This window comes from Podarcis pityusensis (genome assembly GCF_964106645.2).
Source record: "Podarcis pityusensis genome assembly, chromosome: 7".
NCBI classification, from domain to species: domain Eukaryota; kingdom Metazoa; phylum Chordata; class Lepidosauria; order Squamata; family Lacertidae; genus Podarcis; species Podarcis pityusensis.
Window position 1 is genome coordinate 67,676,853 of NC_138031.1, and position 144,179 is coordinate 67,821,031.

A 144,179-nucleotide genomic window follows, 5' to 3' on the forward strand; every position below is an offset into this window, starting at 1 on the left:
TCACAATTAGAGTTGCGTGATTAACGTCTTCAACTGCTTTGGACGTTTCTCTACAGAGTCTATTACACAGGTTGGTATTCAACTAAGTTTTACTCAGAGTATACTCATTGACATTTAAGGACCTAAGAGTCTTTCTCATTAATTTCCATGGGTCTGATCTCAGTAAAATGTGGTTGACTTCCACCCATAGAACATATTGAAGGGGCTACTATACAGGAGACCTGAAACCACTCCTTCTTTATTGAACCTGTGCTGTACGTTTCTCCAATTTTTCACACATAATAGTACTAATACTCAGCATTTTGTCAAGTGTTCAAAGAACATCACATAGTATTTTTGCACTTCTTACAACAAACTGTTTTGTTATCACAATTATAAAAAGTACAAATGATCAAAATCATAAAATAAAACCACAAAACTATAAAACCAGAAAACTATAAGGGCTATAAATAGATACTAAAAATAAAGTAAAAATAACCCTGCATCTGTGTTGCTGATGGGAAAGAGTGGTTTTCTTAGGGCTACCTGATGGGTTCACAACCATCCTTTGAAATTCACACTTATTTGAATTTTGTGATGCATTTCTCCAATGAAAGAGTGTTTTAAAAATGCATATATTAGAGGATACTGTGCATAAATATGAACATATAGGTGAATATAGCATATAAATGCATTGTAACAGGAGAAATTGCTTGCAAAGATGCATATATCAGTCAAAACTGCAGGCAAAGATAAACTTTTTATAAAAGAATGGAAATGGTTTACTGAATATTTACAGATAAACTGTAAACAGATAAAAACATTAGCAGGATTAATGTAATAGTCTATATATTTACAGTAGATAAATAAATGAGCAAGTTATTTGAACCTGGATATGCAGAAGATATTAAAAAAATAAGCAACTGCAGAAAGAGGGGAAGTCAAAATTTGGAAATGTTAAATTGATTGGAAAACTAATGAAATGTATAAATTTGGAAAATATAAATAAGAACCTTAAAAAACTGCATTCAAAGATGTGTTTATTAGGAGAAATTTGCACTAAAATGTTGAAGAATTTTTACGAGGATTTTTTAATCTATAAAATGCATTTTTTGCAGAAATGTGGAGAACTGAACTTAAGATTGGAAAAATGAGAAGCTGGGAGAACTGAAATTGACACACCCTTCCATCCCTACTTCTGAGTAAACATGCTAGGATTGCGCTGTTAGAAGCTACACACCATATCAAGTCTTACTAGCTCTTACAGCCCAACTAATTCTCTTACATTTCCCAGTTTGGGCCCATTACCTCATGTTGAGGACAACATGAAGATTCGGGTCTCTGCCTGCTGTCTGTAGGACTGCCACGTGGAGTTGCTCCTAGACGCAACCCCTCTTTAATATCGTGAGAGCGAAGACCCTAAAATGAAAACAAAGCACTGCTGTGTCCAGTGGAATGTCAAATGCTGTCCATTTAATGTAGTATGGCAAAACAAACTATTAAGCAGTGTGCAGAGGCCCTCCCCAAGAAAACACAGAGCAAGTTGATGCATTCTCCCCTTCATAGGTATCATCTCTTCTCGATAGACCCCTTGACACATTCTAATTAATGCATGCTCCACACCAACACACACAAATGGAATTGTTTGAGAGAGAGTGGAGAAGAGCATGTTAGCCCAACCGCTGTCACTGCCCTCCATGAATCAGATGAATAACTTCTGAAATGTGTGAACCCACAACTTACAGATTTCAACAGCACCATAGCTTTCCCTGCCACTGTCTGCTTATCTTTCCATTTTCCTTTCCCACATAGCAGAACATCCCCATCCTTATCTTCTTGTAAAGTTGTAGAGAACTCCCTTCTCTGGTCAACCTCTTCTTGCACAGTTCCCTTTCTTCTGTGCCCTTTGCTTTTTCTGTATCCACTTTTCTTTTAAATATCTCTTTCTCCATCTGTTGCCTTCAGTTTTCCTGACTGTAGGCTGGCTCCACTTCCCCAGCTCCTCAGATGTATCCCCAGTCCTAACCATCTGCTGCATGTTATTTTACCCCCAACTAAACTGCAACATTCCCTTCTCCCCTATATTTGATATAATATTTGTATACTGCTTTTCCAGCAACCAGTTTAGCTCAAAACAACTCGCAATAATCACAATAGCATTAAAAACAATAAACATGTATCCCCAGTCCTAACCATCTGCTGCATGTGATTTTACCCCCAACTAAACTGGCAACATTCCCTTCTCCCCTATATTTGATATAATATTTGTATACTGTTTTTCCAGCAACCAGTTTAGCTCAAAGCGACTCGCAATAATCACAATAGCATTAAAAACAATAAACGTTGCAATCACTATATCTACCACAATAGCATATAAATAAAGCAAACAGCAGCAAAAAGTTCATTAAAACAATTATATAATTTTTAGTCAATTGACTATGCGTTGCTTGTTTCCCAAACTACTGAATACTTTGAGCTACTGGTCTAATTCAAGCAAAATACAAGAAGGTTAAATAAAGAAATACCACTGTTGGAGAGGTACGAAAATATAAAGGAGTTCTTAGTCTGTCTTCCAAGCGACCATAGCTTCTTCTGGTCCCAAAATATCTTCTCCGTACTGGAGCTCCACACTCTTTCAGTTCGTCCCAGTGAAGTATCTGGAATGGAATTGTAAGAGAACTTCAGTCATGGAAGTAAACAATGAGACAATACTAGTTAGTTCATTAATTGTGGGAAAGATAAAATGTGAACCCAAATCCTTACAGAGGAGATATTGTTCTTTCCCCTAAATAAGGATTCTTCCAAACAAGCATACACATGGGTGCTTTTCTTTGAGACCATGGAAGAATTGATTCATTCAACAGGGAGATACAGGTCAACCTCCCCACTTTTGCTCCTTAGGAACTTTATTGAGCCCCCCTGGACCCCATCCCCAGTGACACCCTATATATGACTGATGTTTTGTATGTGGCTCAGGCTTATCCACAAATATATTTTGCCTCACTCTTTCCAGGCACAAATTCTGTGTCCTAGCTCCCCTCTCTCTTTATTGCCCCATGAGCTTTCCCCGTGAAAACCCGCTCTTTAAAGCTGAATCAGAGCAAACAACTATTTGGGTTTTCTGTGTATTGCCACTTGCTCCAATTCAGCGGCAAAGAGTGGGAATTCACGGGAAAAGCTCTGGAGAGAGAAAAAAGTGAGGGCACTCAGATGGAGCTTTAAGGTACAGACCATGTATGGAAAGCGTGGAGGAAAAGTAAGTGTGGATAAGCCCTCAGTGTGGGGACAGTAAATATAATGTCCTACAGCTGTTGTTATATTATAGCTCACATCATCCCTGACAATTGACCATGTTGACTAGGTCTGATGCAAGTTGGAGTCCAACAACACTGGCTATCCTTGATTTAGTGGCTTGCACATTTTTCAAGCCTGGCTTAGACCATTCATAATAAGATTCTTTGTATTCTTTTAGACAATGAAGCCATTGAACAAAACAACAATATAATGTGTTTTTTATGACTACCCCTCCCCCATTAAAGAGATAGATCTTTCTTCTAATATCTTCATTTTCTAACTGATATCCCTATCCCCACCACCTTGCAGCCTGAAGCAGCACAATCCAGGAGGTCTGTCCCATTATACTGAATATTTTGATCTCCTCTTCCTTGGATTTCAATTAATCTTCTAACAGTAGAAGCTGTAGAGCATACTCTTTCATAAGACCTCAGAGTGACTAACATATACGTTTCTCCTAAGCAGAGTACAGGTCCAAACTAGCTTAGCTTACTAGCGGAGCTGTGTCATGTGTATTCAGACCAGTTGCTGACTTGCTCTACTTGGGATTGTGCAATTGCTCATTCACGTCAACAATATACTTGAATGTAGCAAGACTAGGAATGTAGGAAGATGCCTTGTTCTGAGTCAAGATTGTCCATCTATCCCAGTGTTGTCTACCCTGGCTGACAGTTGTTCTCCAGGGTGTCAAGCAGACCTCTTACCTTAACCTTCCACCTTATCCTTTTAAGATGGAGATGCCAGGTATATAACAAGAGACTTTCTGTGTGCAAGGCATGTACTCTACCACTTAGCTATAGCTATGGCTACTCTCCAAAAATTGAATATAATGGGTGAATATTACAAATAGGATGTTATTGTTGTTGTGAAATCTTCCCTGGCCTGGTGTCCTCCAGATGTTTTGGATGACAAAAACATGGCTGGGGTCTGATGGGAGTTGAAGTCCAAAATATCTGGAGGGTGCAAGGTTGCTGACAGCTGGCTCAGAGTGTTGGAAAACGTATCTCTAGTGCATAATCGAAGGTGAAATTGCTTGTGCATATATAGAATCATAGAATTGTAGAGTTGGAAGTCACCACCAGGGCCATGCAATCCAGCCCCTTGCAATGCGGAATCTTTCACCCAGTGTGGGGCTCAAATCCATGACCCTGAGATCAAGAGTCTCATGCTCTACCAACTGAGCTATCATCTCTTTTAAAATGTATTTTTAAAAAATTGTGTACATCACCTGGAGCAATATTTGTGGAAGGCAATTAAGAAATAAATAGCTACTACTGCTAAATAGCTACTACTATAAATCTGGGGCACCTACTCAATCAGTTTTTCAGATGTTGTTAGTTTGTGGGTTGTTGTTTTTAATGTAATAATATATGTTGGGAAGGAAAAGATGTACAACTTACAAGGCAATTAATACACTAAAGTGGCACATGTAAGACTTCCTATACACTTCCTAAGGTTGTAGCAGTGCAATTTGTTGCTGTTTTTTATTGAGTTTATTTACAACACATGCACACACACTTGTCAAACTAAGCATGAAAATAATAATACAGCAGTGCAATTTGATACCTACCTTTTCCAAATGAGCTGCTGTATCACAACCAGATGCATAGAGGAGCAAGCCAACTGCTGCTGTGAGATTCGCAGGAGAAAACAGGACATTTTCGCACGGGTGCTCATGGACCACCTGGCGGTAAAAGTCTAGGGCAAACTTAGCATTTGCCTCACTGAGGGTGGTCATTGTGAAATCTGAATGTTCGGGGGGAGAGAGAGAGAAGAGAAATAAGAAGAATAGGAACCACAAAAAGAGCATCTGTGGCTTCTGAATTGCATCTCTTTGTAAGGTTCCACTGCATGAAGATGTAAAAAAAAGAAACTCCACTAGATTTCTTACAAGTTACATATAGGTAAAGGTAAAGGGACCCCTGACCATTAGGTGCAGTCGTGACCGACTCTGGGGTTGCTGCACTCATCTCGCTTTATTGGCCGAGGGAGCTGGCGTACATGCTGTCGCCAGCATGACTAAGCCGCTTCTGGCGAATCCAGAGCAGCACACGGAAACAGCGTTTACCTTCCCGCTGGAGCGGTATCTATCTACTTGTACTTTGACGTGCTTTCGAACTGCTAGGTTGGCAGGAGCAGGGACTGAGCAACGGGAGCTCACCCCGTCGCGGGGATTCGAACCGCCAACCTTCTGATCAGCAAGTCCTAGGCTCTGTGGTTTAACTCACAGCGCCACCCGCATCCCTCCAAGTTACATATACCCACTGACAAATTACAGATTACCATTTGCAGCCAAGCACCAGGTTATGCAATCAACCAGAATCAAGAGGTGCAGCATTTCCTGAACTCAGAATGCAGATGTGGGAATTGAATGGCTGGATGCAGACATCCAAGAAACACTCTCCCAGCATGTAGGAAATCAGCAGGATGGGGAGAAAATCCTAGCATATCTGTTGGGGGGGGGGACTTTAACAGGAAGCAGCAGTACCGTTAAGGAATAGCTCTACCATTTGAGAGTTGGTGTAGCATGGAGCATGGATAAAGAAAGAAAAAATCAGCCCAAGAGTCACTTTCTCCCATGGACAACCTTCCAGGGGCCACATACCACCAGCAGCCAGGGCCAGGCATTTCAGCCAGGCAAGAGCAGATCTATGAAGCCGTGTGGCCTAGGAAGGGTTGTGGCCTGGGAAAGCCAGCCAGCCAGACCTGGAGGTCCTGGGGGATGCAGTAAAAGCAGTACTAGGGTTAGCATAATCTCCCTCTCCAAAATGCCAGACACAAGGCATGTTAGCAATGATCATCTCCCCCACCCATTTCTTTAGCAACTTCTATTTTTGCAAAGCCCCTTAACTTAATCCAGCATTTCAATCACCCTCGAAAAGGATAGACATTTACCTTGCCTTCAAGGAGTCTAATGGAGAGTGATGTGTGTTCCTATGGACCGGGGTCATTTATAATGATCCTCTTCCACCTCCACTGGCACAGATCTAGCTTGCATCTACAAATCTTTAAGGAAGTATAGAAATTTAATCTGGCTAATTATGCTGGTGTAAGAGGCATAAAATAAATTTTGTTCATTGATGGTAATACTTGGTAATAATCGCCATCACTGAATCTTATTTAGAGTACAGAGCAGACAGGTAGAAAGTTAACAATCATGCATGGTGCATCTATAACTCGCCCACAGTAGCCTTACACTCAAGCAATTTGAAAGCATTAAAACACACACAAAAATCAATGTTATGAAACTATTCTTTAATGTCTGCAAGTGATTCAGTGTTGGCATTCACAATTAATGTAGCTGACGTAGTGATTGTCACATTTTTGATCTTCCGGTCATTCTTTCCTCATTGCCTTTATTCCATGAAACTCCTATGCATATTATAGAGAAGGGATGGGGAAACTATAGTCCTCCTGATGTTGTTGGATTACATCTCCCATCATTCTTGATCCTCGTCCATGCTGACTGGGGCTGGTGGGAGCTGAGAGTTCAACAACCTCTTCCTCAAGCCTTTTCTAGGGGGGTCGGGAAGTCAATCAAGCTGGTTAGCTGGATCCTCATTTCCTGCCTCCACTTGGGCCAAGTTCAAGGTGTAGGTGGGGCTTCTCACTTGTCAATCCCCTGATGCCACAATGATATCAGGTAACCTCTTTTTCATATTGCTGTGCACTGGGTTTTGCAAAGCTCAATGACCAGTTGATCAATGGGGCTTGCAAAGCCCTATGCACCGTGCTGTGCAAAAAAGTTCACCTGACTTCATTCAAATTTGGCATGTGGGGGCAGGGAATATAAGGAACGAGCCTACCTTTGTTTTGTAAGCTCTGAAAATCAGCTGGTTGTCGGTGCTTTCAAAGCACTGTATACTACACTATGGAAGGCCAAACAACTAATCATTTTGCTCGCAAAATGCTGTGCACAGGCCTTTGCAGGCGCTGATGATCAGAGATGCCTGAAAACTCCCTTTCTGTGTGCCCCACACCTGACTTCATATAGCTTTGTATGTGATGTTAGGTGAAAGACAGGTGCAAAATAGCTCGGGGAGATATGGTGGGCCTAATTAGGCCCACAAGCCAAAGATTGATGTTCACATGGAGCACTGATCAGGTCTGTTGGACCTGTGTGAACTAGCAATACACCTGATTCTGGAATACTCTCAACGCTCTCCAGGGGCTGCATAATGCAGTGGAAGATTAGTAATAGCAGAGATTAACTCATCTTCCAGATAGCCCAGGCTTCCTCAACCTCGGTCCTCCAGATGTTTTGAGGCTACAATTCCCATCATCCCTGACCACTGGTCCTGCTACCTAGGGATCATGGGAGTTGTGGGCCAAAAACATCTGGAGGGCCAAGGTTGATAGAGCCTGAGATAGCCTGCCTGCCAAGGTCCCTGATAATCCAAAGAACACTGTTCAAAACCCTCTGTATAGAACATCATCAGTGTTTCACTGTAAGTGCATAGCATTGTGTAAAAAGCAGTTTCTGGAGCTTTCTAGGAACTACTGCAGGCTGTCTTGTGACTGCTGTTGTTTTACGTTCTTACGCAACACTACGGCTTGGTGCTGCAAGCAGCATCAGCCTTGGGTGAAAAAGATGTAAGTGAAGATTGAGGCTCAAGCACATTCATCACCTTCCCTAAAGATTCTTGACTCACACCTGAGGATTTGGAGTAAGGGTGGGGTGTTGCCAAACCTCATAACAAACAAACAAAGTAAAAATAAAATACTCACCTTCTCTGAAAATTCATTAGAATTTTAGCAGCCTAGTCTTGATCTCTCCTAATGTGTCCTGCGCTGATACATTAACAGTAGAAGTCAGGTGCTTCCTCAAAGATTTTTCCATAACCAAAATTGCCTGCTGAGCGGGAATGTATATGCAAACCATGAACTGCGTGGTCCCTTGTTCATATCCCACTGGAGTCAAGAACCCTTTGCCTTTACCAAACCACTATTGTCTCATCTGCACCCCTCGTCCCACTCACACACCTCTGCTGTGGATGTTATAGAGATAATTGCCTGTTGCCTGCAAGTCTATTGTAATGACTGACAAGTCAATGTATGCAAAGTGCTTTCACAGCCTGAAATTGGCTATATAAATTCTAGATATTATCATCCTCAGAGTAGTTCTGTCTCCCCATTATGGGTGCAGTGCTACAGTGGCAACATGTACTAATAAGAGTATAAAGGTTGACGGGTGGTATAAGTGCAAAGTGGTAAAATGTTTGCTTTGCGCAGATAATTAAAGGAGCTAATGGAAGTTTAGCATTTAGCCTGCTGGTTGGCTGATATGAGACAAACTATGAAGACAAAAGTGATGTGCATGGCATTGTACTGTAGGGCCATGTAACTAAGCACTCAAAGATAACTAGGCATGGAGAGAGAGAGAAATACGTCTGCTGGCAGATGAGAAATGGAGAAATACTATGAAATGGGGGGCAGACTCCCCGTAATCTCTGAATTCAGTAAGGGTCCGAATTGGAGAAAACTCATATATTCCTAAATTTAGCAAAGGCTGGGATTTAGGTGGCGCTGTGGTCTAAACCATTGAGCCTCTTGGACTTGCTGATCGGAAGGTTGGCGGTTCGAATCCCCGTTACGGGGTTTGCTCCTGTTGCTCTGTACCAGCTCCTGCCAACCTAGCAGTTTGAAAGCACACCCAAAAGTGCAAGTAGATAAATAGGTACCACTCTGGCGGGAAGGTAAATGGCATGTCCATGCGCTGCTTTGGTTTCACCAGAAGTGGCTTAGTCATGCTGGCCACATGACCCGGAAAAACTGTCTGTGGACAAACGCCGGCTCCCTCGGCCTATAAAGCGAGATGAGCGCCACAACCCCAGAGTCATCTGCGGCCAGACTTAACTGTCAGGGGTCCTTTACCTTTACCTTTATAACATCCTCATGAGGCCAACTTAGTGGTGGTGGGTCGTTGGAGAAACATCGGTGCTGATGAGCAGCCATTAGCCCCTCAATGGAAGTCATCAACCAGGCAGAAGGCCCTGCCAGGGACAGAGGGAGGTTGCCAGGGTTAAAAGGAGGGAGTGAGGGTGTCCTTTTGCAACAGAAGTTTTAAGAGCAGGGGGTTTCTGGGAAGGAGGAGCAGGAAGTGGGCGGAATTCCATGCAGGGACTGAAGGGCAGCAGACATGCTGGCTGGCTGAAGCAGGCTGTCACAGAGAGAGACAGAGATGGCACTTAGGATCCCTCCGAATCCAATGCTATGCTGCTGGAAAGGCCAAGCCCCTCTTGGGATGTAGATCCTGCGAACTCTGCCTCCTCCACAATTCTCAGGTGGAAATTTGTGTGAATAAACCATGTTTCTTAAAGACACTACTCTCTGCTCTGTGCCTCATTTCGCCCAAGGAATCTCAAACCCTGGTTAAGTGCCAAGACCCCTGGAATCTCTTGCAACCGCTCAGCAGAGATTGGGCTGGCCTGTAACCATTTGTTTGTTTGTTGCATTTGTAGCACTCTTATTTCCCCAATGAGTTCAAGGTGGCTTAAATGGTTCTCTCCCTTTTCAGTTGACCCCCCACAACAACCTCATGAGGTAGGTTAGGCTGAGAGGCAGCGACCAGCCGTGGCCCAAGGCCAAATGGGAATTTTTCAAAATGGCAAGGAACTGCATGCATGTGATCACATGGAATTCTGTACAAGCAAATGTGTGGGGCTAGCAGAGGAAGGACACAGTAGGGGTCACAGTTTAAAATTTGAAACCATAGGGATGGGTAAATCTGTCGATTTTGGCTTTTCTCATTTTTCCAGTATTAAATTCTGTTCTTCACATTTCCACATCAGTGTGAGATCCCCCCCCCTTTTACAAATAAATAATCCTCGCGGAAATTTCCTCATGCAGTGTGTCTTTGTATGCTGGTTTAACTAATATATGCACGCTGAAGAAGAAGAAGAAGATGAAGAAGAAGAGGAGGAGGAGTTTGGATTTGATATCCCACTTTATCACTACCCGAAGGAGTCTCAAAGCAGCTAACATTCTCCTTTTCCCTTCCTCCCCCACAACAAACACGCTGTGAGGTGAGTGAGGCTGAGAGACTTCAAAGAAGTGTGACTAGCCCAAGGTCACCCAGCAGCTGCATGTGGAGGAGCGGGGAATCGAACCCGGTTCACCAGATTATAAGTCCACCACTCTTAACCACTACACCACACTGGCTTTACCCTAGTGTATGCAGTTTTGTACACATCACTCAGCCAGAGAACTGCACTGCAAAATTCAGGAAACTGCGAATTTTGAAGAACAACTGGGTTCCACTTTGCAGAAGTGCAGATTTGGTAGATTTGTCTTTAAATGTGAACTGAGCTGAATTTTCCCCCGATCTCTGATGCAGGGTGGTGATGCACAAAATAAGAAGGGCAGGTAGCTGTAAGAAAAATGAAGAAGACCAAAGCTCAAACAGGAACTTTTAGGAAGATGCAATTCATTGTGCATCTGTTACAAATTGACCTACAGTACACTTAAAGTATTAGTCAATGTGTGAGCAGTTTATAATAATTAAAGTCAAGCTTCTCCGAACAGACACATGTGCTCCTTTGTGAGTCCAGTGATCATGATAAGAGATACGATTCTGCCCCTATTTCACAATGTATGCATTATAGCTAATGAGTTAAAGATGTATCTTCTCTCCCGACAATCTGGAGACGTATAGGTAAGCACATTTCAAAACACAGGAGCAGAAGCCATCAGCAGAAAATAGCACAGTTAAATAACAAAACAGGCACTACACCGCCTTAGTGGCATCATTGGAGGGTTTTTTGAAGTAGTTATCTCAGCAGCAACCTCACTATCTTAAAGGAGTTTTTACAATGTAGGGGTACATCTGAGGCTGAAGTGACTTCAAAAAGAAGATATAAATACAGTAGTAGTAGAAGAAGAAGAGTTTTGGATTTGATATCCCGCTTTATCACTACCCTAAGGAGTCTCAAAGCAGCTAACATTCTCCTTTTCCCTTCCTCCCCCACAACAAACAATCTGTGAGGTGAGTGGGGCTGAGAGACTTCAGAGAAGTGTGACTGGCCCAAGGTCACCCAGCAGCTGCATGTGGAGGAGTGGGGAAACAAATCGGTTCACCAGATTACGAGTCCACTGTTCTTAACCACTACACCATGCTGGCTCCAGTACCTCCAGTTACGTAACCCTCTGGTCACATAAACTTCAGGATGTGAAAGCAGCAAATCCGGAAGTATTTTACCGGGTTTTGCCACATGTACATGCGCAGAAGCTGTCCTCAGGTTGCGGAAACCTCGGGATCCGACCGGACCTCCAGAACAGATCCCGTCTGCAACCGGAGGTACCACTGTAGTGTCTTACCCACACAAGTTCCCTCCATGCATGCATACAGTTAGCAATGTTCATTTGACCCAACTTCTTTAGAATCCGAGTGCCACAGGAGCCAATGCCTAGCGACCAATGTCCCTTTGCTCCCCCCACCATAAAATATTTGAGGAGGCCTGCCCCCCTCCAAAGTTGATGGGCATTGCCATTCAAAAGGTGTCCGTGCGGCGAGTCTTGCGATCAATTATGTGAAGCAGGGCTTACCTGCCTTCCCTTCCCCCCCCCAAAAAAAACTTGACACCTCTGCCTAGAACCAAAGGCAAGTCTCATCAGGCAGAAATCAAAATCATAAAGCAAAGGTGCGACAAACTGAGGCGGCTTATGCACAAGCCCAGTTCATTAGCAAAGCTAATGTTTCGGAGACTTCAAAGCTTCAGAATCTTTGATATGCTGAGGATATGCTGTTATGCCACTGCTTGCCAAAAGTGGTCGTATCAACAGAACATTTACCAGCAGCAGCAGCATATTAAAGCCCTGAAAAACTCAAAGGTTTTTCTGGAGGAAACAAAGCAAGGATTCCCGAAACCTAAGAGTTAAAGCACTTTAATGCATGGTATGTGCACAGGCTAGTCTGGTTAGCCTATACCCAGCACTAGCTATTGTTGCTACTGAGCACTGGTTAAAACACAGGGCTGTATAATGGACCAGCCGCTGAGTGCAAGAGTGCCTCCATCATTAGGTCAACCAGGTCACATCTCTCCTAGAATAATCACTACAATGCCATGCCTAGACATTGCCCAACAGCAACCACCATGGAGATCATCAGCTCACACCCATTCTGGTTTATATCGCTCAGACACTGTGTGTGGTATCTGCAATACATGGCTCACACTTGCTGCATTCCATCTGCTACCAACAACAACAACGACAATGGCCATTATGAGTATGGGTAGTGGCAACCCACTGGTATGTGGCATAATATTCTTCGAAGCTTTGTAAAGGTGCAAGGCTGGAGTCCATGCTGTCATATGAACTTTGTTGAAATACACCCTGTTAAAAAAAAGTAAAGTAATATGTGGCCTATCAGAATCATTTCTATCTGAGAGGGATGGCTCAGTTGAAAGAGCATGAGACTGTTAATTTCAGGGTTGTGGGTTTGAGTTCCACACTGAGTGAAATATTCTTACATTGTAGGGGGTTGGACTAGATGACCCCTGTGGTCCCTTCCAACTCTACAAATCTGTGATTCTGTCTGCTCAGGTCTCGCCTGTGGAGAAAGGAGAAGGGAAGCCCAAATTGCATGTGATACCCCACACACAATTAATTTCCCCCTAGTGTCTGCCATGTTTGAAGATCCCAACATAGTTTTTTTGCCGCAAAGAATCAACCATGCAAAAATATTCATGTAGATCTCAGTAGGGAAATGAAATGAAATATTTTGTACCAGAAAAGGCAAGACTACTTGAACCAGAGGTGAGGAAAGCTAAGGCAGCAATTCTATACACATTTACCTGAGAGTAAGTCCCTTTGAACTCAGTAAGGCTTACTTCTGAGAAGGCATGACTGCAGTATATGATTTATATAAATGCATTTGCAGAATGCACCAGTTAAGACATTTTCAACCTGGGCAAGAAATTATAAATCCCATTCTCTAAGGATGTAGCAAAGCCTCCTTTGGCATTTAGTGCCTGATTCTGTTGTCTTTTTAAAGGATTATATCTGTAGGCACCAAATCCAAGGAGCAGGTGGTAACAAAAAACAAAACAAAAACAGGCCCTGAAGGACAGGTAATTATTGCAGGAGACTTGCACACCTATAGCTATTAAAAGAATACGAGGGTTTAGAGCTTATGGTGTTTTGAAACTCATCCTACATCAAATGAATTTTGCAACAGATATCAAATATGTAACACGACACATTTAGATTAGGCGAAGGGAATTGCTGAGTATACACTATACCTTAAGCACATTTGAAGCACATTTTCCCCCTCAAAGAATTCTGGGCATTGTGGTTTGTTAAGGGTTGCAACCCTTAACCCTTAAGCAACCCTCTCAGTCTCTGACTGAGAAATAGGTTATCTTAAGCACAAGGAGAAGGGGACGACAGAGGACGAGATGGTTGGATAGTGTTCTCGAAGCTACCAGCATGAGTTTGACTAAACTGCGGGAGGCAGTGGAAGACAGAAGTGCCTGGTGTGCTCTTGTCCATGGGGTCACGAAGAGTCGGACACGACTAAACGACTAAACAACAACAACAACATTTTCATCAGAGAAATGTTGGAGAGTATAGAGTTATACAACCCTTGAGCCAATGAGATAAGCAACTATACAACCTTTAGAAGATATCTGAAGGCAGCCCTATGTAGGAAAGATTTTTTTTAATGTTTTACTAGGTTTTTAAATATGCTGGAAGCCTTCCAGAGTGGCTGGGCCAACCCAGCTAGATGGGTAGGGTATTAATAATAAAAATAAAAATTATGGAATAGGACATCCCTATTTTCATTGGAGCAATGTTGGAGGGTATGGGACTGTACACAACCTGTGCAGGTGCTCCAAAATTGGGGAGATCAGGACATGGCCTAATCCTCACAGAATAAGAAACAAGTATGGATACCAGCTGTGCTGTAACCAGCTGTCTGCTCCTTGGTAGCATAAAAAAACAGGGGTGGTAAAACTTTTTGAGCCCAAGGACCACATAACCGCCTGGCGCTACACGCAAGCAGATGGTGCTGTGGTCTAAACCACTGAGCCTCTTGGTTTGCCGTTTGGAAGGTCGGCAGTTCGAATCCCCGCAACAGGGTGAGCTCCCATTGCTCTGTCCCAGCTCCACCCAGTCTAGCAGTTCGAAAGCACGCCAGTGCAAGTAGATAAATATCTACTGCTGCAGCAGGAAGTAAATGGCGTTTCTGTGCGCTCTGGTTCCATCATGGTATTCTGTTGCGCAAGAAGCGGTTTAGTTATGCTGGCCACATGACCTGGAAAGCTGTTTGTGGACAAACACCAGCTCCCTCGACCTGAAGTGGAGATGTGTGCCGCACCCCATAGTTGCCTTTGACTGGACTTAACCGTCCAGGGGTCCTTTACCTTTTACCTTTAAGTGCAAGTGGTGGGCAGCACCAGAAACCAAATGGGGGCAGAGCAATGAATGCAAATTTTACCTTAATACAATAGGTTAGTTTCAACACAGAGAGACACACCCCTCTCTGAAGGCAAGGAAGAGCCGGTATCAGAATTCAAGAGTCCAACCAGGAAAAATCACTCAAGAAGGACATGGAGCAGGTCTGGTGAGACGTTTAGCCTGGTGTTGGTGGGTGGCTTGGTAAGGGTTCTGAAGGCCAGTTGGAGAGCCTTGGAAGGCCATTTCCCTGACATAAAGAGACAGATGCCCATCATACAATAAGAGCTTGCATATAAAAGTGGCATGACTTGGAATGCCTCCAGTATTGTAACTCAAGCATCCTTGACTGGGTATGTAGCATGTATTAATAAACCTACGACATATGCATTGGAATTAATCTACTGATTCACTTGTGTCTGTGTCCTGCTTACTTGTTGCTCAGCCACTCCCATCAGTAAGAAAAACCTACTCTTCAGGGGTGCGACTTTGCATTAGCATCGTTATCACAATCTTTTCCATAAACATGCTGAGATATTGCCTGTGCCACTTCTGCCAAAAAGGGTTTTGCAACTGACTTCAAAGCAGATCAGCATTATGCTCTGATGAATTAAATGGAGAAAACATGGCGGAGCTCAGGTTGTCCTAAATGCAAGAAACACTGCAAGGTACGGCAAATTGGAAGTGTTAATCAAAAAAACAAGGAGTTATTCTTACTATATGTGATGTTTTAGGATCGGCAGATAGATTAATAGAAAAATAGGGTTATAAAAGCATCAAACAGCACTTCACACAAGTTTGCTCCGGATCATTTTTAGAGTTCAGCTAAAAATCACTAAAATAATATATGGGCTAGTGCTATTAGCAAAATAGGTATTTTATTAACGTGACAAAATGTTTTAATTTCTTCTTTCACCAACTCCTTTGTTGACAAGGTAGCAGTTATAGAGCTTTGAGGGTGGAATGTACAGAAGCACTTCATTTGCTGAACAGAAGTAATGGTAGCAACATAGATGTATACAGTGGTACCTCTGGTTACATACGCTTCAGGTTACATACGCTTCAGGTTACACACTCCACTAACCCAGAAATAGTGCTTCAGGTTAAGAACTTTGCTTCAGGATGAGAACAGAAATCATGCTCTGGCGGCGCGGCGGCAGCAGGAGGCCCCATTAGCTAAAGTGGAGCTTCAGGTTCAGAACAGTTTCAGGTTAAGAACAGACCTCCAGAACAAATTAAGTACTTAACCCGAGGTACCACTGTATATAGATATCAATATAGATAGAAGCCTGATTTCATGGGGCCATCACCATCATCTGACTTTCCAGGCACTGTGGCCCTTCTCTCGCCCTCTGGACGGCCACCCTGGGAATAGCTTCCTCATCTGCTTTGTGGGTGTGCATAAGAGTGGGTGATTGATAGGACAGAACTGAAAGGGGAAGAGCAATGCAGTTCTGCCATGCTGCAGCCCTTGCCCATCTTTGGCTCCAAGTCCTCCCATCCCAGATTTTGGCTCTAGCCAGCATTGATCGTTGGCTTCCCCAATTGACTTTTCCAATGGGTCAACAGACTTTCCTAGGAGAAAGTTCCCATACAGCAAGGTGCAGCAGGCTTGTGTAGAGGAGACAGGGTTTTGTATTGGATTGAGGAATTCAGTGATGTTGTTGTGAAGTGGCTAGCGGGGGAACGCCGTATAGCAATACTAGTAAATGAAGCTTGCATTCTGCAACGGTTGGCCTCTCTTGTTTGCTTCTACAAGAAGTGCCCTGTTCACCTGTTCCAAGCCTGAAGAAGAGGCAATGGAACTGCTGCCAGCCCCATATTCTGTCCCGTGTGTGGGGTGTGCTGGAATGCTTGCTTCTGTTCTAACGTCTGTACACTATGTTTTGACTGGCAGGTGGAAAATGCCCCATTTTGAGATTTTGAAAGTAATATGTGTCTTGCACTATGTGCATGCCAGCTTTCCATTTTTCAGTCAACATGTAAGTCAAATGTAAGCTTGCCGTTTTTCAAGTGCCATGGAAATCCCAGCCCTATTCCCCATTTCTAGGGAGATTTTCGAATATCTCCCTTCTTAGCCTTTCCTAGTAATTAGTGTGTCATGGACTATGTAGCAAAATGTCACCTTTTCGGATGACTGGCGATATCTTGAGGCACTTGTGGGTAACATTCCTCCTCCCTGTTCTGAAGGGATAGCTTGGATTATGTGTGGACCAATTTTAAGCTTTCTAGCTAATGTGGGAGTAGCTTCAGCATTTTGGGGTTTACTCTGAGTACCTATGGCAGGGGTGGGATATAAAATGTTCATTTTTTTAGATTTTATTAGTAATTTGGATGCTTTGCATATGTACTAAATTCCAGGGCTCTTGCCCAGGACTGTGTTGTGTCCACTACATGCTGTGATAAGCATGTAAAAAATCGTCCATTTTTCAGAGGAAGAGGATTGAGAATGAAAGAGGAAGGGAAACGTTGGGCGTCTAGAGGCTACATTGCAACATAGGAATATTTGTGAGAACGCACAATGTGCTTGCTCTTTATGTGGCACAGAAAGCAGATGCCTTAATATATGTCACTTTTTGTTCTTAGATGCATGTAAATTCATAAGCACCTTAACTCTTCTCTCAGACCAATGAGATACTAGCAGTTTTTGATCCTGGAATGCATGGATGTGACCACCATTTGTCTTTGCAAAGGGGTCATTCTCAAACACTCAGGCACCCTTGGATGGATGAACTGGCTCACTAAGTCCATACCTCCCCGGCCAGGATTGTAAGCCCTGCTCACCCAAATCTGAGCCTGATGATCCTGTCCATTTGTTGAGTAACTTCATTAAAAGACCAGTGGACATTAGCAAAACAAAACAGAAACCTTGCACAGAAGCACTCGGATTGTGTATTTTCCTTCTTTATTTAAACTCGTTATACTGAATCTGATTATAAGACTGTGTCAGGACCAGGATTATACAGAAGAGGCTTACATTCAATGAAAATCTAGGAATCAAAGCTCACAGAGGGTAACAATTCAGCTCAATGAATGGAACCTCAAAGAGGGATACAAGTAGATCTTTTATACAGGGTTCTGAAAAACCTCGGTCACATTCTCTCATGGGAAATCTCTCAGACGTCCCCTTGCTGGTGGGTGCATCTCTTCATCTTTCAACCAGGCATGCAAGAAACATGACCACAGTCCAAGAGCGCATTCCAGTCAGTCAATGAATTTGTCAGTTTAGATTTCCCTCAGTTCCTTATTCTTCCAGTCTTAAGTTTAGCCCACCACAGTTATGCATCAGATTGGACTTTTTAAAATTCCTCGTAAAAATTCACCAGGATTTTAGAGCACTGTTCTCTTCATATAAACAATTGTGTGTGTGTGTGTGTGTGTGTGTGTGTGTGTAATGTTGCCTAGTAGATGCATATTTGCATGCAACTTCATCTACCACTACTCATTTGTTGCAAGCCACCACCCCTAATATAACACATTTCCATTAATTATATGTATTTTACAATACAGTTTCCAACAATATATGCCTTCCTGTATGCATTTCTTGGTTGGAAAGCTGCACTGCAAATCTTGAAGGGTAGCTGCATTTCAGATCACATTCTGTTTCATGAAGTGCCTGGTAGGTAAGTTGACATTAAAATGCAAACTACTGAATTCTTGCTTGGACATAAGACTCTTGTAGGTCACAGCCAAACATGATTGTAACTGGAAACAAGCCAGATTCTACTGATTCCTAATAATGCAGAGTCTCTGTGTGTGTTAGGGGCTGTTTAAAGTGCAGCGTGAATGAGTTGTGAATATTTCTTGCACTTTTTTAAAAGCAGGGGTTCCTTCTGGTCTTAGAGCCCACCAGAAGAAAAAAGGCTTTTGGAAAGTGATTTTAGGGGGTAGGATTAAGCTCCCTCCCTCTTGCACCCTGAAATGAACTAATCTCACAACTGTACAGTGATTTCGTGGCAGGCTTGATTCTGCATATGGGTCCCACTCTCACCATATAATATCTAGCTCAACCATTAGTCATCTTGCCAATCTGGCAGCTTAAGACACCTTTTTTTTAACCACAGCATCCTTTGAAAATCGAGATAAATGAGTCTTGAAAACTATAATACGTAGGAGTTCAGGAACACAGTTCAAGCTCACACATTTGATTGTATACAGCAGGCTGTTCCCAGAAGCTAAAGTCACTAATTTAGGCTACAATCCTAGACACGTTTCCGTAAGAGCAAGCCATACTGAAATCAGAGAGAATTGCTTCTGAGAAGACTTGCATAAGATTGCGCTGAAGCAAGGGATAGATTTGGCATCCAGGTATGCCTGTTATATCTCCTGCTTTCAGATGACACAGTTAGATTTTCGAACGTATTTTGTCTCGAAGAATAACATGAATGTATTAGAGCCTGCCTCTGTTCCCTTCCCGTAAGGTACTTATTCCAAGGAAGGCAGTATGAAGAGGAAGCTGATTCAGTAGTTAAACTATATACCAAACTGCTATGCTGCTGTCTTTCAGTCTGCCTAGCATTTGATAGAGAAATCAAACTGGAGGTCCCCTCTTCCTCCCAAAACTCTTCACAAGTCTTCTGATTCGTGGTGCATTTGAATTCCTTCCCAAGTGCATCACTAGTTCTTGCGGTTTCTTCTACACTGGAGGAAGAAGCTGTATTATTTAAGAACAATTCATCCTGGGGGCTTGGCGATCTAATCTGATCATGAAATGCTTTGTAGGCTGGAGACTGCCATTCTTGGCTTGCAACCTCACTTTCCTCACTTCTTGGAAAGTCTTCACTCCAAGGAAGAAAGTCTGAAGAAACGTCTTCTTCTGAATCAAGCTGGGAACTGGTATCTGCTAGACTCTGGATCATATTCTTGTATGTTGGTCTAATAGAAGGAAGAAAGGGAAATGAACTTGCATCCTCTGCCTCAGAATCTTGACCGTACACACTACATCTGAATTCTTTCGGACTCTGTGGCGTATTTTCTTCAACTTCTTCTATAAGGGGGATGGGTGAAGGTGAATTTGTACGTGAAATGTCAGTGCTTTCACTTTGAGGTAATTCCTCCAGGCTTTGAGATGAGTTCCTCTGATTTTGGTTCCGTTTCCCTTCCAGGGAAGACTGTTCTTGACTTAGAACCTCATCCGTTTCTTGGTTTCCTTTATTTCTGTGCCCTGTCCCTTCCAGAGAAGACTGTTCTTTACTTAGAATATCCTCATCCTCTTGCGTCCGTGAATTTTTGTTCACTATTCCTTCCAGAAAAGAGTTTTCTTGACCTAGAACCTCATCATTTTTTTGGTTCCCCTGATTTTGGTGCACTGTTTCTTCCAAAGAAGATAATTCTTGGCTTAGAACCGCATCTCCTTCATGGTTCCTCTGATTTTGGTTCATTTTCTCTTCCAGGGAAGACTGTTCTTGGTGTAGAACCTCATCCTTTTCTTGGTTCCCCTGCTTTTGGTGCACTGGCTCTTCCAGGGAAGACCGTTCTTGGCCTAGAACCTCATCATCTTCCTGGTTCCTCTGATTTTGGTTCATTTTCCCTCCCAGAGAAGGCTCCTTTTGACTTAAAACTGTATCATCCTCTTTCTTCCACAGATTTTGGTTTACTGTCCCTTCCAGGGAAGATTCTTTTTTACTAAGAACCTCATCCTTTTCTTGGTTCCCCTGCTTTTGGTGCACTGGCTCTTCCAGGGAAGATCGTTCTTGGCCTAGAACCTCATCATCTTCCTGGTTCCTCTGATTTTGGTTCATTTTCCCTCCCAGAGAAGGCTCCTTTTGACTTAAAACTGTATCATCCTCTTTCTTCCACAGATTTTGGTTTACTGTCCCTTCCAGGGAAGATTCTTTTTTACTAAGAACCTCATCCTTTTCTTGGTTCCCCTGCTTTTGGTGCACTGGCTCTTCCAGGGAAGACCGCTCTTGGCCTAGAACCTCATCATCTTCCTGGTTCCTCTGATTTTGGTTCATTTTCCCTCCCAGAGAACGCTCTTTTTGACTTAAAACCGCTTTATTTTCTTGATTCCCTTGATTTTGGTTTACTGCCCCTTCCAGAGAAGATTCTTTTTTACTAAGAACGTTTTCATTTTCTTGGTTCCCTGGCTTTTGATGCACTTTCTCTTCCAAGGAAGACTGTTCTTCACCTAGAACCTCATCATCTTCTTGGTTCCTCTCATTTTGGTTCATTTTCCCTCCCAGAGAAGGCTCTTCTTGACTTGGATCCTCATCATTTTCTTGATTCCCTTGATTTTGCTTTACTGTCCCTTCCAGAGAAGACTGTTCTTGGTGTAGAACCTCATCCTTTTCTTGGTTCCCCTGCTTTGGGTGCACTGTCTTTTCCAGGGAAGACCGTTCTTGGTGTAGAACCTCATCATCTTCTTGGTTCCTCTGATTTTGGTTCATTTTCCCTCCCAGAGAAGGCTCTTTTTGACTTAAAACCGCTTTATTTTCTTGCTTTGCTTGATTTTGGTTTACTGCCCCTTCCAAAGAAGAGTCTTTTTTACTAAGAACCTCATCATTTTCTTGGTTCCCCTGCTTTTGGTGCACTGTCTCTTCCAGGGATGACTGTTCTTCGCCTAGAACCTCATCATCTTCCTGGTTCCTCTGATTTGGGTGCACTGTCCCTTCTAGAGAAGACTGTTCGTGGCCTAGAACCTCATCATCTTCCTGGTTCCTCTGATTTGGATTCATTTTCCCTCCCAGAGAAGTCTCTTTTTGACTTAAAACCTCATCATTTTCTTGCTTCCCTTGATTTTGGTTCATTGTCCCTTCCAGAGAAGATTCTTCTTGTTGTAGAACCTCATCCTTTTCTTGGTTCCTCTGCTTTGGGTGCACTGTCTCTTCCAGGGAAGACCTCTCTTGGCACAGAACCTCATCATCTTCTTGGTTCCTCTGATTTGGGTTCATTTTCCCTGCCAGAGAAGGCTCTTCTTGACTTGGAACCTCATCCTTTTCTTGCTTCCCTTGATTTTGGTTTACTGTCCCTGCCAGAGAAGACTGTTCTTGGTTCCCCTGCTTTGGGTGCACTGTCCCTTCCAGGGAAGACTGTTCTTCACCTAGAACCTCATCATCTTCTTGGTTCCTCTGATTTGGGTGCACTGTCTCTTCCAGGGAAGACCGTTCTTGGCCTAGAACCTCATCATCTTCTTGGTTCCTCTGATTTTGGTTCATTTTCCCTCCCAGAGAAGGCTCTTTTTGACTTAAAACCGCTTTATTTTCTTGCTTTCCTTGATTTTGGTTTACTGCCCCTTCCAAAGAAGAGTCTTTTTTACTAAGAACCTCATCATTTTCTTGGTTCCCCTGCTTTTGGTGCACTGTCTCTTCCAGGGAAGACTGTTCTTCACCTAGAACCTCATCATCTTCTTGGTTCCTCTGATTTGGGCGCACTGTCCCTTCCAGGGAAGACCGTTCTTGGCCTAGAACCTCGTCATCTTCCTGGTTCCTCTGATTTGGGTTCATTTTCCCTCCCAGAGAAGTCTCTTTTTGGCTTAAAACCTCATCATTTTCTTGCTTCCCTTGATTTTGGTTCATTGTCCCTTCCAGAGAAGATTCTTCTTGTTGTAGAACCTCATCCTTTTCTTGGTTCCCTGGCTTTGGGTGCACTGTCTCTTCCAGGGAAGACCGTTCTTGGCCTAGAACCTCATCATCTTCCTGGTTCCTCTGATTTGGGTTCATTTTCCCTGCCAGAGAAGGCTCTTCTTGACTTGGAACCTCATCCTTTTCTTGCTTCCCTTGATTTTCGTTTACTGTCCCTGCCAGAGAAGACTGTTCTTGGTTCCCCTGCTTTGGGTGCACTGTCCCTTCCAGGGAAGACCGGTCTTGGCCTAGAACCTCGTCATCTTCTTGGTTCCTCTGATTTGGGTTCATTTTCCCTCCCAGAAAAGGCTCTTCTTGACTTGGAACCATATTATCATCTTTTCTCATTAGATCTTCAGCATTAGACTGAGGAATTGCACCTGCTATAGCTTGAACATAGTGAGCTTCAGTTCCTGGTTGTCTGTCAGCTACCTCAGAATCTGGAAGGGACGCTAGAGAAAAACTTAGCTTCTTTGCTTCTGAATCCTCACACTCTACATTTGCAGCGCATCTGAGTGGCTGCATTAATGATGTATTGGGAGAATTTTCTGCAGTTGTGTTTATAGAGTAGAAAGAAGGGAGCCTTACATTTTCAGCAGCCAACTTTCCATTTGTGAAGACTCCCCCTTGGTTTTCTGAAGTGCTGGCCAGATTGTGAAATGCTTCCCCTTCGGGAGAAGCATGTTCTTGGCTGAAATCTTCCACTGCTTCAAGTTTTGGGGTATACTGGTTCCTGGGAAGAATGTTAGAAGAAACACTTGCATCATTGTTAGACTGAGAAATAGTTGGTGTGAGAATGTGGGTCAAGTTGCTGTCCATCTCTCTGGCATCTGTCCCAGAACCTGGAAGGGAATCTGGAAAGGAGGACTCTTCCTTTTCTTCACATGCCTCACATTCCTCTACCAATGGCTTATGCAGAGGTTCCTGAGCTGCAAATATAGGGGTGGGAAAAATATGAAGTTACATTTTTGAAATAAGAATCAAACTAGATGTGCATCTTTAGTTTTTAATACGTATTGCACCAAGGGATGTGCGGGAGAATTATTTTGCTTCACACTTTCATGTGAATCTACCCAGTTCACACTTCCTGAAACTATTTTATTAATTTATAAAAGTACTTCTATTCCGCCATATCTTAAAATATCAAAGTGCTGAGCCAACTATGTGAACCAAAACGCAGATCCCCTTCAAAAACCACAGTTCTCCAAATTTTGCAGTTCTCCATCAAAGGTGTGTATATTTGGGGAAAAGATGCACAGATATGTTGGTGAAAATAACATACAAAAATGTGTGGCAATAGGGTAAGTTTGCTGCAAACATCTACGTGCTTATTAAGTGGCATGACGTATTAAGAGAAATGCACGCTAAAAGGTGGTAGGTATTATGCAGGACTTTTTATTTATTTACTTTTTAAAAAATCATAAACAATGTGGGAATGTGGTGGGCTGAACTTAAGGCTGGAAAAATGAGAAATTGAACAGATTCATCCATTCCCAATTGCCTCAAACATGGGCAAAAAAGGAAGAAGCTGAAAACAAGGCAAGGCATCGAATTCTACTCTCATACCTCCTCCATCTCCTTTGTCTTCTACTTCATTAATGGCTTTTTCAGGCATCTTGGAGCTCCTGCCATGCTCACCTACAGAAACATAGAAATGGAGGAAGAAAAGTTGAATGATGTTACGAGATTGAATGCAATATTATTATTTTTTATGATCGTGCTTTTATGTTTGGTTTGGTTTGTCGTTTAGTTGTGTCCGACTCTTCGTGACCCCATGGACCAGAGCACGCCAGGCACTCCTGTCTTCCACTGCCTCCTTGCTTTTATAAAGGTAAAGGTACCCCTGCCCGTAGGGGCCAGTCTTGACAGACTCTAGGGTTGTGCGCTCATCTCACTCTAGAGGCCGGGAGCCAGCGCTGTCCGCAGACACTTCCGGGTCACGTGGCCAGCGTGACAAGCTGCATCTGGCGAGCCAGCGCAGCACACGGAACGCCGTTTACCTTCCCGCTGGTAAGCGGTCCCTATTTATCTACTTGCACCCAGGGGTGCTTTCGAACTGCTAGGTTGGCAGGCGCTGGGACCAAACGACGGGAGCGTACCCCGCCGCGGGGATGCGAACCGCCGACCATGCAATTGGCAAGTCCTAGGTGCTGAGGTTTTACCCACAGCGCCACCCGCGTCCCGCTTGCTTTTATAGTATAGTATAAAACACACACAAAAAGAAGGCTTACTATCAGGATTTGTGTCCAACTTAACTTGTAACGCACTGCAACTGGAAATATAAATAAATAAACGCAATTTATTTCTGTTCTAAATATTGCTTTTATATGGTGTCCAATGTTGGCTTTGCAGTAGCAAAATGGGTTCCTGCTTCTTCAAGGTGGGACAACTCAATTTCCACCAATTTCCCTCCTACACACCACATCCTGTACCAGATGTGGAGAACCTTTGGCCCTCCAGATGTTCTTGGGCTCCAGCTATCATCATCATCATCCCTGACCAATGCCCATATTGCTGATTCTGATAAAAGCCAACAATATCGGGTGTGCAGTTCACAATCTAGCCAGATATGCGCATGAAGATGCCAGCTTCTGTGTATGCACACTCATCGTTGTTGCTCTTAAGCGCAACTGGGTTAATCTAAAATATAGCAAGGCCGCCATGAAGTGAAATCAACATCTCTTACACACCACGTAAGTCGGGCATGATGCTCGTTCTCTGACTGGCTTCTGAGGCAGTGGGGTTTGTTGGCTCTTCTGGATCCTGTTTGGATTCTGAGTTCATGTGCTCTTTTTTATCTTGATTGAAACTGGACACCTGAAACAGAAAACAGCATTGCTGCATTGCAACTAATACAGACATGCTTTAATTCAAGCAGTGAATTTAATTCAAGCAGAAAAGCCTTCTCCATCCTAGTGCCCTCCTGAATTCTGTACTGCAACTCCCATCAACACCAGCAATGTAGCCATGTTGGCTGAGGCTGATGGGAGTCGTAGTCCAAAACATCGGGGGGGGGGCATTCTACTTTGCTGAAGTAGAATTCTTATCACAGGTTGCTATCCAGGAGAAAGGTTTACATGCGTATAATGGAATTATGTATGCAATCGGGGCTCTTGTTAATGTTCTCTATGCTGAAGCTCCCACACAAATGAGGCAAGTGGTCATTCAGCTTTTAAAATAATGAGTTTTATAAGAAATGGCTTCTTCGGATCAAGGTCAAACCAGCAAATGAATCAGAAAATTGGGGGAGTTGTGGTTGAGTCCTTTCTACGTCCTGAGGAGTTTTAGATGCTCATTGCTGCCTATGGGAAACTCACATCTTTGGTCGAAGTTTGGTTTGGTGCGATGCTCAGTTGTTGCAAAGGATTTAACTGGTCCCCCTGTAATACATCCATTTTATAAGACAACTACAACTTTTCCAGCACTCAAACCATTCTTTTGAATTGCTAAGAAGCTCTTATTTCCCTTCCCACTCCACGCATTGATAGCTGCTCCATAATGTCTACCAAGATGCAATTCTAGCATATTTCCTTGGGAGTAAACTGCATTGAAAACAGTGGGAACTATCATTGCAACAGCCCTGGTTATGAGCCTCACACTTGCATAATCTCCTATACCTGAACTATTATGTAAGCAATTTTTTTCTTCAAATGGTAAACCCTTTTCACTTCAAAGTAGGTGTGTACACAGGGTGTGTACCTAGGGTGACCACATGCAAAAGAAGACAGGGTTGCTGCACCTTTAATCAAGGAAGGAAGGAATATTTGTTGGCATAAATACCCACCATTTCAATGCGACCTGCGGAGTTCCCTCTGGCACCATAGAGCAGGTGCAAAGCAGCAGAGAAATTCAAAGGTGAAAGCAGGATGTTTTCATTGCGGTGATAATTTCTCAGTAGGCGGAAGAGGTCAAGATACAATTTGGCATTAGCTTCACTGGAGAATGCCATCATGCAATCTACACAACCTAGAAACAAGCAGAAACCTAATCAGAATTACTTGTGTTGTTCCCAATTATAATGGTGACAGCAGCCATGAAATTAAAAGACGCCTGCTTCTTGGGAGAAAAGCAATGACAAACCTAGACAGCATCTTAAAAAGCAGAGACATCACCTTGCCAACAAAGGTCCGTATAGTGAAAGCTATGGTTTTCCCAGTAGTGATGTATGGAAGTGAGAGCTGGACCATAAAGAAGGCTGATCGCCGAAGAATTGATGCTTTTGAATTATGGTGCTGGAGGAGATTCTTGAGAGTCCCATGGACTGCAAGAAGATCAAACCTATCCATTCTGAAGGAAATCAGCCCTGAGTGCTCACTGGAAGGACAGATCCTGAAGCTGAGACTCCAATACACCTCATGAGAAGACTCCCTGGAAAAGACCCTGATGTTGGGAAAGATGGAGGGCACAAGGAGAAGGGGACGACAGAGGACGAGATGGTTGAATAGTGTTCTCGAAGCTACCAGCATGAGTTTGACCAAACTGCAGGAGGCTGTGGAAGACAGGAGTGCCTGGCGTGCTCTGGTCCATGGGGTGACGAAGAGTTGGACACGACTAAACGACTAAACAACAGCAATATTCATGTCCCTGTGTCAATGACTCTGGGCTACCCAAGCAGCTTACCTAATTCATACAGTCTAAATAATATTGAAATCTATGCAGTGGTGTAGCACAGGGGCGTAAGGGGGGGCCATTGTCACAGGTGCAGAATTCTGAGGGGGACACGGCCAGGTGCCCCTAGGCAGGCACCAGCTTCCACAGGGATCCCCACCTTGGCAAAGGTGACAGAGCAGCTCAGGCCTATGATGAGTGGGCACAGACGGAGGTAGGTAGGCAAGGGGTGACCCCAACATGGCCTGGCCCAGAGCTCTTCTCTGCACATGTTAGAGGGGTTTGCCCACTGAGGGCCACATCAGTTGGCCGGGCTCCCCCCTGCATGGGTAGGCAGGTGGTGCAGCACGGACGAACTTGGCTCCAGTGGGGTGGGGTGACGCTCTAGCAGCATCAGCAGCTTACCCGCCCTGGGCACTGGCAACCCAAGCTATGCCATTGAATCTATGTTCTGGGATAGGGTGCTCTTATGAGCAGGGCAAAAGCAATCTAGTGAGCTGTCATGTTTTCAAACAAATGTCAAATACAGAATCATCTTTGAGGATGCGTAGTTCAGACAAGCAGACTTATTGCTATGTCGTCAAGAGATTTCTTACATGTGTGAATGAGCGTTGCAGATCAAACACAATGCAGAGAGCTTTTATATCTTCTGCTCTAATGCAACACCTTTCAATGGAAGTACCACTAAGGCCTTTATCTTGAAATCTCATGAACCTGGGAGAGCATCCTATGGGCCCTGGGAAATATCAGTTCCACCCACAGCAAAGCTCCAGCTTTACAGAGGGATATCCCCTCTCAGATTCCTGCTCCTTTCTGCCACAGCTCATATGCTACCAGTGCCAGACCTTCAACATCAGCAGGGTCAAAAGTGTGTGGGGGGGAGGTGTCTCTTTGACATCAATAGGAAGAAAACTATTTTTTTTTAAAAAAAAAAAAAAAACAAGAACAGAAAAGGACCAGGAGCACAATATCGTAAGTCTGGTAGGGCATTGGATGGGGCAGTCAACCACTTTCAGTTTCCACCATCACCACCTTAGAATTACAGCTCTAGTGATGATGAGAGTTTTGGGTTGGATTTTGGATGCTCCATAATTCATTCATTCATTCATTCATTCATTCATTAGTTATTTTGCTGTTCCACTGTAAATTTCATAAGGAAATTTGAATGGAAGAGAGAAATGATTTGTCAATGCACGAGCATATAGTATACATATGGACATCTGCTCCTCCCGTTTCAGACATGTGGAAACAAAAAATGCAGTCACTCAACACAATGATGTATCAGTTAATGAGTGCTTCTAGTAGCATCTGAAATATTACTAAAATATGTACATTTACCTGTGGATCAGCTCAAAATGTGCATAGCTGGAAAGGAGGGCTGGTAAATGTTCTGTCCCAATTAGTGCAATTATAAGCAGATGTAAAGATATACAATTCAATCTAGAGCTACCAAAGAATATGAAGGAAATTATGTTGAGACGTTGCACTTAAAGTTGTTGATTCTGTTATATAGGTTACAACCTGGCTTAGGATGTTTGGCGTTAACAGAAGCAGAAGCAGAATAAAGCGTTTTGCAGGAGATTTTATATGTTAAATTCAACTGATTGTGAAGGATACTGCATAAATATATATGCACACACACATACCGACACGCACACATGAACAGGGCATTTTTTTAAAAAACCTCTGCAAATTTCATAGGCAGATTTCTTAAAGAAATTAAATTATATAGGAAATACATTCATGGATAATAACATCAGAAATAATTCTTGACTCTTCAAATTGACCTGCAAATCCACTGAACAATGTCAAACACCATTGTATCCATTTGTGGTATAGCAAACTCAGGCTTGCAAACTAGTGGAAAAGAAGAAGAAATAATGTTTCACAACGCGAAACTTATTATTCCACTCGAAACCATATTTTAGTAATCTGGAGCCCATTCCAAATTATTGCTTTTATCATATGCATCTGCCGGAACGTTTGGCTCACAACCCAGAAAATTTCAACACATTTAAAATGTGTACTCGGGACAAACTAGAGCCATTGCAACTTTCCTAAGTGTCACACTGAATGTGCACATCTCGGAGCTAGCAAAACACTCATTCAGCCTACAGCATAGTCATTCAGATTACATGCAGCAATCACAAGATAGGGATCTATTCCTCTCTAAGCCTGGCACCAGATTTACAGAATTGCCAATCAATGTTCTCCAAATTCCCTTTCCAGGTGAATGACTGGGAATAGTTACCTTTCCTTCTACAATGAAGTCCAGAATTAATCCACCAAGCTCTGCTTGCTTCTGACACCCTAGCCTATATAGAGAGCCTTTTCTATCTTCAACATCCTTTGAAATGTTGTGCTCCTTGATGACTTTATTAAATATCATTTCCATAAAGAAAATGAAGGGCAGAACAAATAATAATAATAATAATAATAATAATAATAATAATAATTCTGTCAATGGAATGTTGCTGCTTTGTTGGTCTGAGGTGATAGTTTCCCCTTCTGTGGTGAAGGCAACAACCCCGAAGGTGTTTTGTTACATATTTAACATTTATTAAGGGTGTTCTCCCTAAGGGTGGAGCTAAAGTATGTAGGAAGTTCAGGTACACATGATTTCCTCTTGCGCTCAGCTCATGAGGGAGGGAGACAGAGGAAGTGCTGCCCCTGCAATGTTGGCACCACAACACTCATTGAGATGGGTCTTGGGGCAGGTGGCAGCGGTGAGGTCAGAGGAAAACACAGGGTGGAACTCACCATTTTCACACCCTGTGCCAATGAGCACAGTTCTGCCACCAGGAGACCATCGCTGCCTCTGCCTCCTTACTGCTTGAGAAGCAGTTGTGTGGCATGCTTTTCATGGACTTCTTTAACTTTTCAAATTGCTTGACTCCCATACCTGTTTTAAGCGGGACGGCCCAGTTTCTTTGAAGGTGCCCTGGGCTCTGCCTTTGTCCGGGGAGCCCCAGTTTTGTGTGGCGGTTGGGTGAAAGAAAGCGGAAATTGAGCAGGCGAAGGAGAGTGGAGACTAAGAAGCTGGGTGGGAGAAGGTCTGCAGAGATTGGATGGCTGAGTGGGTGAAGGAGAGAGGGAAGCAGGTGGGCAGAACGGTACAGGGTATGTGTGTCCCGCTTTGCTCTCCTGAAATGTTGGAGGGTATGGATCCCATGCTCCTACTTCAAGATTTGAAAATTAACAACTAGATGGGTAGCTGCACTCATTCTTGCTCAGTCCAGCTGTCCTAACTAGACATGGATTTGTACTACTAGGTAGAAATGTAGGTCTAGGAATCATAGCTCAGTTCTTCATTTTCCATGTACAGTGGTACCTCAGGTTAAGTACTTAATTTGTTCCGGAGGTCTGTTCTTAACCTGAAACTGTTCTTAACCTGAAACACCACTTTAGCTAATGGGGCCTCCTGCTGCCGCCGCGCCGCCGGAGCACGATTTCTGTTCTCATCCTGAAGCAAAGTTCTTAACCAGAGGTACTATTTATGGGTTAGCAGAGTCTGTAACCTGAAGCGTATGTAACCCGAGATACCACTGTACATAAAGTGTCAGGCACATAAGGTATCAGACCACTAGTAACTCCCCTTAGCTTGACACTGGGATTTTACGAGGGCATTGAGAACTCTGGCTAGTGGGACCTGTAGCAAAATGTTTTTGTGCAGATTTCTCCTGTTCAGGACTTCAAGCAGTAAGCCAGCCATGACCTCTTACAAACTACTCCATTCCATTTCCCCTCTCCCATTTTGTTTTTCCCTCAACAGAGCATGCAGTCCCCATTGGGCTGTTTTAGTTCTCCCCACATGAGATTTATTGTACTTTGATGAACCTGGGGGTTCCCAGTCAGAGTTCCCCTAACCTTGCTGATACCACCCTCTTGAGTGTTGATGCTTTTGGATATAGAAGGATTGACACTCAATAAATAAATAATTTGCTATTAGGATTCCTATTATTTTTCATAATTTTTGTTGTTGGGGGTGGAAATGCTTACATTTCCTTAAAAACAAGCAAAATAGTAGTAGTAGTAGTAGTAGTAGTAGTAGTAGTAGTAATCTAATACTGTTTCCTGTGTGTCTTCAGTACAGCCGCCCTGAGTCCTGTCAGGGAAAAATGTGGGCTATAAATAAATAAAGAAGAAATAATAATAAAAATAACTATAGCTACCTCTGACCTTGTTTCATATATTAGGTTGTATAATCAATAGAGGTGTTTCTGAAAAACATCCTTCACATTTTGGAGACAGCTAAATAAGCAGCCTCTCCATCCTAAGGTGTAACCTTCACAGGGCAAGGCATGTGAGTCATAACCTCTGTCTGGGCCTAGCCTACTTCATTTAATGCCCACCCAGAATATGGCAGGCAATAGAGATGAGCAGGACTTGACAAACTGTAATAGTATGCTAAATATTAAGCAGAGAGATAGTGTGGTGCAGTGGCTAAAGTTTTGGCCTAGAACTGGGGAAACCTAGATTCAAACCTCTGGGCTTCTTTCGCTACCTCTCAGCCTAACAAGCCTCATGGGATTGTTCTCCGAGGATAAACTTGAGAAGCTTGTACTTTGCCCTGAGCAATTTGTGTGTGTTTTTTGTATATAGTTTTTATCAAGTTTTCTGTTTTACAATTTAAAATACTCATTTTAAACCCTTAAGATTTCAGTGACTTCCCTTCTTCTCTTTCCATGGTTCATTTCGCATATCATAAATCCCTGCATATTTTGCAATAACTATACCATTCAGTATTCAGTTGTTGCTTCCATCAAAACTTGTTTACACTGTTGAATTTATCTTAATGCTGCCAGTGTTTTCAGCACAATTATTTCCCATATATTCAATAAACGTTTTCTAGTCTTCTCTGAATGTATGTTCTTCTTGTTCTCTTTTTCTATACAGTCATACCTCATGCTACGTCCACTTCATGTTATGTTCTTTCAGGTTACATCCCGCATCGACCCGGAAGTACCGGAAAGGGTTACTTCCGGGTTTCGCCGCTTGCGCATGCGCAGAAACACAAAATGATGTCACATGCATGCGCAGAAGCGGCAAATCGCAACCCGCGCATGCACAGACGCGCCACTGCGGGTTGCGCTCTTTTCATGTTGTGAACGGCCTCTGGAACGGATCCCGTTAACAACCAAAGATACCACTGTATGTTAAATCTGCGAGTTGTGCATATTCTGTCAACTTAAGTTGCCATTCTTCTTTGGTTGGGACCTCGCTCGTTTTCCATTTTTGAGCTAACAAAACACGAGCTGCAGTAGTAGCATACATAAAAATAAAAATAAAATGACACCTGCGAATTTCAGTCTGAATTATCCCCAACAGAAAGGACTCTGGGTTTTTTTGGGAAAGTACTTATAAACTTGTGAAGCTGGAGCTTGTACATTGCCCTGAGCTCTTTGGAGAAAAAGCAGGATTAAAATATTCTAACAAGCTCAGCCCAAAATCACGGGACATCCATGCTGTCAGTGACTAGCTAGATGAGGAGGAGTGAAGGAAGCCTGCTGACCAAGAGGGCCCCCCCCCGGGAAAGTGCAGAGGGAGAGGGTTTGGATCCTGGAGCCTGGTGGTGGGAAACCAGCCACATCCCAGAGGAGGGGGAAAGCTGGGAAATACTGGAGACTCGGAGCTTGAAGGATGGTGAAGAGGAGGAAACAGGCAGGGGCCCCAGCACAGGGCAGGGACAGGAGTTAGACTTGGCAGTCCTCCTACAGAGCCACTTTGACATCTTCTCTGCACTGGCAGAGGAAGGGGGTGTGGTGGGTGCGGTCTGCCCTGGGTGTCATCCCTGAGGGGGGTGACATCACTGCACCGCCCCCCTGGGACAATCACCACGGGCACCGCCACCCCTGTGCTCACCGAGCTGCCCCCATGGGATGCTTGCCTGTGGGTGGCTCACCTTGCCCCATGGGTGGCGCCTCCAGGTGCCAGAGCAGCTAGCTCCGCCTCTGCTTCTCTGCTGACAGCCTGCAAGCCCCCTCCCCACTCCCAGAATGAGGCATTTATTGCATGTTGCCGAGCAGAGAGCCAGGCAGACACAGAGAGGGTCCCTTGGAGCTCACCGTAGACAGAGCAAGGAGGGCCTGACACAGAGAGCTAGGCAGTGAAGGGGGAGCTACAAGCCAGTCTGGGCAATTGCTTCACTAAGATAGGAGCAACCATTACAGGTCTCTGTGTGTTCTTTGTCCTGCTTTCCTTAATAAAAAAAAAACTAATTGTAAGTTAACCAAGTGTTTCACTCTTGTTCTCTGATCTGAGAACGACCTGCTCTCCTTGTCGGCTGCCTTACACGCGCCAAAGGCCAGGATTTATTTCAGAGCAAGGTGGGGACAGCCAGTTCTTCAGCAACGCACCCTCAAGTGATTATTACACTTCAGGTTTTTGTGTCTCTTTGGTGCCACCATGTTATGTCAGGCAAAGGAAAATAGATTTGCCATGGGAAGTTGGCGAATATTTCCAGACAGGTTGGCAGACATGCTGAACGTTTTCTCTTCCTTCTTCTTCTTATGATGACCAGTGCGGCAGCGTTCATTACACACAGAAAGTGGAAGCACCTACGCACAAACATGGGAGGGCTTTGAGATTTGGGGTGGGAGATCGGTGGAGAAATTTATGCAGGTCAGAAATCTCATCAGGCCCAACCAACATGGTAGTTGGTGAGGGATGATGGGAGTTATTGGCCAACAACACTTGGAGAGCCACAGGCTCCCTGTCCCTGGTTTGCAGAGACAAATGGTAGTGATGTGTGACTTACCAAAACATATTGTCTGTCTCTGTGGGTTTACATTGGCCTCACCCTCCGAAATGATTGTTATTTTTTCCTTGCCCATTGAGGCTTACCAAATCCATGTTGCTCCAGAGCCTGCATGCATAGTGGATCTTTGATGTGACCTGCTTCCATGTCCTTATTGTCAAAAGGTTAGAGGCCGATGGTTTACAAGAAGCAAGCATTTTATTATTTAATTATTATGAATATTTATGACAAGTATATCCTGCCCTTCCTCCCAAAGGAGTGGGTGAGGTTGCAAAAAGGTAAACCCTAACAAGAACTTTTAGAAAGGGAAGCACACACTGAAAATAAAGGAACAAAGATATAGGGGTGGCCGACTTGAATAAAATATTGGGGGGGGCAGGTAAGTGCCACCCCACATAAGCAATCATGGAACACTGTGCACACACATCATTTGAATGGCCAGGGCAAAGACCTGGCCAGGCTGGTCATCTTCTTATATACCTGCTGGGATTGACAAGGGATCTGAACCTCACCTGAATCTTATAACTCTCCTGGCAGGTGATTTGATCTGCAGCCACAGTGTGGAAATAAAGGATTGCCCACCAGATACCAGGCACTCTACTATTCAAATTAGGCCCCAGTGTTTTTGTTACAATACCCTTCTCAATGAAGTAATCAATTTTAATCTAGAATTTAAATTCTCAAAACTTTCTTGTATGTTAATTTGAGCAAGTAAACTACCGCTCTCACTTCATTACAAACAGTATTTCTACCTGCAACACACTTGAGCAAACCTGCTCCTCTTCCTTTCACAGATATTTTGCTGCCATTTGCAATGGTAGCTGCCTCTGATTAGTTATCATTTAACTCTTTGGGGAAGTAATTGGCATCACATGTCATGTGCATGGAAGTTGCCAAACCAATTAACCAACTAGAAGGATTACTGTTAATAGCACCAGTTTTCCTCAGTCTTGATATTGCTGGATAGTTTTATTAGTGCCACTTTGTTTTGTACGATTCCTTGCAAATGAAGGAAAACAACTTTTCTGCTTGTATATGTTGATAATATAATTTTGGTTACTGAGAACTAACAAGATTGTACAAAAACAAGATTGGGCACAGGCCTGGCCAGGACATAGGCGTCCTGACTGTGACAAAGGTGACCTGTGTGCTTGCTTGCTTGATTAACAGCTGTTAGGAACTTCAAGGTCCCTGCTCTCCCTTCTTATGGTCCTTGTACTGGGCCTGGAGACTCCAATAGAGAGCATTCCATGTCAAGAAGAAGGGCAAGTGGGCACCCTATCAAATGACAGGGCAGGAGCTACACGGAGCAGGGCCTTTTCATTGGTGGTGCCCATTGTATGCCTCGCTCTTCCCAGACCTGCTCTCTTTTGGCCTGTATTTTGGAGCTTTATAATTTAGGAAGACTTTGGAAGAACTGGTTGACAAGTCTTATCAGTCGCTGATGTATGAGCGGATTTTTTTTTTTTTGCTGCTGCTATTCTGGGCTTCTGGTGCACCAGGGGTTAAAGGTAAAGGTACCCCTGACCATTAGGTCCAGTCGCGGACAACTCTGGGGTTGCAGCAGGGTTTACACCTGTTTTACACCAGCACAATAGAGTTGGCCAGGATGCCAGAAGGGATACAATTTATGAGCTTTCTCCATTATCTGCACAGCAGGGGGTGTTCACTCAACAGTGCAGAGGCTGAGTTGAAGCATTCCCGGCTGGTTACCTGCTTTCAGCAATAGGGGTCACTGTTGGGTAGTACCTGTTGGAAATCAAGCCTTTATCGGGAGAAACTGGCAACTCTCCCAGGCACCCGGCTTGGTCTCCTGTTGACCTCCCTGGCTGCATTCCCCAGCAAGATCCAGGCTAGGTTGCGATAGGCGATTCTTCTCAGCGTGGGAAGAACACACCCCCTCCCTCCTGCTCTCCTGGCAGGGAAAGGAGATAGACAGAAATGTTTTTACATGCCTTTATTTCTGTCTTTGCAGCATTACAGAAAACATGTCTGCTCACTTCAAGCTCCAGCAGTCAAGTGACAAAGACTTCCAGTACTTCCTGTACATACGCAAGAGGAAGACCTCATATAACACTCTGAGCAAATTCCGGTGCATTGCCCTGTGAACTGACTGTCCCACTGTTTCCCACGGACAGCCCCAACATTCCCATCATGTGATGTTTTCAAGCTAGCAATTTGCAGCTGCACTGCATCCATATCATAACAGTACCCACTTGGTTAGCTGTCAGATTCTAGAGCTCCCTATTGGTGGCTCTTAGGTAATTCACAAAATACAGAGTCCATTCATAAAACACAGTATTCATTCATAAAGCAGTAACATAAATCTCCATTGCTACATACTGGGTGTATATTTCAGCGGTTGAATGTACAGGTTTATGGCCGTGCTGTAGTGTAGTGCTTATGCGACTGTGAATAAAAGGTGGCTGGGCCCATTGTCTGGGGGTTTGGGAGGGGGAAGGTGATAAAACTGATTTCCAATAAGTGCCCCCTCCCTTTATTTCCATAACAAGTCCTTGAGTCTGTAATCTGAATAGTGACACCAGGGACCTAGAAGGTGCAGGGCTTATCAGCCCAGCCCCTGCACAGTCTCATCAGGGATGACCTTAAGGCAATTGGAGCAATTGGGCCAAATTAGGCCCCGTGGGCCACTCCTAAGGGGGCCCCTGCACCAGGGCAATCTAGATGAATTTTATTTATATCTATAAGATTTTGCAGACTTTGGCTGTGAACTGGGGCCCTACAAAAAAAAAATTCAAGTTGCACCCCACTGCTTCAAATTGGACCCCACTGGCTAGCCCTGATAGTCTCATAGTTGCTGGGCCTGAGTTGTCCTGCCTTTGTGTGAAGTCTGGGGTTTGCAATTTTGGGAGAGGGGGGATTGCCCGCTAGGGAGCGGGTGGGCTGGCGAGGCCCCCTAGATTTAGAAGCCCTAGGCTTCAGCCTACTGAGAGCCAGTGTGGTGTAGTGGTTAAGAGCGGTAGTCTCGTAATCTGGGGAACCGGGTTCGCGTCTCCGCTCCTCCACTTGCAGCTGCTGGGTGACCTTGGGCCAGTCACACTTCTCTGAAGTCTCTCAGCCCCACTCACCTCACAGAGTGTTTGTTGTGGGGGAGGAAGGGAAAGGAGAATGTTAGCCGCTTTGAGACTCCTTCAGGTAGTGATAAAGCGGGATATCAAATCCAAACTCTTCTTCTTCTACTTAGCCTATACATAAATCTGGCCCTGGTTGTTATGCTTGAGGACTACTTTTGAAAAGCTGTAGCATGGCCTTTCAGCCTGTCTTATTTGTTTTAACTGCTATGTAAATGTGGTGGGTGTAGACGCTCCTTCAGGGGCTGATGGGTTGATCCAACATTACTGTCCCATTACTGCCATCTAGAAGGGCATATAGAGCAACAAAAGCAGGAAGCCAGGGGGGACCCAGAACATTTGCGGTATGAAAAGTTACAGGAGTACAGGACATACACTGATTGGCAATTGACCAGTATGTCCATTATTAAACATTTGCAGAAACAAACAGAATTGAAAACAGGACCATGGGCCGCTGCCCCAAAACCACTCTGAGCACAAGTCAGGGTGAAAGTGCATTCCAAAGGACATATGAAGTGGCCCTTACTCTGTTTCTCTTATCCCTGGCTTGTTAATGGCAAGCTGTGTTTTCTTCCGGTTCAGCAAATCTACCGAAGAACAGGATGCTGTTGGTGAATTTGTGCAGTATAAAGAAAAGAAAAGGATGGTCAGCCACAAACTGCACATCTGCCCAGCTCGCTGGATGCCTATCTCTGGGGCAATGTGGTGCTTCCCTTCCACCATCTTCATCCATCTCTAAGGCAACTCCATGCACAATCTCACTTACAGCCACCATTTCAGTTGCTGTAATTCCAGACAAATCAGCTTTTTCCGGATTGGACACATTATGAAGGCCCAGAGCTTCCAAGAATTTGAGGGCTGGGATGCTCGTCTCAAGTCTGGTCTTGGGAATGGCCACGTCTACCTCTTCCACCTTCAGGCAGGTTTCAGAGGTCCACTCTAATAACTTCTCATAGGTCAGTTCCTCTTCCAGCTACAGGGCAAAGGTTAAGTCAGTGAGATTACAAAAGGATGTTACATTTCATGAATGAGCTAGCAGACACCAAAACGTTACCTGTTGAAGAGAACTGGGGTTGTAATCTTTGGGCAGCAGTATGAACACACTCAGTTCATGATCTTTATAGGGGATCTCAAGCACTTGGAACTGGACCTGAGAGCTTTCAATTGTTCCCGTTTTATAGTGGCCTCTTCTGTGCATCAGCTCCACAGTTTTGGTGTCTCTCTGTAAGAAATGGCAAGCCTCAGTTAATAATATAGCGAGACTTTCCTGGTTAGCCAGAGGCCATAACAGTGTTAAATCAAGCAAGGAAACTGATGTTTACAAAGGCAAATATTTATTATGAGTTATTTCTTGCATACAAGGTTTATTTTAATGTTGATTTTGTCAGCTGTTGACTTGTTCAGATGTGACTCCACTTGAAACGAGGAAAGAGCCAGAGAGGGAATGTGCAACAATTTCAGTGCAAATGTTGTTGTTGTTGTGCCTATGCATCTTAAGCTCAACAAGTTATTGAAAACATATCTTAGTAAAAATATTAAGGGTTTTCGGGTGGCGAATGACTCGTTAAACGTGGAACATGGGAGGAAAAGTATTGCTGTGCACTAAACTGAGTATGCCAGCTTTCAACATATTTAAAACAAAGTAATTTTAATACTTTGGCCACCTCATGAGAAGAGAAGACTCCCTGGAAAAGACCCTGATGCTGGGAAAGATGGAGGGCACAAGGAGAAGGGGACAACAGAGGACGAGATGGTTGGACAGTGTTCTTGAAACTACGAACATGAGTTTGACCAAGCTGCGGGAGGCAGTGGAAGACAGGAGTGCCTGGCGTGCTCTGGTCCATGGGGTCACGAAGAGTCGGACATGACTAAACGACTAAACAACACAACAACAACAACAACAACAACAAGTTTTACAGTTGCCAAAAGAGATATTCCTTGTTTTGGGGGCCTGGAGCCTTGTAGTAAATCATACAATCTAAAAAAATAAATAAGATAGTAACATCTTTGTACATGGTGCTTTGCAAGGAGCAGGTTTGGCAACTTGCTACAATCTAGAAATAAGGGCTTACAGTCTAAAAATATACATAGAAACTACTGATGGAATGGGGAATAACAAAGGAACAATATGCAATTATTTTAATGACAAATACTCTAGCTCAGTAACAGTAGGTCAGCTTTCCCCAAGCTGATGCCCTCTAGATGTTTATAGACTCTCCAGGATACCAGGCATGGTTTTTTCCCAGCCCTACCTAGAGATGCCAAGAATTGAACTTGGAACCATAAGCAGATGCTCTACCTATAGACTGCAGCAGTAAAGTCACCAGTGCGTTTAGTGCCTATTATTTCTCCAGGCTGATTCCATAGCCTCTGACTTTCCTCAGATAAAAAAATGGAGACATTCTATTCTACATCAGTATATCCGCCCGTCCTGCACCCCCTATATACTCATACTGCCAATGGAATATGGGGAAAGGGAGGGGCTGGCTGAACTGCCCCAATGGCTGCTACCAAGAGGAGCATGTAACAATAAAAGGTAAAGGGACCGCTGACCATTAGGTCCAGTCGTGACCGACTCTGGGGTTGCAGTGCTCATCTCACTTTACTGGCCGAGGGAGCCAGCGTTTGTCCACAGACAGCTTCCGGGTCATGTGGCCAGCATGACTAAGCCGCTTCTGGTGAACCAGAGCAGCGCAAGGAAATGCTGTTTACCTTCCCGCCGGAGCAGTACCTATTTATCTACTTGCACTTTGACATGCTTTTGAACTGCTAGGTTGGCAGGAGCAGGACCGAGCAACGGGAGCTCACCCCGTCGCGGGGATTCGAACCGCCAACCTTCTGATTGGCGAGGCCTAAGCCCTGTGGTTTAACCCACAGAGCCACCTGCGTCCCTACGTAACAATACCGTACCGGCAAATGTCTTGGCAATATGCGAGAGCTTTAGATGATAAAACTGCAAGGCTTCCATCAGCCCACCTTGGACGTTGGAGGAGGCACCCGCGATGGATATTTATAAGGCAGCAGCAATGCAGTCTCTATGGTTGGCAGCTATTACCTCCGAAGGGCCTCTGTCTGCCTGTTGGCGCCCCTCTCCTCCCCTCCCCATGGATCCCTCAGTGCCACCATGAAGGGCGGGGCCTCCTCCTCCTCCTCCCTGTGTCCCCGCCCTTTCCTGCTCCCTTTCCCTGCTTACAAAATTCAGGACTGCGTGACCTAGTGAGAAACCCAGCACCCTTGGGGCAGTTGGAGGCTATGTATTCAAACGTCAATGCTCCCTTCCTCAGAATCTGCCCCATTATGCCAATTGCCTTTATCAGATAGCAGGAGGATAACACATAGCTGAAATACATGCATTGGAACTACCTCGTTCAAGTAAAAGGAGCTTTCTTTGGTGAGCTCCTTCTCAAACTGGACTTCCCATTGTCCTTTGAAGGGCATTCACCAGCAGCAGATCAATCAGGCATGTAATCTCGTCATTGAATTCCGGCAGCAGGTCCTGGATTTTGCCTTAATAAGGAACAGGTGGAAACGGTTTACTTTACCATATTAACTTCTGCCTGCAATCTATCCATTGAGCATACCATAAGCCAGGCATAGGCAAACTCCGGCCCTCCAGATGTTTGGGACTACAGTTCCCATCATCCCTAGCTAACAGGACCAGTGGTCAGGGATGATGGGAATTGTAATCCCAAACATCTGGAGGGCTGAGTTTGCCTATGCCTGCCATAAGCTTTGTGTCTCAGGGCTCCCCCCTGCACTACAGTAGTAAGGCCTCATCTGCACTGTTTAATGCAGTACCATAGCACTTTAAACAGCCATGGTTCCCCACAGCGGAGGAGGAGTTTGGATTTGATATCCCACTTTATCACTACCCGAACGAGTCTCAAAGCAGCTAACATTCTCCTTTCCCTTCCTCCCCCACAACAAACACTCTGTGAGGCGAGTGGGGCTGAGAGACTTCAAAGAAGTGTGACTAGCCCAAGTTCACCCAGCAGCTGCATGTGGAGGAGCAGAGATGCAAACCCAGTTCCCCAGATTACGAGTCTACCGCTCTTAACCACTACACCACACTGGCTCTCACAGCGAACCTGTGCTAGTTTGTTAAGAGGCCCTTGTTACACACTAACATTCTGCTGATTAAAATTGGGACACACTTCCTTTGATGCCATGCTCCTGTGCAAAATAATAATAATAATAATAGTTTATTATTCATTATTTATACCCTGCCCATCTGGCTGAGTTTCCCCAGCTACTCTGGGCAGCTCCCAACAGACTATCAAAAACACGATAAAACATCAAACATTAAAAACTTCCCTAAACAGGGCTGCCTTCAGATGTCTTCTAAAAGTCAGGTAGTTGTTTATTTCCTTGACATCTGATGGGAGGGCGTTCCACAGGGCGGGCTTCCTCACTTCTCACAGTGAGGAAACCACCAGAAGGCCCTCGGAGCTGGACCTCAGTGTCTGGGCTGGACGATGGGGGTGGAGACGCTCCTTCAGGTATACTAGACAAAGGCCGTTTAGGGCTTTAAAGGTCAGCACCAGAACTTTGAATTGTGCTTGGAAATGTACTGGGAGCCAATGTAGGTCTTTCAGGAGCGGTGTTATATTGTCTCACAAGAGCACAGTACTAAAACAGGGCATTCCAGCATCCAATCAGAAGCTGGGGTGGCTTCTGTGATTCCAGGATGTCCTGGGAAAATTGGGGTGGTTGAGGGGGGTATGCTATTACCCTCACAGAGCTACAATTCCCAGAGTAGCTTAGCAGTCAACCCCTCTGCCCAAGAGACTCGGGTATGATACTGCACAGATAGGGCCTCACAAAACAAATAAGTTACTCGGATTTTCTCTTTTCACACTTCCAATGTGGTGCAATGCTAAGAGCAGCCTCCAACCTGGTGGTCTCTAGATGTTGTCGGACTACAACTCCCATCATCCCTGATCACTGGCCATGTTGATTAAGGCTGATGGATGTTTTGGTACAACAGCATCTGGAGGGAACCACAATTTGTGGGAGAAAGTTTCAATTCCTAGGACACTATGACTGCATGCACACCGCACATTCAAAGCATATTTCCTTCCAAAGTCTCCTGGAAACTTTGATTCCCAACACCCTTAAGAAATTACAGTTTCCAGGGTTCTTTGGCAGGTGTTTTTCTTGTATGGTGTGCACACAACTAATTAAAAAATATAATAAAACGTTCAAGTGACAGACAGATGACTTGCTCATACCATGTGTCTGGACTTCAACCCATAAGTTTATCAGCTTTCTGGCCTCTTCTGGAGCCTTGTGGAAGTCAACACTGTCTACCTCCATCAGATACTGCTTCAACGCGCAGAACAGGAATTGCTGTACAGGAGGGAAGAAGCTTTTGAAGGAATATATCAAAGTCAAAAACAAACAGAAAAGCTGGATTGATATAGCCAGGAGGTCTGCTTATAGATTGAGTTTCAAGATGGAGATTGCAGATTCTTCCCCATTGGGTTAGAGTTAGGGATAAGCGTAAAGACATAAAAACAGCAACAACCAGGAAATTACATCGTAACATATATGGTAAAAAGGCAGGTACATGTAGAACTCAAGTAGACCAAACTCTCACAGACAACGTCAACAGTGCAATCCTATATGCATGTTTACCAACAAGTAGGTCAGTGCTGTGAGTTAAACCACAGAGCCTAGGACTTGCCAATCAGAAGGTTAGTGGTTCGAATCCCCGCAACAGAGTGAGCTCCCGTTGCTCGGTCCCTACTCCTGCCAACCTAGCAGTTCAAAAGCACACCAGTGCAAGTAGATAAATAGGTATACCGCTCTGGCGGGAAGGTAAACGGCGTTTCCGTGCGCTGCTCTGGTTCGCCAGAAGCGGCTTAGTCATGCTGGCCACATGACCCAGAAGCTGTATGCCGGCTCCCTCGACCAATAAAGCGAGATGAGCGCCGCAACCCCAGAGTCGGCCACGACTGGACCTAATGGTCAGGGGTCCCTTTACCTTTACCTAGGTCGGCCTAGACTAGAAAGAGTTCACAGGGTGATTAAGCTGAATAACTGCAGGGAATTGTGACATATATAAGTTAAATTTGTGACATTCCCTTTCCACTGAGATGCATGTGGCACCTTCCTTATATGTTTTTGTCCTATGCTGAAGACACACCTCCTTACCTTCAGATACATATTTTAGGACTCACCTTTCTCTCTCAATTGTAATCTGTTTAAGCCGCTTTGTATTTTTGTATTTGTAACCTGCCATGGAATCTCAAGGTGAACGACAGGTAAGAAATAACAACAAGAATAAGAATAAGAATGTGAGGCTCCAACGTTTCCTTGTCAGCAGAGACCTATCATGATACCATTTGACAATGGCCATTAATCAAGATAGCTCTATTTAATCGGAATAGCTGAATTCTTCCACTAATGGTGCTTTTCATGCTGATATGAGAACAGCTTTAGCCACATCTTGCTGTGGAACCTTGTGTGAAATTCATCTTTTTAGCCCCTCCTCTCAATTTAGTTTGCTTAGAACAGGCATCTCCAAACTCGGCCCGCCAGACTACAACTCCCATCATCCCTAGCCAACAGGACTAGAGGTCAGGGATTATGGGAATTGTAGTCCCAAAACATCTGAAGGGCCAAGTTTGGGGATGCCTGGCTAAGAAAGACATCATTACCTCATGTGAACTGGCCCAGGCTTAGATCTTCAGGAGAGGCCCTTCTCTCGGTCCTGCCACCTTCCAAGCTTGGTGAGGACATAGGAGAAGGCCTTCTCAGTGGCTGCTCCCAGACTCTGTAACTGCCTCCCTGGAGAAGCTAAACTAGCTCCCTCATTGCTATCCTTCTTCAGGCTGGTGATGACCTTTTTCCAACAGGCTTTTGGGAAAGGGCTGGTGTTGTGCTGTTTTCATTGTAATTACAGTGGTACCTTGGGTTACATACGCTTCAAGTTACATACGCTTCAGGTTACACACTCCGCTAACCTAGAAATTGTGCTTCAGGTTAAGAACTTTGCTTCAGGATAAGAACAGAAATCGGGCTCCGGCGGCGCGACAGCAGCCGCAGGAGGCCCCATTAGTGGTGCTTCAGGTTAAGAACAGTTTCAGGTTAAGTACGGACCTCTGGAATGAATTAAGTACTTAACCTGAGGTACCACTGTATTTTAATATTTTAAACAGATTCTTATATATGTATATAGTTTTAATTTTATCAATGCTCTATCAAAAAGACAGATAATCCTGAAAGTCTGTCTTGCACCTTAGCATTCCCAAAGAGTGCTTGGTCAACTGAAGTTTGGAAAGTGTCATAAAATTTGGGGAATTGTGAAAAGGTATCTGGGTTGGGTAGGGCCATCAGAGGTTATTGTGCCACCACCTTGAATGGCTTTTAAAATGATTTGACGAATTCATGGAGGATAAGGCGATAGGATGGTCATGTCTTATCTCCACTGTTGGTGGCAGCATGCCTCTGAATGCCAGTGACTGGGAACCACAAGTGAAGAAAATGCTGTTGCACTCTGGTTCTGCTTATGGCCTTCCCATATGCATACATTTGGCCACTGTGAGAACAAGATGCTGGACTAGAGAGAGCCTGGGAGAGCTCAGTTGGTTAGAGTGTGGTGCTGATAACGCCAAGGTTGCAGGTTCGGTCCCTGTATGGGACAGCTGCATTGCAGGGAGTTGTACTAGATGAGTCTCTTCCAACTCTACAATTCTATGGTTTTAGATGGGCCTTTGGCCTGATCCAGCAAAGCCTTCTCTGTGCACCATATACCACTATGCAAGAAACAACAAGGTATCAAAGACAAACCTACCTGGACAAAAGCAATAGACTTGTCTCCGTAGAGTTGATTGGCAAAGCTCAGCTCATAGTTTCTGCTCGGTTTGGCAAGCTGAGCAAGGATTTTGTGGAACTCCTTATGGCTGCCTTCGGGCATCTCACATTCATAATCAGGAGCTTCCTAATAACACAAGAAATGGTGAAACACATCATATTCTGGTACCTAAAAAAAAAAGACCAAAATATTATCCCCTAAGAGTACCTGAACCAGGGAGAAACAGGTTAAAATCCCCACTCCATCACAAAGCTCACTGGGTGGCCTTCGGCCTGTCGCTGTCTCTCCACCTAACCTGCCTCACAGTGTTGTGGTGAGGATAAAATGGAGGAAAGACCATTTTCCTCATGCAAGCCACAATAAATAAATAATGATGCCTAGCTTAGAAGGACAGTTGTGCCAGGTAGCAAGATTTATGGCCTATTCCAATGTCTTCATTTTCTGCTCAATTTCATTTAATTCCACATTAGCAATGTGCTTCCTCAAAGCCTTCAACAATAAAAGCCTGCCTGCTTTCTGGATGCACACTCATCTGTTTAACACATACGTCCCTCAGCCACAAAGCAGTCCTGTGCAGTCGGTGTGATGTTGTTACAGTCAGTGCTATTTTTCTAGAAAAAGAGGTGCCAGAGCTCACCGTGAACTTCTCCCTTGTTCTCCTAGAATGGCAATGGCACCCACCTGAGAGGTGCCAGAGTTAAGCTCCTCTGAGCTCTGGATGGGGAAAAAGCTCTGGTTATAGGTCAACTTAAGCAGAAACCCACAAACAACAGAATGGATTCCCCTCTCATTTCTCAAGCACCTTTTGTGTTTGGAACAGAAGCATACCCTATGAGGGCGAGGTGCAGATTCAAGTTCAGGAGAAGGTGCTGTCATGCCACAAGGGTGTGGAGCTGGGCCCTGTGTTTTCTGCCTACTGTCCACTGTCCCACAGCTTTTGGCAGTTTCAGGACATCCTCTTCCACGTTCTTCCTCTTTTTCCAAATGAAGTATCTAATGCGGAATTTTGGTTTGCAGTCATAAATAATACTGTGGTAGGTGGTACATTTCATTGTGCAACGGTGCTCAGCAACCCATGCACATTAAGATGGCTTCCCCTGTTACATGGTTAGATGTACAGAGGTACATCGGGTTACATACGCTTCAGGTTACAGACTCCGCTAACCCAGAAATAATACCTTAGGTTAAGAACTTTGCTTCAGGATAAGAACAGAAATCGTGCTCCGGCGGCGCAGCAGCAGCAGGAGGGCCCATTAGCTAAAGTGGTGCTTCAGGTTAAGAACAGTTTCAGGTTAAGAACAGACCTCCGGAACGAATTAAGTACTTAACCCGAGGTACCACTGCATATAAATATAAAAAAAAAATGCTTTCTTTTTCTAAATTTGCAATCCTCGCTTTCTAAATCTGCAATCTACTTTTGTCTTCTCTGCCCAATTGCACAAATCTAAGAACAGACTGAAGAGGAAGCCAAGGACAGGAAACATACCTCTTCCTCTTAGGCATAACTCATGCAGATTTTGGAGTTGTGCTGAAACTGGTTCCCACATTTTCCAATTCAAATGAGAATGAGTTGCACGGGTGCCACATTCTGGAAGCATGATGCACATCCCAAAGTGACCCTGCCTTGCCATAAACATGAAGTGCAGCTATGCCTTAGGAAGCAGGATGGGCACTTAAGCTATGCCAACTCTTCCCACCTTGGTGTCCTCCAGATGTTGTTGGACTACAGCTCCCATTATTCCTGATCATTGGTCATGTTGGCTGGGGCTGCTGGGAGTTGGAGTCCAACAAGAGGCTGGGGAAGGCTGGTTCATGCCAAAATACACTCAAATAATTATTCTATAGGCAAGGAACTCAGGTCCCATCTGTTTAAGGCAGCATTGTCCCATTTGAAACATTCATGGCTACTGGGAACTGTAATTAAGGGGGCTGAGAGTCATTAGGCGACCCCGTATTTCCCTCACAGAGCTTCAATTCTCAGAGTGGTTTAGCAATCAACTTCTCTTTGCAGACCAAGTATTGGTGCTATGTTTCTCGGAATGAATTAAGTAGGAATTACTCTTTAGCTGCTTCCACAAACAAATATAGTTCAGTTTCCTTTTTCATGGTTGAATTCAATGTTACATTCCGAAAGATGTCACTGGCTAGTTCATGTGAACAAAATGAGCTAACAAATACAATGGTACCTCGGTTTAAGAACAGTTTACAAACTCTGCAAAATTGGAAATAGTGTCTTGGTTTGAGAACTTTACCTCGGTCTAAGAATGGAAGCCGAATGGTGGAAGGGCACCGGTGGTGGGAGGCCTCATTAGGGAAAGTGCGCCTTGGTTTAAGAATGGTTTCGGTTTAAGAATAGACTTCCGGAACGGATTAAGTTCGTAAACCAAGGTACCACTGTACAGTATATCAATTGCCACACGAGAAAGAACTCCAAAAGACAAATCAGTGTGCAGATATATATATATATATATATATAGTTTAAAATTACAATACAAGAACAAGGGAGTCAATACAGTTGATTTTAATGAAAACTTAAGTTAAATCTAATGAACTGGAAACCGTTATTTTACTATGATGCCACATAGAAGTTCACATTTGAAATCTCTCTCTCTCTCTCTCTCTCTCTCTCTCTCTCTCTCTCTCTGGACTGTGTGCAGCCTTTTTTTAATTTTTCAAAATGTTTGTGCTTTGACATGAAAGCTCTTCCTACATATAGGAAAGTAAGAAGCGGCCTTATCAAAACATTGGCCCATCTAGCTCAAATATTGTCTTTAAGACGAAATTTTAGTTTCCTGTTAATTGCGTTACTTTGAATGTGTTCTTTATATTTGACCGTCTTCTGTTATGCCTTATTCTGCTTTGTCTTATTTGATGTCTTAATGTGTTGTCAATCTCTTTGAGATTATTTCTTAGAAATAGAATGCAGTGTAGAAATGAAATGAATTATTGCCAATAATATTGTCTACCCTGGTTGGCAGCAGCTCTCCAGAATTCCAAATGGAAGTCACTCCCAGACCCACCTTGAGGTGTCAGAGATTGAACCTGCAACCTTCTGCATTCAAAGCAGATGTCCTACTAATGATCTATGGCCTTTCCCTAATGGATATGACATTCATGTGTTTAAAGTTTCTCTGGATCAGAGCTCGAAGGGGAAAGAACGGTGCTTTATTTCCAGCACACAATAAAGGCTTCTATCTGTAGCAAATGCCCACCATTTCTCAGCTTTGCAAACATAAATTAAAGCAGTGCCTTTGAATTGAAATTGAAATTAAAGTTTGCTCTTTGAATTTGGCTTCAAAAGACTGGGATGATGTATTATATCATACCTACCTTTTGCAGTTCATCAGCTGTGTGGCCCCTGGCCCCAGAAAGGAGGACTTTCAAGGCGACTGCCAAATTTACAGGAGAGAACAGGATGCTTTCACAGTGTTCATCCTTGCTCAACTTCAGGAAAAAGTCAAGGGCAGCTTTTGCATTTGCTTCTGTGTGAGGAGAGGCCATTACAAAATCTAAAAGCAAGGAGCACTGCAATTTTCAGAAATCATTAGGCAACTGGTTGGCCACAGTGGGAACTGCATGCTGGACTAGATAGGCTACTAGCCCATGGGTAGGCAAACTAAGGCCTGGGGGCCGGATCCGGCCCAATCGCCAGGCTCCGACCTGGTGGAATGCTCTGTCCCATGAGACTAGGGCCCTACAGGACTTGATCTCCTTCCACAGGGCCTGTAAGACAGAGCTATTCTGCCTGGCCTTCAGTTTGAATTAGCCTGATCCAATATTCCCTTTTCCCTTTCCTCTTCTATGAATAAACCCTTTCTAGGACCCCACATTTAAATTCTTCCCTGGTCTCCTTTCTGACCCTAGTAGGACCAACTTGGCCAGTTATCCCTGGTGATCATTCGATGTCTGCTGACTGGGTTTCCTCCCCCCCCCCCCAAAAAATGACCCGTGAATTTTTTAATTCTATTGATATTGATGCTGCATTTTATGTTGTATACTATGCTGTTTTATAAGTTGCATTTTATTCAATGTTTTATATTTGCTGTTAGCCACCCTGAGCCCAGTTTTTAAACCGGGAATGGCGGGGTATAAATAAAAATTTATTATTTATTATTATTAAATCTGGCCCGCAGACAGTCCAGGAAGCGTGTTTTTACATTAGTAGAATGTGTCCTTTTATTTAAAATGCACCTCTGGGTTATTTGTGGGGCATAGGAATTCATTCATTTCCCCCCAAAAAAATATAGTCCAGCCCCCCACAAGGTCTGAGGGACAGTGGACTGGCCCCCTGCTGAAAAATCTTGCTGACCCCTGCACTAGCCTAATCCTGGAGACTCTTCTCTTGTCTAAGGCGACTCGTGGCTCCTCTTTATAGCAACATGGTCAGTTATAAGCTTTTAAACATCTTCTAATGTAACATATAGCCAAGGTGTGGATTTGAATCTAGGTGCCTCTGGTGTGAGCACAACTCTCTGCAGTGCATTAGCTTTCAAGGGACGATTTCACATGAGACTGTTTAGCATCATAGCATCACCTACAGGCAGCAAGTGGAAGAACTCCCCCTTTCAGCCATACAGGGAAACTTGCTTATATTCTTCTGCTCAATCCCCACTTTTAGCAATGTCAGCCAGTGTGGTGTAGTGGTTAAGAGCAGTAGACTCGTAATCTGGTGAACCGGGTTCGCGTCTCCGCTCCTCCACATGCAGCTGCTGGGTGACCTTGGGCCAGTCAAACTTCTTTGAAGGCTCTCAGCCCCACTCACCTCACAGAGTGTTTGTTGTGGGGGAGGAAAGGAAAGGAAAATGTTAGCCGCTTTGAGACTCCCTTGGGTAGTGATAAAGGGGGATGTCAAATCCAAACTCCTCCTCCTCCTCCTCCTCCTCCTCTTCTTCTTCTTCTTCTTCTTCTCCTCCTCCTCACCCCACCCCTGTTTCATGCCACCTCTGTCTGCATACCAAAGCCCTGGGCACCTCCACCTTTGGAAGATAAGTGATTAGAGAGAAGGTCTTTGGAGCCCTGGTTGTTAAATTCCCTTCTTAGACATACTGGGTTGCATCCAAACGGAGATTGCAATCCCAACCCCACTTACCTGGGAGTAAATCCCATTAAATTCAGTAGGACTGACTTTTGAGTATACATGGTTAGGGCTGCATTCTATGTCATAACTAACTTGTTCCATTGATTTCAGTGGGTTCTAAAGTGTGATCAACTTAGGCTAGTTCCAACATGTTATTTGCCTGGTACCATCATTGTTATTGATTAGATGCTAGATTAATTTAGGTGCTAGATATCATAGCCATCTCCAAATATCTCAAGAGCTGTCATGTGGAAGAGGGAACAAGCTTGTTTTCTCCTGCTCTGGCGGGCAGGACTCGAACCAGTGGCTTCAAGTTACAAGAAAGGAGATTCTGAATCTCGGAAAAACTTTCTCACAATAAGAGCTGTTCAAAAGTGGAACAGTCTCCCTCAGGAGGTTGTGGACTCCCCATCCTTGGAGGTTTTTATGCAGAGGTTGGACGGCCATTTGTCATGGATGCTTTAGCTGAGATTCCTGCTTTGGAGAGGGTTGGACTAAATTCTCCTTGTGGTCCCTTCCAACTATGTGATTCTATGATTAACTCAATTAGCTTCTCTCAAACTTTTAATGACAACTAGGGACTTTTTGTAGGGACGCGGGTGACACTGTGGGTTTAACCACAGAGCCTAGGACTTGCCGATCAGAAGGTCAGCGGTTCAAATCCCCGTGACAAGGTGAGCTCCCGTTGCTCAGTCCCTGCTCCTGCCAACTTAGCAGTTCAAAAGCATGTCAAAGTACAAGTAGATAAATAGGTACCGCTCCGGCGGGAAGGTAAACGGCGTTTCCTTGCACTGCTCTGGTTTGCCAGAAGCGGCTTAGTCATGCTGGCCACATGACCCGGAAGCTGTACGCCAGCTCCCTCGGCCAATAAAGCGAGATGAGTGCCACAACTCCAGAGTCGGTCACGACTGGACCTAATGGTCAGGGGTCTCTCTACCTTTACCTCTAGGGACTTTTTGGCTGAGATCATCGCATCTGTATGTCTGTGCTCTGTGTGCTCGCATTTAGTTTCTTGCTAATTCTTGATTTGTATTACTGTTAGTGTTAGTATCCGAGATGTTTTCAATTGAATAAGTTACTTTGAGGGGGTTTTGTTGGGGTGCAAATGTATAAACAAAACTGTCCAGTAAGTAAAATCACTCTAACTTCACAAAGTTTGCTTAGATGGGCTAAACTGGCAGATCTACTGACTTCCGGGTTGGCGCCATCGCCGAATGGCGGACTCCCTCCGAGCTCCGGAGGGAGTCTGCTCGGCAGGGGCTGGGTCCTACCGCACCGGCGATGCGGGGACCCTTAAAAACCACGGCCACGAGGGCCGTGGACATGGAGACTCGGCTGGCACCGTTAGCGCCCTCCCGACTCGTGAAGGAGCCTTTTTAAAGGCTACGGATCGGGTGCCGGGGAGAAGCGTGGTGCTTTGAGTCCTCTGCTATCCCTGCCGAGCGCAGCCGCATGCCATCCGGCGGAGAGCGCTGACTTCTTCCATTGAAAATTCGGACTTTTTAACAACAACCCGTGAGTAATTTGGAAACCGGGTTCAAAAGGAGGGAAAAAAAATTTTTTTTCGGATTGGACACGAGCGGGGGGGGATCCAAAAAGGAAGTCAGTCCCCCCCCCCTACTGTAAACCTTTCAAAACAAGGACGGGGAAACCAAGGTCCAAAAAGATTTGTATCGCTGATAAAAACTAAGAATTCCACGATGGGGAACTATAAGAACTGTGCTGGAGGAAGAATTGAGGGAGAAGAAACGTAACCCCCCCCCCCGGGAACCGGGGTTGAAGAGAGAGCCTGGTGAAAAGAGTCGGAGATTTTGACAGCTGTCAAAGTAGCTGTCAAAGTCGGAAAGCAGAGAGGATTTTATTATGAGAACCTTGCTGGTTAAATTTGTTACAATTTGCTATAACTCGTTAAAACTTGGATACAAAATGGCGAAAACATGGATAACAATCGGACTTTTGGACTAGAGAAAACAAAGTTACAACAATCCCCCTAGAGGAGTTTCGGGACATTACAAAGATGGTCGTAAGTGGAAAAATACCATTGGAATTTTATAGGACTGGTTATCTTCTGGGAAAGCTGCAAAACGGAAATAATATTTTGTCTACAGGGTGTTCAGCTAAAGGAGACAATAGAATTTTCTATTGAAGAAAGGAAGGGACTGAACGCAAGTTTTCGTTCCTGAATAACAATAATCCCTGCAGAGTTACTAAGCTTCTGAATTAGAACGTTTTAGCAGCGGAACAAGAGGAAATTGGACTATAATTTGGAAAGAACAATGGGGGGAGTTTTATTGAAGATTTGAAGTTAAGTGTTTTAAAAAAAAAAAAATTAATAACTATAAAAAGAAAAAGCCAGCAAGGAGTTGGGGGAAACAGGTGATTTATGGACTTTAAGAATTCCAGGCGGATAACATGGTTTGGTGGTCAGGGGGAAATTAAACCGGGGACAGGGGGGGGAGAACTAAAATCCAAAGGCTTGTTAACTTCTTTTTTTTTCTTGAACTGGCTCTTTTTCATCTATTATATTTTTTATTTCTTATTTCTGATATTTCTATTGTGTGGGGTGTCCTTATTATTAAAAAAAGGGAAATTGTGGAATGAAAATGGGGTGGGCCCTGGGAGAGAATTTTTGTCTTTTATTAAGGGTATTGATGAGGAGTGTATAAATTTTAAATTCGGATAATGGTCTAAACAAATTAAGTTTCAACTAGAATTGAGAGCTTGTGGAGCCAACAATATGAAGGAGGAATATGGTAGGGGTGGGGGAAGGGGGGAGTCCCGGAAAGTGGATGTATGAAAATAAGGCTCTGAATGTATTTCAATTCTTACTTTCTGTATTTTTGAAAATCTTAATAAATATCATTTGGAAAAAAAAGAGAATAAAAAAAAAATAAACTGGCAGATCTACTAACAAACCTACAACAGAAACTAAATTATACAAATTTCCATCAACAAAAGCAAGGGTGAGTTCAGCTTTGAAAAATAAGACATTTCTTTACCTGGTCTTCCAGGGTGCATTTAAGAGCTGCTTGACAGAGTGTTGGTTGTTGCTCACTGGAGAATATATCTATATATAGGCTTTTTCCACACCTACTTTATTTTGATTTGCATTTGTTAGGAACCGATGACTAAATATAATTTGCCTAATGAAGCCAAAAGTGGTGGCCTCAAACTGAGCATTTTTTTCTGAAATCAAGGAAAACCTTCACTTGGAATATCCTACGAACAACAGAATGGTACACTCTAATCCTAAACAGCCTGAACCTAAACACATTTACAAAGAAGTACCCTATTCCATTTTGCATTTTGCATATAAAACTATATAAAACCATTATAAGATCAGCCAGGGAAGAGGGAGGGAATCTAGTATGAACTGGGAAGAGGCGGCATGGGCTTTGGGTCTCATAGAACGACATTATGGTGCTCCAGTCCCTGTTTCAGGGGGATTATCAGGAAACATAAATTTTGTTTTGTTTTGCTTAACTCCCTATTATATATAATTTTTATTTTCTGTTTTACAATTTAAAATACTCATTTTACATCCTTAAGATATCAATGACTTCCTTTCTTCTCTTTCCGTGGTTCATTTTACATATCATAAATCCCTGCATATAAAACTATACCATTCAGTATTCCATTATTACTGTACATCCATCAAAAAGTGTTTACACTGTTGAATTTATCTTAAGGCTGGGAGTGTTTTCAGCTGTATACAATTCTTTCCCATACTGTATATGTATTCAATAAACATTTTCCAATCTTCTTTAAATGTATGTTCTTGTTCTCATATTCTATATGTTAAGTCTGCAAGTTGTGCATATTCTGTCAACTTAAGTTGCCATTCTTCTTTAGTTGGGACCTTGCTCGTTTTCCATTTTTGGGCTAACAAAACACAAACCGCAGTGGTAGCATACATAAATAACCTTTTTTTGACACCTGGGAATTTCAGTCTGAATTATCCCCAACAGAAAGGACTCTGGGGGGGGTTGGGGGGGAGTACTTTTAAACACTTTTTTCAATTCATTATGGATCATTTCCCAATACTTTTTTACCCTTTTACAAGTCCACCACATATGAAAGAGGAAACGTAAGTTTTAATATTGTGTCCTTAAAGGCATAGGTTTCAATCCAAAAATGTGACGATAAATTGAGCAACCCTCCTACAACAACCGCATCCCCAAATTTGCTTCTTCCTTGCAAAAAAGGAGGGGGCCAAGGATGAGATTAAACGTAAATTCTAAAAACCCCTTTCAGGGTCAGCTAGTTCCATCAGAGATCGAAATTACACATCATTTCCCCCCGCTGGCCCACTTGCTAAAAGAATACAAAGACTAGGTGACTGACTCATTTGTAAGAGTCATGGTTCAAAGTGAAGCATCACAGCAATCAACCTTAGAAGCCCTCAGGCATGGGTGTTCTACCTGTGTAATTAATAGGCTATTATTAAGGTTAACCATTATATCACAAGGAAATGTTACAAGGAAAACATGGGATTCACAAACCCATCTTTCCCTTGTGGCATTAATTTGGGAGTTATCCAGGGCACTTGCAGTCTGGTGGCAGGTCAGTTTTCTCCTGCAATTTTTCACCAGGTGATATTTAAGAAGATCCCCTCCCCTAGCAATGTCCCCAAAACAGAAAGGAGCCCAGCAGAAGAGAACTGGTAGGTACAAGCAGAGATGGGCATATCTGTCCATTTTTTGTTTCTCTTTTTTTGTAATAATTTTTAATTTAATTTTCAAAAGATTAACACATTTACTTCAATACATAATAAATTTATATTTTCTCAACTTCCTGCCTCATTTTCCATGGCATTTTAATTCTCCCCCATCTGCTGCACAATACCTTTTATTTCTTATACCAACACAGCAATTGTATTCTCTCATTCCTGATGTTGCTCATACTTCAAATCCTGCTCCAAGTTCATCAAACGATAATTATTTAGATAGTCTGAAAGGGGTTCCCATTCTTCCACAAAGCAGCCATCATTAGATTCTCTTATTTTGGCTGTTAACTGCCATTTCCGCATAGTCCATCACCTTACTTATCCATTCTTCTTTGGCAGGAACTTCTTCTTCCTTCCATTTTTGTGCGTAGAGAATCTTGGCATTTTTTGTTTCTCTCTGTGTCTCCTTTTCCCGGTTTCCAGTTTCCCACATTTCCACATCACTTCGGAAAACCATTTAGTCCTCATGGAAATTTATTGGCATTTTAGTGCAAATTTCTCCTACTGCTGTATACACGTATGCATTTTGCCCAATATATACATTTTTGCAAAAACCATTCTCTCTAACATAGTGCATTTTTATGCACACTTGGCACTATAAAATTAGGAGAAGTGCAGTTTCAGAAGGATGTCTGTTTTGGTGCACCTATTGTTTCAGAAAATGTTGTTTAGGTTGCTCCACCTTTAAATGTGAACTGAATTCCACATTTGAACTGGATTTATCCCCCATCTCTAGGTACAAGGGAGATTAAGCACCTCCTCCTCCTAGATGTCTTCCCCACATGAATTCTTTGTCATCGCAGCAAATGTGAGGCTGGAGCTACTTGTTTGCCAAGATAACATCTCCCTATACATAGTTTGAACTTTAATCCTCTACTGTTTTTGTGTGTATTCAATGTATATCGTTCAGCCCAGACACTGAGATCCAGCTCCAAGGGCCTTCTGGCGGTTCCCTCACTACAAGAATTGAGGTTACAGGGAACCAGGCAGAGGGCCTTTTCGGTTGTGGCACCCGCCCTGTGGAAAGCCCTCCCATCAGATGTCAAAGAGATAGTAGGATTCCTTAAAGCTGGGAAGTCTTCGCTGTTGTGTGAAATTTCCAATGCAAAACCAGCAGAGGCTTCTTACCCATTCACAACTTTAAAGTCACATGTAGGCAATGTCCACTTTGAAAGCTATAAGCTTATAAGTTGCAGATATGGTTTTCTAAGACTTCAGTTCCAGTGCTGAATATTTCTTATTGAGCTTCATGGTATTTCCTCCCGAAAGAGCAGCAGCAAAATTGTATAACATGGGAACTTGGTCTGTTTTTTTGTGTTTTTATATTGTAAACCACCCTGTGATCTTCAGATGAAAGGTGGTCTAGAAATTTAATAAACCACAATAATAATACAGTTTAAAATAAGTACAGTGGTACCTCTAGTTGTGGACACGATCTGTTCTGGGGTGCCGTTCACAACTAGAGTGGTGCTTCTGTGCAAGCACAGAGTGCTTCTGCGCATGTGCGAAGCGCGCAGAACACTTCTGCACACACACACGCAGCGAAACCTGGAAGTATACACTTCCAGGTTTGTCTCACTCACAAGCCAAAAGACACATCATAAACCTAACACAACACAAGGTATGACTGTAGGTAGATGGCCATTTAGGAAGGGCATCAACAACTTGAGCCATAGCAGATATGAAATAGGAATAATCATAGGTGAGATAAAGCTACAGCATGGCACAACACTGGATGGAAAGAGGCAGGATGTTACAAAGGGAAGGTCTGGGTTATCATATTTAAGGCATCTCAAGGACAACTATATATGTACACAACTTAAGAAGAGCAGGCTAGATCAGGCCAAAGGCCCATCTAAGTCGCTGCAGTGGCCAACCAGATGCCTATGGGACAAACAGGGCATGAGCAGTGGCGTCACAATGAGGGGGCGTGGGGGCGGTACGCCCCAGGTTCCATGCCTGCGGTGGTGACAAGCCCACGGGGGCTCGCAGCAGCGCAAGCAGCCATCGCACCGCCTTATCCGCCTTTGGAGGATCCTCCGTTTCGGCTGCAGCCGTAAACAGAGGATCCCAGCGCCGGGAGCAAACTGCTAAGTACAATGCATGTGTGGCGTTGCATGCATGCGCTGTACGTAGCGACGCCACACATGCGCTGTACAGTGGTACCTCGGGTTACATATGCTTCAGGTTACAGACTCTGCTAACCCAGAAATATTACCTCAGGTTAAGAACTTTGCTTCAGGATGAGAACAGAAATCGTGCTCTGGCGGCGCAGCAACAGCAGAAGGCCCCATTAGCTAAAGTAGTGCTTCAGTTTAAGAACAGTTTCAGGTTAAGAATGGACCTCTGGAATGAATTAAGTACTTAACCTGAGGTACCACTGTATAGCGGTTTGCCGCCGGCGCTGCTCCAGCACCGTATGGACGGTGCCGGGATCCCTCCGTCGCCACTACAGCCGTGTTCACGTTACATGTGCCCTATGTCGTGACGCCCACCCCTGGGCATGAGTGCACTCTCTCCACCTCCAATTTCCAGCAGCTGACATCCAGAGACATACTGCCACCAACAGAGGAGCTGGAACATAGCAACTGTGGCAAGTAGCAGCATTTTATAACAGAATTACAACTCATCAGTAGCTTAACCAGATGAACCTGTCCCACCTTGTTCAGTCAGAAATGGCACAAGTTGCCTGAGGCAGAAAATCCAAATGGCAACACCGGCTCATAAAAACATAATAATAAACTAAATCGTTGCCAATTTGCTGTTCCTTGACGGTACCCCGAAACCATAAATCACCTGAGGCACGCTGCCTCATTCTAACAAACAGCTGGCCTGGTGTCAAGTTTGGGAAACAAGCCTCTGTAGTTGCATTGGATCAAACCACAGCAGCTCTGCAAAGTCATGGGATCAAAGTCTAAGGAGCGCTCATCAGTTGCTCCTCATGTCTTCCATTTGCATTTCACCTCAACCCAAAGAGCCTAATCCTTTTTGTGGCACAATCACCAGACGTCGGCTACTTAGCAATTTTAGCATGGAGATGGAGATTCTGAAGTCCCCACTTCAGAATCAGTGTTCTGGAATGACCACTCCCCGCTTAAAACGGGGGATGCCCTTTGCGTGGACACGCGCAGCCCCTAGATCTGGAGCGGCTCCAACAGCATAGGCTTGGTTTGCCTTCCCTCAGGTGGGATACCTGGAGGTCTCCGCCTACCTCAGTCAGTTGTCCAATCCCACCTGGGGGAAGCGTTGCCAAGGAGACCAGGCCAGGTAGGGGAGGGATTACCTGCCCACACAATAGAGGGAGGATCTCACCTGGGAATCCTCACTTGGCTCCAGAGCTTCTCCCACCCTACCCACCCTCAGTTAATGTCTTATTTGCAGGTTAACTTTTCTTCACAGGTTTTGCAGGTTAACTTTTCTTCGCAGGTATGCGGGCGCTGCTACGTTAAGGTCGCTGTTAAAGGGCCAGAAAGGAATTTCCCTGCATTGGCAGGTTTCGCCTTTCCCGTAGCAAAACGTCACAACTTTGGCGGTATCAGGCCTTGGGCGGAATCCTTTAGTCCATCTTCCTCTTTGCGGCGGCAATACCAGGGTTCCCCGTTAAAGGGGTTTCTGAAGGGAGGCTTTGACCGTACGCCAAAAGGTCGTCATTGCTCTCCCCTGCGGCGGCGGCGTAACGGGGGTGGCTATCTCTGCTTGAACATATGTTCTCCAGAGCCGGCCCATCCCCCCCACACACATTGGATAACCCTGATGCTCCCTAGGTCCCCGGCTGGGGACTGGGGAGGGAGAACGCCCAATGCCTGAGCCAAGGTCTACCCACATTTGAAATTTAATAAAGTTGTGGCCAATTTAATCCCATAGCACGTTGTCATGAGTCGTTATTCCACATGACGGGGGGACCGCGCGGGATCTGGGGACTCCGCCTGTCCACGCAATGCAAAGCAGAAAAGGAATAGCCAAAGTGTAGTGCTGTGTTCTCTCAGTTCCTTACCTCCTTCAAACTCAAAATGATCATAAGAAGAAGATGGAGAAGGAAGAATCGGGGGAAGATCCACATCTGAGAGCTGTCCCTGGCAAACTGCCTTCTAGTGTGTTGCTTCCAACAACGTTCTGCAGGGGGTTACCAGCAGGAGACAATAGCAGCAGTGCTCCAATTTGTCATGGGTAACTATGACCACAACACCACCATTTTAATTGTCCACAATGTCCCAACATAACTTTGCTCCAAGGCAGTGGAGGGATGGGGAGAGGGGTCAAAAAGAGGTTGAAAAAGTACACCAGTCTGCATAATGTTTGCATGTAGTAATTTATATGTATAGGTATAAAATTAGGAGACCATTGCTATAATTTATATTGTAATACACTGCATCGCACCATGGTGGGGAAGACATCAGGTGACTTCCGTGCTTGACCAATCTGCTGACCAGGTTCTGCTAAATGTTAGTGGGCAATTTCAAGGTTCCTGGTCTCCCTTTTTATTAGGGCAACACACGGACCACCACATGATTTGATCCGGGCTGAACTGGCTAACACCCAACCCAGATTCATCCCGGAATGAGTTTGTAGAGATGGGTCTACTGTTCGATTTTAAATCCTAATTATAGATATAGTCAGCAGGGGGCAGAGGAAAGAGACACAGAGTCTTCTTCACAAACATCCCAACTGAGAGCAGGAGGATTCAGTCTTACTGGGGTCTGCTTCATCTTGCCTTTAGGGATCTTGTTGGCAAAACGGATCCTTGCACCCTTTGCACCTAACACTCTAACCCCTGAATTCCCTGGATCTGGGCAGATCTGTGTGGTCCGACTCAGGGAAATACAGGGGTTGTTGTTGTTTAGTCATTTAGTCGTGTCCGACCCTTCGTGACCCCATGGACCAGAGCACGCCAGGCACTCCTGTCTTCCACTGCCTCCCGCACTTTGGTCAAACTCATGCTGGTAGCTTCAAGAACACTGTCCAACCATCTTGTCCTCTGTCGTCCCCTTCTCCTTGTGCCCTCCATCTTTCCCAACATCAGGGTCTTTTCCAGGGAGTCTTCTCTTCTCATGAGGTGGCCAAAGTACTGGAGCCTCAGCTTCACGATCTGTCCTTCCAGTGAGCACTCAGGGCTGATTTTCTTCAGAATGGATAGGTTTGATCTTCTTGCAGTCCATGGGACTCTCAAGAGTCTCCTCCAGCACCATAATTCAAAAGCATCAATTCTTTGGCGATCCGCCTTCTTTATGGTCCAGCTCTCACTTCCATACATCACTACTGGGAAAACCATAGCTTTAACTATACGGACCTTTGTTGGCAAGGTGATGTCTCTGCTTTTTAAGATGCTGTCTTACAGGGGTACCTTACCTGAATTCATCCCAAGCTTAAATCTCCCACGAACTGACTCAAACCGTTTCAGGAGTTGGCCAGATTTGTTGCACAGTCCCACTTTTTATCTTCCTTATCTTTCAACTAGATTTGGACTGGGCAGATCTCAAACAGAGGGCTGTCCTCTGGCAACCAACCCTTTGACAACGTACATGGCTACTCTAATTTAAAACGAACACTAGGTGATTCCAAACTCAAGAATGGTGGTGACAGGGCAGGCTGGATCCAAGCCTGGTGCAGATGTCAATGCTGGTATGATTGTGCCAGGATCCCTGCAGCTGCCTGTGGGTTCCAGACACAAGACACTATGTCCAGAGAAAATGAACGACTCGTTTATTTCAAAACCCACCAGTTAGAAATGGGAGCAGAAAGTCTGATAGAGGGTGGAGCTGAAACCATTTTTCCTGCTTCATTTTTATGTATGTGCATACATACATGGAAACAATGCGTGCTATGTATTCATAGATCTCGCCGTATGCATTTTGCATATTCATGTAACGACTGTATGTGCAATAGGCATAAAACTGTATTTCTTATGTGTGCCATTGACTCCTCTCACTTCCTGTGTCTCACTCACTGGGCAGTCTAGAATATGCAAGGTGAAAATCTGATTTCCTCATCTGATGTGGCGCTACAGAGCAGCAGTGGGTCAAAGGTTGCTTTGAACAAAGCTTTTAGACCCAAGCTGGACAGTTTCTTGTACTAGCAATGATTCCCACCCCCCAACCCATGTGTAAATGCCTGGAGCTGGATTATTGCCATGGGGACTGACTCTCACTGCTACTCCATTGGGCAGGTTGGACCAGGGTGGGGGACAGTGTAGCAATGTCACCCGGAAGAGGGCTGGCTTCTGGATAAATAGAGCTGATAAATGGCACCCAAAGAAATAGAACATGCCATCAGTGGGTACCTTTTGTATAAGTGCAGGTGTCAGGCCTGAGGAATCTCTCTGTGGTGTAGTGGTTAAGAGCGGTGGTCTTGTAATCTGGTGAACTGTGTTCGATTCCCCGCTCCTCCACATTCAGCTGCTGGGTGACCTTGGGCCAGTCACACTTCTCTGAAGTCTCTCAGCCCCACTCACCTCACAGAGTGTTTGTTGTGGGGGAGGAAGGGAAAGGAGAATGTTAGCCACTTTGAGACTCCTTAAGGGGAGTGAAAGGCAGGATATCAAGTCCAAACTCCTCCTCCTCCTCCTCCTCCACTTTCCGCAGGGCCTGCAAGACAGAGCTGTTCCGCCTGGCCTTTGGTTTGGACTCAGTCTGACCCTTATGTTTCCCTCCCCTTATGGTTTTGATCTATGGGCTACTTTTAAAATGAGGCTGCATTTTAAATTGCGTTTTAACCTGTATTTTACTTTATTTTTCTTATTATGTTTTTACTGTAATTTTACTGGTGTTAGCCGCCCTGAGCCCGGCTATAGCCGGGGAAGGAGGGGTATAAATAAAAATATTATTATTTTTATTAGCCAGGATGGCTACTCTCTGCCTTCACAGTTGCAGGCAATCCTGCTTCTCCACGCCACCTGCTGGAATCCACAGGAGGAGACAGTGCTCTTGGGCTCGTATCCTGTGAGAACAGGATGCTGGACTAGATGGGCCAGTGGCCTGATCCAGCAAGCTCTTCTTATGTTCCTATATTCATTTCTTAGCAACTACACTCAAGTTTCACCTTCCATTTGGTCCACAGACTTTTTTTTTTTTTACGAAGCTTATTTTAAAAAGTTATCCAATGCCCTTGACTGTACAAAAAGCAAAAAAAAAACCCACAACTTTGTAATACTAGCAGGAGAATGCAAATAAATGCAGTCAATGCACAGCTAGACTTTGAGCCCTGTCTTAGAACTATTTGAATCTCAAACTTCAACATGCAGTCGCATCCAGAAAATTACATGTGTGCAACTGGATGGCATATTTGCAGATTCACAAGGAGCGCAAGTCTGTCTGCTTTGATCTTCCTGCAACGTATTTCTTTTTTGCAGCGTAAGAGGTTGCAACCCCACACTCTGCACAACATCAACATTCTTTCCCTCTTAGTTGCTTCCCCCTGAACCTCTGATGACCAGGAGGAGAATTAAAGGACCAAAGAAAATCTGGCAGCACCCTGACCGCAGGACAGGGATCCATTCTGTCTCCATGGAACGTAAGCAACAGCAACCTTCTTCCCAGCTTTGCAGGTGGCTTACCCAGACAGAATTGCCATCTAATTCACAATGTAGACAAGACGAAAGACAACAAAATGAATTAGAAGGCTTGACCTAATGGTTACATAATACGACTGCCCATGTATGCAGCTGCTGATTCACTTCATTTCATTAGGGGTGTTGGGAGAAAGATCAGCCACCAACCCATCTTGTCATAGCTTCTCCACCACACTGTTTTTCCAAGAGCATGTGTGCGTTTGCTTGACTACTGCAGATGAAAAGGTGCCAGTTGTCTCCCAAGCATCACACTTTTTTTATTAGTCCCTTGAAGGGGAGGGGAGGGAGAGGGAGAGGGAGAGGGAGAGAATAAGGGCAAATTGTCCGTTTGTCCACACTGGTGTGTCATTCCCCCAAAGTTCCCATTAATATTACGCAGGCACTGTCAAAGTACTGTTTTCAGCTCCAGCTAAGCTAAGAATCAAAGCAAAAATCGCATTACCCAGGCATGTGATTTCAGCATACAATTTTAACATCTGATTGTAGTTAATATACTTGTTTTAAAATCTGCTAAGTTTTACATTAAGTTTTTATGTACACCTTTGTGTAACTTGCTTTTAACGCTTACTTTTATTAGTATTGTAATGAAAGTTTTAGAGTGCCTTTTGTAAAGCACTTGGAGGTCTTAAGTTTGAATAAGCAGCATGTAATGGTGTGAAAATAACAGCAGCAGCAGCAGCAAGTAAAAATAAGCCAGCAGTGCACTCTGGAAAAGTGCAACATCCCAAGCTGTGCAGAAAGGCCATTCAATTCCACTTGTAGCTTAGAAGGGACAGAGCAGTGATTCTGTAGCACTGGGTGTTCTACATCTGGAAAAGTTACCCATTGCCAGTATATTCCTCATATGAGATCGACACTTCGGGTGACTCCGAGTAACCCTGAAAGTTAATGAAAGCTAATTGCTTCATGATCCCTAAGCTATCATTAATGGAGATTAGCAGAGCATCCGTCTCTTCAGTGCCTGCCTTGTTGGCACGTATCACTAGAAATGGCAGCAAGAAGTGTGTTTATAGAAATGTCTTCCCTGTGGGGATTAAACCAGGCTGTGCTTTCGGGAGCTTTAAATCCAGTCACCACCCTCATCTGATTCTTCGCAACTCCTGAGTCATGTCTGCACGTTACCTTGAAATATCGATCTTGCTTTATTTCCCTCCCCAACCCCAAAAAAATCAACAAGAAAATTTCCAGATGACTAATTATTATTAATAATAATAAAACTTCATAAGGGGTCCTTTGGTGGAAGTTCCTCAAAAATTGAGAATGTAAAATATCAGAAGGCTTATGTCAGAGTTGTTCCGCCTGGCCTTTGGCTTAGAATCAATTTGACTCCCTCCCCCCCCTCTTTCTTTCTTTTTTCCTTTCTCCTCCTGTGATGAGGCTGCATTTTAATGTTTTAATGTTGTATTTTAATCTTGTTTTCAAGTTGTATTTCAATCAACTTGTTTTATTATTGGTTGTTAGCCGCCCTGAGCCCGGTCTTGGCTAGGGAGGGAGGGGTATAAATAAAAGTTATTATTATTATTGTGATGCTATGAAACTCTTTAGGGGGGAAGGAATTGTGGGAGGGAATATATCTCTTCTAACAACCCCTGAAGGTCCCACCCCCATAAGCCAATGGATCTGCTCAGTGGCTCCTCAAAAACAGTTCTGCTCGTTCAGTGGCGTAGAGTGAGTTGTCAGCACCCGGGGCAAGGCAAGTAATTTGCGCCCCCTAACCCGGGGCAAGGCAAGTAATTTGCGCCCCCTAACCCCTAACCTGCCGCCGCTGCCAGCTTCTTCTTGCTGCTGCCTGGGCTGGTCTGGTGTGGTTCTCTCCCGTGCTCAGCGCTGCACTGGGCGGCCACTGCACTGTCCCACCCCAGATAGTCCCTTGCTCTCTCTCCGCACCGCACGCCTGGCACCCACCCCCTCCACAGTGGGCGGCGACCCGGCGGCTCGGATCGGATTCGCACAGCCAGCACTGCAGTGAGAGAGAGAGAGTGAGCCAGGTAGGGGCAGAGAGCTGAGAGTGCGAGCGCGTCCCCCAGATGTTGCGCCCGGTGCGGCTGGCCCCCCTGCACCCCCCACGCTACGCCACTGTGCTCATTGGCTCCCCATAGGCAGCCCTGCAAACCATCTAACCACACGATACAAGGGAGCCCGTTTTCCCCCCTGCACTCCTGATGGGGCAGCAATCTGTACTTGTGCACCTATGTACAGCTTGGGAGTTAGTGCAGAAGTACTAAACAATGCAGAGGCTTATGGAAGCTTAACAAGGCCACAACCCTCTTGGTTATAGTGCACCAAGCTTGGTGTGGCATAGTGTGAGGATCCAGCCATCAAGAATCTTGACTGCTGGATGGTATCCTGGTCCCAGTCCACTTGCAAGAAGTTGGCCTGGTAGCATAAGCCACTCTAGTGCATGGGTAGGCAAACTAAGGCCCGGGGGCCGGATGTGGCCCAATCGCCTTCTCAGTCTGACCCGCAGACGATCTGGGAAACAGCGTGTTTTTACATGAGTAGAATGTGTCCTTTTATTTAAAATGCATCTCTGGGTTGTTTGTGGGGCCTCCCTGGTGTTTTTACATGAGTAGAATGTGTCCTTTTATTTGTGGGGTATAGGAATTTGTTCATCCCTGCCCCCCCAAAAAAATATAGTCCAGCCCCCCACAAGGTCTGAGGGACAGTGGACTGGCCCCCTGCTGAAAATCTTTGCTGACCCCTGCTCTAGTGGGTCCCTGTAACTGAATGAGAGTTCAGGTTAGCTAATTTCTCTGCTGTTCCACTGATATTTGCAGCCTGTTGCCATGCACCTGGACTTAGAACCAAGCTCCACTGAGTTAAATGCAGCTGGGTGGATTTTGGCAGGACCACAGTATCTGTCTCCTTGGAATGAATAGGCAGATGGAATAGTGGGGAACAAGTCTGGACTAAAGGGTTAAAACACACATTGATTTTAAAGAGAATTTTTACAAAATGATGTGTCGTTGGTACCTAACTCCCGAGAAGTTATTTAGAATGTGTAAAAATGTTCCAAATGTTTTATCATGCTAGGTGGGCATGCAGAAAAGCTAAAACATGTTGGATACAAATACAGTGGTACCTCGGGTTACATATGCTTCAGGTTACAGACTCCACTAACCCAGAAATATTACCTCGGGTTAAGAACTTTGCTTCAGGATGAGAACAGAAATTGTGCTCCAGCGGCGCGGCAGCAGCGGGAGGCCCCATTAGCTAAAGTGGTACCTCAGGTTAAGAACAGTTTCAGGTTAAGAACGGACCTCCGGAACGAATTAAGTACTTAACCTGAGGTACCACTGTACATACATTGATGCAGAAGATTTTGTTTTTGGTTTTGGGGTTTTTTTTTGTTTTTTAAATTCATTTTTATTGATTTAAAATATCATCTTATATATATATATATATTACAAATAGTTACATCAAAATTAAACACAAAAATATAATAGAAAAAAGATAAAGAAAATAAAAATAAAAAGCAAAGAAGAGTTAACAATAAGAAATAAATATTGGTTATAACATCCTGTCTTTTCTAATAAAGTCTTCTGAAAGAAACTTCCAATCATTCTCATACTTTTTCTATTGTCTTAATTTTATCGCACAGTTTGTTTTATAACTTTTCCTGTATATATATCTAGTATATTTATTCCATTTGTTTATTATATACAAGATGCAGAAGATTTTGAAGGTCTTTGCTCAGCTGAAACCAGAGCTCTTCCTGCTGGAACAGATGGATATATAACTGGAAAAAGAATTTGGAAGATTAGTGCAATATACGATCATAGCGGCGAGACTTATATGCACAAAGATGGAGGGACTTATTATTACCTACTATGGAAGAATGGTTATTTAAATTAATGGATTTGGCTGAGATGGCAAAATTGACGTGCTTAATTAGGGAAAGATCATTGTTGACATTTATTAATGATTGGAAACCCCTTATGGACTTTTTTGCACAAAAAGGAAAATGAGCTTCTGATATCTGGCTTTGAAGACTGAACAAAAGGTTGGTTTAAGGAAAGTAGAAGAGTTGGATGTTATTATGAAGAAAGAGTTTTGTATAAGTTTTTTAAGCTGATAGTTGGAGAATTGGGAGTCTTTTCTTTACTTTTCATGTAAAAATATGCTTGATATTTGATGTTGATTTCTGTATATATATTTTTCAAGCTTTAATAAAAATAGCTTAATAAAGCAGGGGAAATGAATGCTAGGAAAATGTCATTGCCCTACAATCCTTTTTAAAAAATAAATGCATACTTCAGACATTTTCAGCTGGTAAAATAACCAGATAAGTCACCTCTCCTTGAAAACAAGATCATTATAAAGCGTGTTCTCATAAAAGAGAGAGCACGTGTTGCGGATGGGGCCAAACAAAACCCCCTGTTAGTGACCAGGCCATTGATGGCAATGGGCTGGAGCAGATTGGATGATGCTGTTACTGGGGTAAATTTGATGTTGCCAATTTAGGGGTGGGATTAATGGCTATATATAAGCAGGGTCCACAGCTTTCTCTTTCTCTTTCGCTGTGGACACCGGATCTCCCGCCCGCCCTCCCTTGATTGGGCTTGCGCTTTGACCTTGCTCTGCCTGTCATGGGGTCGTTCGCATTGGTGCGGGGGCCCAGTAGGAATTTGTCCAATTGGCTGATTAGTGCGTGCCTTTTGGGTTTTGCCTACTGCTTAGCAAATCGTCACAACTTGTAAGGTTGGCGGTTAGGCATTGGTTAAAATTGGTTGGTGGAGGGGTATGGATTGGCTGTGCCTGCCCCTCCAATGCTGCTGCTGACGGGTATTCCGTTAAAGGAATTCTGAAGCTTACCATCCCCTTCGTCCAAACCCTGACGGCAGGGTGCGGGCCGCGTAAGCTTCAAGGAACAAGCGCGGAGTAGATGAGGGCCTGTGACGCAGCTCCATCTGACTCTGACCTTGCTTCCTCCGGGACTGACTAGGGAGTCAGTGCTGTCCCCCCAAGGCGGGGGGGGGGGGACAGGTAGTCATAACCAATGCCTAAGCAACCACTCTCAATTTGTATGAAAATAAAGTTGTGGCCAAAAATTATGCCAAAAACCTTAAACAAAAATTACGTGTGATGTCTGAGTTATTGGGGTACGGGTTTTGGGGGACCTCAGCACGCAATAGGTAATAAAGATTGCATCTAAGAGTCAGTTTAGACTTACTTAATGTTCAAGCAGTTGCAGACAGTATCAGGATCAAATTAGTCCATGATAATGATGCTTCTGAATGTATTTTAAGTAACCCATGGCCACACGCAACTGGTGGTGATGTTGCAATTCTTCCTTTGATTACACAGATTTCAAAGGAGCTCAGTAGCACAGCACATTTTCCAGCTGTACCTAATGCAGGAGGATACAATAACTTCTCTTTTTAAAAATAAGTGAAGGGCAAATCTCCCTCTCACACATACCCCTGGATTGATTCAGAATTCAAAACTAAGCAGAAAATAACTTAGTAATTCTGTATCCAGTACGCCTTCATCTATTATACCTAAAAGAAAAGCTTATGTGCTTTTAACAAAAGATTTTTAGAACATGTTTTTTCAACTCACTATATATCATCTCCCAGTAAGTCTTAACCTTTTTGCATGTCCACCATATGTGATAGAATGTACCTTCTTTTTCTTTGCATTTCCAGCAGATATCTGATTCAGATTTATACATTTTAGCTAATTTACTTGGTGTCAATTATTTTCATGCAATCAATCTGCTCTCTCTCCTATAGAAAAGCAAGGACCCTTGAACCATCCCTCCTTATGGGCCTGTCTCTCACCGTGCTTGATGATCAGGTCTAATGTTCTCATGCGATGCAAAAGAGCTATTCTGCTTTTCCTCCCTTGTAGGATGTGGAGTAGCAGACTTTTAGCACCAGTGATAAAGGGAATAATGGCAAATGAGGTGTGTCAGCTTGTACTTGAATCAATGCACACATTCCCATTTCACCTCAGGCAGCAAAACGAGACCCCTGTGTTTCCTGATACTAAAAATTGTCCTTAATTGTAAAGGGAACAATTATTCTCCAATACATGCTGTAAAAAAAGAAAAAAGAATCACAGATCATCTTATGACCTTATCACTTCAGCGTGCTTTTATTTCCACCTTCAGCTAAAACAAGATGCTAATCCAGCCAGTTTCAAAAGACCTTAAAAATATGCATCTTATTCCAATTACCATTTGTGCTAACTTCGGTTTCCAGCCCTTATCTCACTGCAATGATGCTCTGTTTTCCGTGGGGGCGAGGCCTGAGCAAGCAAAAAGCTGCTCGTGTGGAAAATTAATTGGGGCCCTTGGTTGACTCAGTCAAACATCAGAACCTCTCAAAGTGGCAAGGGGGGCAGATTCCAGATTCAATCAGTCTACTCACGGGGACTCAGTTGTCCTCCTTTTTCCAATGAGGGGGAGCTTATTCAGGGAGGCAGGATAGGACAGCATAAAATGTCCATTTGCAAGCACTACTCAGTGGTGCTGTGGGTTAAACCACAGAGCCTAGGACTTGCCGATCAGAAGGTTGGCGGTTCGAATCCCCGCAACAGGGTGAGTTCCCGTTGCTCGGTCCCTGCTCCTGCCAACCTAGCAGTTTGAAAGCACGTCAAAGTACAAGTAGATAAATAGGTACCGCTCCAGCGGGAAGGTAAACGGCGTTTCCGTGTGCTGCTCTGGTTCGCCAGAAGCGGCTTAGTCATGCTGGCCACATGACCCGGAAGCTGTACGCCGGCTCCCTCAGCCAGTAAAGTGAGATGAGCGCCGCAACCCCAGAGTCGGCCACGACTGGACCTAATGGTCAGGGGTCCCTTTACCTTTACCATTACCTACTCAGTTGCTTGTGATACACCAAATGCTAGTTTAAATGTCAGTAGAAGACTGGCCTTAAGCAGTGCTACTTTTTCTAGAAAAAGAGGTTCAGGAACTCACCATACATGCCTCCCTTGTTCACTTAGAATGGCAATGGCACCCACCTGAGAGGTGCCATTGGAAGTGAATCCTGGTAAGTTCCTGATGGAAAAAAAAGCCCTGCCACTAGCCCTAAATGACAGCTCAACAGGAAGCCCGACATGCCTCAGACTAGCGAGCCACAATACATGCCTGCCAAGCCTCATTTGAGGGGCTGAAAGACAAATTGTGCATTAAAATTTCTAGCCGCCTGTTTGCTGAGGCCAAAGGTAGGGCTCGGTTCTTTATGTTCTGTGTGTAAAGTGCTCCCCCTGGTGATCATTGCTAATTTGCACTCTTTCGTGTTTGTTTGGGAGTGCTCCTAAGTAAAATGACCCCTGACTGTTAGAAGAAGAGGAAGAGTTTGGATTTGATATCCCGCTTTATCACTACCCTAAGGAGTCTCAAAGCGGCTAACAATCTCCTTTCCCTTCCTCCCCCACAACAAACACTCTGTGAGGTGAGTGGGGCTGAGAGACTTCAAAGAAGTGTGACTGGCCCAAGGTCACCCAGCAGCTGCATGTGGAGGAGCGGAGACACGAACCCGGTTCCCCAGATTACGAGACTACTGCTCTTAACCACTACACCACACTGGCTCCCAGTTGTGGACGACTCTGGGGTTGCGGCGCTCATCTCGCTTTACTGGCCGTGGGAGCCGGCATACAGCTTCCAGGTCATGTGGCCAGCATGACAAAGCCGTTTCTGGTGAACCAGAGCAGCACATGGAAACGCCGTTTACCTTCCCGCCGGAGTGATACCTATTTATCTACTTGCACTTTGACATGCTTTCGAACTGCTAGGTTGGCAGGAGCTGGGGCCGAGTAATGGGAGCTCACCCTGTCACGGGGATTCGAACTGCCGACCTTTGAGCGCTCCTACCTTCCCTTTATTTTTCCAGTATTAAGAGCATAAGAAGCTGCCTTCTTATTGGTGTATCTACCTCAGTATTGTCTACTCTGAGTGGAAGCGCCTCCCCAGGGTTTCAGACAGAAAACCTTCCCAGCCCTACTTGGACTGAACCAATCTAAGGACCTGCTGGATGTGAGACAGATGAGCAAGACCCTCTCCTAGCCGCTTTTACTACTGAATGTTGTCTTTCAGTTTTTAATGTAGCATCTGTGCCTCTCCCCACCCTGCGGCAAGTCTGCTTCCTAACTTGCTCTGCTGCTGCTTTCCATTACGGCAGAGAAATCTCTTGACATGGTTAGTGCTGGTAAAATAGTAGCTCAGTGTTTCCCAAAAGTGTGTGATACCGCCCCTTTGGGGTGTTGGAACGGTCCAGGGGGACTGTAGCCTCGGGTGCAATGGGAGGGGTGCATTGAATAAAAAGAAGGGAAGGTGGAAGCATAAAGAAAGAAGAGAAGAAAAATAGCAAAACCATTTGTACATGTTTCATCTGTTCGGAGCCTTTGCACTAGCTGAAAACATGGCGGCCGACATCAACCTTGGGAGAAGACAGGTGTGGGGAGCATTTTTCAGGGCTGTGTCCCTTGCTAGGAAACTTTCAGGGGCCCACTTGACGGTGGTGGTTGGAGCCAGGCGGAAAGGCGGGTGGAGTGACAAATGTGTATTTAGAGAGGCATCCATCTGCCCAAGGCATGATGGACAACAGCAACAACCAGGGGAAAGGAAGACGTATCTTACAAGGACAGGAAGAAACATCACAGACAGAATAATTGCCACACACAGGAAGAACAAGGATATACAGTGGTACTCAGGTTAAGTACTTAATTCGTTCTGGGGGTCCGTACTTAACCTGAAACTGTTCTTAACCTGAAGCACCACTTTAGCTAATGGGGCCTCCTGCTGCTGCTGTGCCGCGGGAGCCCAATTTCTGTTCTCATCCTGAAGCAAAGTTCTTAACCTGAAGCACTATTTCTGGGTTAGCTATTTCTGAGTCTGTAACCTGAAGCGTATGTAACCTGGGGTACCACTGTAGTTTGAGTTCCTCACTTGTAGTTTTGTAAATCATTTAATGTGTCAACACGAATAGAAGTTATTAATATTGCAGTTGTTGTATAAGGGATTATTATTAAGACCGGAATGTAATGGAAATTAGTAAGATTTTCATTTTATTTTTGAAATTATTTTATTTGGTTTTTCAGATTTAAAATTTACAGCCACAACATAAAAACAAGAGTCCAATAAATCTCTTGAACTTCCCTTTTCCCCATTGTGGGTCCTACTGTTAATCATTTCCTCCTGCATCTTTTATCATAATCCAAATCTTTTATCTTTCCATTGTATCTAAAATTCACTGTTAAACTACATTTATTCTGATATTCTGAAATTAATAAGATTTTGGAATGCAGAAATAAAGGAAAGAATCAAACTATCAAATCCAGCACACAGGGGGCCACTTTATCTAAATTATGCAATTTGGTATTTGAACGGTTGGTATTTATAATTGCTTTATAAATTGGTATTGTTATAATGAGGCTATTAAAGGTAAAGGGACCCCTGACTGTTAGGTCCAGTCGTGACCGACTCTGGGGTTGCGGTGCTCATCTCGCTTTATTGGCCGAGGGAGCCGGCATACAGCTTCTGGGTCATGTGGCCAGCATGACTAAGCCGCTTCTGGCGAACCAGAGCAGCGCATGGAAATGCCGTTTAACTTTCCTGCCGGAGCGGTACCTATTTATCTACTTGCACTGTGTGATTTCGAACTGCTAGGTTGGCAGGAAGTGAGGCTATTATTGCATTGTAATTCAAAACTAATAAAAATAAAATATTATCAAAAATAAAATAAAATAGAGAGGCATCAAGAGTCACATGCAACTCCCAGGCCAAAAGTTTCCCATCCCTGGTGTAAGTGGTCCCCTATTGCAAAAGAAATAAAAAACAGACCTTAATATTACACTGGACAAGGCACTTTGTTTTCAGCCCTTTTCAATATGCTGAAAGAAGGAATCTGACTTGTGTTTTAAGGGGAGCAGAGTTTGCCAAGAAAAAGGATGGCATTGCTAGGATTGTGCCGGATGAGGAAGAGGAATGGGTGATTAGCCTCAAATAGTTTATAGGATGGCAAGGATCTGTTGGAGACCACAGCGCCTGTGGCAGCGGCTGCTTTTGTCCCCACTTCGTCAACGTCCACAAAAGCTTTGTGAAGCACTTTGGATAAGTATAGTTGATCGGAGGCAGCCATCCCAGAAAGGTCGGCTCTGGATCTGTCAAACACATCAATCATCCCCAGGGCTTGCAAAGGCAAGTTGAGGTCGAAGGACTCTTCAAGCTTGAACTGGGGGAGATACACCTCGACATTCTCCTCTGTCAAGTTTTCTGAGGCAGTCCAGCATGCTAAATTCTCACTGGTCATGGTGTTTTCAACCTGTATGGCAAAAAAAAAAAAAGAATTAAGAAACAACATGGCTAAAATAAACATCGCCAGGGCCGGATTTAGTTTTAATGAGGCCCTAAGCAACTGAAGGGACGCGGGTGGCGCTGTGGGTTAAACCACAAAGCCTAGGACTTGCCAATCAGAAGGTCGGCGGTTCAAATCCCCACGACGGGGTGAGCTCCTGTTGCTCAGTCCCTGCTCCTGCCAATCTAGCAGTTCGAAAGCACATCAAAGTGCAAGTAGATAAATAGGGACCACTCTGGCGGGAAGGTAAACGGCATTTCCATGCGCTGCTCTGGTTCCTCAGAAGTGGCTTAGTCATGCTGGCCACATGACCCGGAAGCTGTACACCGGCTCCCTCGGCCAATAAAGCGAGATGAGTGCCGCAACCCCAGAGTCGGCCACGACTGGACCTAATGGTCAGGGGTCCCTTTGCCTTTACTTTAAGCTACTGAAGGTCATGAGGCCCTTTATATGTCCAGCTGTCCTTTGTAAACAACAAATTGCTGCTGTTTTTTGTGTTGAATATATATGGTAATTTATGGACCCAATAGGTATCTAATGCCATTTGCACATGTTGTCATCCAACCAGTCCATGCAGAATGTAGGCACCCTATATATAGAAATGAGAAAAAAAGTGATATTTGAGGGAGCAGGCTAGCTACTTACATCGTAGGAGCCTACACAACACAAAACACTGTTGCTGTGCGTAGGTTTTATTTTATTTGTTTTTTATATTATATTTTGGAAATGTACATCCAGGTTTTTTTGCCTTTAAATTTTTTGGGGGCCCCCAAGAGAGTGGGGCCCTAAGCTATAGCTTGTTTAGCTTATATGTAAATCCGGCACTGAACATCACACACAGGAAATATATGGGATACAGAACTCCTCTTGCAGAAAAGTGAAATTTATTAAATGTGCCAATATGATTGGAAGTAAAAAAAGCAACTCTGTAGCTGCTGATAAGGGATCAAGATCAAGACTGAACGTAACAGGACTAATTAAGACTTCGGAAGCAGGACAAAATAAAATGATCTCACCTTGAAATCTAGCCCGCGGGAGGCCACACAAAATTTATAATTGGCTTTATAATTGATACATATTTGAATTTGAATTGTAATTTGAGATTGATATAATGTGGTTTATATTGGATTTTAGTAAAATTTGTAAAATTATTTACAAAACAAAACATGATTCACTGTAAGTTATGGGGGCAAATCTCTGGAAAAGACCCTGATGTTGGGAAAGATGGAGGGCACAAGGAGAAGGGGACGACAGACGACGAGATGGTTGGACGGTGTTCTCGAAGCTACAAACATGAGTTTGACCAAACTGCGGGAGGCAGTGGAAGAAAGGAGTGCCTGGCGTGCTCTGGTCCATGGGGTCACGAAGAGTCGGACACGACTAAACGACTAAACAACAATGTCAAAACCATTCTGCAACTCTGTGATTTATGTTTCAAACATGGTGACTTGTTTGTGACATACCTGTTTCAAATTGCCGATGTCATCTGGCAATATAATGATCATGGACAACACTTTGCCATGGTATGGGAGGCAAAGGATCTGTGCATCCCTCTCCATTGTGTATCCCAGCTTAAATCGACCTTTCTGGTGCATCATCTGTACATGTTTACTTTCATTCTGTTTCGAAAGGCAATAGAGAAAGACGTAGGTTTAGCAGAAACACACACGCTCTGGTTGTCAATAAATATGGCAAGAAGACTTCACTTCTTGGGTCAGCCGAATGCACAAATGCTGAACTACTGTTTGATAGCATTGTACAAGCCAATTCTTCAGGTGGTTGTAGCTGGCAGGGGACAGGACTGGCTAAGAATGGGAGCTGTGAGGAAATATGTGATTAAAATCTCAGTTCAACCACTATTTTGCTAGGTGAGATTACTATGCTTGTCTGCGTCACAGAGGGTGGGTCAACACACAGGGAAAAATGCTATAAATAAGTCAGAAATTAAATTGTTATAGCAAAAGAAAAAAACATGATGTAAAAATCACATAGAAAATTCCTTTGCTCTCTGGCGCCATCTGGTGTTGCATATTTATACTGCATTCAAAGCAGGGGTGAGGGGGTTACAAATACAGCTGAATCAAGAGTTGCTGTTGAGTTACTGAGCTAACGTATGTGATGTGCTTTGAATATTTGAAGTGAATTGAGTGTACGCTCCATTTTTCTGTCCACCAGAGATGGCCTTATTTTCTGCTACCTTTCCTTGGTGAAGACACTGCCTCTCCCCCCCCCCCCCGGTGACATTTTTAGGAATGCCTTTTGACCATTTTTGTAGTATTTGTAGTAAATATTGCTTAATGTTCTGTAATAAGTTGCAGGTGTTCCATGTATTTCTTTAAAAATGTAGCACTTAATATAATAAAAAATATCTAAATGATTTAGTTGAAAACATTTAAATACAACTGTCTATAAAATTTCCTAAAAACAAGATAAAATTGTGACTGTGTATCATAAATAAAACTGAGAACTGTACGAAACAAAAAATTAAAAACAAAGAATCAAAGTCCCAGTAAGTCAGGGGAAGCATATAAATCTTCAACTAGTGGGTCAAGACGCCATGGAAATATATGGTAAAAAATATATGGTTTAAAAAAAAAAAAAAAGGATCCCCAAATGCACGTCTGCATTAAAAGCAGGTTCTGATTCTGAAAGGGTTGGATATATAAATTTTCTACGATAAGTACGGCAAAATGCGTTGAGGGATTAAACATTCTACTACATGTTCTTAAATTTTAAATCCCTTTTGCAAGATATTTCTGTGGCAACACACAGCCTGGTAGCAGAATGGAGGTCCTGGGCATGGAGCCTACTTATTTGTTTAACCTATTTATTAAATGTATATGCTACCCTTCGCCTGAGGATCATAGGGCAGTTTACAATATAAAAACGCAAAAATACATAATATAATGACGAATTGCACATCTAAAAACATCTCCACATGAGCTAACCTGATGGACTACGCCGAAATGGCAAAGCTAACTGGAAAGCTCAGGAACCAAGAAGGCAAAAACTTTTTTTAAAATGGGAAAAATTCATAATTTATTTAAGAGACCACTGCAAGCAGATGAAAACATTAGCAGGATTTTTACCTCACTTGTAGCAAACACTATGGAAAAGATGGATAGGTATATAATATAGAATATGGAATAATATATGGCAGTTGTAAATGTTGACAATAGGACCCATGGATGGAATGGGGGGAAGTCTCAAGTAATCTCTATATATGGATATGTATTTGGATTGTTATTTTTTTTATTTGTAAAATCAAATAAAAATTATTTCAATTTTTTTAAAAAAAACATCTCCACATGTAATCGTCCTCTCTGTCGCTGTAGAGATTGTTTAGTAATAGAGGAGCGCCCTCTTGTGAATCCTTGGAGTAAAAGCATTTGCATTATACAGACTTTAGCTTAAGCTACACATATAGCAGAATAAAGCTGTGCGCTGATAGAAGAGGATGTGCCACTTCACATGCCCACGTGGGCTGCTATTTATTTAGTACTCCCCCCAGTGCTGGATTTATGTATAAGCTAAATAAGCTATAGCTTAGGGCCCCACTTGAATTTACAATAGCTTATAATAAGTCTAAACCTTAACGGTAAGGATGCTATGTACAGAACACCACATCAGAAGGAAAAGAGATGGAAAGAAAAAGTGAAACTCAGGCTCCTTCTGGCCTCTTATTATGGTCTGCATGACCTTGAAGAAGAGATAACAGAACCGTTTGAAACCTGCTGTATTCAGCTTCTCTGAAGGAATAACCCAAACGTCATGAACCTTCTGCTTGTTTCTTTCACATAGATAAGCTTCCAGAACCCTCTTGAATTAATTAGAATAGGAAAGATCTCTACACATCAGATCAATACTTTTCTGCACTAAGAAATGCAAACTGACACATATATCTAGCTCAGCAGCATTTACACAGACTAGCAGGCATTCTCCAGAGCTTCAGATAGAAGTCTTTCCTAAACACATGTAGAGATGTTGAGGACTGAAGCTTGGACCTTTTGCATGAGTTATGGCCTCTTGCCAAAGGAAGTGCAGGATCCATGGCTTGAGCCAGCCAGCCAATCAAGTCCTTGACCTGTTCTACTTCTCAGCTGAGAAGGCTGATAGAGTGCCATTGGGCCGCCATTTTGTAACATACTTGAATCAGCATTGAACATTCACACAATTCTAAAACGATAGATTCAGTTGTGCCATGATACCTCATTCAGCTTAAATTCTCTTTCTGTCGTGAGCTTTGGGTCAAACTGGTGTTCCCAAGTTGCTTTAAAATAGACGGCGTTTGCCAGCACCAACATAGTGTCTGGCTGAATAGTTCCCGGAGGGAAAAGGTCCTTGATGTTTCCTTAGAGAAAAGAAATTTGAATTAATGTGGATTTTTAAAAAAGTATAACCTCACCACCTTGCATACATAGTAAAAGCGACTGAATTGTTTTTGATTCACAGAACTGAGGACTTGTGCTTATCACACTTCCCCCAACCCCTCAATTACTGTTCTATTTTTATTTTTATTTTATAGACTACTCTCCATCACATTGAGGTTATCGCGGGGCAGTTTCCAGTATACAAAAATAAATACAACTGACAATAAGAACTGAATGATTAGTACGGCAGCATAAAGCTCCAATAACAGTGGCAACTCTCATTATGAGCTCCTCTAGGTTGGACACGGGTGGCGCTGTGGGTTAAACCACAGAGCCTAGGACTTGCCGATCAGAAGGTCGGCGGTTCGAATCCCTGTGATGGGGTGATCTCCCGTTGCTCGGTCCCTGCTCCTGCCCACCTAGCAGTTCGAAAGCACGTCAAAGTGCAAGTAGATAAATAGGGACCACTCCAGCAGGAAGGTAAACGGCGTTTCCATGCACTTCTCTGATTCATCAGAAGCGGCTTAGTCATGCTGGCCACATGACCCAGAAGCTGTACGCCGGCTCCCTCGGCCAATAAGGTGAGATGAGCGCCGCAACCCCAGAGTCGGTCATGACTGGATCTAATGGTCAGCGGTCTCTTTACCTTTACCTAGGTTGGGGCAGTGGGACATTGCAAGTGAATTCTGCAATATGTCATTGATGCAGTAATAATACATTAATAGTGGATTACATATCATTTCACCTTTTTAGTAGCCCTGCAATGCTTCCTCAGTGTCACCCCATTATTGCTGTCCAGTGAGATGTCTGACACTATTGAGCAAAAAAACTGGAATTTTTTTTTTTATATAGATATGAAGCAAACCAGGATATTTGTGCTATGAAAAGTTACAGGATTTCAGCAGGAAGTTACAGGACATGCACTGATTGGGAATGAAGCCATGAGTTGCATTCAACGAAGTCCAACTCATAGCAAAACCATTGAGATGAATGAACTGAAAGGTGGGATTCACTTAATGAACCCTGTCGACACAAGGGCTTCGACTTATGCCATGGGGCTTTCCCTCACTCTTCCCCAGAAAAGTCCTGTAGAATCCCCAGAACATCATGCAAGGGAACGAGGATCATTCTGCCTGGCAAACAGACATATTGGTGCAGAAGGAGCATTTGTAATAGCATGAGATTGAATTCCACCCTAAGTTTAGTAGTGTTTAACAACTTCAGTGGGCCTTCCCTTAGGGCAGCAGTTCTCAACCTGTGGGTCCCCAGATGTTGTTACACTACAACTCCCATCATGCTGGTTAGGAATGATGGGAGTTGTAGTCCAACAACATCTGGGGACCCACAGGTTGAGAAACACTGCCTTAGGGAAAGGACTAGCGCTGAACACCACCCAGTATGGCTACCCCAAAACCTTTGCAGGTGCAAACAGTATTGAAAATTGGGGTTATGTAAAACCACCCTGATATCATCATGAGTACACATAATCATGAATGAATTATTTAAAAAAAGACGCCCCAAGGAACCTCTAGCACCTGAAAGAACTTGATGGAGAAAGTCCAGTAGGGTTTTCTCCCATTTGCACCTCCAGAGGAAGAGGGTCCCAGAGCTAGGGAGCCACAAGAGGAGAAACTTCACTGGATAAAATTTAGCTTGCTGTGCAAAATGCTGTTAAAGGCCCGGGGAAAGGCTTGCTCACAAATGTATTGACAGCTACACAAATTATGATAGCTAGGAAGTGGAAGGGGGAAGCAGAAGCAGAATATAAAATGGAAGAGTGGTATAAAGAAATGTGGGATATAGCTATTAATGATAAATTAACATGTGCCATTAAGGACAGACAGGGAATATGCAGGAGAAATTATTTCAAGGAGATAGGGAAGGTGTTTGTAGAATTTGTACTGTTAAAATGAAAAGGGGTCAAACCATCACAAGAGGTGTTGAAATTTTGGGAGGTTGGATAGTTACAATGGAATGGTCTCAGTGGTGGGGTGTATCTTTTTTTCTTATTTATTTATGATTATTACTATGTCAAAATAGAAGGAGAAGGAGAGAAGAAGAAGAAGAAGAAGAAGAAGAAGAAGAAGAAGAAGAAGAAGAAGAAGAAGAAGAAATAAAGGCCTGGGGTACTGCAAGAAAAATAAGGTGGTGATCTTGGTTTTATGCTACAAATCAGTGATTCCTGCAACACTGAGTGCTTCCAGGCTGTTACTATTCCTGAGTGGGGTGATGGGTAAATTCACTGGGAAGTGTGGAACGATACTTGATGATGCAACAAGGTCTAACATCCCCACAAACAAATCAGAATGGATGCCCAGGAGGAATGCTCAATAAACATGTCGTCGGGAAGTGACCCTCAGCTTCCTTACCCTTTGTCTGCCTGGCAACTTCAAGGTTAATCTCCTGCCTTGCTTCTTCAGTAGCATTTTGAAAGTCGACCATTTGCAGTGTAGCTCCAAAGATTTCCTTCGTGCGTGTGAGATATTGCTGTGGAGTTTTTAAAAACGAAAGAGAAATATTGTGAATTCCCCAGTTGAGCCATTTGTAGATGACGGTATACAGGTACTGATCACCTCTTACCTAGTGCCTTGCTGGGTAATCATGAGACCTTCCCACAGAAAGGGAATCATCCACCCCACCAGAGCAACACTTGATATGCAGTGTAGACTGCAGCTTCCTCTTCTGGGGCATTTGGCCACAAAAGTGAGAGGCAGATAAACACTCAGCACTCATGCAAAGTGCACAGAAAATTTAGCCAACCATTAAAATATAGTCAAGGTAATTCTAGTTATACACCTGTCAGGATGCCGTCAGCGCCCCCAGCTGGTTGCCCAGGAAAGTATAAAGACAAGGGAAAGTTTCTCACAGTCCTTTTTTATTTCAGCTTTACAGAGAGAGGCCATAGAACCCAGCCTCTTGGATAATGGCGTTGTCCCGAGTGAATTTCCACCCCTCATCTCTCCCACTTCCTCATTTGTCATCAGCATCACCACCTCCTTTACGGGTGCCACTAAGTACCCTCTGCCTTCAAGCTCTTTGCTCTCCTACTTTTAAGGCTCGCTGGGTTCTGGGAGATGGTGGGTCTGGAATGCTTTCTAATGACAATGTGTCAGTCGGCCATTCTGGCTCTCCCATGATTTCCCAACTTTCCCCCTCATTTGCCTCTGAGCTGTGACCTCCCTCAAACTACTGTTGTTAATCTATACTGTCTTCCTCTTCCTCCTCCCTGGAAGGGTCAGGATGAGGAGGCCTCCACCATTCCTCCTCTGCCCAGTCGCTGACAACACCCCTCCTTTGTGGTCACAACAGCTTTTTTGGATCTAAGGGGGCACCTTTGGCCTTCCATATGATGCTTGTCTCTCAACTCCCATCACCGTCAACTGGTATGGACAGTTGTTAGGGGTGAAGGAAGCTGGAATCCAACAACATTTGGAAGGCTACATGTTTCCCACCCTTGATTTAATGATGAATGTAGCCTGGGTTCAGAAGACTATCATTTAAACCATTTTAAATTATTGGCAACAAGTCTTGGTGAGCTTCCACCTTCCCTTTCCTCCTCTTCCTTCTTCATGCACAAGAGGACTGTAAAAACGTTTGTGATGGCCTGGGATTCAGACTCGGATGCTGAACCTGAGGGACCTCAGCCTGCACAGGATTCCCCGCCTCCAGAACCAGCTGAGCCGGGGCTGGGGCATGAGCTTGAAGGGTCCTCACTTGTGCTGGATCCTCAGGTGCAGGCACCAGCTGAGTCTGCTCTGGCTCCTAAGGAGGACCCATTGCCTGCAGGTGCTCCACTCTCAGCCCCGCCAGAGGAAGCTGAGGTTGCCTCTGGGTCCGGTAACCCTCCAGCCTCTCCTGAGCTACAGAGGCTCAGGGCAGAGAGGTGGAGGGAACTAAGTTCCCACAGGAGGAGTGCTCGCCTCCAGGCCAGGAGAGGCAAGTCACCAGAGGATCGGGGCCGCCCTATGCCTCGGGGCAGATAAAAGCCGGCCAGCCCCAGTCCCAAGTTGTGGGAGCAACATTGTTGGTTGCTAGTTCCTGCCTGAACCCTGACCTGCTTTGTTGCCAGAACTCCTGACCCGCCCTGGCTCCCTGCTTGCTTGCCTGTTCCTGACTTCACCCGACTCCCTGCCCTGCACCCAGCTTCAGCTACTACAGACTGCCTCCATGTTGCACCTTCAACCACGAACCGGACTTGGACCTCGCCTCTCGGGTAACCCACGGGACCAGCACAATGTCCACTTTCATTTTCTTTTTTACTAAGCCACAATTTCCCATTTATGTACACTCTGGGATCCAATCAGAAGCCAGGATGACCTCGGCCCAGTGGGGGTATATATCTCCACCCCCACTATTCAGCCCAGACATTGAGGTCCAGCTCCGAGGGCCTTCTATTGGTTCCCTCACTGCGAGAAGAGAAGCTACAGGGAACCAGGCAAAGGGCCTTCTCAGTAGCGGCGCCCACGCTGTGGAACACCTTCCCATCAGATGTCAAGGAAATAAACAACTACCTGACTTTTAGAAGACATCTGAAGGCAGCCCTGTTTAGGGAAGTTTTTAACGTTTGATATTTTATCATGTTTTTTAATATTCTGTTGGGAGCCACCCAGAGTGGCTGGGGAAACGCAGCCAGATGGGCAGAGTATAAATAATATTTTATTATTATTCTCATTATTATAATTCTGGGATATCCTGCTCAAATCAGGACTGTTGACGTGTATAAGAGACCTGTGGGCAGCTCTGCAACTGAGCTACGGCTTTCCTTCCACAGTGAGAAATCACTTACCTTTAAAAATTCATATCCCTTCTGCATGAACAGATTGTTGGCCACGTTCAGCTCATAGTCGTTACTGAGATTATTCAGCTGAAACAGAAGTTTCTTGATCTCTGGAAAGATTCCTTCTTCCTAGCCAGAGTATTAAGAAAAAGATTTCAAATGGGGAAAAAACCCCAAGTAGATTAATGGATGTAGAAATGTTTGGCAGCAAGAGCTCATAGCTATCTATTATTTTTAAGGGCTTGTAATGAAAAATGACAGAGGCCAATCGTCAGCAACAATTTACCAATCAGGTATCCCGAAGCTTCTAAAATTGGGATTGCCCTTCTTCAGTAAGCCTCTGGAGGTTGCTGCAGTCAGTGTATGGCTCGCCTTGTTGCGTGTATCAGCCCCTCCATTTGGATGCTTGGCCAAAGGGCCTCTCCCTCCCCCAGTGGGTCTTCAACACTTGTCACAGGATTGCTGTATATGCTTACACTCTAAAGACTTCCTGCCTAGGGAGCTATGTGGGTGTGTTGCTGTATATGCTTTCCCCCCCTTCTGTTGTGTGTTGTGCTTCAAAACAGTGCTTGAAAGGAGCATAAAGGAATCTGTTCAGAAGGATGCTCGAGGGCTTCCAGTTCACTACTGGCAGTGTCACTGGGGCTGATGGACTGGGGAAGCCATAGCAACATCGCATGTGTGGTTCAAGGGATTTGTGTTGGGGAGGGTGTCATTGTGAATTACAGTCGTACCTCGAATCCCGAACGCCTTGGCTCCCAAACAAATCGACTCCTGAACGATCGAAACCCAGAAGTGAGTGTTCCAGTTTTCAAACGATTTTCAGAAGCCGAACATCCAGCGTGGCTTCCACGGCGTCTGATTGGCTGCAGGAGCTTCCTGCAGCCAATCAGAAGCCGTGCTTTGGTTTCCAAACATTTTGGAAGTCCAAGGTACAGCTGTGATTGACTCCCTCCAAAAGTGGGCGACATGCGGCTTGTGGGTGCGATTGCTGGCACTGTTCCTGATTGGTCCATTTCCCAGGGATGCTGTGGGCCTGCCTGCCATTTTTACTTCATCTCCTGTTTTCTGTGTTGCTTGCTTTCCAGGCGGTGTGGATGTGGCCATTCTACCAGTGTGTTGATGGTATATCTACCCACCGCCAACTCAGTGCAATTGGTGTAGAGGGTCGCTTCACCTGGCTTCCTTGCCACATTTCTGGCTACAGGTCTTGATGGTACCAAAAAAATAACCTGCCACTTAGTCCTATGGCTTTAAGAATAGTTCTGGACATACCACCGAAAACTGAGCTGCAGTATCTCTCTCGGGTTCTGACGCAAGAAGACACATTTTCCCCTCAGAAGCAGCTGGTCTTGCGCTTCCCAGAGTCCTATTGAAGTGTAGCACCTATAGCAGAAACAAGTTGTAAGCAATGCAAATCATCCAGGATAGGAAGGGGCAAAAAAATCCCACTTACCTTGATTAAATAAACAAGAGACTACAATTGCTAAAAAATATTGTTACTGCTGAAACAGCTACTACATTGGTTTGTGGCGGTAGTTGTTTTAAAAAGAAAGCAAGAAATAAATATGAAAAATGAAGTACGTAGCTTACAGGTTTGTACTAATGGCTTCTTTTAATCACTCTTACAGCTACTTTGAATATATAGTGTTTCGACACTCGTTTTCTTACAAATTTTCTGCTTTGCTAACACTAGTCGAACAAGTTCTTTTGTTAAGGCAATGGCCACAGCCTATCAGGTAAGTACCCATCACCTGCATTTTAAAGAGTGAGCTCTGCTGCCATAGAGACACATGGAAGGGCTTTTCCCCATCTCACACCATGGGAATGCCATGCCATCCTAGGATAGAGAACAATAGGCCAAGGGAGCGCTGTGTATGTGTGAGTCTTGGCTGATGCTGGAAGCTGAAGACATAGAGAGTTGTCTTACACTGTGCTAGGGCGAAAGCTGTGGCTCAGGGTTTCCCTGGAAACCTAGTGGGGAAGCAAGATCTGTGGGAGTGTTAATGCTGTCAGCTCCTCCATCCTATGCTCAGGTTGTATAAAGCTGTGTAAAAAAAAGCCAGCCATATATCCTAATGACACCTCAGTCCCATTGACCTTCATTCCAGAGAAACCAAGTCCTGGGTAAGTGGGGGGATGTTATTGGGTTGTTGTTGTTGTTAATAATAATTTATTATTTCTACCCCGCCCATCTGGCTGGGTTTCCCCAGCCACTCTGGGCAGCTTTCAACAGAACATTAAAAACAGAATAAAACTTCATTAAAAAGTTCCCTAAACAGGACTGCCTTCAGATGTGTTCTAAAAGTTGGATAGTTGTTTATTTCCTTGACATGTGATGGGAGGGTATTGTTTTTATTCTGATTATATATGTACAGTGGTACCTCAGGTTACAGGCGCTTCAGGTTACAGACTCCACTAACCCAGAAATAGTACCTCAGGTTAAGAACTTTGCTTCAGGATGGGAACAGAAATCGTGCAGCGGTGGCGCAGTGGCAGCAGGAGGCCCCATTAGCTAAAGTGGTGCCTCAGGTTAAGAACAGTTTCAGGTTAAGAACCAACCTCCAGAACGAATTAAGTTCCACTGTAGTGATCTTTTCTGTGAACCCCCCTGAGACCTCTGGGTATAGGGCGGTATATAAATTCAATGAATAATAATAATAGAAGAAGAAGAAGAAGAAGAGGAGGAGGAGGAGGAGGAGGAGGAGGAGGAGCGCCTGCAGCCTCTTGCCGCTTAGAGATGCAATTGTATTTGTTGATGCTCACCTCTTCCATCTGAGTTTTGCTGCTTCCCCTGGCACCAAGTTGTACCATGGCCAGGGCGGATGTGATACTTATTGGAGAGAAGAAGATGTTTTTGCAAATGTCACTTCTGTTCAGCTTCTTGTAAAGATCCAGACCAAAAGCAATAATTGCTGTAGGAAGGGGGTCTTTGGTGAAATACAGATCCATGATGACTAGCAGGTGAAGAGAGAGATAGAGAGAAAATCAATAAATAGTTAGGTAAATGATGGATTGCTCAAGTTAGGAAAACTTGACTTCATGGAACGGGTTTAGTTCTGCAGCAGATATATGACTGGAAAGGCACACACCCAAGTGGAAAGTTTTTTCCCCCACAGACCATTTTTCCTCCCAGATTTGGATATTGAAAAGATCTCTTGAGGAACACCTTTCCAAGCCTGTTACTCAATTGTTCACTTTATATTCAAAGGATATGTGCAACTGGAAGTTTAGTCAGCAACGCAAAAAGCAGAATGCAAAAAGCTGTAAGATTCATAAGAAACTTTTGGTGACATCGTAGAGGAAAGTAGGATTGGTACCAGGCAGGACATAATGTAGTCGGGACCACATTTACATAGCAATTAAAACAAATAAGACAGGCTGAAAGGCCATGCTACAGCTTTTCAAAAGTAGTCCTCAAGCATAACAACAATCACCACAATAATAATAATAATTTGTATACTGCCCTACACCCATAGATCTCAAGGCAGTTCACAACTTGAAAAGTGCATGTTGGTTTTAATCTTCTTATCCTATCTATGCACCACAATGTCAAAATGTACAAGACTTAAATATCATGTAATCCATGCTTGTTTTCAGTGTTTCAAAAGTTAGTACCTGAGAGTAGGGATTGTTGCCAGCTTCATTAACGCATGAACCCAGAATTCTAGATTCCCCCAAACTGATGCCAAAGTTTGGTGCTAGTTCTGTGCTGTAAACTAGATGGGGTATCAGTTGCAGCACCAAGTTTCCTTCCCAATTTATATATCATGTCCAGGAGGTGGGGGGGCTTTTCATCTGGACCACATCAGGTGAGAAATAGTTAAACTTTCCCTCCCCACCCCCTGGAGTTCTACTGCTGCTCTGCCCACCCCTATGGCTGCTGTGTTATATATATATATATATATATATATATATATATATATATATAGTAATATATATTATAATTAATTGTATTCACCCAATTAAAATCATGCCTAGTTTGGCCCCGTGGCTGTAGGCATGTGAACACCTTGATTTTAACAAATTAGCCTGAATTTGTATTGTATAATGAACTGAAGGTATAAGCTGACATTTCATTTGCAAACCCACAAATTACAAATTTGGGCTTCATTTACAACCCCTAATCTGTTGTAAACGAGATGCCTTGCGAAATCAACCTTTAGGCATATTGTTATTTAAACAATAATGTTATTTAAACATATATTTACCTCCTTGTCTTCGGGAGTCAAGAGATCAGTATATACTCAGTATTCTCTTCCTCTGTCTCCGGCTTTCTGGAGGAACTGGAATATTTAAGGTGTGGTCACGCCCACTAATAAATATTCCACATGACTTCATGATCATTCCCGACTTCTGGTCTTCCCGCACTGATTATATTTTCTCAGATTTAGATTTGATTACACAGAAAGCTGCATATTTTAGGAGAATTCTCTTTCTTCTCAAACTATCCAAATCTGATGCAACAAATGACATTTGTCTCAGCTTTTTTATCACACAAAATTACCACACTCATCCGAATGTACTCAAAGCAGAGAAGCAGGAGTCTGCCAATACAAATTATATCAAGTTATATGAATGAAAGGAATGAGCAGGATTCATTTAATGTTCCATTGCCTAGAGTAATTCTCCCACTGGCTCATATGTGTATGTACATGTGTGCGTATACACACACACACACACACACACACACAGATGTCAAGATGATAAAGAACTACACAACTTTTAGAAGACAGCCCTGTATTGGGATGTTTCAATGTTTGACTTTTATTGTTTTTATATGTTTTGGAAGCTGCCCAGAGTGGGATATAAATTTTATGTTTGTGTGTGATTTAATAATAGTAAGCAAAATGAATACTAAACACAAGATAAAAAAATAAATAGAAAGTTGATAAAGAAAAGAGGGGATACAGCAGATTTGAAAAACACACTTTGATAGAGAATTAAAGTCAATACATTACAAGGCGACACATCATGTGCTCTTTCATTCCCATACTGAATAAAAATAAATACATTTATTTTGATAATTATTATTTGATTCCAACCAAGCAGCTCTTGGTGCAATCTCATACCCTCATAGCAGCTAAGAGTCTTATCTGAATGTCTGCTGTCTCCTCCCACATTCTGCCTTTAGGCTCTCACCAGATGCAGAATCATGGAGTTATCTCCAGCCAAATTTTTTACCTTGTCACCATCCCCGTAACATAATTTTTATTATTGTTGTTATCTAGTCTGATGAAGAGTTCTGTAGAACTCCAATGATAGGATTGGCCTAATAAAAGTATTGTTGTAATATGGATGTTGGGGCTGTTCTCACTTGAAATGGAACTGTTTAATTCAGACGCGTAAATAAGCTTAGGAGAGTGAGCAGCCTGCAGAAAAATTACCAGACTGCTGGTAATTCTGTCCCTCCCTATGCTGAGCTTCAAGAAGGGGTGTGGTACCCAATATCCTCCTCCACAAGTTTCCTCACTTGCTTCCCTCACTCATCTGCATGCAATTTGTTGTTGCCTGTGACTACCATCTTAGTTTTTAAATACAAGGCTGCTTTAATTGGTAATACCTCTTTGTATGTTGGGACGCGGGTGGCGCTGTGGGTTAAACCACAGAGCCTAGGACTTGCCGATCAGAAGGTTGGGGGTTCGAATCCCCATGATGGGGTGAGCTCCCATTGCTCGGTCCCTGCTCCTGCCCACCTAGCAGTTCGAAAGCACCTCAAAGTACAAGTAGATAAATAGGTACCACTCTGGTGGGAAGGTAAACAGCGTTTCCGTGCGTTGCTCTGGTTTGCAAGAAGGGGCTTAGTCTTGCTGGCCACATGACCCAGAAGCTGTACACCCGCTCCCTCAGCCAATAAAGCGAGATGAGCGCCGCAACCCCAGAGTCGGTCACGACTGGACCTAATGGTCAGGGGTCCCTTTACCTTTACCTCTTTGTATAATACCCAAAATCAAAGTCAGAATGAACAGTTTAGATATAAGATTTTTTAAAGAAAAGGAAACAGTTTAATGACAATAGACAAGGTAGCTAAAAAGGCATTTATTATCACCACTACAGTGGCCCCATAGTAAAATAGCAGAACTTCACTGTTATAGTTATAGTTGCTGCCTTCTGTTTTGGTTTGCAGTTCGGATTTAGTGCTTGCTTCACTGTATGGGTGCACAATAATTCTCTGAGCAGAATTATTTCCTCCTCCTTCTTGTCATGTGGGCGTTGCTGTGCGATTTCTCCATAGAGATACTATGCAGGCTCTGACCTGCTGCAACTTGTGATCTTTTCCTGAGATGAGGTGAGTTGCTGAGAACCTCAAAAGCCTAGCTATTCAAACTGGAAGGGTGTGGAAAAGTATATGCTTGGAGTGCAACTTAGTAGTTCACATGTACACGTAACGTTCCTTACAATTTAATGATTCACTGCTGACTCACCTGAAAGGGTTGAGTCTGCAGTAGTTTGGAGCCATAGGGAGGCTTATTCATGTATGTACCAGCCCCATGAACTGAGAGACCAGAAAACTTGTGTAGACTTCAGTTTCTAAGAGCAACCTTCTTCTCTCTCTAGGGTGTGGTTCACACATGTATGTACAGCACTTGATTTCTCATCACTTGAAGACTTGAATACATAAACTGACTCCATTGCCAAGTTAACTGAGTTTGAGTTGAAATTATATTCATTTATTTATTGCCTGCTTTTCACCCCAAGGTCCCAGGGTGAGTTACAACACTAAAACGTATTAATAACAGATAGATAGATGATAGATGATAGATAGATAGATAGATAGATAGATAGATAGATAGATAGATGATAGATAGATATTCTAAAAATATACACTTCAAGTGTCAAAAGCCGGAGTAAAGAGGTGTATCTTCCACATTCTCTGGAAGCTGTATAATGAAGGTGCCAGACACACCTTGTGGAGAGGCAGTTCCTTAGCTTAGGGCAGGGGTAGGCAACCTAAGGCCCGGGGGCCGGATCCGGCCCAATCGCCTTCTAAATCTGGCCCATGGATTGTCTGCAAATCAACGTGTTTTTAACATGAGTAGAATGTGTCCTTTTATTTAAAATGCATCTCTGGGTTATTTGTGGGACATAGGAATTCGTTCATTTCCCCCAGAAAAAAATATAGGTCGCCCCCCCCCCACAAGATCTGAGGGACAGAGGACCAGCCCATGGCTGAAAAATGTTGCTGACCCCTGGCTTAGGGGCTGCCAAAGAAAATGCCCTCTCCTGGGCTGCTGCCACCCCCAAGCCTCTGAGGGCAGAGGAGTGCTAAGAGGGGCACTAAGAGTGCCCTTCTCTGTCAATCTCAACACCTAAGAGGGTCTGTGGGGAAGGAGGTGGTCTTTCAGATATTTTGGGCCTGAGTCATTTAGGACCCTAAACACTAATGTGGGTATCTGGATTAAGCCCAGAAATCAACTGGCAACCAGTGCAGCTGTCTTAAAACAGCAGTTATATGAGATCTAATTGGATCCCTAGCCAGTACCTTGGTGTAAACCTCATGGAACACAGTGGGAATAACATACACTTGATTTTCTCCATTAAAAACAAGATTTTGGACCTCAGTTTTCATTTCCTATATAACAAACGGTGTTGCTGATTAAATTCCCTTCTCTCCTGGTATCTGAGGCCAGAATTTATGAGGTAAAGGCAGGGCCAGCCAAATAAAATTTGCTGCCTGAGGCAAAATACAAGATGGCCACTCCTCCCCATGCCATGTACAAAAGCTGACCAAGCTGGCAGCTGAATTGTATTTCAACACCCTCCACTGTTCCTGAGGGCAAAAGGTAAGAATAGGGTGCAGCATAGACTGAATGGCACACACAACTCTGTCTACCCATCACTGCTGAGACACCTCCCTCCCTCTGCCTAATGGTAGGGCTGGGCCCTAGGTGAAGGTCGATGCTTATTCCTACATAAACCATTTATCTTTGGCAATAAGAGAAGACACTCAGTTTCTGCAATGCTTTATTTGGAATGATTTAAGGTAATCTTGATGACCAAACACAGGTAGCAGGAAGGGAGTTAACAAAAGATGAAAACTTACATTTTTACTGTATTCAACTTGAATTTGGTTCAATCCCACAATAATAACTGGATTTCAATTTTAGAACAATTCTTTCCCCACAGGCAGAAAACAGCATCAAACCAAAGGCCATATAAACTTAAGATGTCAATGATTCCAGTAACATACTGGTATTTTACTTCCAGAGGTTGTTGTTTTTTTACATCTGAGGAGATGCTACAAGTATTTCCCAAGGCCCAAAATTCCAGAAAAGTAATTAATTACTGTAGATGAGTAAGAAATGAGCCACATTATTTTGGAGACATAATACAAAGTTACATGCTATGTTAATTGCTGCCTCTGGAAAGTGCATATTGTCAATTCTGCTTTGAGTAATAACTTCATGTAGAAAGTAAGTTGTACAGCCTACTCAAAATATGAAACCACTTAGATTACCTTTTCAATACTTCATACTCAGCTTTCAAAGGTTTGCAAAAAAATTGTTGTGATAGAAATATATAAATCAGGCTTCTGGTTAATTGCTTTTTTCCATTTAAGGAGAACAGAATCTGCCAGCAAAAACAATATTGCGAGTTTTGGTGTGCCGGAAGAAGAAGAAAAATGGATGATCGGCCTTAAATTCATCTTTGTGTTGCAGGATCCGGTACCCTGGTACGTCTAGGGACTCTGCCCCTTCTTCAATGACTTCCAGAGAGACTTTGTGGATGACCTGAGACAAAACTACCCCTTTGGTCTCTGACATTTCAGAGAAATCTGACGCACTCTCATCAAACATGTTGGTCATGCCAAGACTTTCTAAAATTGGCTTGAAATCATATTCCCCATCCACTTTGAATTTGGGAAGAAACACGTTGACTTTCGTGTTTGCCATCACACTTGGATTTGTCCATTGTATTAGCTTCTCGGGGGTGAGTTCCTTCTCAAGCTAAAGATATAAGACAAGACAGCAAATGAATTAGAGTATCAGTGGTCACAGTGCTCTGTTAGCCAGCCAGCCCATTAGTTGCCACAATAAACTGCAACAGAGCTGTCTAATGTCTTACAGATACATAGCTGAAACCACGTGCAACGATGCTACAGCAGTTTCTTATGCAAGAGTACAAACATAAATCTGTCTTGCAATGCTGTCCACCCGGCACAACCCCCAAGCAATTAGGATATGGTTAGAATCATAGAATCGTAAGAGTTGGAAGGGACCCAAAGGAATCTCATGCAGGAATCTCAGCTAAAGCATCCATGACAGATGGCCATCAAAGTCTATGGCAGACTTGTACAACTTGTGGCTTCCAAAGTTGGATGCAGCCCATCAGCCATTTATGGGAGGTTCAGGAAACCTGGTACGGCTGGCTGGTTGGGGCTGCAAAAAGAGCGGGGTTGTCAAACACCTGGAAAGGCACAATATTCAGAAGGGGTTCATTTGGCTTGGTAAGCCACAACTTAAGCAGGTCTGAGCAATGCTGGCCACATACCTTTCTGTCCCTGTGAACAATCTCTGTTACGTTTTGAGATGGCAATTGTCACCTGTTGCATTGGTGCAACATTTTAGCATCACTAAAAGAATAACACTAGTTACCAGAGATGCGCATGGCCCCACTTCCCGTGTAGTGGGCCAACCCAGGGACCACCCACCACAGGAGCCAACTCCCTAGAGAGCCAGTGTGGTGTAGTGGTTAAGAGCTGTAGACTCATAATCTGGGGAACCGGGTTCGCGTCTCCGCTCCTCCACATGCAGCTGCTGGGTGACCTTGGGCTAGTTAGACTTCTTTGAAGTCCTCAGCCCCACTCACCTCACAGTGTTTGTTGTGGGGGAGGAAGGGAAAGGAGAATGTTAGCAACTTTGAGACTCCTTCGGGTAGTGATAAAGCGGGATATCGAATCCAAACTCTTCTTCTTCTTCACCCCCCCCAATAAAATATTTGAGGGGGCTGCCCCCCAAAGTTGATGGGCAATGCCATTCAAATGGTATGCGTGCACCGCATCATGTGATCGATTATGCAGGACGGGGCTTATCTGCCCTCCGCAAAATATTTTATTCAAGTTGTCACCCTAATGTTTAATTGGAGCTTTTAAAACCCTAATGAAGCATATGGTCAGGAACGAGTGGCTTGCCTGCAGGGAACACACTGGTGAAGCAGACCCCTGTATCTTTCCTGCCCAATACTCCAAACCCTGACAGTTCTGGATGACTCTGGGCATCCTGACCCAGGGCAATTTGGAGACATATGTATTTGCTCCCTTCTCAATGGACCATTATGATGCATTTAAGGATGAGGGTGACCAATGTGTAGATCTTACTTGAGCTATCAAAGAGGGCTTTCAAATGAGTTCTCTACCTGTTCGAGTCCAGTGGTATCATCCTCAATGTCTTTGGGCAGCAAGATAAGCATGCTCATGTGCTTGTTATGACAGGGCAGCTCCAGAATCTTGACTTTTAAATCGTTTACGTAACCGAGGCAAAACGTAGCTTCCAGGTTCATCATCTGCACCGGCTTGGTTTCCGTCTGTTAAGAATGAACAAAAAATTAAAACGAATTTGCTTGAACGCTCATTGTGGATGATCCCACAATGGGGATCCCCGTTGAGCATGTTCACATTCGCCTTCCTGCATTAGAAATGTGCCTGGAGAATGAGTTCTCAGACAGTTTCCAGGCAAGGTTTACCACTAGATAAAATGTATTACTGCTCAACTATGTGAATGCATATGAGACAACCCTTTAATGGTGCAATCCTAAACCATAGGGGGCCTAGGGGGCAGTCGTAAGGTGGTGGGAATTATGAAGGCTGTCGAACTCTCTCACCCAGTAATAATAGTTGTTGTTGTTGTTGTTGTTGTTGTTGTTTTTATTTATTTATTTATTTATTTATTATTTGTACCCCACCCATCTGGCTGGGTTTCCCCAGCCACTCTGGGCAGCTTCCAACAAAGATGAAAAATACATTAAAATGTCACACATTAAAAACTTCAGGTGTCTTCTAAATGTTAGGTAGTTGTTTATCTCTTTGACATCTGATGGGAGGGCGTTCCACAGGGTGGGCACCACTACCGAGTAGGCCCTCTGCCTGGTTCCCTGTAGCTTTGCTTCTCGCAGTGAGGGAACCGCCAGAAGGCCCTCGGTGCTGGACCTCAGTGTCCGGGCTGAACGATGGGGGTGGAGACGCTCCTTCAGGTATACTGGGCCAAGGCCATTTAGGGCTTTAAAGGCCAGCACCAACACTTTGAATTGTGCTTGGAAACGTAATGGGAGCCAATGTAGGTCTTTCAAGACCGGTGTTATGTGGTCTCGGCAGCCACCCCCAGTCACGAGACTAGCTGCCGCATTCTGGATTAGTTGTAGTTTCTGGGTCACCTTCAAATGCCCTGCCAGTTTCTCACCAGCACGGCACAACTGAGGATGAAGGGACTGTCTGCATTATTTCATTCATTTCCAGCCCGGGGGGGGGGGGGGGCATTATTTTTTTTAACCCTTTCCTTCTCACATTGGAAACAAGGGGAGAGAGGGAGAAATGCTCAATTCAATATATAAATTGTATTCTGCGTTGGGGGCAGGTCAGGACAGCATCTTGGGGACTATAGGATATTTCAGGTGATCCTTTCTGATGCTGAAGAAGGAAGTCCAATGTCAGTAAGGTCAAAAGGGCAGTGTGCTAGGATGCAGCTGGGATCCAAAGGATATCCTGATCCGCCCCCAACTGGGATAAAATTTAGATATGCTTTTCATATGTCTAAAACCCTTGTTCTCATTTCCCTCCCACTTCTTCCAACTGGGAGGGGGAAGGGGGGTAAAGTCATCGTCCCTTAAGATAAAAAATGAGGCAGTTAGAACCACCTCGATAATTTATACCATCAAGACTTTAGGATTGCAGTGATACCTTGGTTTACAATCATAATCTGTTCCAGAGGTCTGGTTGTAAACCAAAGCAGGTTGTAACCTAAGGTGTGCTTTTGCCAATGGGGCCTCAAAAAAAAAAAATTGGATGTAATCCAAAAAAAGGAACACACACTTCAGGGTTTGACGTGGTTGTAATCCAAAATGGTTGTAAACCAAGGTATCACTGTACATCTTAAGTCAAGGTTTGTGGAAATGCTTTTAAAGAACACAGACCTCTCACTGGCTTTCTGGGATTTCTGACAGAGCTTTAAGCAATGTGAACAAAAAACTTGTCTTTCAAATCATAGAGTTGGAAGGGACAATGTAGCCACTCCACTAGTACAGCATCTCTAATGGGGGGCCATCTGCCCTATGTTTTAAAACCTCTAATGAAGAAGAGTCCACCCCCTTCTGAGACAGCCTGTTCCACTGCTGAATGGCTCATTTTGCCAGCCTGCTCTTCCCAATGTCTGGTCAGTTATTGTCATGCAAACAAGTATGTTAATTCCTATGTTTCCAGGAATCCAGGATCAGAATGGAAGGGAGGAGAGGTGGTGGAGAATCATTAACCAACTGGATGATGGAAAAGTGGTTACTTAGTCATGGTATCTATGTAAATAAATTACGGCTCAATTGGCATGACCCCAAAACATCTCTCTGCTACACCATCAACTGCAACATGCTAAGTAGTCATCTTATGGTCAATCAGCTTTAACTGCATTATAAATATCTCTATGTCTTCTAATCATGTTGCCCGTATGCTTAATACTGGTCTGTCTGTGAAACAGTGCCTAAGGGAACATTTTGCCATAGAGCACTGCTTGAATTAGGTGGTGTGGATAGAATCAAAGACTGCTTTAAAAGCTCAGAAAGAAGTCAGGGACTTTTGTGTAATATTTAATTTCTGTTTTGAATACGGGTTCTATCTGATAAATGATATATCATTATTTTAAGGGGGGAATGCTTTCTTCCATACCTTGTTTATCCTAAAAGGACATTCCTTAGTTTGAGCCTCAGGAAATCTCTTCATCCAGTTGGTTACAAAATAGGCAGCATTTATCAAGAGGATCTTTGTCTGGTCATTGACAGTCCCCTCAATCAAAATGTTCTCCATTTTACCTGCAGATGCATTAGAAATAATACTTCATTAGAACAGTATTCACACACACCCCAAATGTCACAGGTGCAGGGTCACAGGTACATTCTGCCAAAGTTAACACTTTAGGATAATTGCAGTTCAACAATTTCCAAAATAATTGATGAGGAACAACCAACGTGGTGACTTCCAGATGTTGCTGGACTTCAGCTCCCATCATCCTTGACCATTGGCCATTCTAGCTGGGGCTGATGGGAGTTGTAGTCCAACAACATCTGGAGGACACTATCTTGACTTTCCCTGAACTAGATTCTTAAAGTGTCAACTTCATGTCATAAAACAGGCAAATTGACTGCTTGCAGAAAATGTTGCCTATGGAAGGTGGATCCACAATCAGATCTTCCATCTCTTTTTTTAAAAAAGTGTGTGTGTGTGTGAGAGAGAGAGAGAGAGAGCGCAAACTTGATCAGGATTGCAGAGCTAGGGGAAGGAGAATAAGCCTGTTTCCAGACTGTTAATTGCCTTTTTAGGAAAAAATATGCATGCACTCATACTTTTGCCCTAACAGGACACCTGCTATTGACACTTATAATTAAGAGCCCATTCATGCAATCACTAATTGGATGAATGAAATCACATTTAGTTTAGTCTGCAGTGTTTGCTTGCAAACAAGCACACACATGGCCTCAGGGGTGAGGTACCTCATTTACCTCCACAAAAAGGGTGTTTGAGTGTTATTGCTATGTTCTTGCCACATGGGGGCACTCAATACAAAAATATCATGCAGTGGTTAAGGCTTCAAGTGAACAGCCTTAGGGTTGCCTGTCGACAGCATAATTACTCTCTGCCAGTACAAGGTATGGCAAAAGCACACCTAATATCAAACATCTGTTTTCTTTTGGAGTAAAAAGGAAGGTGTGCTTCCTTTTGTCTGTCCGGAACCTACCAGTGATCGGCTTCATTGGGTGACCTGAGTTTTAGTATTGTGTAAAAGGGAGAACAACTTCTTTCTATCCACATTCTCCACAAAATGCATATTTTTATTCAGGTGTGTCGTGCCTCCCAATACTCACATTTTCTCCAAATTAACAAGCCCCAAGTGTTCATTCGATTTCTTTTTTAAAAAATCCTGAGGTATAGCTAAGTTAGGGTGTCAACTATATTACAAGAGAGATCCAAGTGCATATTGTAAATTTAGGTTTGCGCAATTAGTAGATTAGAGCATTTTGTTGCCAGAGTGCAACAAATTCACTTTTTAAAATAATCAGAATTTTTTTATGGTTTGGAAGGTGAAAATGCATTGAAAAGTGCAGGATAAAGAAGTGATAGAAGGGAAGACAAGCTGAATGCAGAATTTAGGCTCATTGTCATATAACTGTCCTGCAAACAAATCAGAATAAAGAACAGATGTCTAACCTCCATGTAAGCTTTGTGCAAGCAAATCAGGACAAATGCTTAATGAATAGTCATCTGGATGAGCCCTGTGTCTGTTGCAGCAACAACAACAGAGCCTTAAGGCACCTTAAGGATTTAACAAATATATTACGGCTTAAGAAACAATCGTGAAGTAGAGATCACTTCATCAGCTGCATGAGGTGTTATAGATCAGTTGGGAGTTAAATGAACTGATGGCAACATGTACTAACAGCTCACACAACTTAACTGAAACTACTGGGGTATTTTACTTCAACTCTAATGGAGTCAGGATTGGAATTGCTGGCTTTTTTAAAAAAAAGTTAAAACATTTCAATGCAATATAGTATCCTTGGCCTCTGCATTCACAGAATTTCCTTACATGCATCTGGGATGTACCCAATGGCCTTCCATCAACCAGACCTATTACTGTATTAGGTAAAGGTAAAGGGACCCCTGACCATTAGGTCCAGTCGTGGCCGACTCTGGGGTTGCGGCGCTCATCTCGTTTTATTGGCTGAGGGAGCTGGCGTACAGTTTCCGGGTCATGTGGCCAGCATGACTAAGCCGCTTGTAGCGAACCAGAGCAGCGCACAGAAACGCAGTTTACCTTCCCACTGGAGCGGTACCTATTTATCTACTTGCACTTTGATATGCTTTCGAACTGCTAGGTTGGCAGGAGCAGGGACCAAGCAACGAGAGCTCACCCCGTTGCGGGGATTTGAACCAGCGACCTTCTGATCGGCAAGTCCTAGGCTCTGTGGTTTAACCCACAGCGCCACCCGTGTCCCTGATTACTGTATTAGGGGACTTTAAACTGCAATTTTATCACAGCGACCCAGGAGGAGAGCTTTTCCTCTTTGTGGTCCTGCCAGGTTTTGGGTGCTTTTGCTGCTTAAAATGATCAAAGAGGGCAAAAGGACAAACCTGGCCCTCATATATTATGGAGAGGAAAGGAAGGATCAAGCTAGCAACAGGCAGAGGGGTCGGAACAGGAAGAAGATCCTTGTGAGAGGGCCAGGTGTGAGGTGCAGTTGTGTGAGGAGCTCCAATCTGCCAAGGGTTTCTCAATGCTGTGGAGAAAAGGAGTTCAGGGGTGGAAGTGCATCAGTGGGGGAATGAAAGAGCCATTGCTGGGGCTTAATAAAATATGGAGCAAAGCAGGCTGGGAAAGAAGTCAGACCCTCCAAGTGTCCCTGTTTCCAAAGTACAGTCCTGGATTAACAGAAGCCACCCCAAATTCTGATTTGACCCTGGAATGTCCCACTTTTCCTTAGAACATGCCTATTTTCATCGGAGAAATGTTGGAGGGTATGATATGTGACCCCCCAAGCCGAGCAGATAAGTAACTTTACAACCTTTATAAGATATCTGAAGGCAGCTCTGTATAGTGAAGTGTTTTAATGTTTAATGTTTTATTAAGTTTGTATATATGTTGGAAGCCACCCAGAGTGGCTGGGGCAACGTTGTCAGATGGGTGGGGTTTAAATAAAAAAAAATTTATTATTATCATTCTGGGACAGGACGTCCCTATTTTTGTTGGAGAAAGGTTGGAGGGTATGAGAAGTTTCTCTGAAGATCCCTGGCAAAGTGGAAAGTGCCATTTTAATAATTTGACCTATGGTAAGCTCCACTCTGAGAGTTCACTTCTGTGTTTAAGGATCTTGAACAGAGCACTCTGTTAAGATACGCTTACCATCAGTAAGATCAGAAACAGATTTGTTGATTTGCAGTCTGGTGTCTTCTGTTTTCTCTTTGAAGTCCACTAGTTCCAATTCCGATGGGAAGGGTCTTTTCACAGAACTTACAAACTCCTGAAAGGCACGAGGAACCAAGTTAAGTTCTAATGCGTAATGCTGAACCAAACTTCCTAACAGATATGCCCAGTGGCACTGACACCATTTCAAGAAAGTGGATTTTGTATAACCATTTTTCTTCTGCTGGAAGTGAAGCTTTTTTCAATCACTGATGAGAGTGAGGGCTTGCTCCATGTGGCAAGCTGTAATGCCTGTGCTGAGGGAAAGACCATAATAGCACAAAGTTGAATTCCACCCATTATTCATTTTAATCCAGTGTACAATATAAGCACGTACAACTTAAGGCGATCCCCCTTAACAAAAAAATGGTACGGGGGGGGACTGTATTCAAGAACCACTTTCTCTCCTTCTGAGCAGGCTGGAGCAAATAGCATGTTTTCGGATGCAACAGTAACTCTGTCACACCATTCTGCCCTGCTGAGCCCCAGTCAGGAGATAAGAGATATTTATTTATTATGGTATTAAATTTATATACAAGCTGCAACCATTTCATGCAAGAGTTCTGTTTCCAGTCCCCACTTGTGTCAGTGGAGTGTGTATAAGCATACTGCACTACACCCCCTTATGCCCTACCCCCATTCTAACCCCACTCCACCCCCATTACGCCCAGTTACACACACACACACACACCCTGATCCACCCTCGTTTTGCCTTCTTCCAGGTCCAAAAGGATCCATGTGTCAGCAACTGTGCATCAAAAAATGGTTGCCTTTCATCCAAGGATCATATGCTGATTTACAGTATAAAGCAGGAAATTAGGCTCCAATCGAAGTTCGAAAATATTCTTGGATTAGCACAAGCTGTCATATTTGTGCTTAAATCACGGACTGGGTAGGATGCCTAGTGGCCATTTATTAATTGCACTCCAATAAGGGTAGGAATTTGAATTGAAAATCTGTAAGTAAGGGCTTCCTGTTTCCACCAGGAATGGAGGTCTCATTTGTCTGGGAGAAACAGATGGAGATAAACAAAGAATGATGGGGGGACATGCATTCTTTGAATTCCTCTCTGGGTGGGAGAGGAATGGGCTTTCACCCACAGATTGCCCTGTGGTCTGGGCACTCGCTTCCCTACAGAATGCGAAGGCAGGCAAAGGCAGTGGGCGCATGGAGAACTCCGACTGCCATGACCCCCACGATCCCATTCCTGGAAGCAGAGGATATCCTGCTAATTGGACTTGTGCTAGAAGTGAAGAGACAACAGACTGCAGAACATCTCGGATACAAGGATTTAAAGGTTGGAATTGAGATAAGGTTCCATTCGGTGCCAGAACGGTGGGGGGAAGGGGAGCCCACCGTTGTTTTTTCCAAGTTTTTCTTCTACATTTCTCATTCGGCCACCCTCCTCAGAATGCAAGGTTAAAATATAATATAAAAAGTGAGGTTGGAAGAAACTGGATTAATAACATGAAATTTAACATCAAACTGGAACTGCATGTGTGAGAGGAATGGAATGGAGAGAGAGAGAAAGGGTGGGAAGTTTCACCCCTTGAAAGGACTATGTTGGAACATAGAATGAAACCAACCCTGCTCTCCGTTATTTTCAAAGGAATGCTAAGGACACTGAGACAATTTGGAATGTAATCTAACTGGAAGGGTAATTGACTATAAATTTTCAGCTGGAAGGAGGAAAGGAGTCTGCCATCTGCAAGGTCAGAGGTTTTCCTATTAATCATTGGCAAAGAAAAAAGTACAGAATGTGTTTGAATAAAGTGCAGGTATTATTATTATTATTATTATTATTATTATTATTATTATTACATTAATGCCGCCATGTAGAAACACTATTTACAGTGAGATTTAAACCACCATAGTCAACCAGTTGACCCAGACAGAAACAGCTAGAATTTCTTAGCAGCTTACCATAGTGGGGTTAAGGGATTTTTCTACAAAGAGTCGCTTGACCATTTTCAGAGGATAAAAAGAACTAAGTTTGGCAGCATCCGTTGTTATTGTTTGGAATCCGAAAGGAACATCTTTGACATCTTCTAAATGTAGGCCCTGTTAAGAAATTTGTTTAGATTTTAACATTGCTTCCATTATGCATTTCTGAAAGTACTGATCTGTCAACACAATTGTTTCAAATATCTTGTAACACATAATTCAGTGTGCATAGAAACTTCTTACACGCAGGTGGGGGCAAGAAGTGGACTGGTGGAGGGAAGGGGAGACTGGCTCTCAGTTGTCCGTGGCAGAGGAAGGTGTGCAGAAGTGTAGAGGGGGGAGAGGGTCCAGCAATCGGGGAGGCCCCCCAAAAAAATTTTTGTTCAAGTTAGTACCTATATTCCCAGGGCTGGCCCTATCATTAGGCAGAGTGTGGCAGCTGCCTTGGGTAAGCGATACTGAGGAACTTGTGTGTGTATCACACAGCCTGCCCTGCGCTCTCTAAGCTAGCCCACATTCAGGTATGTGGGACAATGCTGTCCCATTGGCAGCACTGTCTGTCTCACTGACTTCTGCAGGTGGAATGGGGGAGGCATCATGTTGCCCTTTGCCTCGGGCGGCAAAACGTCTTAGGCTGGTGCTGCATTTTCCTAATGAAAATCACACCACCCCCAGCTGCTATTTGCCACTTAGGAGGAAACTTACAAGTACCAGCTGTATTTTGCAAACAACTGCAGGGGAATTGAGAATAGAGATGAACTCCTTTGCAGCAAGGCTCCCTCCCCAACACTCATTTAGAGCAAAGTTTATGCTTTGCTCCTGGCTACAGGGCATTATGATCTCATCGCATATGATTCCTGATTGGTTGGGTTCGCTCTGCCTGGGACAGCAGGAAGAAATGGCGCCGCCACGACAGCAGTGGAGGAGGAGGAAAACAAATACTATAAACAGCAACAACAACATACTGTATTTTTTGCTGTATAAGACTCACTTTTTCCCTCCTAAAAAGTAAGGGGAAATGTGTGTGCGTCTTACGGTGCGAATGCAGGCTGCACAGCTATCCCAGAAGCCAGAACAGCAAGAGGGATTGCTGCTTTCACTGCGCAGCGATCCCTCTTGCTGTTCTGGCTTCTGAGATTCAGAATATATTTTATTCTTGTTTTTCTCCTCCAAAAACTAGGTGCGTCTTGTGGTCTGGTGCGTCTTATAGAGCGAAAAATATGGTAGGTGATATTTAAGATAACTTTTTAGGTTCTCCAAACTCTCTCCTTAACCCCAAATATGTTTACAAGCAAATATCTAGTGCAACCTTAGGCCATTTGTGTGTGTGTGTGTGTGTGTGTGTGTGTGTAGTCTCATGTTATTAAGGGGGAAATGTACGTTTTTAAATATAACACACAAGCACATTTTGCACACACAGAGAGAATTCTGGAATTCTAGTTTAGTCCTCACAGAACTACCCTTTGAAAAACTACAGTTCCCATGATTCTTGGGGGAGGGAATGTCCTTTGAATGTTCTTTAAATGTATGTGCTGCGTTATCCTACATCCAAGTTGGAAGCGAAAACCTACCTGTTTCATTTGGCTTGCTGTGTCACCCTTGGCAGCTTTGTATGCAAGAGCCAGTGAAGTTGAAGTGCAAAGGGGAGCGAAAATAATATTAGCAGTTTTGTCCTTTTCGGCCAGTTTCTTTAAAATGTCAACCGCAAATGCAGTGTTTGCAACTTGTAGGGCATCCATTGCTGTGGTTCTGAAACAGAAAACACACATTGACCATACCAACCAATCCTGCCTATAAAGAACTGCTGTTTTGCCTTCCTAGTTAAGGGTGCTTAACTTCATTGATTTCAACAGGCCAAAACACACTTCATTCAGCATTGGATTGTGGCCTTAGCGTCTATTTTCTTTTTTTTAATGCTTTTTTATTAATTTTTCCACAAACAACAAATAAAACAATCTTTTACAATCAACATTTTGTGTCATCTTATTTACCGTATTTTTCGCCCCATAGGACGCACCTAGTTTTTTGGGGAGAAATAAAGGGGGGAAATTTTTTTTTTTCCCAGGCGCGGGGCTGGGGCGGGGGATGCCCGAGCTTCCCCCAACCCCAGCCCCCAGAACAGGCTGCTATCCGCAAGCCTAGGGAGCCCGGCGGGAAGTCGCGCCGGTCTCCTCAGGCTTGTGGATATCTGTCCCCCGAGCTTGTGGGGCTGGCTTCTCCCCACCGCCAGCCTCCAAACCAAGTCGGGGAATAGCTCCGCCTCCCCGCTGTCCCCCGAGCTTGTGGGGCTGCCCGATATCTGCACGAAGCCCGGGGTGCGCTGTGCAGCACGCCCCAGGCTTCGGGATGCAGGCTGCTATCCGCAAGCTTTGGGAGCCTGACGGGAACTCCTGCGGAGCTCCCAAGGCTTGCGGATAGCTTCCTGAAGCCTGCATTCACCCCATAGGACACACACACACATTTCCCCTTCATTTTTGGAGGGGAAAAAGTGCGTCCTATAAGGCGAAAAATACGGTACATTGCGTATCTTCACACCGCGACTTCCTTCCTTCCCTGCGTCGGTTTTCTTAAAACATATCTTCTTCTTCTTTTTTAAATGATATTTATTAAAGTTTCACAAAAATACAGAAAACAAAGAAAAAAGTATAAATTACAGCAAAAAAGTAAAAAGTAAGAAAAAACATACAAAATAAAACAGTTAAAAACACAATAATGTTCCATAACCTATCTTCCTTACTCTTATTTCCCCAGACCTCCTCATACCTCCCTTCTTTGTATTCCAATTCAGTTTGTTGGTTCAGCAAATCCTTACCATTAATCTTTTACCCAATTGTTAACCTTTTTTTTTCCATGTCTTTTAAAGCATTACAGCTAAAAACCTCTTAATTTCTATCCAACATCCTTCTAAAGTTCCTTAATTTTACAATATTTCTGTAAATAGTCCTTAAATTTTTTCCAGTCTTCTTTCACCGACTCTTCTCCCTGGTCTCGGATTCTGCCAGTCATTTCCGCCAATTCCATGTAGTCAATCACCTTCATCTGCCATTCTTCCAAAGTGGGTAGATCTTGTGTCTTCCAATACTTTGCGATAAGTATTCTTGCTGCTGTTGTAGCGTACATGAAAAAGGTTCTGTCCTTCTTTGGCACCAGTTGGCCGACAATGCCCAAGAGAAAGGCCTCTGGTTTCTTCAGAAAGGTATATTTAAATACCTTTTTCAGTTCATTATATATCATTTCCCAGAAAGCCTTAATCTTTGGGCACGTCCACCAAAGGTGGAAGAATGTACCTTCAGTTTCTTTACATTTCCAACATTTATTATCGGGCAAATGATAGATTTTTGCAAGCTTGACTGGGGTCATGTACCACCTGTATATCATTTTCATAATATTCTCTCTTAAGGCATTACATGCCGTAAACTTCATACCTGTGGTCCATAACTGTTCCCAGTCAGCGAACATAATATTATGTCCAACATCTTGTGCCCATTTAATCATAGCAGATTTCACCGTTTCATCCTGAGTATTCCATTTCAACAGCAAGTTATACATTCTTGACAAATTTTTAGTTTTGGGTTCTAACAATTCTGTTTCTAATTTTGACTTTTCCACTTGGAAGCCTATTTTCTTATCCAAATTATATGCCTCCATTATCTGATAGTAGTGGAGCCAATCTCTCACTTTATTTTTTAATTTTTCAAAACTCTGCAGTCTCAATTTATCTCCTTCTTGCTCCAAAATTTCCCAATATGTCGGCCATTTGGCCTCCATATTGAGCCTTTTCAGAGCTTTTGCTTCCATTGGTGACAGCCACCTTGGGGTTTTATTTTCCAATAAGTCTTTGTATCTTATCCAGACATTAAACAATGCTTTCCTAACAATATGATTTTTAAATGCTTTGTGTGCTTTGACCTTATCATACCATAAATATGCATGCCATCCAAATACATTGTTAAAACCTTCTAAATCCAAAATGTCTGTGTTTTCAAGAAGTAGCCATTCTTTCAGCCAGCAAAAAGCTGCTGATTCATAATAAAGTTTAAGGTCTGGCAGGGCAAATCCACCTCTTTCCTTGGCATCAGTTAATATCTTAAATTTTATTCTGGGCTTCTTGCCCTGCCAGACAAATCTAGAAATATCTCTCTGCCACTTCTTGAAACAGTCCATCTTATCTACAATTTGTAATGTCTGAAACAAAAACAACATTCTAGGCAATACATTCATCTTTATCACAGCAATACGGCCCAGCAATGAGAGTTTCAAATTTGACCAAATTTCTAAATCTTTTTTCACTTCCGTCCAACATTTTTCGTAATTATCTTTAAATAAGTTCCCATTTTTGGCTGTCATATTAATCCCCAAGTATTTCACTTTCTTTACCACATTCAATCCTGTCTCATTCTGAAACCTCTCTCTTTCAATCGGTGTTAAGTTTTTCTCTAAAACCTTAGTTTTTAACTTGTTCAATTTAAAACCTGCCACCTGACCAAATTCCTGAATTAATTCTAAAACTCTTTTAGTACTAGATTCTGGCTCCTGTAACGTCAAAACTAGGTCATCTCTTAAAACATATCTTCTCTTGTAGATTCTTATTGACCTTCTATACACATCACAGGATTTATGTTAACCCTGCCGTAGTTTTTAAACTTCTAGTTATTTCTTATATATACCACAAATTTACCCCACTCTTCTTCGAACTTTGTACCTTTTTGGTCTCGAATTCTATATATCATTTTAGCTAATTCTGTGTACTCAGAAAATTTGGCCTGCCATTCTATTATCGTTGGGGTCTCCTGTAATTTCCATTTTTGGGCCACAAGTATTCTGGCTGCTGAAGTAGCATATTGAAATAATTTATGGTCTTCCTTTTTTACTTCCTTCCCTATTATCCCTAATAAAAAGATTTCCGGTTTTTTCGGAAATGTGTACTTGAAAGGTTCATTATATATTAGGTCCCAAAACTTTTTCATCTTTTCGCAATCCCACCACATGTGGTAGAGATCCCCATCTTTTAATTTACATTTCCAACAGGTTTTATTGTTCAATTTATACATTTTGGCCAATTTGACCGGGGTAATATACCACCGGTACATCATTTTCCCCAAATTCTCTCTTAAGGTTGAGCATGCTGTAAATTTCATCCCTTCGTTCCATAGTTTAGTCCATTTATCATATTCAATATTATAGCCAAAATCAACAGCCCACTTTATCATAACTTCTTTAACCATCTCATCCTGGGTATCCTTAGTGTCTATTTTCATAGGTGGTGCATTACTCATGTGGTGACTCTACCATATCACCATCTAGGACAAGGTGATTTGAAAGCATTCCCTTGTGGAAATTATGACTCACATGGAAACTTACCATGATAGAAAGAGGGCTGGGCTAGGAATGGAGAAGGAATTTTGTACAGTTCCAGGAGCGTCAACTCCTTGGGGCCCAACCCAGCTCCTCCCAATGCCATGATATCATGTCACACATGACATCACACACACGACGTTTCCCCCAGTTTTGCTCACAAGTTGGGACCTCTGTTCAGTGCTCATTTGAAGCTGGACCAAAATTGGAGTTTCCAAAACAAGAACCGAAATGCAGCTATCCTTCAGAATCTGCACTTCTCAAAATTTTGCAGTGTCGCTCTGCAGCCAATTGATGTGTACAGAAATGAATATGATGAGGTAAAGTGTCCATCAAAATGCAAATATTAGTGGAAAATCACATACAAATTGGTATTGTATTATGGAAAATTGCTTGTGTTATTAGGCTAATTGCATATAAACATTTATATTAGGAAAAAATTACACTCAAATGCAGATGAATCTTCATAATAACATGGGCTGTTGTTGTTGTTTTTATAAACTGATGTAGAAATCTGGAGGACTCAACAGAAGATTGGAAAAATGAGAAGCTGAGAGAAACCAAAGTTGACAGATTCACCCATCTCTATGTCGGTCTGGAAGCATTTGCCCTGATGTGGTAAATTTTGACATAGTGCCTGCTTTTTGCAGGGGAATATTCTTAAGTGACTTCTCCTGCGAACACCACTGAGTTATAGGCCTCACCGGTGGAACAACTTGTACTTCTGAATCAGCCATACAGTTTTCCAACGAGACAAAGAAGTGTGTCAGAAGCCAACAGAGAGTGATCAACAGCAGGAGGAAAAGAGCTGGAGAAAACTACATTCAGAAAAGCCCAGTTTGTTCCAATGGTACACCAAATTTGCCCAGCCTTAACCTTCCCATGGGAAGCAAATAGCCGTGTGAGGAGGGCTAGGACTTGTGCCGTGGGAACAGTGACGCTCTGCAGTAGACCTAGAAGCGCAATTTTAATATTGATTCACAATGAAGCAACATCTGACGATCACTACCCGCTCTTAGGCGCTGGGAAATCTCAGGCGGGGTGGAGTCAAGGAAAAACTGAAACATGAGTTGAGGAAACTGCTGCTGTACAAGCTCATACCACATTCTTTCTTCCCTACAGAGGAGAAATGTTAAGTCAGCATCTAACCAATTGCCCATGGCATAGCGGTATCCTTGAAGTGAGACATTACCCTTATTAAACTTTCTGTTTGGAGCTTTCTTAAGAAATCCGGATTGTTCATGTTTAAGCACTGATGATGCCTCCAAAGACGTCGTGGGTTGTTAACGTGCATTGTTAAAAAGATTAATGAAATAAGGAAATGTGCATATTTATACAAATACCTGGGTGAACAAAACACGGGTAGTAGGATAGGGAGCTCTCAACTTTTTAAAGTCAGCTTAAGAGTTTTCCTTATGCTAGGAAGCAACAAGTCATCCTCCATTTGTGTGTAATATGTGGTCAGTTGGACTGTAGTATGTGGCAAGATAAATGTGGCATATATCTGTTGCATCACATCTCAATATGCGATTAGGTCATATTGTGGCAAGGGCGGGGAACCTGTGGCATTCCTGATGTTATTGAGCTCCGATTCCCATCACCCCCAATCAGCATAGCCAATGGTCAGGGATATTGGGAGTTGTAGTGCATGATAATATCAACCTTAACTGTCAAAGGGTTGCACCCCAAGCAAACCTCTCAGTTGTTGTCCATGTGGTTTGATTTAAAACTACATAGGCTAGGCATGTCCAAAGTCCATTTGGGGGGCCTAACCCAGCCCTTGTGGGGGTCAAATCCTCAAAAAAGCTCATCAAGTTCAATCCTAAGAAAAGCTCAACAACTTTGGGTAAAATTGTAAAAAAAAGGTTGGCCCTCACACATGTTCACTTCATCAAATCTGGCCCTCTTTGAAAAAAGTTTGGGCACCCCTAACATAGGCAAAGGAAAATCCTTCACTTGACAACATGGTGTCATCAGGTTATTGATAGATGGGCAACTGTGCCCACTGGTCAGAAAGGCCCAAGGCAGTTGGGTGAGGTAAATAACTCACCCAATAGCCAGATCCAGTTGCTTTTGGCTGAGTGGATTGATGGCTGAGTGGGAAGTATCTAGTCTGACACTCCGACCACTAAACCACACTGAGGGTGACAGAATGATTCCAATCCATTTTCTGGGAAATGTTTGGATTTAAAATTATTTGACAATCAGAACAAATGGGGGGCAGGGATTTATAGCTGGAAAATGCTTTAACCTTAATGTCACAGCAGCCACAAAGGGACAGAGACAGAATTTCCTTAACACTCCAAAGTAAACACCATCTACTTAATACCATTTCCTGTAACAGTTGCAGAGACAGAGATAGAGAACCAGTGACTTGCAGCTTTCATATCAAACACAGATGTGAGGCAGGCCTCCGCCATTTGCAAGTCAGAAAGCTGAGCACAGCCTACAAGGTACACACTGTGGATTGCCTGGTGCTATGGCAACCTGTCTCTTTTTGCAACCCCGGGAAGGCAGTGACCAAAGCAAGAGGTTTATTAAGTCCTTCATATGGCTGGTGGGCTGGTCTTGCCTTGATGGGTTCCAAATTGTACAATACCCTCCACCCAACACTCCCAGCACTCTTTACTGTAGATCTGCCTCAGCACCCTTCCTTTGTTTTTACCAAGGCAATGTTAAAAGCCCTGGACCGTATGCAGGAACCCTGTGGCTTTCCCCGCCCCCCTTCCCATGGCAGCATCAACCAAATTTTTTAAAAGGTTTACACCGGCTTGGAAAGGAGTCACACCACAGCCTTCTCCTGTGCGGTCCTGGGATTCTCATGTGATCTTGCCAGCATAGGCCATGAGAAAATATGAACACCTTGCATTTAAATGCATTCATTATACTCATATAGTGACACTATTAGGCCCTTACTACTGGGCACAAGTCTTAGACCTCAAAAGACTCTGGAGAAGGCAGCACTCTTTGAAAGCAGAGCAAGGTTACCATAACTTCCATCATAGAGGTTCAGTATGCTGATGACAATGTAGTGTGTGCACACTCAGAGGATGACCTCCAAACCATCCTAAGTATCTTTGCAGAAGCTTACAGAAAGCTTGGTCTATCACTCAACATCCAAAAAACCAAAGTGCTATACCAAAAAGCACAAAACAACCACTCTGCAGCACCACCGATCCAACTCAATGGTGTAATGTTGGAAAGTGTCAATCACTTCACCTACCTGGGCAGTTATGTTTCCACAAGGGCTGACATTGACGCCAAAATCCAGCATCGACTGAGCTCTGTGAATGCAGCTTTCTCCCAATTGAAGTGCAGAGCGTTTGAGGACTAGAACATTCACAGGGAAACCAAAATGCTTGCTTACAAAGCTATTGTACTATCAACCTTACTGTATGCTTGTGAACGTGGACCACTTATAAATGCCATCTCCAACTCAAAAGATTCCATCAATGGTGTCTCCAGGAGGGGGGGGGATTACATATCACTTGGGAAGACAGGCAAACTAATGTCAGTGTACTGGAAGAAGCAATGATCACCAGTGTCGAAGAATTGATTCTTCAACATCAACTTTGTTGGACTGGTCATGTTGTTCAGATGCCTGATTATCGTCTTCCAAAGCAACTACTCTATTCCAAACTTAAAAATGGAAAGCATAATGCTGGTGGTCAACAAAAGAGGTTTAAAGACTCTCTCAAGGCAAATCTTTAAAAAGTAGTATAAACGCCAACAACTGGGAAACACTGCCAGTGCTCCAACTGGAGAACAGCCTTTACCACAGATATCATGGACCTTGAAGACGCTCAAAATCAGGACGAAAGGGAGAAACATGCTAAGAGGAAGGCACATTTGGCAAACCCTCACCACGATCAACTCTTATCTGGAAACCTATGTCCCCACTGTGGAAGGACGTGTTGATCCAGAATTGTCCTCCACAGTCACTTACAGACCTACTGTTAAGACTGTGTTCATGGAAGACAATCTTACTCAACTATGAGTGATGCCAAAGAAGAGAAGAAAAAGTTCTCCCCTTGCTTTTGGAGGCCTTTAAATACTAGTTACTGGGAATTGCAGGTGTGGAGAGTCGTGTTTTACTCATCTCAGGATGCTGTCAGTGGCTCCCGGATGGTTGCCCAGGAAAGTATAAAGACAAGGAAAAGTTTCTTACAGTCCTTTTTTATTTCAAACTTTACAGAGAGAGGCTATAGAACCCAGCCTCTTGGATAATGGCATTGTCTTGAGTGACTCTCCACCCCCCCCCCATCTCTCTCACTTCCTCATTCATCATCCTCATCACCTCCTCTACGGATGCTGCTAAGTGCCCTCTGCCTTCAAGCTCTTTGCTCTCCTACTTTTAAGGCTCGCCGGGTTCTGGGAGATGGTGGGTCTGGAGTGCTTTCTAATGACAACGTGTCAGCCAGCTGCTGCTCCAGCTTTGCCTACATCCTCTCCCATAATTTCCCAACTTTCCCCCTCATCTACCTCTGAGCTGTGACCTCCTGCAAATTCCTGTTGTAAATCTATACTGTCTTCCTCTTCCTCCTCCCTGGTAGGGTCAGGATGGGGAGGTGGTCTCCACCATTCCTCCTCCGCCCAGTCCCTGACATCTCGGTCCTATTTGTGGGCTTCTCATAGGCATCTGGTGGCCACTGTGATGACAATGGTGCTAGACTAGGTGGTTCTTTGGTCTGATCCAACATGGCTGTTCTTATGTTCTGGCAGCGCTCCTGAACTTATACCCTGCTTTTCATCCACGAACAAAGCTCAGAGCAGCATACATGAGGTTCTCTGGTGGTCTCCCATCCAGAAAAAGGCTAGATCCAGATAAGTTTTAGCAAAGCTGCTACATCAAGCCCATGCCTTGGCATCAGAGTCCTAAATGTTCATAGTGCTATCAACTGTAACTGAACTGAACAATTTCTGGAGCTCCTTGAAAACAAGGAGAATAGGATAATTTTGCCTTCAGAAAACCCACAAATGGCTGGTGAAGCACATAGGGACACAGGCACAGTTTTGGCTGCCACTTGTTGGATGCTGTGACAGGGTGGGGTAGAACATGTGCAAGCACTCTTGGTGACTCACTCCATCTCTTAACCCAACTATATCAAGGTGGAAGATCTAGCAGACCTTTTGTGAAGGTTTTCAGACAGACTCTTGGGTTGAGAAATAAGTTCGTGATGTAAAGAGGACCCAAATCCGGGGGTGGGTGGCTGTCTACGTCTGCATCACAACTTTTGCCAACCCGGCGGCTTTTAGATGCTGTTAGATGATGACTCCCATCAAGCTTATGGGAGATGCATTCCAAAGCAGCACACTGGCAAAAGGCTGCTCTGCTGCCAGCTTTTAGCTATACAAAGCAGCAGCCCAGCTATGCAGTTCCTGTGGAAGATTAGTTTTGAGTTCTGTATGGGGTAGGGATACATTTTTAAAAGTAAAGGAGAATAAAAGTTGAAGAGGAAAGCAGTTATTCTCCCCCCTCTCTTGTGACTGAAGTTCACATTCAGAGACACAGAATCATAGAATCTTAGAGTTGAAAGGCACCCCGAGAATGGTCGAGTCCAGTTCCCCTGCAATGCAGGAACCTCAGCTAAGACATCCATGACAGATGGCAATTCAACCTCTGCTTAAAAACCTCCAAGGAAGGAGAGTCCACAACCTCCCAAGGGAGGGAGACCGTTCCACTGTCAAACAGCTCTGACTGTCAGAAAGTTCTTCCTGTTGTTTATTCGGAATCTCCTTTCTTGTAACTTGAAACCATTGCTTCGAATCCTACCCTCCAGAGCAGGAGAAAACAAGCTTGTTCCCTCTTCCGTGCGGCAGCCCTTGAGAAATCTGAAGATGGCTATCACATCTCCTCTTTTCCAGGCTAAGATACCCAGCTCCTTCAACCACCGCCCCCCATACACTCACACAACCAAAAATCCATGGGTCCCACTCAGCCTCAGACTCCCACCAGCTACCTCTCCCCGTGATAGCAGCTCTTTGGGAAAGAGCTAAGATAAGAGGGAAGGGAACTCTAGGCATATGGGAGATGCCCTGTTGGTGCACGCCCAGGAATCCTCCTCTCCTCTGCCCTCTAGCTCAAGGGGGGGGCGAGGACCACAGCTCAGCAACAGAGTGGCTGCTTTGCATTCAAAACATCTCCAGGTAGGGCTGGAAGAAAGCCCTCTCCGAAATCCTGGGGTGTCTTTACCAGTCAGTGTAGACCATACTGACCTAGATGGACCAATTGCCAACTTCCTATGCTCACCCTCTCAAGCTTTATATTACATCTATTTGGTTGAACAATGTGAGATCATCACATGGGCTATTTATTTGCAGCGTCCTATTTATAGAGTCACATCGGAAGGCAGTAAACCCAGCCAGGCTGAAAGCGAAGTTTGTTTCTAGCATTCTCTTAGCTGGAGCAAGCATTAGTCATTTGATTAACTGCACAAAGAAAGCTGAGTGGGTGATCCACACCCATGTGGAAAATTCTGCCCTGAACAGAGTCTCTTCTAGCTCTAGTCTCTCCGATCATGAAACACACGCCGTGCACAAAATGTGCATTCAAACTACAATACAGTTGTCTGGGTAAGGAAGCTTATCATTCTTGTGTGACAACAGAAGGCCTGACTTTTTTAAAAATAATTTGTTTAGAAATTTCTCTGTCATCAGGAAACAAAGGAATGATACAGTTCTGGGTCATTATCTTGTCGCAGCAGGAACAGTCACAAATGTTCTTGCAACTAGGCAAGGAAACTGCAGTAACCTAATAAAACTTTTTTATCTGCCCGGGACTGAAAGATCTAAGCTCAGGCTGAAAATGAGACTCACATCTTACACGTGCTCAAGTTTCTCCTATGCTAGTTCAACTTCTACAATTTTCACCCCACCTTCTTCCTTCTCTTCTTGCTTCAGTTCCAAAGAATTCAAGGCACTTCCTAGATAAAGGCAATTAAAAAAAAACTGTGTACATATTCAACACTCACCTCTCTGTGCAGAAAGTCCACTCACGGAAATGGCGGAAAAAAAGAAAAAAGGTTGAAAGAGGCAGAGTAAAAAGAACGGGTGTTGCTGGTGACACTGCGGAGCAGCAAGAATGTTTCGGCTCACCTGAACTCTGACGCCACTCCCTCTTTTGCGATTGTGCTTTCTCTCTCTCTCTCTCTTAATCATCCCTCTTGGCAATTTATACATGATAGAAAAAAAATGGATTCAGGCTGAACTTGCCAACTACAAAGCTTCACAGGGCTATAACATGCTTCGGCAGGAAGCGGCCACCTTATGAAGATTCCTCTCTGAGGTGAATTTCACACAGGAGGTCTGGCACTGAGGGAGACACTCATGTGTACCATCCCAAACCACACAAATTAAGAGCTGCCTAGAAGAATTATTCCACATTTTTATCCGGGTCCGTTTTGGGAATAATTCTACAATCATATAAGCTGTCAGTGACATGCATTTTGAGAGTTTGTGGTTAAAAGATTCCTGAAATGTAATTTGGGTAAACGGTAGTCAATCAGCAGGACTTTGCTTAAACCTGAATGATTCTGGGTAGCGTTTCGGGATGGAGGGGGGTTCAATTTTGCTTGCAAAGAAGCACCCTCATTAGCATTTCTTCCAACGAGCATGTGAACCAAAACCCAATTATCTTTTGAAGTTTTCAGTTCTCTTAATTTTGCAACGCCATTCTCCTTCCATTGTGTATACAAAAACATGTACTGGTGAAAATAGCAAGACATTAAAGGGGTAAAATTGCTTATAAACTTGTTTACATTAGTCAAAGCTGCATAAGAAAATGTGCATACAGTGGTACCTCAGCTTAAGTACTTAATTCGTTCCGGAGGTCTGTTCTTAACCTGAAACTGTTCTTAACCTGAAGCACCACTTTAGCTAATGGGGCCTCCTGCTGCCGCTGCGCTGCCAGAGCATGATTTCTGTTCTCACCCTGAAGCAAAGTTCTTAACCTGAAGCACTATTTCTGGGTTAGCAGAGTCTGTAACCTGAAGCGTATGTAACCTGAGGTACCACTGTACTGAGAAACTTTCACATGAAGATGCTGGTGGACATTCATGAGGTTTTTTTAAAAGGAGAAAAGAAGATGGCGGGTTGGTGCAGAAATTTGGGGAACTGAATTTAAGACTGGAGAAATGAGAAACTCAGAGAAACTAGAATCAACAGAGTCATAGTGTTTCTGTGTAGCATTTTAAGGAACATCGACGTAGGGGTAGGAGATTCTTTGAGGCTTCGTTCTCCTTGGTCTGATTCGTTTTAACACCTATAGTACTGGTACTTGTGATGTCTCCTACATAGCCAATAGCAGCTTCAAGAAAGCAGATCATCATCCAGGAAACAGCATGAGCTAAGGAATAAAATGTCCTCCCTCCGTTCTGTGGCCTGAACCCACCTTCATGGCTGCTCTCAGCAAAACTTTTAAAAAGACACCAGAAAATATGATCATGAATCTCCTGTGCTGTGTCTAGTATGGTGGAGAAATTCCATTTAGTTCACATTTCAAAGCAAACCTATCTAATTCTCACTGCCCAAACCAGAAACACAATTATCCTTTGGCATTCGTACATGGTACAGATTTTGTCATGTGGTTCTCCAACCCCCAAATGTGTTTTAAAATGTGTATATTAAGGGGGACAGTGCGTATTAAAACACACATATATTCTTGTGAAAATTATGTACACAAACACATTCTATTATGGAAAAAGAAATGTGTATGTTGGACAAAACTGCAGGCAAAATTGTATGTGTTAGGAGAAATGCAACACTGAAATATTGCAGCATTCGAGGAGCTTCAGTAATAGTTGCAAGTTAGACATAAGAGTTAAGATATATTAAGAAAAAGGGTGTATTGGCAATAAATAATATGAAATTGAAATAAGGAATAGATGGGAGGTCGGGTCTATAGACCAACTTATATTTTTATTGTTTGTTAATAAAATTTATTGTTTTTCCTGTGTGTAATTCTGTATCTGTGTTTTCTCTCTTTTTTTTCTCTTGCTGTATCAATAAAAAAAAAAATATTGCAGAAGTTTAGTGAGAAATTTTTAAAAAAGAGGAATAAACTGATGCAGAAACGGACTTCTGACTGGAAAACTGAGAAACCGAAACTGACAGGTTTGCCTATATTTTAAAAAAATTAAGGTGGGGGGGAGAATAGAAAAAGAGGGTTACAAACAAAACGCAGCCACAGAACATGATGTGCCAAATCTTTAAAAAGCAAAGCAAATGATGGTGTTTCTGGGACTGAATATCCAAAGGTGCTAGACACAAAAATGTGTCACATTCCAATGTAACAAATTGTTCAGCTGGAGAGCTGGCACTGCATAAAACCTGTAGCCCTATAATCAGCATGTTCAGCTATAATCTTCAACTAAAGCTCTGCCACGCCCTATACAGAGCCGAAGTGGTTTGTTCAAACATGTTGTGAAATCATTCTCTTCTTCCAAAACTTGCTTTAGCAAAATCCCCAGAGTGTTCTGGATATTATACGGTATTCATTCAATGGGACTGTCCTAAAATAGCTCAGCGTTTATTTACACCATATCTATACAGTGGTACCTCGGGTTACAGACGCTTCAGGTTAAAGACGCTTCAGGTTACAGACTCTGCTAACCCAGAAATAGTACCTTGGATTAAGAACTTTGCTTCAGGATGAGAACAGAAATTGCGTGGCGGTGGTGCGGCAGCAGCAGTGGGAGGCCCCATTAGCTAAAGTGATACCTCAGGTTAAGAACAGTTTCAGGTTAAGAACGGACCTCCAGAACGAATCAAGTTCTTAACCCGAGGTACCACTGTATAGCTGTGTGTTCACTCCAACGTACACGCTATTTCCAAACATACAAGGCACTCTGATTTCAACCTAATCCACCTGCAACTAATCCTTGGGCAGCTGCTGGACCAGGCACAAGACTGGTGCTGATTTATTATCAAGTACAACAGCTCGAGCCTGGATCCCTCACGACTGCTCTTTGCTTCTTAGACTTAGCATCGTATGCACACACAAAAAACCCCACCATACACTTGCATGTAAGTCATTACAGATTAATCACCACAGATATAATGTCCTCCTCATCCAGCATTAGCACAAATACACTGAACGACAAGTCGATGTGTCTGGCAGAGAGTCATCAGAAGCAATCAGGTAAAGGCTTGCTTGTGTAAACCAGCTTCAAGAGCAGACATGGCCGAAGACATTTTGGTGGCTGAGGCAAGAAAACCAAATGGTACCTACTGCATCTGTGGTATATTAATAATGTTTTAGTTTTTAAAAACTTTTGTATGTTTTTAAATATTGTGATTTTTCTCGATTTCATTGTTTTATCTTTTTGTAAAATCATCTCTAGGTGTTTTTGTTTTTTTTTCAATCAAGTGTCCAATTGGTTAGAGCTTGGTGCTGATAAGGGACACGGGTGGCACTGTGGGTTAAACCACAGAGCCTAGGACTTGCCGATCAGAAGGTCGGCGGTTTGAATCCCTGTGACGGGTGAGCTCCTGTTGCTCACTCCCTGCTCCTGCCAACTTAGCAGTTCAAAAGCACGTCAAGGTGCAAGTAGATAAAGTAGATAAATAGGTACTGCTCCGGCAGGAAGGTAAACAGCGTTTCTGTGCACTGCTCTGGTTTGCCAGAAGCGGCTTAGTCATGCTGGCCACATGACCCGGAAGCTGTACGCTGGCTCCCTCAGCCAATAAAGCAAAATGAGCGCCGCAACCCCAGAGTCGGTCACAACTGGACCTAATGGTCAGGGGTCCCTTTACCTTTTTTTATAGTGCTGATAATACCAAGGTTGTGCAGGTTCAATCCCCATACGAGAAAGCTGCCTATTTCTTCATTGCAGAAAGTTGGACAACAATACAGTTCTAAGTGGTGCATAAATTCTATGGAGTAATTAAATAAATGAAATAATTGATCATTTGCTTTTCCCATCTGAAATTATATCTCAAATTAATTCCAACCTGCCCAATGGTAGGTTTGCTGTCATTTTCTATGTGAGCAGCAGGGAGGCGTCTTTGGCTGCAATCCTAACCCCATTTTTGTGGAATAGATCTCGTTGAATTGAATAGGACTTACTTCTGCATAAATAGGTTTACAGATGTGCTGTTAGGGAAGGCAGCTGGATATTAATGGACACGTGATTAGGCCTCCAGAGATTTCTGGATCATCTTGTTGCCATTCAGAATTAGATCTATTCACAGAACAAGACTCTACAAGAGACCGAAATAAGAAGCTACAAGGTATTGCAATAAAGCACACGTACATATTTTCCCTTGACTCGCAAATCAGTACAGTGGTACCTCAGGTTAAGTACTTAATTCATTCTGGAGGTCCGTTCTTAACCTGAAACTGTTCTTAACCTGAAGCACCACTTTAGCTAATGGGGCCTTCTGCTGCCGCCGCACAATTTCTCTTCTCATCCTGAAGCAAAGTTCTTAACTCAAGGTACTATTTCTGGGTTAGCGGAGTCTGTAACCTGAAGCGTATGTAACCTGAAGCGTACGTAACCCAAGGTACCACTGTACTAATATCAAAATCTTTGGCAGTGTAAATAGTCTCTTACAAAATGATAAAATGTGTAACTTCTGTGACAGCAGCAGTGATAAATTCAAGCCATACATTTTTGGTTGTTATGAGGGGAGTAGAAGTAACTACAACAAATGCTTCTAATTTGAATCTTGAATATATCTGAGAAGTCATTGAATTTTTCCACAGCGCTTGCTCCTTTGCTACTGAATCATTTGCCTGACTTGCAACAGATAGCAAAGACTGGCTGCAATCTTATACAGAGCTGATTTTAAAGTGCTTAGGTGTAATTTTGCATAAGATTAGGTAATATGTCACCTTGTTAGAAAAGTCCTGCTTGGGTGACTGTAGAATGAGATCCTGGCTACACAGCAGGGAGGGGGAACCTGTGGCCCTCCAGATATTGCTGGACTGCAACTTCCATCCAATAAGCCATTTTGGATGGGGTCAAGGGAAGTTGGAGTTGTTATACTTAGGGCCTTCTCGGTAGTGGCACCCACCCTGTGGAATGCCCAACAATCAGATGTCAAGGAGATAAGTAACCTTTAGAAGACATCTGAAGGCAGCCCTGTATAGAGAAGTTTTTAATGTTTAATGTTTTATTATGTTTTTATATATGCTGGAAGCCACCCAGAATGGCTGGGGCAACCCAGTCAGTCGGGTGGGGTACAAATAATAAAGTTGTTATTATTGTTTTTGTTGCTATTGGAGTCTAATACCACTTTTCCCATTCTTGGTATGTGGAATTGAATGCACTGTGCCCATTGACATCATTGGACCTGGGCAAGCCATAGATCTTGGCTTGTAAGGTGACCTAGAAATTAGTAGTGCCTTCCTTCCTTTACAAAACTCATTGACTCTGATTGACTCCCATCCTGGCTTCCAGATGGATTTTGACTGGGAGCTGTGTATAAACTGATCAAACCCCTAGTCCTATGCATTCTGCAACCGGCTGAAGGATACTGTATCTGAATACCAGATGAGGAGAGCATTGTCGCACTCACATCCTGCTTCCGGGCTTCCCATTGATATCTGGTTGGCCACACTGAAAACAGGATGCTTAACCACTTGTGTGTTCTTATGACCTGTATAATCAGAGCCTCCATTATGGAAAACGGAAAACTGTCTCTTTTAGTCAGTCCAAATGACCATTTCCATTTTTTCTTGCTTAGGTCGGACTGTCTCACAGATTAACACTTTGCAAATGGTCAGCTAAAATTACACCTCCCAGTAGCCTTTGATTTTGTTGATTATATGGTGCTGGTGGTACAAATGGACGGCTTGAAAAGTATTAAAAGTATTGCTTTAGAATGATTTATGTGGCTTTAAATATGGTAAGCAGCTGGCTGTGAAATATGAGCCATTTACAATAGTAATAATCTTCCCGGCTTGTATGGCTACCTTTGTGAGTATTGGCAGTATGATGGTTGCAGGGCGAAAGAGAAAATTACTAGGATTAAAAAGATACTTATGCATCAGAATGTCAACCGGAGTGATCCTCCAAACACCTCTCCATTCTGTGATGATGACACCCATTGGTCTAATGGCACAAACATGCAGCTTGGTTATTATTACACTGATCTTACTTACACGATGACATGTCCATTTTTGCACTGTAAACAGCACACCAGCTTATTACACAGCAAAAAAATAAATAAACTACTGCAGGCTTCACAGCCTACAGTAAATACATGTATTTAAGTCACTAGTAATGGTTACTTTTAATGCAGGAAAATCGCACAATGTTGTTGGATGATTTAGGGATATAAATAATAACGATCAGCTAAACTCGGTTCTCCAGGAGCAACGAGGTATGCATTGCAACTTCAGCACAACATCTCCAACCCTTGTGTTTCAGTGGTGTCCAAAGGATGCTCTGCCAATTACTCAGGCATATCTTCTGGGCAGGATGGGTGCATTAGCAGAGTTGTCGTCTGGCGGCATAGGAGCTTGTAGCTCGTTTGCGTATCCTCCCCAAAGCCTCTGCTGAAGACACCAGAGATCACTGTTTAAGATGACTGGAGCCTGGGTTTCTTGCCACTATCTGCACCAGAGGGACAAAACTGCTGATGTCTGATGACCTAGCAGTTGGTCTGCATACCCTCCTAATAGCCTCTACTGAAGAAGCCAAACAGAGGATGGCCACTTACACAAAACTAACCAGAAGGAAATGCATAACAAAAAAAGGAAGGACACCAATATGTGTAAAATCCGCACATAAATTTGTGCAAATAGATGCAAATTTACGATTTAAATAGAAATGCAATGCAATATGACCTATATGCCCACAGAGTCTGCTGTCCAGGTGCTGATTGTTATTTTTGAGTAGAACAGTAGAAGTATTCATAGGTGACCTTATAAGGTTATCCCATATTAAAACTCATTATGGTGTCACTTCCTGTTTTTTTATTAAAACAAGAACTGGGTCACCTGATGATTTTTAAAAAGTTTTTTATTTATACTCTTCAAATTTATATATTTCATTAGTTTCACAATCAAATTGACACTTCAAAATTTGACTTCCTTCCCCCTGTTTCAGCGGTTCCTTAAATTTATTTCTTAATCTCTTCTGCATATCCAAGTTCATTTAACTTGCTCATTTAATAATCCCCTGTAAATATATACTCTTACAAAACTGCAAGTTATTACACTAATCCTGCTAATGTTTTTATCTGTTTACAATTAACCTGTCAATATTCAATAAACCATTTCCATTCTTTTATTAAAAGTTTGTTATCTTGATTTCTTATTCTTCTGGTAAGTTTCGCCATTTCTGCATATTCCATGAGTTTTTGTATCTATTCTTCCTTTACTGGGACTTCTGCTTCTTTCCACTTTGGGGCAAGTAACATTCTTGCTGCTGTAGTAGCACAAGTAAAAAAAAATCTTTTTAAAAATATTTTTTTATTAAGAATTTCAACACAATAATTTTAACAAAAGTACATCATCCACATTGCTTTTTTTCCCCATTTCCCCCCTCCCCCCCTGAACATATGCCCATCCTCCCATCCCTACCCCCAACTTCCCTCAGCTCCTATCTCTGGTTTCTCAACTTATATTTTTATCTGCATGTTATAAAATTGTAGAGATCCTCAATTTATCTGTCTGTATATTACCAATAAAGATTTTGTGAGTGTTTATTCAAAACCTGCCAAAGAGTCCACTTCGTATTGTTGTTTCTTCAAATATTTCATAAAAGGTTCCCATTCATCTTTAAAGTCACAGTTATCCTTGTCACGTAGTTTGTGTGTCAGTTTTGCCAATTCCGCATAATCCAAATCCACATAAGTCGGGGTTTCTTTGTTCTTCCATCCTTGTGCTATTAAGACTCTTGCTGCCGTTGTCACATACATAAAAGTGTTTTTAAATTTCTTTGGCAGGTCTTTCCCCATAATCCCTAACAGGAAAGCTTCGGGTTTTTTCACAAATGTTAAATGAAACATTTTCTTTAGCTCATTATATATCATTTCCCAAAACGTTTTGATTTTACTGCAATCCCACCACATATGGTAAAAAGTCCCTTCTTTTTCCTTGCATTTCCAACATAAGTTTGAGCCTGTTTTGAACATTTTCCCTAATTGTACTGGTGTTATGTACCATCTGTACATCATTTTTATGTAATTTTCTTTCAGTAAAGAACAGTCTGTAAATTTTAAGTCAATTTTCCATAACCTTTCCCAGCCTTCCAACATAATATTGTGTCCTACATCTTGTGCCCATTTAATCATAACTGCTTTCACGTCTTCATCTTTAGTCTCCCATTCTAACAGGCTATTGTATGCACCTTTCAACAGTTTTACTTTCCCTTCTATCACTTCTTTTTGATACATAAATGAATTTCTATGCAATTTAGGTAGTTCTGTCCCTATAATTCCTAAGTGACCGGGTCACTTGCATACCCCTAACAAAGTTTTTCACTTTTCACCTGCTCCTGAGTCAGTCAGTTTCCCATAAATAAAGTAGTGGGTGGGAGAGCAAAGGGGGACAAGGCCTGTCCGTGAGGCCACTGGCATGGCTGCGAGGGGCACCAAGTGGTTACAGGCACTGAAAAGCGGTCATTACAGTCGCTTGGCTCCAGCTTGCTTTGTTTGGGTCTGCATCTGTGTCCCTGCACCAGACTTTGAGTAGGAGCTGGGGGACTGGTATAAAATATGTCCCTATTTTCATCCGATAGATGTTGGAGGGCATGCAGATGTTTATCATCAACTGCTGCCTGGTCCTTTCAGCTGAAGACCCCAATAACTGAACCTGGAGCCTTCTGCATTCTAACTCTGCTGTCAGGGATTGGCCGGATGGAGAGGAGAGGTGGGAAGCACCAGCTGGGGACCCCCAAGGGAAGGAGGGGATTGGTGGTTAGGTGACAATAAGGAGTCAGAGGGAGAAGAGGGAGCAGACTGGGAGGAGAAGGCTTCAGAAGCTGAAAAGGCAACAGGGTTTAGTGAGCAGGAAGAAGTTGAGGCAGAGAGCGGTGCTGATTCAGAGCTGGAGAGGAGGGGAGCCAGGAGACAGAGATGAGGTCGGCTGCTGAAGAATCTAGGGCAGGGGTCAGCAAACTTTTTCAACAGGGGGCTGGTCCACTGTCCCTCAGACCCTGTGGAGGGTCAGACTATATGGGGGAGGGGAATAAACAAACTCCTATGCCCCACAAGCAACCCAGAGATGCATTTTAAATAAAAGGACACATTCTACTCATGTAAAAACACGCTGATTCCCAGACCATCCACGGGCCGGATTTAGAAGGTGATTGGGCCGGATCCAGACACCGGGCCTTAGTTTGCCTACCCATGATCTAGGGAGTCTCCCCCTCCTGGGAGTCTCCCAGAACACAGAGAGATATGAAAAGAGCAGAGGAGAATTGGGTTGTGCACAGACACAGTCTCCAATTGCTTGGAAAAAAATACCCTGGGGAGCAGGAGACTCAGGCAGCTGTGAGAAGGCAGGGACCTTCAGTCCTTGCAGCTGCCTCATTGAGGCAAGACCTACCGGGAAGACCAGCTGGGACAACCAGGCCTGTGCTGTTTTTGTTTCTTTGAAGTTAACTTCATTGACACCTGTGTTTTTTATTGCTGAATTACACCTGACTCCGGCTCCTGACATCTGCATTCCACCACTGAGCTTCAATCTCTTCCCTAAACAGAGCCTGTCCTTATCTGTGTCAGAGTTCAACCACTATGGGGAAAGGATGAGGGCATAGGTGCCATCTCACACCAAAGATTGCGGATGCTTCAATTTTGCCCATTGATTTTGTGGGGGCCCAGCCCCACAAATGTATTATTGTGGGAGCTGAAACACCCACAACCCCCTGGAGTTGGCTCCAGTGGATGGGGGCATGTATGGCAAGGGCAGGAACCCATTTCCAACCCAAGGGCCATATTCCACTATGGACAACCTTCTGAGGGCCACGTGCAAATGGTGACTGGGACCAAAAGCAAACATGGACAGAGAAACGTTACCTTTGTACAGCGGGCTAGTTTCTGCACACACACACACGCACACAATCTATCCTCCATCAAGACAAGGACCTTTAATAACGTAAAGGCCAAAACCGACATTTTGATGCATTCAAAACAGAATGGCAGTACATTTCCAGGTTCTAAATGAATTGCTAAAAATGAATAACAGATAACTCATATAAACTTGCCATCAGAATGTAGGTGAGGCTAAGTTCGTGCCACAACTTGCATCTTCCCTTAGAGGTTGGCAACACGGTTGCAAGCAACGAATACAACATTCTGCCTTTCAAACTTTTCGCTGAAGGGACACACCCTGCATTCCCACATGCATGTCTGTTTAATCATGCCCAATGCAGCTTTCCAGATTTGAATGAACTAATAAGCCCAGTCCGCAAATGGACATGAGCCGTGGAAATGGCCACACCTTCAGTGTCAAGAGAGCCGAATACATCACAGCATCCCAAGGGTGCCTTTGCAAAAGCATCCTCCTCATCCGTGATTTGTTCACTTTGGGCAGAGCAGCCAGATGATATCGTTTCCAAATTGTTAACTTCCAGTGTTTCATTTCATGGCACCATCAAATGAAAAACATCCTCTTTGCAGAGCCAACCCTTCCTCCTGAGCCCAACTGGAATAACAGCTCCCCCTTGAATACCTTCCCTCGGAATTGCCCTATGCCAGGTTTTCCCCTGGAAAGGGAGGGATGGGTCTTTGCTCAGTAACTGCTTTGCATACGGAAAGTCCCAGGCAGTGGTGGAGGAACCCTCTCCATCACCCAAGGCAGTACACACAACATCCCAATCGAACTGTGCACACGCGACAGCCCATACGGACACAGTGTGAGCGGCAGCCGTACAAAAGCCTATCATAGATTCCTGTATATTTTACAAAAACTAAACCATTCAATATTCCATTAATGCATCCATCAAACCTTATTTACAGTGTTGAATTTATCTTAATGCTGCCAACGTTTGTACTCAGTTTCCCCCCATATATTCAATAAACGTTTTCCAATCTTCTCTAAACATACGTTCTTCTTGTTCTCTAATTCTGTATGTTAAATCTGCAAGCTGCACATATTCAGTCAGCTTAAGTTGCCATTCTTCTTTAGTTGGGACCTCGCTCGTTTTCCATTTTTGGGCTAACAAAACATGAGCCATACATAAATAACCTAGGAATTTCAGTCTGAATTATTCCCAATAGAAAGGACTCTGGTTTTTTGGAAAAGTACTTTTAAACATTTTTTTTTTCAGTTCATCATGTATTATTTCCCAATACTCTTTTACCCTTTTACAAGTCCACCACATGTGAAAGAACATTCCCTCCACCTCTTTGCATCTCCAGCACATGTCTGAGTCAATCTTATGCATCTTTGCAAGCCTACTCAGAGGCTGTAAATCATTTTCAAGTAGTTCTCCTTCAAAGAATAGCATGCTGTAAACTTCAAATCACTTTTCCAGAGTTTTTTCCCAGAGGTTAAAATATATATTGTGTCCGTGGTGGGGCGCTTTCTACCAGCTTGGGTTGGTATGCCAGCTGAGATCCTATCCAGAGGATTGAACCTTGCTAGAGTTATTCACACACTACTGACTCCCAGGCTCTATGCACAGAGAAAATTGCCTCCCCTCTTCTTTTGCTAGGAAACACCTCTGCTGGGGGGGGAACCATCCCACAAGCATCACCACTGCACTGGATTTCACCAAGAGCAAATCACCAGTGCTCTGACATCACACGGAAAAGCTTCCTTGTAAAAGATTCCCTGTAAAAGATGGCCCTTTTAAAATATGATGCTCCTCGGGCAAACAGGGAGCCTGAAACAGTTTGTTTTCTTTAAAAGGGAGGGAAAGAGACATAATAAAGGAAGCCAGTGTTACTGAAATAATGAATGACAAAGATCCTAAATCTGCAGATGAGCAGAGGAATTAAGACACTGAATGAAGTCTTTAAACAAATGCCAGTGAATCAACAAAGTGCACTCACGCTGCCTTCATCAGCCGTAGTTGTGATACTTTGCAAAGGTGCATGGTTTATTCAGTGATATTAAAATAGTTGTCAACCCTGTTTCTCTAGGGAACCGAGATTTGCAGTTTTACAAGAGCGTTGAAAGCCCCAACGCTTTCACATAATTGCAGCCCCGTAACTCCAGGGGGTGAGGGAGACAAGTTAATTAAATCAGCTTAGGTCTGGAGTGCAGATGCAGGCAAAGGTGCTTTTCATAAGTGATGTTAAGAACTCTTATTAGCCTGGAACGTATAATCTCCTATGAATATTATTGTGCAATATAGACAAAAAAAGAAAGCCCTATTAGAACCAAAAATGCAGTCTTGCCCATGCAGATTTTTTTTTTCTAGTTTGTATTGCAAACTGCATAAAGCGAAGAAGCATTTTAAGTGTCACTTTTGAAATCAGCACAATAATGCAATCCTCAAAGCCTCTGTGTGAATAATTGTAGGACTTTAAACATGCAACGTGATGTGAAAGGATTTTTGGGACTGTTGGAATTTGGTATACAATGGTACCTTGGATTATGAACTTAATTTGTTCCGGAAGTCCGTTCTTAACCCGAAACCGTTCTTAACCTGAGGTGCGCTTTCGTTAATGGGGCCTCCTGCTGCCACCACGGCAGCGCCACGTGATTTCCATTCTCATCCTGGGCAACCCGTTTTCAAGTTCTCAACCTGAGGTACTACTTCCGGGTTAGCGTAGTTTGTAACCCGAAGCATTTGTAACCCAAGGTACCACGGTATTTGGTCTGGTAAGACTGCAGGTTGAAAAAAATTAAGAAACTTAAGGAATCAGTAAGGGGCAAATTGGTTGGTTGCTTTCTATCTGTCACCCTCTACTGATCCAAGTAATTTACTGCAAGTGTTATTGCTTCATTCCTAACAGGGACTAACCGTGAAATCAGAAGCAAGTCTTATTAAGTTAAATGAGACTTAGTCCTAGATAAGCAAATAGGACTGCACACTTACCTGACAGAAAAGCTGCACTAACTCAACAGAACTTACTTCTGAATAAACACTGTATATTTATTACCATTCATTTAAAATGAAAAAAACATAAGAAGCCATTTAAAAAAAAAAAAGAATCAACCCCTCCCATGCCATCTTGCCCAGACTTCTGTTTCCAACAGACGCTGCCTAGAATTTTGGGTGCTGTCATTTGTTAACAGTTGCATGGAATTGTAACTCTTTGAGGGATAAACTACAGTGCTCAGAATTCTTTGAGGAAAAGAAAGTGCTTCAAATGTGTTTTAATAGTGTGACTTCTTCTTCTTTGGTGATTACTCGTAACTGAGTAAGATTGTCTTCCATAAACACGGTTTTGACAGTTCTGGATCCACACATCCTTCCACAGTGGTTCCCGGGCGGGAGCTGATCACAGTGAGGGTTTGCCAATCATGCCTTCCTCTTAGCACGTTTCCCCCTTTCATTCTGAGTTCGAGCGTCTTCAAAACCCATGACACCTTTGGTAAAGGCTGTTTTCCAATTGGAGCGCTCGCAGGCCAGTGTTTCCAAGTTGTCGGTGTTTATACTACATTTTTAAAGATTTGACTTGAGAGAGTCTTCAAACCTCTTTTGTTGACCACCAACATTACACTTTCCATTTTTAAGTTCGGAATAGAGTAGTTGCTTTGGAAGACGATCATCCGGCATCCGCACAACATGACCAGTCCAATGAAGTTGATGTTGAAGAATCATTGCTTTGACACTGGTTGTTGGTACTAGGACACTAGTGTGAACATAGCCAAAGTCATCTAAGCCAAGGAGCACTTCACATCTTGTGGCGATGAATTCTACAAGCTACCTGTGCAATGTTCACATTTTCAAGGTAATAAAAAACATGGTGGCAAAACAGAAATACAATACTGACAATACGGTTATATAACATTTTCAGTTGCAGAGACATTTGTCTTTATGTAGCCATAATCTAGATGGCTTAGGGCAGGCATAGGCAAACTCAGCCCTCCAGATGTTTTGAGACTAAAACTCCCATCATCCCTAGCTAACAGGACCAGTGGTCAGGGATGGTGGGAATTGTAGTCCCAAAACATCTGCAGGGCTGAGTTTGCCTATGCCTGGCTTAGAGTCTAAAACTTACAACTCGCAAGTTTTATTACAGGCTTCTCAAAGGACACATTGTTTCAGGGTGGATTTTAAAGGAAAACCCTTTTTTTCTACATGGTGACAGCCAGTGGAGTTGCATGGGTTTCCAGAAAGTGTTGCACCCCCTAACACGACACTGTGCACCCCCCCTCCTTGGAGAAGGTTCCTTCTTTCACATTGAAGATGTAGCTCACTTCTTCTCCCTGAGGAGGTTTTCTGGAGGATGGGGTCTCCCAAGGCCTGCCCCCGAGCAAATGGGCAACTGTAACAGAAGTGCAGGTAGCCATATACAAGGAAGAGGGACCAACTCAAAGATTTTTGCCCACATACTCCACCTCAAACCTAGAACCAGAAATGCTTCACATCCAATAAGTGTGAGAAGGGACGCGGGTGGCACTGTGGGTTAAACCACAGAGCCTAGGACTTGCCGATCAGAAGGTTGGTGGTTCGAATCCCCGCGACGGGGTGAGCTCCCGTTGCTCGGTCCCTGCTCCTGCCAACCTAGCAGTTCGAAAGCAAGTCAAAGTGCAAGTAAATAAATAGGTACCGCTTCAGGGGGAAGGTAAATGGTGTTTCCGTGTGCTACTCTGGTTTGCTGGCCTCATGACTGTACACCAGCTACCTCGGCCAATAAAGTGAGATGAGCGCCGCAACCCCAGAGTCGGCCACGACTGGACCTAATGGTCAGGGGTCCCTTTACCTTTACGTTTTTAATAAGTGTGAGAGAGGGGTGGTGGTGTAGAGAGCAATTCACTTTGCTTGAATGTTGCTTATACATTTAGCAAGCAGTTCAGAGAGGCGGTACATTATTCGATTTCACTTTTGAGCTGCTCCCATGCCAACTCACCAAATGAGGGAGTTTAGAAAGCAATTGCGGGAACAGGGCAATGTGGGGAATCTGTACAGGCAGCTCCTGAAAAGGAAAATACCAGAAAAATTGTGGCACATGCAGAGTCAGTGCACACAGAGCATTGAGGGTTCACAGCCAATGTTTTTTTTCCTTCTGTATAGTGGTACCTCGGGTTACATATGCTTCAGGTTACATACGCTTCAGGTTACAGATTCCGCTAACCCAGAAATAGTGCTTCAGGTTAAGAACTTTGCTTCAGGATAGGAAGAGAAATAATGCTCTGGCGGCGCGACGGCAGCAGGAGGCCCCATTAGCTAAAGTGGTGCTTCAGGTTAAGAACAATTTCAGGTTAAGAATGGACCTCCGGAACAAATTAAGTACTTAACCCGAGGTACCACTGTATTTGAAGATGATTGAAAACACAAGCCATAAACACAGGAATTGTTATTCTCCTTCTGGGCACAAGATGGCATTATTACTTCACTGGAAACCCAAAGAAGGTCATATGAACTCCCTATGCAAAGTGATGCCTGTCCCAGGCAGGTATTTGCCAGTGTCCCAAAACCAGCAGAGGGCCTGTCTTCCCCATATTTCACATGCAAACCTCAAGGCCACAGGCAGCTTGAGGGATCGCTTAGCTTGCACACCCCACCTGTTCCACCTTCCCTTGCACAAAGGACCCTCATAATCTTGGTAACCCTTCACTAAAAACAAATCCTCTCAATAGGATTACATATTTATATTCAAAGTTTTCCTCGGGCTAGTTTTTAGTTTAACTTACTAAAAAGATTTACAGTGGTACCTCAGGTTGCATACGCATCAGGTTACAGACGCTTCAGGTTACAGACGCTTCAGGTTACAGACTCCGCTAACCCAGAAATAGTACCTCAGGTTAAGAACTTTACTTCAGGATGAGAACAAAAATCATGCAGCAGCGGCATGGCGGCAGCAGGAGGCCCCATTAGCTAAAGTTGTGCTTCAGATTAAGAACAGTTTCAGGTTAAGAACGGGTTAAGTACTTAATTCGTTCCGGAGGAAGTAAGCTCTTAACCTGAGGTACTATTTTTGGGTTAGCGGAGTCTGTAACCTGAAGCATATGGAACCTGAAGCGTATGGAACCCGAGGTACCACTGTACCGCATATGCAGGATTGCTTCGACTGTCAAATATATTATTCCATTAGGAAGCGGAGCTAAGCTTTGGGCAGGAGTATTCAATATGGGGCCCTCCAGACTACAATTCCCACCATTCCTGGCCAGAGTTGTAGTCAAACAACATCTAGAAGGCACCACAGCATCTATCCCTCTCCAAAGGTATTGCTGCCACCATCTTTATGACCAGGTGCTGGAATACGCAACAGAGGTTTACCAGCTCTTTTAGAGACCCTGGCCATACTGTGTGAGAGATAGCTCAGTCGGTAGAGCATGAGACATTTTAACCTCAGGGTTGTGGGTTCGAGCTGCACGTTGGGCAAACGATTGCAGGGGGTTGGGCTAGATGGCTCTCATGATCCTTTCCAGTGCTTCCCCCCCCCCTTTAAAAATGTTTAGGGGTACTCTCATTTTCCTACCCATATTGAAATAACTGCCCCTCAATGAGGCCAAACTTAGAGTCACAAAATGTCTACCCTCTGCGTCCCCCCAAGAAAAAAAAAGCACTGGTCCTTTCCAACTATACCAATCTAGGATTCTATTAAGATACAAATGCAATTTTAAACCAACAAATAATGGACCAGAACCTTATTTCCCCAATCTTTGATAGGTGGGTAGGGCCCGTCTCTGTCTCCCTCCTTCCTGGCTTCCAACACTGCTGCAGTAATCCAGCAGCTCTGAGAGCCCAGTTTGTCATTATTATTATTATTATTATTATTATTATTATTATTATTTATATACTGCCCTATACCCAGAGGTCTCAGGGCAGTTCACATTAAAAAAAAAACCTACATCATGATGTAGTTCAAAGTACCACCTGTTGGAGGCGTTTTGAATTGCAGTGTGGTGACATCCACACTGAGGCCTTTTTTTCTAACTCCCTGGATTTACAGCACCAAATCCTAGGATAATTTTTCAGTTTCCACTTCAGTAGGATTTTTCATAACTCAAATATTTAGTCTGTTGTCTGTGGAAAAAACTATTCATGGACAATGGCTCTCAACTGAGATGTTCCAAGGCATGAAACTAACATTAGTTGAATCATTACAGTACCTTACGTAACACACCTGTGAAAAACTTCCTTGAGTCTTTTAATCACGGGGCATGAGACTGCCACTTGTGCATTTTACAACTGACTTCAAAGCACTAGAGTAGAGAAATATTTAGGAATTTAGTGACAGGCACGTTCTACAGAAGGCGGCGATGACCAACTCAGATAAACACTGTTGTCAAGTGCTCAGAATGGAAGACAAGACGGTGCAACAGGTTGATGTTGTTTACATCTGAAATGAGGCAGCATTCATACGAAATGAAGTGTCTCGGGGAAATAATTATTTAACTCACGTTGTTCGTCATAGATAAGAATCACAGGTGATGTTAACAAAGGAAGAAGTATGTCTACAGATAAACTCTGTTTTAGGTGCGACTGATATGTGCACAATCTTGCACATGCGCTCAGGCCGAACCTGGAAGTGACCTGGAAACATCATAAAAGATGTCGCTAAAAGGGCAGAATGGAGGTGGGGCAGAGCGGGGGGGCAGAAAGAGGTGTTTTAATTGCACACTATTTCACGCAAGTGTGTAATGACCCAGAATTCAACCCCCGCGCAAATTGAGGGTTGTGTGTACATTTTTTAAAAAACGCCTCTGTACATATTTCATTAAGCACCAAATGAGCAATACACCAATACTGCAACACATGTGCTATGGAGCTTTTACATCAGCACCATAGCATCAACCATTGCCTTCCTTCTGCCATGGATATGGGATTAGTGTATGGAACATAGGCATAAATTGGTACGATTCCCTTCAGCCCTTCTGCAGAGCATTTTTGGAACCATCCTAAACCTGTAGCCTAACAAAACAACACCGTTAGGTGCTCTTCCACTGTGCCCAGTTACATGGCGGTGCTGTTGCTAAACGCCAGGCCAATATGTGATGAGAATACATGATTTGATCCTGGATGAGAGTTCCAATCCGGCATGCTGCCCTTATCAGGTATAACTCGTGGAAATAATGTGTGTGATCCTGCAGCTGCTGGTAAGAACATCTTGCCAAAGATTATACAGATTTTCTAAGCCTGAGTAAGAAGGGAAGCAACTGAGGTGACCAGTTGCTGGAAAGCAATTATATAGTACTGCAATTAAAAAAACAGTTGAACTGTTTACCACATCTGACATATACTTACTGGCGTTTTTTACAAGTCTATAATTCGGCTGCCTGGCCTGAGTCATTTCCTCTACATACGGAAAGGCAGCAACCAATTCTCTTGCATTTCACGGGACCCAGCTCTAGCAATGTAAAATTCTGTTATTGTTTTCCCCTGAAACAGAGCTGATTGAATTCAAGTTCCTGTATTTGCCACTCCAAGCAGCAAATATACTATGAACGAATAATGACTCTGGATTAGGGACTATGTCACTTAATGAGCTTTTAGAATACCTGTAAATTATATTTGTCATCATTGGCAGCAGCATCCCCAGCTCTGCTCCCGGCAGCCCACAAAACGGCAGACGTTAATTGACTTCTGAGGTCACTGCAACATTTTGAGCATGATAAATATTAAATCGCTGGGCATTAAATAGGAGGCTACTTCAGAAATGGGACGCGGGTGGTGCTGTGGGTTAAACCACAGAGCCTAGGACTTGCCGATCAGAAGGTTGGTGGTTCGAATCCCTGCGACAGGGTGATCTCCCGTTGCTCGGTCCCTGCTCCTGCCAACCTAGCAGTTCGAAAGCACGTCAAAGTGCAAGTAGATAAATAGGTGGGAAGGTAAATGGCGTTTCTGTGCGCTGCTCTGATTCACCAGAAGCGGCTTAGTCATGCTGGCCACATGACCTGGAAGCTGTACACCAGCTCCCTTGGCCGATAAAGCGAGATGAGCGCCACAACCCCAGAGTCAGCCACGACTGGACCTAATGGTCAGGGGTCCCTTTACCTTTACCTTTACCTTTACTTCAGAAATACATGTGGAACTCGTAACATAATTGTCAGGGAACTGCCATCAGTGCCGGAGGGAGAGAGCAAAATCCAGAGGGATTCCAGAGAGCGTCCCGGGATTGGGAGAGGCAGCCCATCTTCTGGGGAAGAGAATCAGCGTAGCACCAGTGGAGAAGGGGGGCAGATGGGGGAAGCGGCGAGGCGGTCCCATGACTCCTTGCCGGGGACCAGCGGGGAGAGTAGAGGTCCTCCGCTGCCTACGCCCTCCTTGCGCAGAAGGCTTTCGCGCAGAGAGAGTAGGAGGAGACTAGGCGTCAAAGAGCTTCTTTGCTGGAAGAAGTTTAAGAAACGCCCACTGACGGATTCTGCCAGCGATTGAGACAGCCACGGGTGAGTGGCTGTCCGGACAGAAAAGGTTCACTCAGGCAACCCAGCCAGGTGTTTGCACTGGCTTACGCACGAGCAACCCCTAGAACCACTACAATAATGTTACAGTGTGGAGGGCTTCCTCCTCAGGATGGTGGTGAACCCATTCTATTCTCACCCTCCAACACACACACAAACATGAGAGAGACAGACAAACAGACAGAGACAGACAGAAAGACAGACACTGTCAGGAGCTGCCATCAACAGCTCACAGGTTATATGCCTAGTGAAATGAGAGACACAGAGAGCTTTTTTCAGTCCTTTTATTTTAATCCACACAGAAACACGGGAAAACTTGGAATGTACAACCTCATGTTTGAGCCAACGTTGCTCAGAGTTCCAGTCCACCCCCCTGGCACTTACTTTGTGGTGCTCAGACTCTTCCAGTTGCCAGTGGTGGCTATTAAGGGAATCTCTCTGTCTCTGTTTGGCTTTCTGCTCTGAGACACGAAGTGGGGGGAGGGAGGGGGCTGTAGCATATTCTCCAGAGACAGTGTGTCACTTGGCTGCTGCACTGTTTCTAACGCATCTGACTCCTGTCTCTGTTCACTGCTATCTTACTCCTTTTTAAATATATTGTCAATATTTGGCCTGGAGCACAGCTGCTAACCTTTGAACTCAATTGTTACTTGGGAGGAGCTTGGAGACACAGCCCCTCTATTTCGGACAAAGAAGCCTAGAGCACCCTCAAGGCTGGAACCTATCCATTTTGGGCAGGCGCAGGGGAAGAGACAAGGTGCAGCATTTTTGACTGGGTCTGTGGGCAGAGCTTAGTGGTGTTTAGCAGGGCTAGGAGCAACCATAGCACTTCCTGATAGGTCTGTGGGTGTAACCCAAAACAAACAGTGACTGCATTCCCACTTTCGTTTATTGTGGGCACAGGCGCTTCCAATGTTGGGTTTTTTATCTGTGTTCACAAGATGTTATCCAAAATGCATGTACTGTGCATTCTGTACTTTGTTGTGAAATGCTACTTTTTGGGGAGCTGTGGTCTAAACTACTGAGCCTCTTGGACTTGCCAATCAGAAGGTCGCCGGTTCAAATTCCCGTGACAGGGTGAGCTCCCGTTGCTCTATCCCAGCTCCTGCCAACCTAGCCGTTCGAAAGCATGCCAGTGCAAATAGATAAATAGGTACTGCTGCGGTGGGAAGATAAACAGTGTTTCCGTGCGTTCTGGTTTCTGTCACGGTGTTCTGTTGCGCCAGAAGTGGTTTAGTCATTCATGCTGGCCACATGACCCAGAAAGCTGTCTGTGCTGTCTGGCTCCCTCGGCCTGAAAGCAAGATGAGCACTGCAACCCCATAGTCACCTTTAACTGGACTTAACCGTCCAGGGGTCCTTTACCTTTTACTGTTTGATGCATTGATTCTCAAAGCAGCTTCACACTGATTGGCTGGAGACAAAATAGGAACAGCTTAAGGATTTCCATGCATGGGTAAAAACACCCTTACCCTGTCAACACCCTGGTGTACACAAAAGCAGAAATGAATCTGACACAAATTAAGCATTGTTGATGTGAACAGCTGGGGTGGGGAGAAGCACCTTGAAACTGGAAAATACTATAGCTTCACTGCACTCTTATGATGGTAATCTGAGCACACCCGCGGTTTCAAAGAAAGAGCAGATAGCCCCCAGCCTTTGAAACTCCCTCCCAGGGAGATACATACGGTCTTGTTACTGTTGGCTTAAAGAAAAGACCACCCAAAAAACCTCTGAATACATTTTTATTCTAGTTTGTATTTGGTTGAATATGTGCAGTACTTAGGAAACAACAACCAGGTAAGGTTGTTGTTCCAGGTAAGGATATATAGGACTGCAGCCTTAATTTTGAAGATGGCAATTGGCTGTGCAAATGTATAGGCAGTTCTCAAAGGGTGGTTCTCAAAGGGTGTGTAGCGCCACCAGTGCAGGATTTATGTATAGGCTAAGTAGGGAGCCTCGTCTGCCCACCCGCTCCCTAGCAGGCAGTCTCCCCTCTCCCAAAATTGCAAACCCAAGGCTTCATGCGAGGGCAGGGCAACTCGGGCCTCTAAATCTAGGGAGCCTTGTCAGTCTGCCCACTCCCCAGCGGGCAGTCTCCCCTCTCCCAAAATTGCAAACCCAATGCATCATGTGATGGCAGGGCAACTCAGGCCTCTAAATCTAGGGGGCCTCACCAGCCTGCCCTCTCCCTAGTGCCGCAGTCTCCCCTCTCCCAAAATTGTAAACCCAAGACTTCATGCAAGGGCAGGGCAACTCAAGGCTAGCCAGTGGGGCCCAATTTGAAGCAGTGGGGCACAACTTATAGGGCTCCAGTTCACAGCCAAAGTCTGCAAAATCTTATAGATATAAATAAAATCCATCTAGATTGCCCTGGTGCGGGGCCCCCCTTAGGAGCAGCCCACGGGGCCCAATTTGGCCAAATTGCTCCAATTGCCTTAAGGTCAGCCCTGATGAGGCTGTGCAGGGGTTGGACTGACAAGCCCTGCACCTTCTAGGTCCCTGGTGTCACTATTCAGAGTACAGACTCAAGGACTTGTTATAGAAATAAAGGGAGGGGGCACTTATTGGAAATCAGTTTTGTCACCTCTTCTCCCCCAAACCCTGAGACAATGAGCCCAGCCACCTTTTATTCACAATCGCATAAGCACTACACTACAGTATGGCCATAACCTGTACGTTTAACCGCTGAAATATACACCCAATATGTAGCAATGGAGATTTATGTTACTGCTTTATGAATGAACACTGTGTTTTATGAATGGACTCTGTATTTTGTGAATTACCCAAGAGCCACCAATAGGGAGCTCTAGAATCTGACGGCTAACCAATTGGGTACTACCAAACAGTAGTACCTATTGCTGAAAGCAGGTAACCAGCAGGGAATGCTTCAGCTCAGCCTTTGCACTGTTGACTGAACACCCCCTGCTGTGCAGATAATGAGAAAGCTTGTAAAGTGTATCCCTTCTGGCATCCTGGCCAACTCTATTACACTGGTGTAAACCCTGGTGCACCAGAAGCCCAGAATAGCCGCAAATAAAATCCACTCATATATCAGCAACTGATAAGACTTGTCAACCAGTTCTTCCAAAGTCTTCCTAAATTATAAAGCTCCAAAATACAGGCCAAAAGAGAGCAGGTCTGGGAAGAGCGAGGCATACAATGGGCACCATCAGTGAAAAGGCCCTGCTCCGTATAGCTCCTGTCCTGTCATTTGATAGGGTGCCCACTTGCCCTCCTTCTTAACATTGAATGCTCTCTATTGGAGTCTCCAGGTCCTGTACAAAGGCCATAAGAAGGGACAGCAGGGTCTGGCAGGAGAGGCTGGCAAGTGTTGCAGGAAGATTCAAGGGCAATCAAAGAAACATTTAAGCATTGCAGGATAGTCTTAGTCTAGTGTTATATATTTATATCCAGAAGCAGTATCTATGCCTCTTCAAGAATACCAGCTATTCTTCTACAGTTCTCAGTATCTCTTTGTGAACTGAGATTTTCAACCAACAAATATGAAAGACTGGAAATGTTTCTTTGTGTTGATGAGTTTGTCTTAAATTAGACCTAGTGTATATATGAGATTACCATAATAAAGGACAAAAGTGGTAAGGACCTAACAGAAGCAGAAGACATCAAGAAGAGGTGGCAAGAATACACAGAGGAATTATACCAGAAAGATATGGATGGCTCGTACATCCCAGGTAGTGTGGTTGCTGACCTTGAGCCAGACATCCTGGAGAGTGAAGTCAAATGGGCCTTAGAAAGCACTGCAAATAACAAGGCCAGTGGAAGTGATGGTATTCCAGCTGAATTATTTAAAATTTTAAAAGATGATGCTGTTAAGGTGCTACACTCAATATGCCAGCAAGTTTGGAAAACTCAGCAGTGGCCAGAGGATTGGAGAAGATCAGTCTACATCCCAATCCCAATCCCAAAGAAGGACAGTGCCAAAGAATGCTCCAACTACCGCACAATTGCATTCATTTCACACGCTAGCAAGGTTATGCTTAAAATTCTACAAGGAAGGCTCAAGCTGTATGTGGACCGAGAACTCCCAGAAGTGCAAGCTGGATTTAGAAGAGGCAGAGGAACCAGAGACCAAATTGCAAACATGTGCTGGATTATGGAGAAAGCTAGAGAGTTCCACAAAAACGTCTACTTCTGCCTCATTGACTATTCAAAAGCCTTTGACTATGTCGACCACAGCAAACTATGGCAAGTTCTTAAAGAAATGGGAGTGCCTGATCACCTCCTCTGTCTCCTGAGAAATCTCTATGTGGGACAAGAAGCTACAGTTAGAACTGGATATGGAACAACTGATTGGTTCAAAATTGGGAAAGGAGTACGACAAGGCTGTATATTGTCTCCCTGCTTATTTAACTTATATGCAGAATTCATCATGCAAAAGGCTAGGCTGGATGAATCCCTAGCCAGAATTAAGATTGCCGGAAGAAATATCAACAACCTCAGATATGCAGATGATACAACCTTGATGGCAGAAAGTGAGGAGGAATTAAAGAACCTTTTATTGAGGGTGAAAGAGGAGAGCGCAAAATATGGTCTAAAGCTCAACATAAAAAAAAGAAGATCATGGCCACTGGTCCCATCACCTCCTGGCAAATAGAAGGGGGAGAAATGGAGGCAGTGAGAGATTTTACTTTCTTGGGCTCCATGATCACTGCAGATGGTGACAGCAGTCACGAAATTAAAAGACAGCTGCTTCTTGGGAGAAAAGCAATGACAAACCTAGACAGCATCTTAAAAAGTAGAGACATCACCTTGCCAACAAAGGTCCGTATAGTTAAAGCTATGGTTTTCCCAGTAGTGATGTATGGAAGTGAGAGCTTGACCATAAAGAAGGCTGATCGCAGAAGAATTGATGCTTTTGAATTATGGTGCTGGAGGAGACTCTTGAGAGTCCCATGGACTGCAAGAAGATCAAACCTATCCATTCTTAAGGAAATCAGCCCTGAGTGCTCACTGGAAGAACAGATCGTGAAGCTGAGGCTCCAATACTTTGGCCACCTCATGAGAAGAGAAGACTCCCTGGAAAAGACCTGATGTTGGGAAAGATGGAGGGGACAAGGAGAAGGGGATGACAGAGGACGAGATGGTTGGATAGTGTTCTCGAAGCTACCAGCATGAGTTTGAACAAACTGAGGGGGGGAAATGAAAGACAGGAGTGCCTGGCGTGCTCTGGTCCATGGGGTCACGAAGAGTCGGACACGACTAAACGACTAAGCAACAACAATATATGAGATTACCCAGCAGAAGCTCACACCTCTCATTGAGTCTGTATACATACTTAATGTACACATATTAAGAGGCTCGTTCTTATTAAGCTACATTGCTTTAAGGCTTCCTGGATGCCCTGTGATCATATTATAAAGTGGATGCATTCTACGTCATAAACCAAGCACTTCTAGTTGATGTTTATTTTTGTTTTCCAATGTATTTCCTTACCGATTAAAAAAAAAATTCAAATTTTAATTTTGAAAGCATGGCCAAGAAAAAGAAATTTTGAGAACCACTGGCTTAGCATCTTCAGACCTAGATGCGTGTTAAAATTAAAATTAACGTGCTCATTGGATTGGATCCCAAACAAAGTACAGTATCTGCCTTGTCATCACCAGGGTGGGGAGACGAAAAAAAAAACTGTCCTCTGTTGTGGACGAGCAACAGTTAAAACTATCGGCAACACAAGCTTAACCACGCCCACTCGAAGCAGGGAAGGCCCGCTGAAGTCAAAGTGTAACAGGCGTGGTGACGCTTGCCAGAACTACGACACCGCGCCGCGCATGCGTAGCAACGACTCCACCCGCCTCGCCTCGCCTCAACTTCCTCCTTCTGGCTTGGCGCCGTTCCTCGTCCTATTGGCCGTCGCGGGCGCACAGCCATGACGTCAACAGGGCGTCACGGAAGCGGAAGAGCTCTTCGCTTCCTTTCTCCGGCCGGCTGTGGGATTCGCTTGCGGAAGTAGCGTGAGGGGTCTTTTTTAATCGTCGTTTGGCGGCGGCTTCCTTGCATAGCCGGTATATAGGCGAGAAGGAGGAGAAAAGCGCGAATTGTCAACGTAACTTTGTCCTCTCTCTGTTTCCGTTTCCCCGGGAAAAACCGTCCCCGTCAGCCCCCGCCCATCATGGCGGCCACATCCAACCTGCAGGTGAGCACCTGGCGCGGGGGTTGTTGGGCGCGTGACGGGGAGCCGCGCCGGAATTCCGAAGTGTGTAGGGAAGGCGAGGCAGGGAGGGCGAGGGAAGGAGTCCTTCCGTGAGGCGGCTCACCTTGACTCGGGCTACATGGACGGTTACCTCTTAACTGACAGGAGTCCCTGGTTCCTACGAGGAAAAGAGCCTCCGTGTTTCCCTCCCTCTTAAGCAGCACGACGTGGGAACGAACAGCAGGGGGAGACGCTCCGCCTCGCCTCACCTGACCTGCCAGCGCCCCGGAAGCGTCTCTCTCTCTCTCTCTCTTGGAGCTGTCAGGATGGTGGCTGGCTGCTGAGCTACTACTGCTTCGGCCTTGGCCTCACACAGCGAGTCGTGGAATTGAAAGGGACCCTGAGGATCATCTAGGCCAGAGCTTTCCAAAACTAATCGTGATTATTGTTACAGTGGTACCTCGGTTACGTTTCAGGTTATAGACTCCGCTAACCCAGAAATAGTGCTTCAGGTTAAGAACTTTGCTTCAGGATGAGAACAGAAATCGTGCTCCGGCGGCGCAGCAGCAGTAGGAGGCCCCATTAGCTAAAGTGGTGCTTCAGGTTTCAGTTTCAGGTTAAGTACGGACCTCCGGGCCGAATTAAGTACTTAACCCGAGGTACCACTGTATTGCTTTTTAAAAAGACCTGCATCATTTCGCGACACAGCTGTTCGGTTTGGCTAGCAAACCCGAAGTGAAACTCATCCCCTTTCCAGGAAGCGCTCGCGCGACGTGCCTGCATGCTGCCGCCAGCACACTTAACATATTGCAACACACAGTTTGGAAAGCTCTGATCTAGTCCAACCCCCTGCGGTGCAAGAATGTGCAGCTGTCCCCATACAAGGATTGAACCAGCAGTATTGGCATTATCAGTGCCACACTGTAACCCAGCTGAGCTATCCAGACACCGCCTTGGGAGAAGCACTGGGATGCCTCTGGGCATGTGCAGAATGCATTTCTGTTGCTGCGGAGGCAGCACTGCGTTCTTAATCTATTTTGTTAGTTTCTTTACTTAGAGAATCCTGGAATTGTAGTATTGGAAGGGGCCGCAAGGGTCATCTTGCCCAGCTCCTTGCAATGCAGGAATTTGTCACCCAATGTGGGGCTCAAACCCACAACCCTGAGATAGAGTCTCATGCTCTACTGAGCTCAAGGTGGCATGTGCTCAGAACCCTGTGAGGTGGGTTAGGAGAATCACTGTTTAACCATGGTTTTAAGGCCTTGGTTATACAATAAAAACTAGCTGGACAAATAATTTTTATCTGACGGGCAGAGCAATGCAATCCCATTTGTGTCCATCTCCATGTGTGTTGCATTAAACAGACATGATTATCTGCTGGCCCTGCCACCCTTGCTATGAAATGGTGTTGGTGTGACTCCCCAGGCACAGATCTCCCCCCTGCTACTTACAGACCATGTGGGTAGAAGTGATGTCAGTGAAGAGCTTTGTGTAAAACTTCTCAAACACCTGACAACTAGTTGAATGCTTAGCATTTGAGAAATGCTGTGCAGAGAGCTTAGGAAGCTTTTTGAACTATGTCCTCCACCTCAGTGGGTCAACTGTGGTAAGTCACCTGATGCCAGATGCTTGACAGATGGTTGGTCCCATGCACTACAGATAAATCTCTGCAGATAAATATCTACAGATACTACAGATAAATATCTGGACTACTTGGCTAAAAGGTTCCCAAACCCCTGATGTAACCTCTGCCACCTGCCCCCTTACATAATCTGCACATAATTTGTCGGTTTCATTTCTATTGTGCAATATCTCATACACTTCAGGAACTAGAGAGTAGATAAATTGCCATTTTGTCTTATTTGCGCAGATGTTTTGTTGACATTTTCTTGCATACAACTTGAAAGAGCAGATACGTGATGGGTTGACTTTCAGGCTCTTAAATTTTTGTTTACTAATGTAGTTTCTCAGTTTCATTTGTTGGAAAGTAAGTAGCTTAGGGATTCACTAGTCATTTATCCTAATTCAAGATTTCAGTGCATGTATTTTTGTTTCTTGGTAACTTTGGAGAAAATCTTTGTACACTCGCAGAAAGACCATAGCTCAAAATACATGATATTGGTATGGCTTTATTTGGATTACTTTATCCAGGTGTAACATACATTTTCTGTACTCACCTATAGTCCTGTGTAATATACTAAGTAATGTTTTATGCAGTGGAAGTTTTTCTGTAATTGTGTGAAGTGTCTGAACATTTCTGAAAGCAATTTTGGGCACAATTGTATCCACAAAGACACACCCCAATTTTTTTGCAGTGTTTTTAAAAAGATCTGCATTAATAAATGCTAAGAATTTCTAGCACACTTAATTTACATATGCACAGATATTGAAATACCTTGTGTGGTGCATAAGCCATTTCCATCTTAGTGGGAAGCATTACGTCCATGGTAATTTGTGTTGCCCATAGCTTGGCAGCTCCTTGTAACTGTCCTCTCAAAGGGAACAACCCAACATGAAAAGCGAACAAAACACCTATCTCTAAAATGCCTACTTTCCAAGTGGCGTGTTTAAAATCTGAAATCATAATGAAGATAATAGCCTGGAGCCTAAGAGAAATAAATGGAAGAAAGTTCATGAAAGAGAAGTACCACATCTGTTGCTCCCTACCCACTGGAGTAATCAGAGCAGACCCATGGAAATTTAAGTTACATGGATTTCAGTGGGTCGACTCTGCTAGTTGGATTATTATTTTATTCTTTTTATTTATTAAATTTGTATACCGCCCTTATACCCCTTGGTCAGGCATAGGTAAACTCAGCCCTCCAGATGTTTTGGGAGTATAACTCCCATCATCCCTAGCTAACAGGACCAGTGTTCAGGTATGATGGGAGTTGTAGTCCCAAAATATCTGGAGGGCCGAGTTTGCCTATGCCTGCTGTAGGTTTTAGGGTGGTTCACAACACAGGTTACAATATAAAAGCACAAAATACATAATACAAAATTAAAACAATTAACATACTGATGTATACAAGCTAATAAAAATACACTCCCCAACAAAAGTTTCATGCTGTATCATGCTATATTTAAAGTTTCACTGGTCTCATGTTTGTTTCTATTAGTATTGTGCAAATCATCTCCATGAGATGCTTTTGGACACAGGAATGACTCCCAAGAGTGATTCTGTGGCTTTTAATTGTAATGTGATAACTGTTTAAATTGTACTGAATACAGGTAATTATCCACAGAACTGCAAAACTAGTTTGGAGCATCTAAGGGGGCTTTATTTCTGTTGTCCAATGTGGCAAAAAAAAAATTTTTACTGTGGAGAGTTTCAAAAGCAGTGTGTAATATTGTAGGGTTAGGGTCTATTGTATATAGGGGAGGGAGTCAAAACTCCCACTATGAGCACACAGATCCTTGGGTTTGCCTACATTAGTTGCCTGTGGGGATGTTCTTCAATATTAATTAATTTTATAATGAATGATTTTAGAGTGTTGTTTGTGCTGTACTTTTGTACTGTTTTATTGTTGTTAGCCGCCCTGAGCCCGGCTTCGGCTGGGGAGGGCGGAATATAAATAAAATTTATTATTATTATTATTTGAAATAAGAACTACTAGCCTACCTAGCAGGGAGAAGTGAAACGGAAGTGAGGTTGACAATACAGCATTAACCATGGCTTACTGTAGCATTCTAATCCAGCCAGTATAAAGCCTCTTGACTATTTGAAAATGAAGGTGTCATTTCAGCATATAATGCAGTCCTATTGTCTTCTTGCATTCCCATATTACAAACACTTAGGGTTAACTTATTTAATTGTTTTAACCTTAATCGTGTTTCTTTCTTTTCCTTTTAAACAGAAAGCAATAGACCTTGCTAGCAAGGCAGCACAAGAAGATAAAGGAGGAAACCTTGAGGAAGCCCTCCGCTTGTATCAACATGCTGTACAGTATTTTCTTCACGTTGTCAAATGTAAGAATTACCACGTTAAGTATAAGTAGCTGAGATTTTTATGTTTTTAAACATTCCTTCACATTCTTGGAAATTACAGCAGTAGGTTCCAAATTACATGCCATGGTCTTGCTAATGACATTTTGATCATAAATTAAATCAGTTAATTGGGACTCAGAAAGGGAAATGGAGATCTTTTGGAAGACTGACCCATCTGTCTTATATAAATGGAAGGCTAATGACCGGTGATGATGTATTTGGAAACTGAACCTCTGCACTGAGAAAACTGAGTACTGTACAAAACTAGTCATACTAATTGTCTCAGAAGATAATGCATTCTGTGCACTAAAATAAAAAAGGAGCACCTGGAGAGGGTAATTGTGACTATAACATTTTTTGTTATTTATAGGGAGGGAGGGGATGTCTAATTATGGTTTGTTGTTCTGTAACTTGGATTATAACGCAAAACAAAATACTTTCCATTCTCAGATGAAGCACAGGGTGACAAAGCAAAACAAAGCATCAGAGCAAAGTGTACTGAGTATCTAGACAGAGCAGAAAAGCTGAAAGAGCATTTGAAAAAGCAAGAAAAAGCTCCCCTCAAACCAGTGAAAGAATCTGGTTCTACTGATGTAAAAGGGTATGTTAGTTTCATGTACTACAACATTCTCCAAGTTTGCTTGTTTAATGCTTTCAGTGGTGGTGGATCAGTGCGTGGAAAACACCATATTTCAAGACCCGTGGGCCTACAGATTATTTTATGACCTGGTCATCACACTTTCTATATTAGATACTAAAAGTAGTAGAGTTAAATGATACAACATGGTATCTGTTTTAAGCATCCATTCTTTCTTGGGATGAAACAGGAATGGCAGGAAGAAAATTGTATTCAAATAGGTATCATTCAGCCCACTTCACTCACTACTTCCCCATTTTGAGGGCGGTGAAGCACAAGCCTCATACTGGGTAGGGAGCTCCCTCAGGGACATAACTTTCAATGACTGTGTGGTTCTTTCCTGCATCAGCAGTTTCTGTGCTATAGCCACAGACTTCCTTACTGAAAAGGAAGTGCATGGAAAAATTAAAGGGCTTGCCTTCCACAGCATGTTGGTGATCAGGGGTTCCAAGGACTATTGTGTGCTGACACGTCCTATATTACTTTTGCTCTAAGTTCTCTTTCATAAAACTATTTCACAGCAAGATTCTATCTTGTGCGGGGGTTATGTTCGTGGGATGGCACTTATACGGAAAAATGTGTATACTGAAGCCATCATCTTGGAACTGTCCCTGCATGAACATTCTTACCCTATCCAGAGCCATGTGCTGAGTGGCCTTACCAGACTCTGGGATGCTGTCATGAGATCTTATGGGGCCATAAGATGGGGCCATCCAAGTTCCCATGAGGTCTCATGAGACCCTCCTGGAGCCCGGTAAGCAAGTCTTAGAGCTTGAAAGCTCTTTCTGCAAAACAAGCTTTTTAAGCTCTTCCTTCCATGCATTTAACTTGTGTGAAATTCAACCAACTGACCTTCAACCGCGTAAAGTTGAAACCACACATGTTACATGTGCATAAGTTATACAGTGGTACCTCGGGTTACAGACACTGCTAACCTGGAAGTAGTACCTCGGGTTAAGAACTTTGCCCCAGGATGAGAACAGAAATCATGTGTTGGCGGCGCGACAGCAGCAGGAGGCCCCATTAGCTAAAGTGGTACCTCAGGTTAAGAACGGTTTCAGGTTAAGAAAGGACCTCCGGAACGAATTAAGTTCGTAACCAGAGGTACCACTGTAATTGTATTACTTTTGATTAATGGGAAATTACCATGGGCCAGGGTCGCACTAATAAGCTGTATAAGAAAAATCTTTTTTGTAACATCCACCTACAAAAACACAACTATTCCCTTAATCTTTTGACAGTTATATGCTTCCAAGTTTTTTGAAGTCCCAGTTTGCATGTTATGAGAATGGGTTCTTTCATTACAAATAATGTCATTTAAAGCAGCAACAACTTGGCTGGAAGAGCCTGTCTTTTAGCTGTGCATTATTTTTTTTCCTTATACCCAAATTAGGAATGATAGTGATGGGGAAGGAGAATCGGATGATCCTGAGAAAAAGAAGTTGCAGAATCAACTCCAAGGTAGCTTTACATCAAGCGCTTAATATCTCGAATAAAGTCTTTTTATCAAATGAACAGGGCAGAAGTTGCAAGATAGATAACTTGAAACATCTAATTAATATCAGCCTAATAACGGGACAAACGTTACAGTTTAAAAGGGAGAGTGCAAATGTACCCCCTTTTTTCCTCCTAGCTGATTGCAGCCACTTTCCCCCTCTGCTTCTCTGGAGTAATTGTCTTTTCTCTCTCCCTGCTTGATAACAGACATTCAAGATTCTCTTGCAGAAGATACATAACTACATAGCTAATCAGATTGACTGCTTAGCATTGCCACTGAGGGTAAATGAAACAGGCATGATGCTCCAGGGCCAAGGGAGGTATCCCTGCTTCGCAGAGGCAATCTGTTCACATTCCCTTCCTTCTGCTGTTATGCTGCAAGGACAGTGTCAGTACCAGTCTTTTTGGCCTGTAAGGGATGATAGTGCTACCCATGCAGTACAGTTTGGGTGAAGATACAGAGCTCAGCTCTGTATGGTTATATTCCCTTGCAGATACTTTCTTCCGTGTTCATTCCTCCCCCTTCCCAAAAGATCACCTGAAGGTCATGAGAGAGAGACTTTATGACCTGGCCACCCCAATCAAAATCATTCTACAGATCAAAGAAAATGTAAAAATTCAGATACTTCAATTGTTGTCTGTTTAGCCCTAGGTTAAGAATAGGATAGTTTTGTCAGTGCCAGGATGTAAACTTAAGTTTTCCAAGTAC

At 43.7% G+C, this 144,179-nt stretch overlaps 3 protein-coding genes across 3 annotated transcripts in view; 1 reads left to right on the forward strand and 2 right to left on the reverse strand.

Moving 5' to 3' along the window:
- LOC308481840 (serpin B3-like) overlaps positions 1-280 on the reverse strand; it is a gene marked incomplete at both ends in the record, with an annotated part of 7,398 nt that extends 7,118 nt beyond the window's left edge. The window contains one exon of the mRNA XM_081014549.1: positions 248-280. Within this exon, the coding sequence (XP_080870675.1) occupies positions 248-280 (33 nt within the window). The remainder of the gene's footprint in view (positions 1-247) is intronic.
- A 70,084-nt stretch (positions 281-70,364) lies between these two features.
- On the reverse strand, positions 70,365-111,905 carry SERPINB5 (serpin family B member 5). The gene is made up of 14 exons (XM_081014509.1): positions 111,748-111,905; positions 100,993-101,170; positions 99,401-99,538; positions 97,418-97,535; positions 94,189-94,331; positions 91,677-91,844; positions 89,881-90,268; positions 84,087-84,277; positions 82,596-82,706; positions 81,330-81,449; positions 78,913-79,030; positions 76,382-76,524; positions 73,637-73,792; positions 70,365-72,140 (listed from the first exon to the last, which is right to left on the reverse strand). The coding sequence occupies exons 2-14, from the start codon at positions 101,158-101,160 to the stop codon at positions 71,736-71,738; spliced, it is 2,367 nt and encodes a 788-aa protein (XP_080870635.1). The 5' UTR covers positions 101,161-101,170; positions 111,748-111,905; the 3' UTR covers positions 70,365-71,735.
- Positions 111,906-137,104: 25,199 nt separating this feature from the next.
- The window catches only part of VPS4B (vacuolar protein sorting 4 homolog B), a 22,736-nt gene continuing 15,661 nt past the window's right edge, over positions 137,105-144,179 (forward strand). Inside the window, exons 1-4 of the mRNA XM_081014906.1 lie at positions 137,105-137,352; positions 141,207-141,318; positions 141,787-141,937; positions 143,367-143,434. Coding sequence (XP_080871032.1) covers positions 137,329-137,352; positions 141,207-141,318; positions 141,787-141,937; positions 143,367-143,434 — 355 coding nt within the window. The 5' untranslated portion in view covers positions 137,105-137,328. The remainder of the gene's footprint in view (positions 137,353-141,206; positions 141,319-141,786; positions 141,938-143,366; positions 143,435-144,179) is intronic.

What these genes read in the sequence shown, in the direction of transcription:
- SERPINB5 (XM_081014509.1), bottom strand. Translation starts at nt 101,160, where the DNA reads ATGGATGCCCTACAAGTTGCAAACACTGCATTTGCGGTTGACATTTTA. An exon ending in GTCCTTTTAGGATAAACAAG is followed by an intron (nt 91,845 to 94,188) that starts GTATGGAAGAAA and finishes CATTCTTAACAG; the next exon opens with ACGGAAACCAAGCCGGTGCA. An exon ending in TGCTGGCAGATTCTGTTCTC is followed by an intron (nt 84,278 to 89,880) that starts CTTAAATGGAAA and finishes TTCACCTGCTAG; the next exon opens with TCATCATGGATCTGTATTTC.